We start from the raw sequence: 144,179 nt of genomic DNA on the forward strand, positions 1-144,179 counted from the left end.
CCTCTCTGCAGCAACATAAAGTGAGTTAGGTGACGGTCAACTTTTTTTAAAATCAATCAATAATTTAAATGTGCACTGTGCACAAACAAACAATATAGGGTGGTGACCTCCCCTCCTTCTCAGGCCCGGTTTTAGCGACCCAAGTGTGATAACTCAGCCACGCATTGTATCCGCTGTCCCCATCACCTGCTCGGATCTTTGTCACGAGGTATCCGCCGTCCACAGAAGGAGGGATCGAGTGTGCGCCGAAATAATCTTTGTGCGGGTAAGGAGATAAGATGGAGGGGGCGTTGTCATTTTGATCTAGAATGAACACCTCCACGGGCACCCTGCTGCTGAGGGAGGGGACCCCAGAATCCTTGGCCTGCACGTGGAACTGAAGCCGCATTATTTCTTCGTAATCAAACGACTTCAGGGCGTAGATTTTGCCGTTTTCGGAGTTTATGGAGAGAAAGCTATCGATGGTTGTGTTTGCTGCCAGGGAATAGGTGAGGTATCCGTTTTCCTTCAGATCCGCGTCGATGGCAGATACCATAAATATGTGAGTTCCTGGGACATTGTTCTCTTTCACAAACACGGAGTAAGATCAGGCCCGGTTCTGGCGGGTGAGCCGGGTGGGCCAGGCCCACCCAAACATGAGCCTTGGCCCTCGCAGTGAGGGCTTGAAGGCAGGCGCGCAAAGCACACGTCAGCCCGACAGCCCGGGCAGAGACAGCTTTCCGGGCGCACACACACACACAACGTTTTAGAGATTATCGCAGCCGCACCCGAGTACTTCACAGGTCTTTAAAAGACCATTTACATGTTAACGGGGCTTTGTTTATTTTGTTCACCCCTTCATCTCCACATGGCAATCAGCTTCGTCATGTTGTGGTTTTTATAGTCGGCATAATCCCGCAGATGTTTGTTTTGGGATGCTAATACTGCTGGTTTTCCTTTTTTTATGTCCCCCCGCATTTGGGGCTTATCTTCAAACGTGCTCACTCGTTTTGAGCAACTCCTCTGTGTGCTGCGCGGGCTGTAAAGTCTCTCTGGACGTGGTCTGATGTTCTGCTACTGGCACGTGACTTCTCTATTTTATCCTCCAGCGCACCTTTTCCAATCAGACCATCCATGTGGGCTAAAACAATATTGTGTAGTTGACCTTTCTTTCTCACTCTCGTTCCAGTATGTTTCTTGCACACGTGTCTCACTCATCTCTCTCTCCCGACCGCTCAAAACCATAGGCTACGCAGATTTTCAGATAATCGTACATATATTTTTACATATGTTTACCCTAAAGGTGTATCCTAAAATCAAAGCCTGAAAGCAGTGACGTTAACGTCGCCACCTCTGCAGTGGCCGGGAAGCCTCTGGTACAGCCCCTCCCGTATGTCAATATCTGAAAAGCTTCAATGTAGGAACTCAAACTAAAGACTGGTATGTGACGAACTCGGGGGCGGGGGGCGGGGGGGTACATTTTGAGTCCGTAATGGCACTAGAGGGTTAGAATCTTTCTACAGACTGTCACGCATCATTCGCAAGGACCTGGCTGCACACCTACTTTCTAAAATAAGCCGGCCATTTGATTCCACAGAGCTTTCTGTATTCCTCAACTGTCTGAGCCCAATATTAATGTCACATCAATTAACTTGGCTGCATCCCCGGCAAAAACTGTGTTGCTGTTGGAGCACTCGCCATCTTCTGCAGTTGTGGAGGGAACAAACTCTTACTCCACAAACAATTCTGTTCCAGATACATAAGTACATCTGTCTAGCCCATTAGGTACGTGGCCCCTGCCGGGTGAGATAACGTGGCAAAGCACAGCACATAAAAGCAACGGAACGAGGGGGCGCCACCAACTCTAAAGCCGGCCCTGGCGCCGACTCTGATCACTCTCATCAGTTTCAGGGAACGCGCGGTGCGGGTGACCGGGAAGTGTTACTGTGGAGAAACCAGCGCTAGGCAAACGCTGCGGGGCCTCATCACTTGTGCATGTGGCTGGTCCAATACATACTTGGTTAATGAGCCAGAGACCTTTAACTTTCTTTGTGTGACACCGCCCATTGACGTGCAATGCACTACTATCCATTAGCTTTCCACATCAGGAGATAAGACCGTGAGGCCAAGATTTCTTTCTTGACAAACACCTCAGACCAGGGGGCGGCTCCTTCATTAGGGCGGTGGAGCGTCGCCCTACTACTTTCTCGCAGTGCGAGAAGCAGAAACATAAAGTGGTAAAACAACCATTTCATGTTTCTGCTTCTCGCACTGCGAGCAAGCAGAAGCGCCTGGTTGGGGCGGGCGGGTGGCTGGTCCAGCTCAAGGGCGGGGGGGGGGGTGAGTGGCTTGCCCACTGATGTGGACCCAGTCTGTGGACGACCAAAGCAGTCATGCGCACTCTCCCTTTTCTCTATGTAGGCTGCATGCAGCCATAGGCTCCATAGGCGCCCAGCTGGGCACCGTCCACACCAATCACCCCACTGCCATTGCAGCGTTGTGATTGGCTTAGGGGAGTGGAGGGAGGCTGCCTGCTTCCTGTTCCTGCAGGGGAGCAGCAGGAAAACGCAGGACCCGGCCAGGAGCAGAGGCGGTGCGTGACCAGGTAAGGTAAGAGATAAGCTGTATTTATTTATTTTTATCCCCCCGAACACCCTCCCCCCGCGAGTCATGCGCGACGCGACTGGTTAGGCCTTGCATTGGAGTATCGGTGAAGTGATGCAAATCGGGAACGCAGTGCATAGGCAGGGCTGTCTGTGGGTACGTGGCATGGTCCTGGTATTTAACAGTAGCTTGTGGTGTAAATCAGAATGGAGTTGCTAGCAGGCGCAACACCCATTGGGCTCACCGGGCTTCGGCCCCCCCCCGTCGTGCGTGTCAGCCCGGCTGAGACAGCCTCGCGGGCTGGCGTCCGTCTAATTGCAGCCGCACCCGAGTACTTCACAGGTCTTTAAAAGACCATTTACTCGTTAATGAGGCTTTTGTTGTGGTTTCACCCCTGCTTATAGCCACTCTGCCTATGGCTCGAAGACTTAGCCCCCCCCCGAAATATTTTTCAGCCCCCCCCGAAATTTGGCTCTAGTTGCCTGCCTGGCTAGGGCGGGGCTCGGTTTGTATCCTTGTGCTGCAATAGGGGTACTGTGGCTCAGAACTGAGGTACATTTCTGGGGTTATTTTTTTATTTCAGTTCTGGAAAAGCTGCGGGGAGGGTTCTGGTGAAGATCGAGGCACATTAGAAGACTTGTGCGAGAGGACCAGAACTGGGAGAGCAATGAACGCTGAACACCCGGATTGACGCGCTCTCCCAGAGCTGCGGATGCTGTACAGCACCGGGATATAGGATAGAGCTCCATGAGAAGATTGCTGGTGACTCTGATCCAATGTGGAACGCAATCTCCCTCATGTGGGGATCGTTAAAAAAAACTCCATAAACTGCCTTTTCAGTTCAGGTTTAACAATATCTTGTATGTTAACTTTTTACAGTTTGTCTTTGAAGATCTAAAGTCTGGGTAGGGCCTGTCACCAATTGCCTGACCCTGCTAAACCTATCTTTGAAAAAAGGCGAAAATCTATTTAAAAGCGTCTGTTATTCTTCAACAGTATGACTGAGTGATTGAATGCCATTTGTAGAGCAGAGATGGAAACACAATTTCTGCTTGGAGCAGCGAGCGTGTGGAGAGTTAAGAAGTAGGTTTTGAGGTTTGTTTTAAAGTTGAGCTGGTTGGACTCAGCACAGAGGGCCCAAGTTTGGGCATTTCAGAACAGGGGTATCTGGAGTGGAAGTCTACCTACCTTTGACTTTTAGTGTACTCTGGGTATCAGTGGATATCTGGTAAAGGGTGTCCTTGCATCAAAACGTGGACTGTCAATGGGTGTGGCGCTGTATGTTGCTGCAGAGTTATTCTGAGAACATCTCTTGGATGCATTTGTGGATAAGGCTAAGATCTTTGAAGTTGATTCGGGCGCTGATGGTGAACCAGTCACATGCTCTCAGCTTTTGTGCAGATGGAGTACTGATGGAATTCACTTGCCCCGACTTCTGCTGGACTCACTTGGTCTGGTTTCATTGCCTCCCTCACCTGCTGCAGCCTAGCATCTTGGTTATATTATCCCAAGGCCCCCACTCTGACAGGAGGGTGACCCGATAGCTGGTTGGTGGTGATATCTGGCACTGCTCCTCGGCCTCTCCCAGTCTCACTCGGTGACCATCTGCACTTGAGTGACAGTGAGTAAGTCACTCCAGTACTGGCTGCTGCTTGCTGCGCTGTCCCACTGGTGCCACTGTGTTTGTCCATCTGCCAGACTCAGTCCCTTTTCTGCTTTGGCCACCCACCACAACTGGCACATCCCAAAGCGGTCAGCAACTCCGCTGAGACCAGATTACAACACAGTCCCCCAATGCCCACACTGTGCAGTCCCAGTCACACCTACCAGACCCAGGGCACAAGACCCAAGTGCCACGCTCTACATAACGACAGCTAGTCATAGTGGAGGTTTGCCCATGCCACGCTAGACAACCAGACTGAGATGCTGACAACCACTGCCAGAGGCAACAAGAGGACACTATAACCCACCTTTGTACACCCTCGAAACTATTTGGTTTTCAAAAGGTGGTCCCATGAGGAATACATCTCCTGCCATAACCACTCCTTAAGTTCAAGCTCCCTCGCTACCTTATATCAGGAGTTCAACTCAGATTTCAGTTTTCGCCCTACCACTTTTAGAATCCACTAACCGCCACTGCCTCAGACACACTGTTCACAGAGGCGCTGTTGCATGCCTTGTTACCAGCAGAACGCGCTGCCGAGCAGTACCTCATTGTTGCCGGCTGTTCATCAGTGTGCAAGTGGGGTTGGCTTGTAAAGAGGACCTCGCTGTATGTTTAATTGGCGCTTCGAAGGTGCTCTGGCCTCAACCTTCAAGTTCTTTCACTGTTTACAGCTTGGGCTAGTGGGTGTTTTTTTGCTGCAAAAGGGGAGCGCTTCTTCCTTTTGGGTGGTGATGTGGAAGTGATAAACCCACAAGTAGCCTCGATACAGCTCGTTTGCTGACTCCTACTGGCAGGAGGGTGAATTACCATTGCTCACTTTCACCCAGCTGAGATAAATTACAAATTCAAACACAAGTTCAGTTCTTACACACCAGCCAAGCAGTTAGTCACTCACTTCAACCACAGTATCCGTAATAATCCATATCACTATAATATTGGGAATAAATGTGATAACCACTCCACCACCTTTTTTATGCAGCAGGCGATCCAGCTATAGAGTGGGAAGACTGGATCGATTGTTTTGAAAATAATCTAGGAGCTCTAGATGGTCCCAGATTTCCACCTCTGAGAAAAAAAAGCACTATTGTTGGAGGCATTAGGCAGGGAAGGACAACCCACCTTTAAGTATCTGCTGCCAACAGGGGGTGAAGTAGATGTGTCTAAGGATGCTGCTTTTGCAGTCACGTGCCGGGTTTGCTAAGCAGGAGAATGTGGTTATGTGCCGACACAAATCTTATATGCAATAACAACGCGCAACTGAAACGGTGGACGAATGTGTGTCCAGACTGCGAGAACTTTCTGCAAAATGCCAGTTTGGGTAGATGACAGACGAAATGATAAGGACACAGTTGATTGTTCAGAGCAATAGCAAAAGGCACAAGAAAGGTTGAGGGCCGCGAAAAATCCCACTTTGAAGGAGGCTACAGAAATTGCTAGTGTCCTAAAAGAATCCGAAATGTGCATGAAAGAAATGAAGATTATTGCATAAGAAAAAGGGTCGGAGGTAGCAGGGAGGCAGAGTGACAGGATGGGCAATGTGGTAAAAAACAAGTCCCAATATACCAGAGGTACAAGTAATAAAAGGAGTGCCAGATCTACTAGGACATACGGGAAGAGCACTTCTCGGGTTTGTCACAGCTGTGGCAGTACCTTTCATTTGGCAGATTTGAAAAATTGCTTTGCACAAAGTAAGGAGGGCTATAAGTGTGGAAAAAGGAGATTATGCACATGTGCAGAGCAATTAATACAAGAGTAGCCCTGGCAGAGGAAGAGGATTCTATGGAAAGGGTAGAGAAAAAGAAAAAACCTCCAAAGGCGGACTTTGAAGTCGACGGCAGAGTGGTGCCCTTGATGTAGACACAGGTTCCTTGTACACCATCATACCTACAGAGATGATGCAATATGGCATGGGGGAGAATGGATTTCTTCCGATGTTGTGTTGAAAGGGTACCAGGGGACTGATATTCGAGTGATGGGTTTTCTGGCAGCATCCATTACATTTGCAGGAAGATAAACATGATGATGATGAAGAAATACTTTTATTCAATTTCATTTAAAATCATAAGAGCGAGATTTACTCAATTCAATTCAGCTTTATTCTGTTAAAAAAATGCAACCATTAAAGCATTCTAAAAACAGTTCTCATGAGAAATCAAATAGCCAATACCAATAAATAACACATGTGCATAAAAAAAGAATATCTTAAAACAATTCCATAAATCAATTAACAGGATACATCAGTTATACAGTACATAGGATAAGTTACAATCCGATATCTCATGGGAATTCTGATCAATAAGGATTGCTAAGTGGGAGTGCAAATATTAATATATAAGCAGCTTTTAATTATTTGCCATGTGGCCTATAAATATTATGAAGTGCATCAGTCTATACTAGGTCCTATATTTTGTTTATACATTAGGGCCTCAAGATGTAGATTATCTTTTCTTCTTTTGATCGCCATTTGTATAAAAACAACTACTGCATTACATATTTTCCCTTTTCTCAAACCGCAAATAAAGTTAAAAACAGATTTATAAAAAAGCTATTTACTGTCAAGGAATAAAGGTCGTAAAATACAGTTCCTAATGTTTCTATAAAAATTACAAAAAGAATAAAATGCAATGTCCACTGAGGTGACTTTCCGTCACGAGGGCAATTTGGGAGATTTCGGTTCCATTCGCCCATAAGAGGAAATGCAATCAGGTGATGAAGAGCACCCATCGTCAGCCTTGCGAGATGAAACCTATGTTGTAAAGGTGTTACCCGCAGTAAGTATTCTTGCGTACCTATCACAAGAGGTCCTTCACAATATAACTTAAACATCTGTTTTGAGCTTGCTGCTATATCTCTAAGTGTTTCTCTTGCTCCTACAAGCCCTAATTTTAGATCACTTTTACTTTTAATTTAGTACCATCAATAAATGAAATCAATCAATCCTTTGTAGAGCGCACTACTCACCCGTTAGGGTCTCAAGATGCTATGGGGGGGAGAGGGGGGAGCTGCTTTTACTCGAACAATCATAGCATTTATAAAGCACACTACTCACCCGTGAGGGTCTCAAGGCGCTGGGGGGGGAGAGGGGGGAGCTGCTTTTACTCGAACAATCATAGCATTTATAAAGCACACTACTCACCCGTGAGGGTCTCAAGGCGCTGGGGGGGGAGAGGGGGGAGCTGCTTTTACTCGAACAATCATAGCATTTATAAAGCACACTACTCACCCGTGAGGGTCTCAAGGCGCTGGGGGGGGAGAGGGGGGAGCTGCTTTTACTCGAACAATCATAGCATTTATAAAGCACACTACTCACCCGTGAGGGTCTCAAGGCGCTGGGGGGGGAGAGGGGGGAGCTGCTTTTACTCGAACAATCATAGCATTTATAAAGCACACTACTCACCCGTTAGGGTCTCAAGGCGCTGGGGGGGTGGGGAGTGCTGCTACTGCTCGAACAATCATAGCATTTATAAAGCACACTACTCACCCGTTAGGGTCTCAAGATGCTATGGGGGGGGAGAGGGGGGAGCTGCTTTTACTCGAACAATCATAGCATTTATAAAGCACACTACTCACCCGTTAGGGTCTCAAGATGCTATGGGGGGGGAGAGGGGGGAGCTGCTTTTACTCGAACAATCATAGCATTTATAAAGCACACTACTCACCCGTGAGGGTCTCAAGATGCTATGGGGGGGGAGAGGGGGGAGCTGCTTTTACTCGAACAATCATAGCATTTATAAAGCACACTACTCACCCGTGAGGGTCTCAAGATGCTATGGGGGGGGAGAGGGGGGAGCTGCTTTTACTCGAACAATCATAGCATTTATAAAGCACACTACTCACCCGTTAGGGTCTCAAGATGCTATGGGGGGGGAGAGGGGGGAGCTGCTTTTACTCGAACAATCATAGCATTTATAAAGCACACTACTCACCCGTTAGGGTCTCAAGATGCTATGGGGGGGAGAGGGGGGAGCTGCTTTTACTCGAACAATCATAGCATTTATAAAGCACACTACTCACCCGTGAGGGTCTCAAGGCGCTGGGGGGGGAGAGGGGGGAGCTGCTTTTACTCGAACAATCATAGCATTTATAAAGCACACTACTCACCCGTTAGGGTCTCAAGGCGCTGGGGGGGTGGGGAGTGCTGCTACTGCTCGAACAATCATAGCATTTATAAAGCACACTACTCACCCGTTAGGGTCTCAAGATGCTATGGGGGGGGAGAGGGGGGAGCTGCTTTTACTCGAACAATCATAGCATTTATAAAGCACACTACTCACCCGTGAGGGTCTCAAGATGCTATGGGGGGGGAGAGGGGGGAGCTGCTTTTACTCGAACAATCATAGCATTTATAAAGCACACTACTCACCCGTGAGGGTCTCAAGATGCTATGGGGGGGGAGAGGGGGGAGCTGCTTTTACTCGAACAATCATAGCATTTATAAAGCACACTACTCACCCGTTAGGGTCTCAAGATGCTATGGGGGGGGAGAGGGGGGAGCTGCTTTTACTCGAACAATCATAGCATTTATAAAGCACACTACTCACCCGTTAGGGTCTCAAGATGCTATGGGGGGGAGAGGGGGGAGCTGCTTTTACTCGAACAATCATAGCATTTATAAAGCACACTACTCACCCGTGAGGGTCTCAAGGCGCTGGGGGGGTGGGGAGTGCTGCTACTGCTCGAACAGCCAGGTCTTGAGAAGTCTCCTGAAGGTCAGCAGGTCCTGGGTCTGTCGCAGGTGGATGGGGAGGGTGTTGCATGTCTTGGCGGCGAGGTGGGAGAAAGATCTGCTGCCGGTGGTCGTACGGTGGATGCGTGGAACGGTGGCGAGGGCGAGGTCAGCGGTGCAAAGCTGGCGGATGGGAGTGTAGAAGGTGATTCGTTTGTTGAGGTATGTAGGTCCGGTGTCGTGGAGTGCTTTGTGAGCGTGGGTGAGGAGCTTGAAGGTGATCCTCTTGTTGACTGGGAGCCAGTGCAGGTCTTTCAGGTGGGCAGTGATGTGGGTGTGGCAGGGTATGTCGAGGATGAGGCATGCAGAGGCGTTCTGTATGCATTGAAGTCTTTTCTAGAGTTTAGCCATGGTTCCTGCGTAGAGGGCGTTGCCGTAGACCAGCCTGCTGGTGACGAGGGCTTGGTTGACCGTCCTTCTGGTTCCGGTGGGGATCCATCTGTAGATCTTGCGAAGCATGCGGAGGGTGTTGAAGCAGGAGGAGACGGCGTTGAGTTGCTGGGTCATTGACAGGGATGAGTCCAGGTGGGTGTCTGCACTGCTCCCAGCGAGGCCGGCCACCAGGAGTTGTCCCAGGCATAGGGGGTGTAGCCGAGGATGAGGACCTCCGTCTTTTCTGAGTTCAGTTTCAGGCAACTGTTCTTCATCCATTCGGCGATGGCCTTCATTCCTTCGTGGAAGTTGGTTTTGGAGGTGGCGGGGTCCTTGGTGAGGGAGAGGATCAGCTGGGTGTCGTCGGCATAAGAGGTGATGTTGAGGTCGTGCGATCGGACGATGTTGGCGAGCGGTGACATGCAGACGTTGAAAAGGGTTGGGCTGAGGGATGATCCTTGGGGTACGCCGCAGGTGATCTTGTTGGCTTTGGATCGGAATGGAGGGAGGCGGACTCTCTGGGTTCTGTCGGTGAGGATCCCATGCCAGACAGTGAGAGCTTCTGTTCTAATATAATCACTAATTTAAGGGACTGACAATTCCTTATGAACAACATATGAAGGGTTTGAATTGAGAACTGCTAATAACCTCCTTAAAAATATATTTTCCTGAATCTGTAATGCAGTATGATTAGCCACCCACCATAGTGCTTCACCATAACAAGTTCCTGTAAGGCACTTACTTCTATAAAGGGTCATAATTTCCATAACTGGCTTGTTCCCCATTTTTTTTAGAAAATCCAAAGAAGGCTTTGATCGACTAAAAATGTTAATTTAGAAAGATCGATGTGTGCTTCCCAATGCCCTTCAGTGTAAAGAGTAGAACCAAGTACGAAAAAGAATGTGTTTTTGCGATTGGCACACCTCCAACATGGGTGACTCCTGCTTTTGGATTTCCCTTTTCCACATGTCATCATAAAAGTTTTTTTAAGATTAAGTTTTAAATCCTTTTCATTCATAAAGTTAGCAAAATGTTCAATTAGACATTGAAGCCTATTTTCCGTTCTAAATAGTAGAACTGCGTCATCCGCATACAAGAGAACCGGGGTGACGCGATTACCAACTCTAGGGGCATCAGAGTTCATCTTTTACAAGTGTTTATCAACGTCATTAATGTAAAGGGATAATAATAGCGGTGCAGCCTTGCCTTATGCCGCGCGTAACTCTAAAACGGGGGGTACATTCACCTTCGGGTCCATAGCGAACTCTTGTAGTTAATAGTTCATATATTTGTGATAGGAAAATAATAATTTCAATTGGGGCAGCAATCCCCGTCAAGATCTGCCATAATTGTGCATGATTGACTAGATCAAAAGCGCTTGTTAAATCTACAAAGCATAGATGTAGGTGGCCCTTTTTAGAGAGCGTATATTTTCCGATCAGTAATTCGAGGTTGACACACTGCTGTCATTATATCCCTTCTGAATCCATATTGGGTTTCAGTAAGGGCTTCGTAGTCAGAGACTCAAATTTGTAATCTCTCTAGGAGAATTCTTCCCATCAGTTTTGATGTTAAATAAAAGTAGGGATATAGAGCGCTAGTATTTTGCATCACCTCTATCGCCCTTCTTGAAAATTGGAACAATAACGCTCTCCACCCAAGTTGCAGGCAGTAAACCTCCCTAGAACACTGATAATCAACAATCTGGGTTTATGGTATGCAATCTTCTTGTTTTTATTTCTAAATCTCCTGAGATTGCAGAGGGAATGTTACAAAATGCCAAAATAATATGTAAATTTGTGGAAGCTCCCTCCATACAATTATCAATATCTTCTTGTCTATCATGTGCTATTTTATCTGTAAAGAGGGGTTAACACCTGACCATTTCATTAAGATTCCATTTTCTCCATGTGTTTTGATATCAATAGCTAGGCACACCTTCTCCTGGTACATCATACTTAGTCTGAGCGTCAGAAATATTGGATGATGATCACTAAATGGACTTTCACTTCAAGTTTTTCAACTGAACCTCTGCCGTTTCCCGATATTAGTACATGATCAATGGTTGAGGAGTGTCTAGTCCCTTCATAGGTTTGTATAGTCATTTGTCGTTCTTTCCCTGTCTGCTCTAGAAGTTGGAGATTATATTTATACATTACACTGTTGATTGTGTCACCATATAAATTATGAGGAAAGTGGGAATAAGCATCACCATGCTCATCCCCACAGCCACAATGTGCCCCTTCCAAATTTACATTTCTTACTATTAGACTCACCAGCCCAGATGAGTAGATAGTTGTTGGAAAGGCGAGAGCGATCTGCCAGTACCCGCAGGTCAGGTCGAAAGTGCTGAGGAACTGGGCGGCCCCCAGGCGGTCGATGAGCTCGTCGGCTCGGGGAATAGGGTGAGCGTCTGCGCGGGTGACCGCATTGAGCCCCCGATAGTCTACACAGAATCTTAGTTCGGGGGCGACCCCTGGGGAGGCAGCCTTCGGGACCAGAACCACCGGGCTGGCCCAGGGGCTGTCGGAGGGCTCGATGACCCCCAGGTTGAGCATTTTCTGTACCTCAGTCTTGATGCAGGTGCGGACCCGGTCAGGCACCCGGTAGGCTCTGTGTCTCACAGGCGGGCAGTCGCCGGTGTCTACGTCGTGGACACACCAGTCGGTCACCCTTGGAATGAGGGAGAAAAGGTCTGCGAATTGTCCGAGCAGCTGGCGGCAGTCGTCGGCCTGCTGGGGAGTGAGGGTGTCCGACAGTTTCACACCCTCCATGGAACCGTCCAGTTCTTTTGTGTACAGGAGATCGGGCAGGGGTTCAGTGTCCTCTTCTGCCCCCTCATCGGTGGCCAGTAGCAAACTCAGTTCTGTCCTTACGAAGTGGGGCTTGAGACGGTTTACGTGGAGGACCCGGAGGGGGTTCCGTGGGGATTGTACGTCGACCAGATACGTGACCTGGCTCTTCCGTTCGACCACCTTGAATGGACCAGTCCATTTGTCTTGTAGGGCGCAGGGTCTCACCGGAGCCATGACCCAAACCTGCTGGCCCGGCTGGAACTCGACCAAGGTTGCGTTCTGGTCATACCAGAGCTTCATTTCTTCTTGGCTGGCCTCGAGGTTAGCCTCTGCAAGTTCCCTAAACTCCCTCGTCTGGTTGCGGAGCGCCAGGATGTAGCGGAACACATCTGGGGGTGTTCCCCGAGGGCTTGTCTCCCAGCCCTCTTTGACCAGGCTTAGGGGCCCCCGAACGGGATGTCCGTACAGCAGTTCGAAGGGGCTGAACCCCAGAGACTTTTGGGGAACCTCCCGGTACGCGAACAGGAGGCAAGGGAGGAGGACGTCCCATTTCCGGCGCAGGGGCTCTTCGAGGCCCAGGATCATTCCCTTCAGAGTTCGGTTGAAGCGTTCCACCAGGCCGTTGCCCTGGGGGTGGTAGGGGGTCGTGAATTTATACGTGACTCCGCACTGCTGCCACAGGGACTTCATGTAGCGGGATATAAAGTTCGTGCCGCGATCACTCACAACCTCGCGGGGAAATCCGACCCGGGAGAAGATCCCCATGAGAGCCCGGCCCACCACGGGAGACGTCACGGTGCGGAGGGGGATGGCCTCGGGGTAGCGGGTGGCATGGTCCACCAGGACGAGGATGAATCTGTGGCCCTGGGCGGTCTTCGGATCCAGGGGTCCCACGATATCGATGCCGACCCGCTCGAACGGGGTACTTACAACGGGGAACGGTTGTAAGGGAGCTTTGCGTTTTCCGCCACTCTTCCCACTGCCCTGGCACGTGAGGCAGGACTTGCAGTGTGTTTCTACATTCGCTCGCATCTTGGGCCAATAGAAGTGGGTCACCAATCGCTGGTATGTCTTGTCTTGGCCTAAGTGTCCTGCCAAGGGTACATCGTGGGCCAGGCCCAGGAGGAGGCTCCGGAACCGCAGGGGTACCACCAGTACTCGTGCTGCGCCTAGCTCGGCGGACTTTTGCTCACTGTAGAGGAGGCCATTGTCCCAATAAACCCAATGGGTTCCGGTTTGATCACCGGCGACCTGGGCTTCGGCTTGTTTTCTAAGTCCCTCGAGGGAGGGGCAAGTGGTCTGTTCCTGGCAGAACTCTTCGCGGGAGGGCCCCCCTTCGCAGTGCCACTGGGCCAACTCGGGCAGTTCCTCGGGTTCCATCGGGGCCTCTGGGGCGGAAGGTTCCGGTCCTTCCCCTGGGTTAGTGTCTCCTACTTCCTCGGAAGGAGGGTTGTCTGCTTCTGGTAGGGGGTCCCTGTTCTCGGGGAAAGTGTTCGGTAAGAGGGCTTCACCGCCCTTGGAGGGGGCCACTCGTGCGGTCATGGAGCGCGTGGTGGCGCAGACCCACTCCGGTAGGCCCATCATCTCTAGGTGGGCTCTTCGTTCCACCTGCCACCACGGGGAATTTTCCAGGTCGTTGCCCAGGAGGCAGTCTACGGGCTGCGAGGTCCGGACCGCTACCTTCAGTTCTCCGGAGACCCCTCCCCACTCGAAGGGCACCAGGGCCATCTGGCAGAGGCTCTCAGAATTGTCGGAGGATACGACCGGGCAGAGGGCCCCGGCTAGGATCTGGTCTTCGGCAATTAGGCTGCGGTGGACCGCGGTGACACTCGCCCCGGTGTCGCGAAGGCCCTCGACCCGGTGGCCGTTGATAGTCACCTGCTGTCGGTATTTCTCTGTGTTGGCGGGCAAGGGTGTCCCGGGGACCATTTCTCGATCCCCAAGGGAGACCAGGGCCATGGCCGCCGGCTCCCATTCCTCGGAGTCTTCCATTTCTTCCCCCAGAGCCACGGAGGCCATCTGCCGGGTTGTGGGGTTGGTCGTTGTGGTTCGCTGATACTGGGGACACTGGGGGTCATTGGCGAAGTGTCCGGGCTGCTGGCAGCGGAAGCAGGTGATCCTAGCTCGTGGACCTGGTCGTCCTGGGGCTCCGGTGCTGGCTGGAGACTGGGCCGAACCCGCCGTTGGTGGGCTGCTGGGGGGGCTGGTGGAGGACCCCCCGGCAAAGTCTCTTGGTCGGCCGTGGTTCCCTCCGCCCCTCTGGCGGGGGGGACCCTGACTGTTGCGGCCGTAGTCCCCCACGGGGTCCCGGGTGGCCCGGGTGTTCACCCAACGATCAGCCTCAGCGGCCAGCTTCCGAGGGTCGGTGAGTTTACTGTCTAGGAGATGCTGGCGCAGTTCTATAAAGCAATTGGCCGCTAAATGTTCCCAGGCGATCAGATCGAACAGTTCTTCGAAGGTGGAGACCTTGCTGCCCTTGATCCACCCGTCCAGAGCTCGGCTGTAAAAGTTCACGTATTCGACCCACGTGGTGCCCGGTATCTTTTTGCAATCTCGGAACCGTTGTCGGTACATTTCGGGGGTGAGTCCGTACCGGCCCACGAGGGCTTCCTTCATGTGGCTGTAGGAGTTCATGACCGCGGAGGGCAGATCGAGCAGAGTGTCTCTTCCTTCGCTTAAGAACCGGCCCCATAGGCCAGCCCCCCAATCCTTCTGCGGGACTCAGTGAGAGGTCATGGCGACTTCGTAGGCTTTAAACCACTGCTGGATATCATCGTTCTTATAATACTCCTTGACCACATCCTTGGGGATGTGGACTTTGGTTTCCCCGGCGGGAGCGGGCTGGGGATTCCCGGGCGGCTGTGACTTTTCGTGTCTAGCCCGCCACTCATTTTCCTTCAGGCCGCGTTCATGTTCTAGCTGGAGTTTCTTTTCGTCGTGCTCCCTTTGGAGTCTCTTCTCTTCGAGTTCCCCTTGTAGCCGTAACTGCTCGACGGCTAACTTCTTCTCTGCCAGTTTTATCTCTCCCTCGATTTTTAGTTTTGCCAGTTCCAGTTCGTGGTTGCGGCTTCTCTCTCGGTCCGCTAGTTCCTCGGCGGACAGGTTCCCCTCTGGCCCGTTGTTTCTCGCCGGGGTGCTTGTTTGTTCATGGGTAGAGTCTCTTTCCGTTTGGGTCGGGGGCGCCCCCGTCTCGACCCAGGCTTTCAGTACTTTCTGGTAGTCTTCCTTTGTGCTCAGTCCGGTGGTAGCGATGCCAAGGTCTTTGCAAAACTGTTTCAGTTCTCTATGCGTGTAATAGTCCAATTGATCTTCTCGGAACGGTGAGCTTATTTCTGTACCTGTGGCACCCAGGGAGGTTTCTCCTTCCATTTCTGTTTGGTAGTGCGTCAGTCGTTTACTGCACGCTCTCCTTCGGTGTCGGCTCGGATCCCGTCGTCTGCCACCAAATGTTGGAAAGGCGTCCGCCGGAAGGGGGGTTCGAACACGTCTTGCCCACCCCTTTGACCCACCTCTCCCAAGTAAGCCGAACCAGGCGCGCACACCCTGAGCTGCACTGTGAACAGAGGGACACCACACGTATTCTTTGTAGGACGATAAGTTCTTTTATCGATGATTTCAGGGATCTTTATGACCCAAAAGGCAAATAGTACAGCAGTGGCACAACGTACCACAATTCAGTCGTGGGGAATGGGGGTAGCGGGACAGTCTTTCAAGATAGTGTCTCTGCGAAATACCCCGCGGCAGCTCACAATCCTCGAGCTGGAGGGTGTCGTGTCTCTGGCCGATCTCTTATCGAGTCGTCCTCAAGGGGAGCGCCGCGAGTCTCTCAGCAGGCACAGGTGGTCTGAGTTCAGGAGCCGCGATTCCGTCAGCAGGCTCAGATGGTTCAATGCTGGGGGCCGCGAGTCGCTCAGCAGGCCTAGATGGTTCAATGCTGGGGGCCGCGAGTCGCTCAGCAGGCCTAGGTGGTTCAGTGCTTCGGGAGCCGCGACCGCGTCCGCAGGGCTCAGATGGTTCAATAGCAAGAGGCCGCGAGTCACTCAGCAGGCCCAGGTGACTTCAGCGTTCAGGAGCCGCGACAGCGTCAGCAGGCTCAGATGGTTCCAGGTCTTCTCTGTCCTTGTTCCTCCGGCACCCCTTGTTATACTCCGCTGGTTCTTTGAAGTCCGGAGTGCTCGCAGAGGGGGGACTGGCATGACGGAGGGGGGTTCGGCGGGATTTCCTGCCGCTCACTTCTTGGTCTTTTCAGGTGGGTCTGGGAGGGACCCCAGACGCTCGGTAGGGGAGGCGCCTGCTCCCCAGGGGCCTGGTGGCCGATTGAATCCTCCCGGGGAAGGCGACCCGAGGTGTGACTGGGCTGGCGCCTCTGGGTCTGGCTCGAGGGTTCCCGCTCCCTCGGTTGGGCATGCGTGGTAGGGGGTTGAGTCTGTCAGGTCTCTGGCCGGCCCGTGGATCGGGGGTGGCTGGGGCGGCCGGAGTCGGGGATGTCGGGTCTTGAGGGTGGTTGCAGGTTGGCGGGATGATGGAGAGGGCCACGCCGTGAGGCCGGTCTCACAATAGTCTCCCCTTATATCCTTTAAGAATGTATCCAATTCCTCCTCTAAGGTCACAACTACCCTATGTCAAGAATTGTCAAATATATTATTATAAAAGTTTATCATTAGTATACACTGATTTCCTGTAGTTCGAAAAAACAAAAGCTGAAAAAACTGCGAATTGGTATAAGTTGTATATAAAATCAGCGGTGGTGTGACTGAAACCAGTGTAGCTAGTCCTCCTTTGGCTCTTCCATTCTGGGAGGGGACTACTTGAGTAGAGACCATTTTAGAACCATCAATATAGAAAGCTTCAGTATTCCAAGTTTCTTGTAGAAGAGTTACTGAACAATCTTTAATAGATTTAAGCCATTCTTCTTCTTTCAACTTGCTTCTTATCCCAGCCACATTCCATGAAATGACAGTCAAGGTTTCATATGAGAAATGCCGACTTGTATTACATTTGTAAGTAATAGGCTTACTGATATGTAGGGTACCTTGATTGGTAACAATCATTTGTTCTACATCCTCTTGTAGTCCATTAAGTTCACTACAACTTCTAAGAGGTAAGAATCTATTTGTTAAGGGTAAGGCAATATGCTGGCCTATAGAAGCACATCATTTGCTGGCATGAAGGAATTGTTCAATAACAGGTTTATAAAAATGCCCTTGTCGGACTGCTATAATAGTGCCTTTCTGATAGTTTGATGGCCTTACATACTTATAAGAAAATTCACTAATTAATGCTCTTACCATCTCAGGGCAATGTAAGGTTACAGCAATACAATCCCCTTGGCAACACTTTGTCATATTACCAACCCAGTTTACTTGTCTCATCATAATGATATTTTGAAAAAGAAAAGTAGTACTACAGTTAGTATTCTTAGCAAACCAATGTACAACCTTTTTCTTCAAATCCCCTGAGGACTTTACAGCCTTGTCCGCCAACCCTGGGACATTTTTTAAGACAATTATATAAGGGGTAGCCTGGGGTGGTAAATGTAAAGAGTCCTGAAAGTTCTTCGTTGGCAGGCAGGTTGTAACAGGTTCAGCCCCATAGCTCTTGCTGTTGGATGTCGTTCCAGCTACATCCATATTGGGGAAATCGGGAAGTCTGATTTGCATAGTTGGATTCGCTTTCATTTGACATGAAGTCGGCGATTGGATGTTGTTAGTCATCACATGTGAACAATGTCTTACAGCGATTCTACTATACGGGTCTTTACTATAGATTGCACTGGAAATTTTATCAGGAGATGATAAGTTTGTAATCATTTTTGCTATCCAAGCGACATCACTTTCATTAGTCATTAGTCTCCTTTCAATGGTATCAATTTTACCATGTACTTTTTTGTTTCCAAATGTGGTGTATAATTCATTGCTGATGCATCCCCTGCCCCAGATTAATTTTTTTGTGGCTTTTTTGCTTAATCTTTGATGACTGCACACTAGATACGGTTGCTGATATTGTAGCTTGATGTTTACGCTTTTTTGCAGGGGCGATATCAAATCAGTACAAGACAGATCTCTCCGATGGCGAAGTCGAAACGCAAGGGGCTTTTTTAGTAGTTTTCTGGGTCAATGGGCTATTCCCTCTACTATTGTCAATGTTTGATCCATTCAGACCGATCTCTATGGACACCCTGCCAGTCCTAGTTTCTTTTAGAGCTGCATTTAAAGCGGTCTTTGTAGCAGCAAAATGCTCTTCCGCATGGACAATTTCAATATTAATTAAACCCATTAAATTTTTCAAATAATTGGTTATTGGAGTATTGTTACTTATAGTCTTTTTTCTGACAGTGGAAGTCAACACTAGTTTCCGGTTTTCCACTGCTGTAATTGTATTAAAATAGTAATGTTACTGTTAGGTCATCAAATAAAAGCCACTCTTCTTACCGTCACTCTTTTTAAGTCTCGCTGAGACAGCGAAAGCTGTCTCTTTGAGACATTTTGTAAGTGGGCTTTCAAAAGTGCTACCCACATGGTTTTGCTGGCCTAGGGCTTGAGTGCACGATGGCGTGCATGTGCACAGCTGCTCCTTGCATTCCCCCCTCCCTTCTCCCCAGCCCTTTGATGCTCTGCTCGATTACTTTCACTTTAGCCGCTTTGATGTTTGATCGCAAACGCGATCACTTCCGCTTGGCATAGCCTGTACTTGTTCTCTTTGTCCTCACATATGCTCTTCCCTCTATGTTTTTCTCTCTGGTCTAACATGAGCCCTACCCTCTGTATTTTTCGCTTTGCTCTCACATGAGCTCTTCCCTCTCTATTTTTCTCTCCTCCCTCACATGGACTCTTCCCTCTGTATTTTTCTCTCGGCCCCCACGTGCTTTTCCCTCTGTATTTTTCTCTCTGCCCTCACATACTCTTCCTTGTATGTTTTCCTCTTTGCCCTCAAGTGCACTCTTCCCTCTGATCACAGGCATACACAACTATGCACACATACAAACACACACATGCATTTACACACACATATGAACATATACAAACACAGACATGCATAAACATATGCATATACATGCACACCAACACACCAACCCCACATACACATATAAACAAGCACGCACACCAACATACTCAAACACATATACATACACACAAACATGCATACACAGACATAGGTATACACACAAACATATGTGTACACATCCATGAAGACAAATGAACACAATGACACACCCATACTTGCACACCAACACACACATGCATACACAAACATATACACATACAAACACACACACATGCATACACACACAGATATATACATATAGACACACACTCTATGCACACACACGCATCTCCCGTACTGTCACAGGGGAAGAGTCGGTGTCAGCTGTCTCCTAGAGGGAGATCTCGCATGAGACAGTAAGACTCAGAGACATGTGGCGGTGGGGAGAAACAGACATGCCTCCCTTTAATTGTGTTGTTGCAAGATGGTGACTATCTTCTGCCACTGGTGCATTCAGATAAGCGGCAGGAAGTTCGTAGGACACATGCACTGGTTTCAATTTTGAGAAAGTTGGGTGAACATTTCACAGATCGGGAGTGTGTGTCAACACGTGTTTCTCCTTCACGGCAAGGCCAATCAGTACGTTTTGTTTAACCGCGTGGTCATGAATCCTTTAATTGCATAAGTTAGCGGGTATGGATGTAAACAAAAATGTAACACTAATACCACATTTTGTCACTCTTGTGAACAGGTTTGCTGTGAATGTATGAATGAGAATGGCGTTTTAGAATACGTTGCATGGAAAAGGGTCAACATGGTGTATACGTGTTTTTTGGTGTTTTTTTATAATTTATTTTTTATTGCATGGTTAACGTCATGATATACCGGATTCGGATGCTTCATTGCAGATCAGTTGTTTGGCCCGTGGTTATTTACGAGTTTGGAAAATACTTTTGTATTGTTTCGATTCTTTTTGTCTCTGCCCTATCTCTTGGCTGCGTCCTTACTCTCTCCCATCTTCTCTCTCCACCTCTTTGCTACATGTTCTCTCGTAATGTTTTCATTTTCCCCAACTCTCCTCCTTACTCTCTCTAATTCTTTTTTTGCTCCTTTTCTGTCTCTGTCCCTTCTCTCCTCTTTCTCTCCCCACCTGTCCCTTCTCTAACCCCACTCCTCTTCCTCTGCCCGCCCCCCCATCCCTCTCTCTCGCAGTACTGCAGCATAGGCAGCACCAGGTCTCTGATGCCTTCTCAGTGTTGGCCCTGGGGGTGGAGGAGGTAAGTCAGCCCCCAACAGATAGTGAACCTCTATTTACCAACAAGTACGGAGCGGTCTCGGGTGACGGCTGATGCGAACAGTGATCTGCTCTCGGCCCCGGCAGGGCCTGTGGGGTGGGGGCGTTACCTTGCACTAGGAGAGGAAGTAAAAGTGATATCCTCCCCTCCCCCCACTTCACCACTGTCTCTCTTCACCCTCCACCTCTCTCTCTCCTCCACTTCTGATTTCCTTCCAACTCGGTCTCTCCTTACCCTCCACCTCGGTCGCTCCTTACCCTCCACCTCCGTCTCTCCTCACCCTCCACCTCCGTCTCTCCTCACCCTCCACCTCCGTCTCTCCTCACCCTCCACCTCCGTCTCTCCTCACCCTCCACCTCCGTCTCTCCTCACCCTCCACCTCCGTCTCTCCTCACCATCCACCTCACCCTCCATGTCTCTCCTCACCTCCACGTGTCTCTCCTCACCCTCCACGTGTCTCTCCTCACCCTCCACACGTCTCTCCTCACCCTCCACACGTGTCCCTCCTCACCCTCCACACGTGTCTCTCCTCACCCTCCACACGTCTCTCCTCACCCTCCACACGTCTCTCCTCACCCTCCACACGTCTCTCCTCACCCTCCACATGTCTTTCCTCACCCTCCACACGTGTCTCTCCTCACCCTCCACACGTGACTCTCCTCACCCTCCACACGTGACTCTCCTCACCCTCCACACGTGTCTCTGCTCACCCTCCACATGTGTCTCTGCTCACCCTCCACACGTGTCTCTGCTCACCCTCCACGTGTCTCTCCTCACCCTGCACACGTCTCTCCTCACCCTCCACACGTCTCTCTCCTCACCCTCCACCTCACCCTCCACACGTCTCTCCTCACCCTCCGTGTCTCTCCTCACCCTCCACGTGTCTCTCCTCACCCTCCACGTGTCTCTCCTCACCCTCCACGTGTCTCTCCTCACCCTCCACTTGTCTCTCCTCACCCTCCACATGTTTCTCCTCACCCTCCACACGTCTCTCTTCACGCTCCACACGTGTCTCTCCTCACCCTCCACACGTGTCTCTCCTCACCCTCCACACGTGTCTCTCCTCACCCTCCACGTCTCTCCTCACCCTCCACACGTGTCTCTCCTCACCCTTCACACGTGTCTCTCCTCACCCTTCACACGTGTCTCTCCTCACCCTCCACACGTGTCTCCTCACCCTCCGCCTCACCCTCCACATGTGTCTCCTCCTCACCCTCCACATGTGTCTCCTCCTCACCCTCCACAGGTGTCTCCTCCTCACCCTCCACACGTGTCTCTCCTCACCCTCCACACGTGTCTCTCCTCACCCTCCACACGTGTCTCTCCTCACCCTACACGTGTCTCTCCTCACCCTCCACGTGTCTCTCCTCACCCTCCACGTGTCTCTGCTGCACGCCTCACACTGTTGCATGCCACACACTGCTGTACGCCTCACACTGCTGCACACCTCACACTACTGCACGCCTCACACTGCTGCACGCCTCACACTGCTGCACGCCTCACACTGCTGCACGCCACACACTGCTGCATGCTGCTGCACGCTACACACTGCTGCACGCCTCACACTGCTGCACGCCACACACTGCCACACACTGCTGCATGCCGCACACTGCTGCACGCCGCACACTGCTGCACGCCGCACACTGCTGCACGCCACACACTGCTACACGAAACATTGCTGCACGCCACACACTGCTGCACGGCACACACTGATGCAACCGGCACACTGCTGCACGCCACACACTGCTGCATTACTCACTGCTGCATGCTGCACGACACTGCTGCACGCAGCACACTGCTGCACGCCGCACACTGCTGCACGGCACTGCACGCCACAGTGCTGCATGCCTCACACTGCTACATGAAACACTGCTGCACGCCGCACACTGCTGCACGCAGCACACTGCTGCACGCCGCACACTGCTGCACGCCGCTGCACGTCACAGTGCTGCATGCCTCACACTGCTACACGAAACACTGCTGCACGCCGCACACTGCTGCACGCCGCACACTGCTGCATGCCGCACACTGCTGCACGCCTCACACTGCTGCACGCGGCACACTGCTGCACGCGGCACACTGCTGCACTCCACACACTGCTTTTATGCGAGTTTATGCTACTGACATTGTAAATGACAATGCCTTTTATTTGTTTTAAAACCAAAACATAAATAAAAGGCATTGTAATTTTACAATGCCAATAGCTCAAACTCTTATAAATGCGAGACCTATTGCATTGCAAATGCTTGTTTTATAAATCCAAGGGGTGTCCAGCCCATCCACGTCTGGAAACAGACGGGCCCGCTCTTTGCCCGGTTCATAAAAGTGCGATACTTAAAAAACATTGAACATTAGTACTAATTTGAATATAAAATTGCATTATAATCATTAAAATATGATCTAAAATTGATGTTAAAAACGATTTTCTTTGGTTGCGTGTGAACATGCGGCGTCCAGTCCTACAAGGAGAAATCGGGCTTCTGATATATTTGGGTTAGGTCAATCACAGGCTGTCCAAACCCATAGTTCATGAACATAGTTTATGAATAAAGTACTGCTGCAATAGTCAAGTGGACTGTGGGATTTTGATTTAAGTAAACTAGGTTAATTCTGAGAAGGCATGTTTAATTCATCTGTCACTCTTCTCAAGTTCTTTTGCAGCTAAGCTCAAAAACGTTATCGCCTTGCATGCCAGTTGGACTGTCGTGCCTCCTATGCATTTTATAACAGCATATCTACAAGTCCTTATTTGTTCTTGCTTCAGTGTTGGCCGTAGATGGGATTTCCAAAGGTTTAGTAGCACCGGACAAGTGCATAGTAGATGGAGTAGTGACTCGTTTCGGTACCCGCATAGGCGGCATTCCAAGGTGGGCCAGGACCGTTTCCATTTTGGTGTAAGGTCTTTAGATGGATAAACTCCGAGCCTCAATAATATCAGGTTGAACTTTTTTGATCTTAAAAAGTGTTCCAAGAGATGTGGTTGGGGTTTTAGAGTTATATATGTTGGCATCACCGCCCATGCGTGGATTTTATGAGTCAAAGATGCTCTATTAGCCGGGATTGCTGTTTGTTGGTTTTTTAAGATAAACAGTTGGGATGATATACATTGCTCCTGATGGTACACCCGTTTTAGGATGGGCACAACAATATGACTTGCATATTAGAGTGGATCCTAAAGCGGGTCATGGTTATGGATGAGAGTGATTTGAGGAATATTTTGGATTAAAATACAGGAGTGTTTGAGAAAAGGTTAGGGGATGGAAAAGGTTACATGCATGAAATCAAATTAAGGAAAAATGCTGTCCACGTTAAACATGTTGCTAGGAAGATCCCCATGGCAGCAAGAGATCAAGTGACAGAGATAATCCAACAATTTCAGGATGAAAAAGCCATAGAGGAAGTGGAGGCAACAGAAAGGCTGGCTCTGGTGGTCATCACAACGAAGTTGGATGGGTCATTTAATTTTTTTGTGGATTTACGCAGCTTAAATGAGAACGTGATAAGGGGAAATTTTCTTCTGCCCAATATAAAATAAATAATATTGATGTTGTCAGGGGGGGAAATATTTTTCTAAACTTGATTAACGAAGTCCCTATCATCAGGCAAAACTTCATCCACACTGTAAACAATTCACATCCTTCATTACATCAGAAGGGACATTCCAATTCAACAGACTGCCTTTTGGGTAATGCTCAGCTGCCAGTGTTTTACAGCGATTCATAACACAAGTTTTAACAGGTCTTACAAAAGTTGTATTGTTTCAAGATGATATTCTTGTTTTTGAGGAAAATGAAGATGAACACAATAAAACCGTGGGAGATGTGTTGTCAAAGTGTGTGTTTGGAATGCAAGAGGTCAAGTATTTAAGTTATCTCATCACCAGAGAAGGCATAAAACCAAAACAAATTTGACGGAGTGCAATTGTCAATGTGGACGTGCCAAAGGACAGATCAAATGAGATCGTTTATGGGCCTTGTGGAGTACTACTTCAAGTTCGTATAGGATTTCGCTGGCATTTATTATAAGGGGAATATAGCCCATGCAGGGGTTTTGGTACCGTTTCAATCGGGTTTAAGGACCATACTAACTGTAGATGCCAGTGGGTAGGTGATGGGGTGGTGTTAGCGCAAATGTATTGCAAGATGGAGAAGACTATGGCTTTTGCCTCACGTTCTTTGACAGACACTGAGAGGAAGTACTTGGTCATTGAGCATAAGACATTGGCAGCGGCCTGGCTGACTAGGTAATTTCGGGTATTTTTGTGGGGTATTGTTTTCATATTCAGAACAGATCACAAACCTCTTCTTTAGATCCTAGGACCAGATGGCACAAGAAACCGTTTGGGGAGATTGGCCCGTTTGGCAGTCAAATTACAAGAATACAGTTGTAGTGTACAATATGTACCTGGATGGCAGAACAAAGTGGCAGATTGCCTCTCAAGATTACCTGGAACATATTGACCTCTAGTTTAAGGATGTGGTGGCTAATTTGGATGATGTTACGGAAGGTTTAGGAAGCTCGGTATCCATAAGAGATTGGATCACAGGTATGTAGAGTGGTGAAACTCCCACAGGTATGGTGAAATTGGTTACAGCAGTAGTAAGGAGGGAGAGTACCATATCGGAGGGACTAAGCCTGTACTTCAAGGTCACAGATGAGATGTCTGTGCAAGGTGAATGGTTGATAATGGGGGGTAAAGCCCCACTAGTATTAATCAGTTATAAGCTAATAGGTCTGGCTCATGAAGGACATGTAGGCCGAATTCTTATTATCACAGAGTAAAAGAGAAGTTTTGGTGGCCAGTTAAGGACAAACAAGTCAAGGAATGGGTAGAAAAGTGTGAAAGTTGCAAAGAGTCCATAAAGAGGTTGGGTGCGGGGATTGGCAACGTGGTAGGACTTCAACATGTAGTGGAAACTGACTATGTGAAGAAGTTTGCTTGGATTTCATTAGTCCATTCACTTGTTTTCACGATAACGAAAGGTATGCTGCTGTGTTGGTGATGCAATGTCAAGGTGGGTGGAGGTGGTTTTTATGAAATCTATAATTACTGATGCAACCATTAATGTTTTGAGCGAAGGGTTCAGACGAGAGTGTATTCCAACAGTGATCCTCACTGATAATGGAACGCAACTGAAACCTCAGGAGATGGAAACTTCCTTCAAAACCTTGGTCTAAGGCACGCTTGTACTTCTCTTTACAATCCTCAGGGTACCAGCTTGTGCAAAAGGGTCAAAAAAATAGTGATTGGTACTATGCAATTAGTGTGTACTGCAAGTGTCCAATTCCAGAAGGCGAACAAAGAAATGTTATGACCTTATGGCACCACTGTACATACTGAAACAGCAAGGAGTCCGTTTCAATGATGCAGGGCAGACAACCAGGCACTAAGTTGGTTTCATCCTGAATGCGTGAAGATGTTGCCGGGAAAAACATGATTGTGGTAGCAGGAATGCAAAAGGAAGTTCCATTTAGGTGGGGGACTGGGTAAAACTCAAACTGGAAGGAGTTGGTAAGGGATTGGCCAAATTCAGAGTCCCATACAAGGTAACTTCCTTTGGTGGTAACTGGGTCAAATTGTATAATGGACAAACTTGAAATCTTAGAAGGGTGGTTTTGTATCAGAAAAAAGGAGACATGAAATGCATGGCCATGGATGGAGAAACTTCAAGTTTGCCAGGGTTATGAAGGAATGAAGATGATATTTTAAAGTTACAAGTCAACACCGAGGCTCAAGTAAGGGAGAGTGTGAGTGGCCCAGAAAACATAGTACGGGCAGAAAGAGAAGTAAGGACAAGGAGAAATTTGTGGGATTATGTATGTCGGTAGAGCACTTTGTACATAAGGTGTTTGGTTTTTTCCTTCTGTTTTGGGAAAGGAAATGAATAGAGTTGTATATTTTACATGTTTGATGTGTCTTTGTGGTTGTTCTTTGTTTCATTTCGTTGGGGTACCATAATGTCGTGTTTTTTTCCCTTGTTGGGCTTTGTTCATGTCTTTATGTAGTGGGTGGTTGAGAAAAGGACCTGCAGTTGTTATATCACAGCAGTAGATATCTATAGGAACGTTATGTTGTTATTTTTTGTAACGTTATGTAAGTGTAAAGAGAGGAGATGAGTCATATTTAGGGCTCCCGGTCTTATGGTATTTATTTTTTTAATTTCCATCTGTATTTATCCATATTTATTTTTTGAAAATTTTATCTGTATTTATCCACATTTTATTTTGCCGCAAGCGAAACAGAAGATGCAGCTGGTATTTTTCCACGTTTATTTCAATAGGCAATGCGCGCTTGGTTGTTATAGGTTTAGATAGATTTATGTAGATGGTAAATGGGTAACTGCTTTTAACAAAGATCCTTTTGTTACTTGCAGTTAATAAATTGCAGTCCTCCTTATGTAACCCTCACTGTCTTATGCAACACAACACATACATTGATTTACACACATATGATTTATTGTCAAGCGCTCTGACACTTTGCATTATGATGAGTACGGCTAAAGCGCTATAAAATAAATAAATCCAATAACAGAATTTAAATTGTTATTTGTGTAAATACTGGGATAAACCAACACATCTAACATTCCTACAGTGCGTTTATATCTCTTTGCTCCAGTGACTGAACTAAGTCAAATGCAGGCCTCTCTTATGGACCTGTGAAGTGACAAGCTATGCGCATTTGTTTTCCCTCAATTGCTTTAGGGATGCGTCTTCCTCCTCACCGCCCCCACCCTCCCATAGCTTCCAGCCAGGATACTTAACCGAAAAGAGGCCTGATAGCCCCTTCATGTCGACCTATGTTATGGGCTCAGCTGAAATTTGATAAGCCCTCTCTCCATGTCCTGCACTGGGACAGGCTTGTCTTCTCCTGGCACACAGCAGCAAAGGTTAACATATGTATTGGCATTTTTCCGTTTCTATTTATAAATACAGACGAAAGAAAAATATTTTTACGTCTGTATTTATATGCAAAAATCCGTTTAAACAGAAAACCGGGAGCCTTAGTCATATTGTACTTGAGCAGTCTCAGCTAGGCAGAGACTGTCGTGATATGCCAAAGTTCTAGAGATGACATATGAACATTGTACATGAAAAGCTCTCCTGGAACTGCACCGTGGTACGAGTCTTTCCTGAATGACTTTACAACAGTCTCATCACCTTCCCCCCTGTCGAAGGGAGCGATCTAAAGACTTACCTGCAAGAAGAAGCAACAAGGAACCTCCGGTCACAGCAGGAGTATGACCGCGAGTCAGGAGATCAGGGGTCAGCGCATGCAGCATGTCACGACTGAGTGAGGTGAACCCAGCAAGATCAGTCGCTGTCGATCCGACACCCCCAGAAGTGGCACGCTCAAGAACTCTGGACCATCCAAGCCTGCAGGTACGAGTAAGACTAAATTCGGACCCATCGGCTCCGGGGAAAACTGGCTGCTAGATAAGGCTGCAGCGCTGGAACACTTTTGGCTTTAGAGCAGTCAGAGTAGGCTCTTGAGAGTCAGAGTACTAGCGGGGCCTACCCTGGATACTGCCAATAGTGAATGGGGAATAACTACTATCCCTAGAGGAAGTGGACAGGGGACGGCCACAGAAACACCAGAGCCCTGACCTCAGGGAGGCTGCGTGGTTGATTGTGAATGTTGTATTTTTCCTTTGTGTTAATAGCAGTAGAAATAAAACACTTCTCTCTTCTCATAAAAGTGAGTATTTGGCTGGACAATGATTTATCGCTGCTGCACACGCATGTTGAGTTGGGAGCTCATGTTCACTAACATATCTCTACCACGACCCCCACTCTTGAGGGAGCACTGGACTGCTCCGACCATGCTAATTGACACATACTCTCTACTGTCACTCGCTCTATTGCCCAGCACCCTGGAGACACACAGCGAGACAAGACTACCCACTTCAACAAGCGAACTGCGTCTTGTCTTGTGGGTCCAGTCCTGGAACCTCACAAGACTGCAGTGAGATGTCCAAAAGCTGCAAGATTAGGTAGCATCTTGGGTGCAGTCGCATTTGAACCGTACCCAAGGCATGGCCAGGCCCTTGGATTTCCCCCTCTAATGCGAGTGGGAGTCCCACGCCTGCTCCAGGTCTGCCTTCCACACAAGCTCACCTGCTTCGGACCTCCAGTCCTCTGGTCTTGTTCTTCAAGGGTTTGTTTTCCGATATCCAATCTTGAAACCCTTCATGAAATAAGGAGGAGAAAACAGGAAAAGAGGGGAGTACAAAATAGAACAGACACGTACAAAAGATAACAGGCATTGGAAAAGCAAGTAGGGCTCGCCTTGAGGTCTTTGGCTTGATTTTCAGGCATGCTGCACAGCAACCGCTATGCTGTGCCGCATGGCGACACACAATCAACTAAAGAAAAAGTCATTATAATGCGGCAGTCCGTCATTTTTTGTAGACCTGCTCTACAAATGCGTGGGCTTACAAAGTCACCCACACTGCAGTGAGTGAAAAGCAAGTGACGGGTCAGGAAAGATGGCATGGTGTGGAGATGGGGTTGGGAGCAAATGGCAAGAAGGCTGTACCAGGTGCCAGGAAGAAACAAGGAGGGCGGGGGGATGAAGGAGGGCGGGGGATGAAGCAACACAGGGGAGCAGAAGCAACACGGATTGGACAGGTTGGGAGGAGAAACAAAGGAAAGACACACCAATGTTGAACGCAGGGGCAGAAAACATGGAGTGGGCAGGAGAGAAGCACATGAGTGAGAAAGCAACACGGGGTGGAGAGAAGCATGCAACGGTGAGTGCTTCACGGTAGAGGCAGGGTTAAGCATACAGCGAGAGCACAACGCAGTGCATGGAGGGGGGTTGAAGAGAAGTACACGAGGAAGACAGCTGAAAAACACATGCACTATTCTGTTATGCTTCTACAAAAGAAAACAAGCATTTAAAATGCAATAGGTCTCGCAATTACATTGTTTTGAGCTATAGGCATTGCAAATGACAATGTGTTTTATTTATGTTTTGGCATTGTCATTTGCTCTGCTAATAGCTTAAACTTTCGCAAATGTGCACCTTTACTGCACATTTTGCGGGATTGAATGGACCCAAGGCAGCACTGCGCAGTGTATGTTGTGCGAAGGATCTTGGCGCATTTATTGCAGGAGGCGAAAAGAGCAAGACGAGCATCATTATGTCCCGTTCACTGTGCACTCACATACACCAGTGCAGATTCCGCCTTTCTTGTCCTTTCGTCATTAAATAGTAGGTCTATGCGGTGGTAACTATGCTCACGATCCTTATGCAAAGGGCAGCCAGAGGTGCGTCATGAAAGGAATCGGTAATTCAAGGATGGCCCACGTCACCTTTATAAGGTGGGGCCAAAGGTCAAGTGGCCTTTTTGACTTCTGGCCCACAGCCACCTGCTGAACAACACTCAAAGGTGACTCTTATGTTAGGTGTGGCCAGCAGGTCCCAAAGCGATCCAGAATGCGTGCTCTTAGGACTAGCGAGCATGCACCCAGCAACAGCTGGAACATGACATGTACTCCAGGGGCATCCAAGCCACTGATGAGCAAACACATATAATGATGCACACAGTCACAGCAAGACCTCGAACCTGCACATTTTCAAACTCAGTTAGGATAATGGACACAGTTAGGTAATGTCACATATGGAATAGCTTGGGCCCTCACACAGATCCCGCTGTTGCCGCGTTCAGCGGTAGGCTGTGGTCTCAGTAAGTTTACGATAGTGGCATTTGAACCCGTGCCTTGCACATGTATTGAGCGATCTTATTGGAACCCAGGGCAAGCCCAAAGACTGACGATTGCTTCCTGCTCTCGTGTCCTTCGGCTGCAAACTCTCAGTTGCCATATGTTAACCATCACTCTCCTATAATATGCATTGAACGGCTCTGCAAGCCACCCACAGCAGAGGCGCAAAGCAAGGTCCTGCCATGAATATGTCGACACACGTGACTTTCAATGGAATGAAACTCGGACCAAACGATGCGCCGCTTTCTGAACCTCTGGAGCCGTGAAGCGCACACACCATTGAGTGATGTGAGGGCGCAGAGATTGAAAGGTTAGTGTAGTGAGATCAAATGCTGTACAAACACAGTCTACAGAATCAACATGGGAGGAGGGTTACAGGGAGGTAACACTTGAAAAAGAAAAATGCAGCTTTCTTTCATACTTACAGTACAAGGTGAAAGCTTGGGAGACATTTCTGTGTGGGCAGGAAGGAGCTGCACACTCGAGGCTGGGGCTCCGATGCTGAAAACAGGGCTTTAAATGGGCAGACACTGTCCGGTGCGGAGTACCTGCACTTCAAGGTGAAAGAGAGAGTACCTGCACTCGAGAGTACCGGCACTTTATATTTTCATTTAAAGCACTCCCCGGCTGCGCACGTGGGGCCCACAGCAAGAGACCTCTGGGGCCATAAGAATACTTCTAAAGTGACGCACCAGACCCTGTCCCATATATCCTGACTCACCGTACACCTATGGGGTGTTGTGAATTGGATATATTTGGTGTGTAGCGGAATTGTGTTGTGGAGTGGCATTAACATGCCCGTGCGTGTTTAAAAGGCTAGTTCGGTGATTTTTTTTACGTGTACCTGAACCAAAGTATTGTGGGCCGTGATCACTTGCCAGGTACTGTGGGAACGGGGGGCAAGGACAGGCCCCTTTAGATGTGCGTGAGATGCAAGAGTCTGCTGGTTTGGAGGGGGCGAAGAGTGAAGTGATATTGTAATGACTGGGCGCCATCCCCCACAACCCCTCTGCTGATTACCGAGTGAAAGGGGAAGTGCCAAGGCCGACGTAAAGGAAGCGGTCCGGGACCCCAACAGGCAACAACTGCCCCCGCTCCGCGCTCATCAGCACATCCCGTGCTTGTGGAAGTGGCGACGACAAAGAAGAGACGGCCTCTTTGACGAAATACGCTTTGTGTGATCGGAGACACAGCACAAAAGGCTTGCCCACCAACCCCCGGGACACGTTTGATCTTCACCCAGGCAGGAGGCGCTGCAGGATGCAGTGTACGCCGCCTTCAACTATTCCCTTCATGACGACGGATTTTAGTCTATTTTATGCAATAATGCTTTGCCATGTTAAGGGATTTTTTTAATGAATACTTTTTAAAAAACTTTTTGGACTATTATGCTCGAGTAGGCGGACCGATTCGTGGCGTGTAGAAATTGAGACTGAAACAAGCAGTACAACAGGCTAGGAACTTTCAGTCGACTTACCTAGCACTTCACCCCTCGCGCTTTTGAAATAAAAAAAAAGTGCACAAAACTCCCTGCTGAGAGGTGAGGCGATCAATCAAGTTTTGCGCAGCTGTTGTTTACGTACCAAACAGTGACATACGCCGGTTATATGGTTTTGCTCCTGGCGGGGTTCCCATCGCTGCCACGGTGAACTACAACTGCCAGAGGCTCATCATGTGACGAGCATGCCGGGTCCATGTGACTGGCACAACAGAGCTGTTCCTTGCCCATAAGGAAACACTGGGTTCCTTCCGATATAACCACACCCACACCCCCACTTGCATTAACAGATAGATGTGTGCGGCTGGTCCTCCAGGCCAGCTGCACCCCCGGCAGTAGAAGCAGTGGTTTGGTTGGGGAACTCAACGGTCAACGCCCCACAACCCCCTATAGCCGCTGACAGGCAGGGCAAAGAGCGCGAGCATTGTAGTTGAATTTGGCATTGAATCACCAGTTGCCCTCAGCGCCGTGAAACAGCACAGCCTGGTGGCAAGCACTATATTAACAAGTGGGGTTATGTCCAGTTTATCTGCTCAGTTTATGGTCTGTGGTCTATGCGCATACACATATAAAGCGTGACATACGTCGCAGCATCTTGGGCACTAAGATATCACAGCAGACACTAGATTAGGCAATGATCTACATACTAAAAGATTAGCCTTTAATAGTTCCCGAAACTGTAATATATCTGGTTGGGCTCAAAGATATTAAAAAGGGGCATTCGACAGCTCGTGCGCCGCCATGTGACCGCTCTGCTATCCACGCTTACTGTTCTGGATCTGGTAATGGGCACCAGAAACCGTGAGTTGGAGCAGAATAAACTGGAAGGCGATACCAAGAACATTTTCATGGCAGAAACTCTAGACCTGGGACGTGAATAGCTCTATGCACAAGGACCAAAGCCTTAAAGGCAATCCCTTGTTTGATTGGCAGCCCATGTAATTTACTCAGTGGGCATGCATGCGCTTTCCATGGTGTCGTAGTGAGCGAACGCGCTGCAGTTTTCTGCACTCTCAAGCCTTGATCGATGAAGTACGTGCACCACGTGAAAGTGGAGTCTGAGACTTCATTCAGTGATACAAGAACCACAGTCAATAGCAACGAGAATATATAAAAACAACGGGGACTGGTTATATATTCTCTGTGGTGCGCACGCACTACAGAAGAGCGGGGGAGGGAGGGCGGCAGCCAGGCAAACGCGCGCTGCTGCGCGTGCTGGCCACCATTGGGAATGGGCATTTCAAAGGCGGGACATTGTACCGCCTTTGCCCAATCGCGTGCTGTTTTTTTTAAAGAAAAAAAGCACGCGCAAGCCAATGCCAGGCAGGGAAAGCAAACCCACACGCACGAGTATGTGGATAGCTTTCTAAACCCCGTACAAGAGGTCTCACGCTGCGCGAGGAGTGCTACGCACTGCAACGCAGGCACGAGACCTAAAAAAGGGTCCTTAAAATTGAACAGTGGAAGGATACAAGTAAAGTGACAATACTCCAGGGAAGGGGTAGACACAAGATGGACAAGGCAAGCTATTGAATAAAAGAGAAGCTAATGAGGGCAAGAGGAAAGCCAACCTCTTGTAAACAATGGGTGTGCTAAAAGCCCCTGTATGTTCTTTGTAAGCCCACAATATGTCTCGGAACAGACACCGAATGCGCGGTCTAGTAGGCTCAACCTAAAAACAACATGGCATAAACCATACATGCCGACCTGCTGAGTGTTATATGCTGGGAGGGTTCGCGGGGGCATCATGGCCTATTTACCTCTCTGCCTCTCATCCACGCCCACAGTGAACAGAGGTAACAAACAGCATATTTGTGCATCTCCATATAGATTATGTATTTTTACATTATTTATGAGCCAATGTTTAGCTGCAGTTTAAACTATAATTCCAAGGAGCTTTTTTATATTGTTTATTGTAATCTATGCACTGCTTTTTTGGTTTTGATTTCTTTTCTTCTCTGTGAAGTGCACAGACACCCCTCGTTTCTAGTGTGAGCGATGGAAACGGCGAACAAATGAAAACATAACTATGCGCATGAAGATGATTTTGTGCCTCGGGCCCGACCAGCGGGCAGGAAATTGAACAAGCGCTGACCGGACACGGCTTCTCCCCAATAGTGTGTCCACTTGGGCCCTGTCAAGACAATCCCCCCAGCCCCCATCACCCAGATATACACGGAGTTCTGCAGGCCGGCCACATGACAGAGTCCGTCTCAGAAAGTTCAGGCAGCCAGATCGGCGAAGACTCAGCTGCTGCTAATGCAGTCAGCTAAGCCCACCACAACAAGAGCACGAGCGAGGACAACACTTAAGTCTTAGTTACTGCACTGCAGTCAGTTTTGTTTTAGGCAGCGGCAATGGGTTGGGACGCCGCGCTGCTATGGAATGCAACAACCAGCGTGATCGCGATCCCCAACTGCTTGGTTCACCCAGGCTTAGCTCCACCAGGTGGTAAAAGCACTAAAAATGTGTGTTAATGCATTTTAATGAAGTGATGCGGAACCACCACAATAAAATGGGTTAGTCTAAGACTTAATGCGTGGGGCTTGGCAGGGCTGGGCCTTATGGCCAAAGCTGCGTATCTTAGAAGTGGGGAGCCACGTTCGAGCCTCAGCACCACCTTAACATCCTGTTATTCTGTGCAAATCACTATCTTCACATGCCTAAAAAATAAAATGAATGAGTCCTTCTGTAGTTTAACTAGTGCTCATGTAAAGCGCTCAGGTCGAGTTTGTTCTAAAATTAAAACGCCACCTTTCCAAAAAAAAAAACATCTTTTGTTCCCTGGCTTTTATTGTCTCCAAGCCCTCCAAAACAAGGACGCTGCGCTTACAGCTTACACCGAAAGACGAATGTGAAATCAACAAAACATTCACATTCCCCTGCTAGTCCCGGTAGTGTGAAGATCTGGAAGTATTCCGGGTTTTAAATGCAGGTTCCGGCTGTGTTGTGTAAAGAAAAAACTGAAATCCGCTTGGCAGTGAAAGTTGACAAGTAGAGAGTATATGGTAAGTACAGGGGTAGGGTTCCTCCTGCCCTAGGAACATCTGAAGTATAAACAAGCAAGCCTTAGTAACGGATGGCTGGTCACATGATGACCCAAGTACTTCTGGTCACGGTGTCTGACGCTTATTATGTATTATGTATTTTGTTTTCATTAGACACCCTGTATTATTGTTGGTGTGTCTACAATATATCTTTGTGTGTTTTTTTAGCCCTGAAGAAGTCGTGGGTCTTACACCCGGACGAAACACGTGTTGGCTGGGCAACGGAATCATATTAAACAAAGAAAAAGAATCGTGTTGGATTACTGTAATTTGGTCTACACTACTGTTCTTACCATTACTTTCTGTATTGACACAGTACTTACTCATAACGTGTGCATGGACATTCTTTGTTGTTTCCTGTTCTAGACTTCGGTCTACTGGAGGGGTTTAGGGTTTGTTTTCCCCTCGTCCTTTTTGCACCGTCTTTTTTACTTTTCAGTTTCAAACATTTACGTAATTATTGTGGGCGCCATCGCATTCCGTAAAACCTAAAACCCTGCATTAGTACTTCTGAGGTTGGTTAAAGATGAGAGAAAGGCAGACACTAAAGCAGAGAAAACACAAGAAGATGATGGACGGAGCGCTGAAACTTTTCAGACACTCTCCCCCAGTCAGAGATATGGGTTGAATCCATCATCGTTCTTTAGCTCACTTCGCCACCCCAGTTCAGACGCCGCTAAATGCAAATCAGTCTTGACCCTGTGCCTCATGGGAACAGTCCAGCCCGAACTGCCAAGCCATGTCTTCCCTGGACCGGAAACAGGCATCCTGGGACTGGTTTCGGTCTAACAGCCCTCATCAGCCAGGCTAGCTTGAATCCAGTGGTAACGTGAGCAAGGGACCCACGTCTGGGCAAACCCTGCCAACTTAGGGCAAACAAAGCAAACACAAGGAGATGATGGACGGAGCGCTGAAACTTTTCAGACACTCTTCCCAGTCAGAGATCTGGGTTGAATCCATCATTCTTCAGACGTGAGTCCCGTGCTCTCCATGCCACTGGAATCAAGCTATCCTGGCTGAAGAGGGGTGAAACCCCGAAACCGGTCCTAGGATGCTTGGTTCCAGTCCGGGAAGGACCTGGCTTGGCAGTTCGGGCTGGACTGTTACCATGAGGCACAGGGTCAAGACTGATGTGCATATTGCTGGGTTCAAACTGTAAACAAAAGAGACACGAGACCTGGGAAGAGGAGCTGGACACTGTGGCATGGTGAGGTATAGACAGAGATCGTTTACACTCAAAAGAGACATGAGACCTGGGAAGAGGTGCTGGACACTGCGGCAAGGTGAGTTAAAGACAGAGATCCCTTACACTCAAAAGACACATAAGATCTGGGAAGAGGAGCTGGACACTGTGGCACACTGAGTTATAGACAGAGATCCTTTACACTCAAAAGAGACATGAGACCTGGGAAGAGGAGCTGGACACTGCGGCACGGTGAGTTATAGACAGAGATCCTTTTCACTCAAAAGAGACATGAGACCTGGGAAGAGGAGCTGGACACTGTGGCACACTGAGTTATAGACAGAGATCCTTTACACTCAAAAGAGACATGAGGCCTGGGAAGAGGAGCTGGACACTGCGGCACGGTGAGTTATAGACAGAGATCCTTGCTTCATGAGCAGACACTGCACTGGACTAATAATAGGTTCAATACAAGTGTGACTGTGCCCTGCATTTCACAACATACACCTCTCGCTCGCTGATCATAAACAAGCCAAAGTATAAGATGATGATTAACCAAATTGTTAAATGTCAAAGCTTTACCATGCATGTTGACTTACCTATAATGATAATCACTTCTCATGTAAGAATAGGACTGCTTGAGCACTACGTCACTCATGAGTGACACACGTCCTGCCTTAACTGGATGACCTTCCTGAGAACTGCCCCACTGACTAAAACTAACACAGAACAACATGCTTCCTTATATTATATATTAGGGAAGTAAAGGCATGTGGGTAATTTAGAGATGGGCAGAAGAGAAGAATTGACCAATAATTAGCAGATTTCTGGTCCGCTCACCTTGAGGCTCTCCTGCCTTGTTCAGAGACCATAGGACCCTCTTGGTTGCTGATGTTAAACCGTTAGCCATCTTTAGTAATTAATTTGAGCCGGTGGTTGCAGGTGTGGGCCACCACCCCTCATTTTTGGGGACCTCCACCCCCCTCCTCTCTTCCCCCCTTCCCAAGTATGTTTTTTCAACAGAATTTGATCCAGAGCAAGAAAAAAACACAAAAGCAGGAAAGGAAGAGGAAGAAAAACATAACCTGCAGGTGTGAGATAAAGAGGCAGGAGGACCTGGTCGTAAATTGATGCAAGAGGTGGGATCAGAGCTATGCAGGCTCGGTACTCTCCGACCTTTACTAGAGCGGGCTTCAGAGCAAAACTTTGGGCCCTGGCACTTTAAAAAAATTATATTTGATATATTTGTAATCACAAATTGGCTATCTGGCCCCATCATTGGTACATTTCGATGCTAACCCATCTGCCACAGGGCCAGGGGCCACACTGCAGTGCAAGGGTCATGTGTATCGAGCGCCGGCCTTTCAAGGGTGTTTGTTGTTATTTATAGACACCACGAAATTCATAAAACCGGAAAAGACAAAAGGACACAAAGATGCCCAGCAGACGAGAAACACTGCATTCTGCAAAACTAAAATGTGCAACTGTTCCCCCAGGAGGGGCTGGCACCGCCTGTGTCACATCCTCAGCAGAGGCCCCCATCCTGAGGGGTCACATCCTCACCAGAGGGCACCATCCTGAGGGGTCACATCCTCAGCTGAGGGCCCCATCCTGAGGGGTCACATCCTCAGCAGAGGGCCCCATCCTGAGGGGTCACATCCTCACCAGAGGGCACCATCCTGAGGGGTCACATCCTCAGCTGAGGGCCCCATCCTGGGGGTCACATCCTCACCAGAGGGCCCCATCCTGAGAGGTCACATGCTCACCAGAGGGGCCAACCTGGGTGGGTCAGCAATCCAGGGGAGCCCCCTCTAGGGGCGGCGAGAGACATTAAATAACACAAGTGAGGCAATATTCAGGCGCCTGGACACGGAATAAACCAGGTCCCTCCGTGTTTAGGGTTTTTAAGATATTTTGGGATGATGTGTCCGCACTCACGTCAGCTGGGGCTCGGCACAGTTCATGGAAACGAATAGCTCCGCCGCTCTCGTCCACATTCTCAAGGAAAAGAGAAGCGAGGACTTTTGACAGGTAACAGATGGAGCAGAAGACAGGCAACAGGTGGACCGGAAGACAGGCAGCACGTGGAGCAGAAGACAAGCAACTGGTGGACCGGAAGACAGGCAGCACGTGGAGCAGAAGACAAGCAACAGGTGGACCGGAAGACAGGCAGCACGTGGAGCAGAAGACAAGCAACAGGTGGACCGGAAGACAGGCAGCACGTGGGATCAAAGAGGCACCGCCAGAGACCGGAAGACAAACACAGGGTATAACCAGAAAATTAGGCACCAGAGTAGGCTCTGAGAGGCATCACGAGAGAGCGGAAGTCAGGCACGGGGTGAAACCGGAAGCCAGGCAATGGAGCTCCTATATCCGGTTCCTACAGAGAAAGCTCCCCGTCGATGGCCGTGCTTGTCTTTGGCTGCTTTGCATTTTCACGTTTTATGCAGCGGTTCCGACCCCTGACGAGGCTCGTGCAGTGTTTCCTACTGTTCATAAACTTAAACTGTGTGATTGTAAATTCCCCGGAGTTACATTAGATGCGGAATGGTTTCTGTTGTATGCACAGTTTTCAGATAGTTTATGCATAGAGGCCAACATTTTACAGCAGGCAAGCGGGAGATTTAAAAGAAACTAGCCGGGAGAATGGTCTTTCCACTTTGACTTTTATTAAAGCAGAGGCAATCTGCCTGAAGCGGGTCATTTTGGTGTGTATGGTGACAGACAAACAGTATTTAATTGTTGGCAGTCCAGTGACAAAGCGCAAACAAAAACAGAGGGGTAGATTTACAAGCCCCTTGCGCCACTTTTGCGTCACTTTTAACATGGGGAATGTGACGCAAAAGTGGCGCAAGGGGCTTGTAAATCTGCCCCAGAGTTCTTAGTTTGTTTGCGCTATGTTAAATTACCATAAATAAAATGAAATATCAAGGCCTGTCACATGCTCTCATTTGCTCCTACAAGAATTAAGGACAAAGCGTTAACCCTTGATGTGAGAGGTAGTTCTTGGAGGGGAAAAATGGAGCGGCGTGACAGACATCAGCACTTTATTTTGGACAGTTTTACAAAGCTCCAAATCGCGTTTCTGCATGCAGGAATTGTTAAGTGGGAGACTAGCCTTGAAATCGGAAACCTCCCGCCTGAATTGGGAGGGTTGGCATGTATGTTTATGTTTGAAATTTCCATGGTTTCAGTGCACTAACTGACATTCACGGGCACAATGTGTGACACTTAGAGACACTTTCTCACGAGTAAAACCAAGCAATGAAATGCATTGAAAGAGATAAAGATAAGAAATTACAACCTTGTAAGCAATGACAAGCTCCAAAAAATAGCTTGAAACTAAAGCTTGGAAATAATGCAAACCTCCTGAAGTAAAAGGTCACTAACCTACAGCCTTTCTCTAAGAAATACAGTAAAATAATTGAAGCAACATCATTGGTCGTATATAAAACACATCCTGAGGAAATTGGCAGGTGGACTGTGGAGCCCTATGTTTAGTCCGACAAGACATCAATCGTGGATCGATGCTATATAATAGGCTCCGATGTAGTATACTGGTCTTTAGTGTAATGCACCTTTCCTGCTTCTCTGCCTTGCTGCTCAGTCAGTGTGGATGTACTGTGGAATGTTGGTATGTGTGGTGAGGTAATAGAATGCTGGAATGCCTGAGTGTGGGGTGTCAGTTGAGAGGATGGGCTGAGCAGCAATGAGGCTGCTCCTGGTGGGGCACTACTTTACTCTGTACTGAAGACTTATTCTATATCTGGTTCTGTACGGCTTTATGATTGATACCTGCAACTAAGATCTGTATCAATAAAGCATTCTTCTTTATATTACACCTCGACTACATGGACTTATTACATTTAGTGACAATCTGGAAGAACCTACCTGTGCTACTTTACTCACAAAGCTTAAACTACTTCAAGGTAAAGCACCTGCTTTAAAATCGAAATTTGCGTTTTAAAGAAACCTGGCACCTCTGAGCCCCACCAGTGACCCTGCTATCGGTCTCCCACAACTGAAGTGTGCCAGTTGTTCCTGCCTGCTGATCTACTTTCTGCCATTTCCTGCGACACCGGATGCCCACAATCGAAGTGTGACAGTTCCTGCCTGCGTGTCCTGCTACTTCCATATTCTGCGAGCTGCCTGCCTTGATGTCTGTGTTTTCTGCTGACATTGGAGATCTGTTTTCCGTTCTTTTTCCTGCCTGAAACATTGCCACGACTACCAAATGTCCCTGTGTTTCTAGGGTGACCTCCGTACACACCTGTCTTTCAACCAGCTGTGCTTTGAATTCTGGAATTTTCTTGGTTGAAATAAGATGAAGAAATCAAAAGCACAGGCATCATTTGGATAATAAGAGAGAGACGTGTGAAGTTAATTGCCTGGGGCTTGCTGGCATCTACGGATTAACCTGCCTGTATTTTCGGGGTCCCCAGGCCCGCTCATTGCAGAAGACGTCAGCACCTGATCATCGTTACACTTAGTGTGCCAGTGATGGTTGAGCATTTCCGAGGGGATAGCACAACGGGTTTGATATAGGCTATAGCTCAAGCAGCGCTTTGCAAATTACGGAGCAGATAGGGTCAGCATATCACGTTGGATACATTGTGCAGATAATGTATGACCATCTACGTGCCAGCCACGTTAACATCACTTCGACGACGTTTGCTTCAAGAGTAAGTGTCTTTTTACTCAGTCCAATGCACGAGTGTCAAGGTTGCTGCTTAGAGATCTTGTGGTGAGTTTGCTATGAAATTGACTTGCTGCAACTTTACTTTCATTTGTCCTTGTTGGAAGATTGTCATTACGTTCATGCTGATAGGCTTAACATGGACTGTGTGGATTACATCAGATGTTGGAGGTACATTCTATCATTATACAACAAACGAAGTAAACAAAGGTTGAACACTCCATAAAACAGAAATACTGGAGGAGTACTTTATAACTAAGTCATACATCAAGTCTTTCATCTGTGCGGCGAAGTTAAGAAAGAGTTATATTTTTACAAAGAATCTAGAAAGTGCTTTCTCAAGCAATGTCGTGAGACTTTTCCTGTTTTAGTCAACTATGTTCTTTGCTTAGACCACCATGTACTGGGCATGTTATTAAATTACAAAGTTATTTATTTCTAACATTCATTTTTCCTCATAGGGAATTAATTTGTTTACAAGTTTGCCTTTGAAATGTATTTCATGTAATCCACATTGCTAACCTGTTTCTTATTTTCTTCTTGATGATGCACATAGTGTTTATCCTAATGTCTATTTTAAAATGTAACAGTTTACATTTGCACTGTTTATTTCAAGAGTTATTGGAGCGAGATTCTCTTTATTGTCTCCACCTGTGCATATTTACTGTGTGTGGATTAGTTCAAGAGCTATGTTGTAATAGCCTTCTGGCTATGTGGCTTTCCACTGGTAAGTGGATTTGTCACCTATATTGTTCTACAAGGTTTATGTTGTAATAGCCTTTTGGCTATGTGACCTTCCACCAGTACGTGGATTTGTCACCTATTTTGTTTTTACATGATTTTTTACAGTGCTTTGTTCGCAAGTTTTAGTAAGGGGACGGTCATTGTTTAAAGTATACGTTATGACAGCCTACTGGCTGTGTGATATTCCACTTGTGTGTTTATATATCACTTCGAAGTATACGTTATGACATCCTACTGGCTATGTGATATTCCACTTATGTGTGTATATATCACTTCGAAGTATACGTTTTGATAGTCTACTGGCTATGTGATATTCACTGTGCGTGGAAATATCACCTGTAGTGTTTCTACTTGTTACTTTACGGTGCTGGATTTACTAATTCACTGTGCATAGGATCTACTGCTATGATTTTCTGACAGTATGTGTTTTTCACTTTTTCACATGGTACCTGTGCGTGATTTCACACTTTTTACTGTCATGTTGGTTTTATTTTCAAAGTTCAACAGGGTGTAGTTTCACCCCTCTTTTACTTCTCTCTAGTTTCCCTCCTCCTGGGATTATGTGTTGGATCATATCCAACCTTTTCCTTGTGTGTGTGAGTAAGAGAGTCCTTCTTAGTGTCTCTTGTTTGGGAGTGCTTTTTCTTGTCCTTCTCATTGTCGCTAATTCTTTTCATTGGTTGACATTCACTGTTTATCATCTTCATGCTAGTCTGGCCAACTGGTGTGTCTTGCTAGTAACCCGGATGTAAAGTTCTTGTTTTTGTTCTTGGTTTGTTTTAGTCTTGCTGCACGTATAGTGGTAAATACCCTATTCCTCACATTCTTTTCTTTATTTTTGTGAATTCCTTGATCTATTCTGTTTCTTCTTCAGACCTTTGTTGTAAGATCTATCTTTTATTGAAATTATTGTTTAGCGTTTTGCATTTACCAATTACTATTCTTCATTTGCTCCGTAAAAAGGGGAAGAGGCGTGTTATGTAATTTTTGTTAATTAATGCAATGTTGTCTCTCTTACGGATTATTGCATGTCTTTTCTTTAAATGCTTTGGCAGCATTTTTACACCTATGTTTATTTATGATATTACTATATTTACTTCTTACATAATGCTTTTGTTGCTGTTCACTAAAGGGGGAAGGTGTGTAGTATACTGGTCTTTAGTGTAATGCACCTTTCCTGCTCCTCTGCCTTGCTGCTCAGCCAGTGTGGATGTACTGTGGAATGTTGGTATGTGTGGTGAGGTAATAGAATGCTGGAATACCTGAGTGTGGGGTGTCAGTTGAGAGGATGGGCTGAGCAGCAAGGAGGCTGCTCCTGGTGGTGCTCTACTTTACTCTGTACTGAAGTCTTATTCTATATCTGGTTCTGTACTGCTTTATGATAGATACTTAACTACAACTAAGAACTGTATCAATAAAGCATTCTTCTTTATATTACACCTCGACTACATGGACTTATTACAAGCGAGTAAGTTTTAGATACCAGCTCATCTGGAAATATAATGAAAATAAGAAAAACTTGCCGCTGGTTGTCGGTACAATATAGCTAAAACTGAAACGGCAGCCTATTAGGTTAATGCACGCGATGCTGAGAGCAGATATCTTCAGTGCAGAGAATGCATGACTCCCCTGACTAGACTGTTTCATCAGAAGTGCCTAGAAGTGTGTCTGTCAGGTTGAACGCTTGCCTTGAGCGGCTTCGGCTGGGCTCAGCAGTTGGGCCACCGGGCTGCAACAACAGGCAGTGATAATTCACGTAGGTTGAGGAACTGATAATGGTCCAGTCCTGAGCTGTCTGAGAGCTGTTCTGTGTCTGCCAGCCAGAATGGAGCGGAAACATCCCCCTCCCTGCTTGGGCTGGACTGCGACAGAAAAGAAGCCTGGTCACCGGAGAAGAAGATTTCATTTACATAATGTATACATTATATTTGATGTGCAACAGCTGAAATGATTAAAACTATGAAGAAGAAAAAGTAAATTCTTTTTAGAATGAAAAATGTAAACTGCAGTTACACTTACACTCCTGTAGGCCTGAATTGTTTGTAAACGATATTAAATGCTGCCTGCCTGGAAATGCTAATGTTGCACATTTTGCTATCAATGAGCTCCTGAAGCCGTTGTAGCTAGACATGGTCTTTTGACCTGCACCGTTCTGTACACTTGACTCGTATGACGTGCACCTGCCATTGAGAAAATATTTTATGTGAACAACCTGCCATTGTTTAGAAGCTTTGTTTCTTGGACACTGTACAGTTTGGCATGGGGAGTCAGCAGTTTGCATGAACACATTGACCTCTTGATCTAAACCCCAGGTCCTTTCCTAGGTGATGTCAGTGTTAAATGTTTATAGTTATCAATGTTGCCGTTGCCAGCATAATTTAGTAGTTCCTGTTAAAAGTATACATGGGGCAGCTCCACGAAGAAGCTAAACCACATAGAGAAGAAAGAAAGTTGAACTTTTAGTCAAGAATGCATTCGAATCGGGGTTTGACAAACACTTTTTGTCCTGGATTGGAGTTCTATATGAGAGACCCCTGTGACCAGGTGGTGGTCAATGGGAAGAAACTGAGAATGTTCCCTCTGCAGATGGGCACGGGGCAGGGTTGCCCTCTATCCCGGTTATAATTTGCGCTGATGCTTGAACCAGTAGCAACCTGGATACGGGGGGACCCCTTAATACAAGGTCTCCGATGGACGGAGGATTAAGAGGATAGAGTATCGCTGTACGCAAACAATATTCCATTGTATGTGGCATCTCCCCGCTCGATCACCAGAATACTGAACATCTTTAGCTCCTTTAGCAAATATTCTGGATATACAATCATCTGGACAAAATCTATGGTGTTAGTTATCAGCGGCCAAAGACCCTCTCTCCCACCGGAGTGTGAGGCCCAAGTGGTGTCAGAGGGATTTCGATATCTTGGGATATTTGTTACGACGGACCCAGCCCTGTTTTATGCCTGGAAACTGCTGAGCCCCTTGTCTAGACTTCAAAATGATGACCAACACTGGCGGGCCCTCACCCTGTCCCTCTTGGGCAGGGCAGCCCTATTTAAAATGATGGCTCTGCCAAGATTTCTCTATATGCTACACAATACTCCCCTCCCAGTCCCTGAGTCATATTTTAATGCAATAGATAGTGCAGTCCAAACGCTTCTGTGGGACTGAGGCACTCCCAGAATTGCCCTTATTAAATTGACTTGTAGTTGGTATGATGGGGGAATTGCACTGCCACATATACAGTCCTACTACAGGGCAGCCCAACTAGTAACAATAAATCAGTGGGTCCATTAGCCGCTCTCAGAACCAGCCTATAGAATGGACCGATTAGCTCTCCAACCGAGAGGGTATTTGCAGGCACTGTATACAGACCTGAGGCGTCTCCCAGTAGAAGGCCCCACAGCATTGACAGTCAAAGTCTGGCACTCAACCTTAGCTAAACTGGGGTGGAAAAAAAATATCACAAAAGCAACCCCTCTATGGGATTCTCAAAAATTGGGCACAATGGGGTTGAAAGTGGGATTCGATAAGTGGGACCTAATTGGGATCTTGAGGGTGGGGGATCTACACACAGGAGTAGACATGAAATCGTTCGAACAACTGCAACAATCGAATGAACTGGCCCCCACTGTGTTCTTCCGATACCTGCAAATTCTGAATCTTCGCCGTTGGAGTGTCAGCTCCTCAAAGAACATCTAACTCGGAGGGCGATATCCCTGACGTACCAGAAGCTTATTAATAACATGCCCGACACCAGGACAACATTGAGAGACAGCTGGAGACAAGACATTAGGGACCTACAGGAAGAAGACTGGCTAGAAATCCTGGCATCCCCTAAAGAAGTGGTTATTCAGGTCCGTTTTAGACTGGTCCAACTCAAAGTCCTCCATAGGGCATACATTTCCTGCAACACACTACATAAAATGGGTAGAAATACAGACACCCTTTGCTATAGAGGATGTGGGGAGGAAGGGTCTTTCTTTCATATTCTGTGGGAATGCCAAAGAATCCTAAACTACTGATAAGCCACGGTTTCCTGTATGACAGGGATAACATGAATGGAACTAACACCGGCCCAAAAGTGGTGTCTACTGAATGTTTGGAAGGACTCCGACTTGGGGCAGTCGGACAGGACCTGGGTTACCCTGGGCCTGATGGTAGTGAGGAGTAACATTGTCTGCAGATGGGGGTCGAGTAAACGGCCAACCCTAAGAGAATGGAAGCGAGATATGGACTGGTGTATGGTGGCAGAGAAAGCAGTCTATATTAGTTGGGGATGTCCAAAGAAATGGGGGAAAATATGGGGCAAATGGAATAAATATAGAGAGTATCCCTGCACGCCTCCCTTGGGGGAGAAAGCCTTGCCCAGCCTTGGTTCAGTCGCCTCGGAATAAAAAACGGAAACACTAATGGGAATGTAGCCCTACTATTTCATGAATAAACAAACGAGGGAATCCTACCGGACTTTGTGAGAAGAGGTATGATCATGTAGGTATATAACTGCGTTACTATGATATGTTATCTATTTGCTTGAATTTTATAAAAAGATATAAAAAAAGAATGTATTTGAATCGTTTTGTGGGTAGAGATATTGGCAGAGGTGGATTTCACCCTCTGCTGGATCTGAGCGCTGATTGCAGGAGAAGACGATGGCGTAGACCCATCTTGCACCAATTTAACACATTATATATATATATATATATATATATATATATATATATTATCTACTGGCGGTCGCCAGTAGATAGTTATAGTTAGGACCGTGTTTCCATAGGAAATCCGCAACATTGTATTTTGAATAACTTTGGCGCCGATTGACGAATCCTCGCGAAATTCTCAAAATAGGTGGGGCGCTCCGCTCCGCTCCTTCCCTGAAAGTCTCGGGGGGATTCGTCAAGCGGGGGCTGAGAAAAAGGGGGGGTCCCAAAACACGTTTTCCCCATGCATTTTTCCATAGGACCTTTAGTCCGAGCTACAGCCCGAACGGCTGAACAGAATTACTTGAAATTTGGCAGAGAGGTAGCCCTCAGGTCAGGGATGTGCCTTTTGAAGGTCTCGTGTAAATCTGTTCAGTATTTCCTGAGAAAATAGCATTTAAATAAATATATATATCTATAGGCGCGCTACGAGCGCGTACCGTAAGCTTACTGTACGCGCACGCCGCCGTGCGCGATTCTGATTGGTTGTTAGATCTTAGTAAACATTCGAATCAGTCGAAACCAGGAAGTGTCGGCCGCCATTTTGTCTCTCGCAGTCTCAGGGGCTGAAAAACAAAGGTGGATAACGTGTAAAGGGGGCAGGCTGGACAGTTCCTGACCCCCTAGCCTTGGTCAGGGGGTCCCAGAAGGACCCCCAAGGGCAAAAATTTATTTTAAATTTTTTATGAAAAATCGCGGAGAGCGCGTAGCGTACGCCCACCGTAGAAATGGAAAAATTCCGCGCACTACGGAACGTGGGCGTTCGGTGCGCGAAGCGCACCGAACGCCCACAGCGCGTGCATGGTGCGCGTAGCGCACCGTGCGCGCACGGTACGCGCACGGTGAAAAACCTTAAAAATAAATAAATAAATACATAACTTAGCATTTAAAAAACCGTACAAATTCACTGAAAAAACCATAGGTTTCACACACGTTATAGTTAGGAATTAGCATTTAAAAAACCTTGCAAATTCACTTAAAAAACCATAGGTTTCACACATGTTATAGTTAGCTGGGCATTTCACTCGTGAAAAACCAATGAAATTCCCCCGTTATAGTTAGTGCCGGCAACTATAACTCACGCGACCGCAATCCTCTGCTGATGACGTCAGATATTACATCACTGATGACATATGTGTTTTTCTGAAAAAAAATATTTGTAATATATGTATAGCTAAAAATTAATGGAAGAAGACATGGGTAAATAAGTGTCTAAATACAGTGATGTAATATCTGACGTCATCAGCAGAGTATTGCGGTCGCGTGAGTTATAGTTGCCGGCACTAACTATAACGGGGGAATTTCATTGGTTTTTCACGAGTGAAATGCCCAGCTAACTATAACATGTGTGAAACCTATGGTTTTTTAAGTGAATTTGCAAGGTTTTTTAAATGCCAATTCCTAACTATAACGTGTGTGAAACCTATGTTTTTTTCAGTGAATATATATATATATATATATATGTGTGTGTGCATGTTCCTAAGCTAGTTTAGAGACGCACAATTCCAGACACCCTGATGCTCAACGAGACACTGCAGGCCTTGCTGTTGATCTGATGCGGACACTGTCCCTTCCTGTCCCTATCTGACTCTGGCTGGTTCAACTTGCTGGCTTCGGTCAGCTTCATGCTTGCTCTCACACTCTCTATTTTCAAGGCTCTTTAGGAGCACGACTACTCATTCCCTTTACCCACTTAGCTGGACTAGGGTATATTTATCCGTTATGGAACACGCTTTATTTTGATTAATTGCTTAATAATTTTCCTGCTGACTTATTGATGCATTAGATATTAACTGATAAAAAAAAACATATCCTTTTGCGAAGAGATAATAAACCCTTGAAATCTTTCTAAACTCTGATTATTGAATCCCAACAAAAATTGCTATTGAATAAATGCCAGAAACTAGAGAAGAAATGGCACAGTGAACAGACTCCGGACAGCCACACAGCACACAAGGACACCATCCGCAACCACCACCACCTCATCAGGGCTGCCAAGAGGACCTCCTTCAAAGACCACCTCGACAACAACGCACACGATAGCAAGGAGCTTTTCAACATCGTGAAGGAACTCTCTAACCCCAGCTCCAACACCAACGACATACCGCCGTCGCAAGCCCTGTGCAACTCCCTCACCACTTTCTTCCACCGCAAGATAGCAGACATCCACGACAGCTTCAACACCCAGACAGCCTCAACAGACAGCAACACAACAGAGTCTCCGCACATCATCGACCACGACCCCCTGCTAGCCGGGGCCAGCGTGAGCACAGAGGACACCATCAAGACTATGAGTACAATCCAGTCCGGCCATCCGTCAGGCCCATTCCTGCACCACGTCTTCAACAAAGCAAGCAGCTCCATCACACCCCACCTGCGCAACAACATCAACCTCTCCCTCGAGACCTTCCCAGAGAGCTGGAAACACACCGAAATCAGCGCCCTACTCAAAAAACCCAAGGCAGACCCAAGAGACCTCAAGAATTTTCGGGCCATCTCTCTGCTCCCGTTCCCAGCCAAGGTCATCGAGAAGATCGTCAACAGACAGCTAACCCGATACCTCGAAGAAAACAGGGTTCCGCAGCAAACACATCACTGAGACCGCCCCTATCGCTGCCACAGACGACATCAGGACCCTGCTGGACAACAGTGAGACCGCAGCACTCATCCTCCTAGACCTCTCCGCTGGCTTTGACACAGTCTGCCACCGCACATGCCTCCATGCTGCAGGGATCCGAGACAAAGCTCTGGAATGGACCACCTCCTTTCTCTCTGGCAGAACCCAGAGCGTCCGCCTTCCCCATTCCGATCCGCAGCCTCTGAGATTATCTGCAGTGTACCCCAGGGATCCTCCCTCAGCCCGACACTGTTCAACATTTACATGGCCCCGCTCGCAGACATCGCCCGACAGCAGGACCTCAACATAATCTCCTACGCCGACGACACTCAACTGATCCTCTCCCTCACCAAGGACCCCATCACAGCCAAAACCAACCTCCACGAAGAAATGAAGGCTGTCGCCGACTGGATGAAGATCAGCCACCTGAAGCTGAACCCGGACAAGACGGAGGTCCTCATCCTCGGCTCCAACCCTTCAGCCTGGGACGACACTTGGTGGCCAACGCCACTGGGGGCACCCCCCGACACCCACCGACCACGCACACAACCTGGGAATCACCCTCGACTCAACGCTCTCAAAGACCAAGCAAGTCAACGCCATCTCCTCCTCCTGCTTCAACACCCTCCCCATGCTCCGCAAGATCTACAGATGGATCCCGGCAGATACAAGAAAGAGTCACCCAGGCTCTCGTCAGCAGCAGACTAGACTAAGGAAACGCCCTCTACGCGGGAGCCCCGTTCAAGCTCATCAAACGACTACAACGCATCTAAAACGCCTTGGCACGACTGATCCTCGACATACCACATCACGGCCACATCACCCCCCACCTGAGAAACCTGCACTGGTTCCCCGTCAACAAGAGGATATCCTTCAAGCTCATCATCCACGCACACAAGGCACTCCACAAGACCGACCCAGCCTACCTCAACAGACAACTTTCCTTCTACATCCCCAACCGCCGACCTCTCACTCGCAACTGTCCCGCGCGTCCGAAGAGCAACCACCGGCGGGAGATCCTTCTGTGACCTCACGGCCAAGACATGGAACACCCTCCCACTGAGCCTACGTCAGACCCAAGACCTGGCTGCTCGATCAGCAACGCCCCCCCCCCCCCCCCCCCAGCGCCTTCAGAACCTCGCGGGTATGTAGTGCACTTAACAAATGACTGATTGATTGATTAATATTACACTTTTTTTTATCTTAAAGTAGGGTGTGTCTCTCCCCTCGCTACAATGGCCAAGGTCCGCCGGTCTTGAACAAGCGTTTTATTTTGCGTCTCTCGTAAACCAGTGCCATACGCAAAACTCTTGCACTTTATCAGCACCAAAATAAAAGTAGCTACAATTAGAAAATCAGAGAGTTAAATAAAATTGAGCCAGATTTGAAAATCGAGCAGGTCAAAGCACTGCCTAGGAGTAAGGCGGTGGGTATGGAGATGGTCCCTTCGGAGTGGTACCAGATGTTAGTCCTGGTACTTTTAATTGCTATGATTGACTTGTTTAATAATATATTGGGTAAAGGTGCCATCCCTCCCTCTTTTCTTAAAGGGGTCCTTGTTTCTTAAAAATGACAAAAACCCAGAAGATATAAATTCATTCTGTCCTATAACGCTGCAGAATGGAGATAAGATTTTAATGAAAATCTTCGTAGTAAGGTAGCGGAGGTCATGCCCCATTTATTGGCAATGATCAGACTGGATTTATTCTGAGATACCAATTTTATTATAATGCTAATTACCTTGTGGAAGGGATTGGTTATTTTACCCAAAGAAAGACCCCCGGAGCAATCCTGTTTATAGACACAGAAAAAGCCTCTGAACTATCTATTTCAAGTGATGGAAGTTATGGGATTTCCAGAGAAGTCACAATATCGACAGCCTCAATCTGCGAGGGGTCATCTGCTGCAATAACGCTGAATGGACAGATCTTGGATCTCATCAAGATCACTAGAGGCTCATGGCAGGTCTGTCCTCTCTCACCATCCCTTTTTGCCCTGTTTATTGAGCCTCAGGCTTGTTTTATGAGGGACAATTGTGGAGTGAAAGCTGCGTCTCCAAAATCATGAGGATGACTAGGTGTTATTTTTGTCACCTGAGAGGATGATATTTAATGATCCGTTTGAAATTTTCAATAAGTTCTCAGTCTTTTTGGTGTACCCAGTAAATATATCTAAAACTAAGGGTCTGATTATGAGTTTGGCGGACAGGGTTCCTCCGTCACAAACATGACAGATATCCCATCCACCAAATTACGATTCCATTATATCCTATCGAACTGGCAATAGGGCGGACGGAATATCCGTCGTGTTTGTGATAGGGTATCCCATCTGCCAATCTGGTAATCAGGCCCTAGGATCCTTCTTGTAATATAGGCGCCAACGCCTGACCCCAATTCTTGCACCTGGCATGCCAGCAGAAGCCAGTTAGAGATTTGGGAATTGGAGTATCCTAGGAATCCAAAGACATATATGGCTTACATTATCCCCCCTTAATCACTAAGATCCAACGTTATTAGAACTAATAATGTACGTAAGACTTTTAACAATTTTCTATTTTAACAGCTATGTGCGATGGAATTTTTCCCCGCCCAGGCACTATCCTTTACAAAGTCAAGAATCCCGATGTGATACCGCATTCTTGTATCATTTAAACTCAAGCAGAAAGAAGCTATTTCATTGGCTGTGGATTCCTAATATTTAAGCAGAACCCCCGCTTCCCCCCCCCCCTCTCCCCCAATGAAATCTTGCCCAGATAAATTGGTAAAAGAAGTGCCCTGATGGGAGAAGTGTTACTGATTGGCTGATAAATGAAGCTTTGAGCCCCTGGGAAGCAGTGCAGTCCAGGCTCCCCATAACTAGGGCCTAAAATAGATTGAGTTCTTTATACATCTTCTAAGGGATTTAACTTATGTTTTACTTTATTCTGCTAGGGAGCAAAGAAAAGAGAATCGATGAGTACACTGGTTGCAGTCTGTAGGGAGAAACATCAAGGAGCAGGCAGGGTATACTTCTCTACCACCTTACCTCATTGTATGGACTGTGGTATGAGGTTCACTGAGAGAAGAGGAGAGGCAAGCCAGGGGAATGAAACCGAGCAAAAACAAACTTTGCCTTCTCAACTAATTTCATTTCAGTATACCTCATAAATGAAACACAATGAAATATTCTTGAGTCAAAACATTCATAGTAACTACTTATAATAAACATAACTTTTTTCTTTTTGTACATAAAGAGGCTATACGGATTCTCAGGACACAGCTATAAAGAGGCTATAAGGATAAGGAGTCTCAGGGCACAGCTATAAAGAGGCTATAAGGAGTCTCAGGACACAGCTATAAAGAGGCTATAAGGAGTCTCAGGGCACAGCTATAAAGAGGCTATAAGGAGCCTCAGGACACAGCTATAAAGAGGCGATAAGGAGTCTCAGGGCACAGCTATAAAGAGGCTATAAGGAGTCTCAGGACACAGCTATAAAGAGGCTATAAGGATAAGGAGTCTCAGGGCACAGCTATAAAGAGGCTATAAGGAGCCTCAGGACACAGCTATAAAGAGGCTATAAGGATAAGGAGTCTCAGGGCACAGCTATAAAGAGGCTTTGAGGAGTCTCAGGACACAGCTATAAAGAGGCTTTGAGGAGTCTCAGGGCACAGCTATAAAGAGGCTATAAGGAGTCTAAGGCCACAGCTATAAAGAGGCTTTGAGGAGTCTCAGGGAACAGCTATAAAGAGGCTTTGAGGAGTCTCAGGGCACATCTATAAAGAGGCTATGATGAGTCTCAGGACACAGCTACAAAGAGGCTTTGAGGAGTCGCAGGGCACAGCTATAAAGAGGCTTTGAGGAGTCTCAGGGCACAGCTATAAAGAGGCTATAAGGAGTCTCAGGGCACAGCTATAAAGAGGCTATAAGGAGTCTCAAGGCACAGTTATATAGAGGCTAAAGGAGTCTCAGGTCACAGCTATAAAGAGGCTATATGGATAAGGAGTCTCAGGGCACAGCTATAAAGAGGCTATAAGGAGTCTAAGGACACAGCTATAAAGAGGCTTTGAGGAGTCTCAGGGCACAGCTATAAAGAGGCTATGTGGAGTCTCAGGGCACAGCTATAAAGAGGCTATGCGGAGTCTCAGGGCACAGCTATAAAGAGGCTATGCGGAGTCTCAGGCCACAGCTATAAAGAGGCTATAAGGATAAGGAGTCTCAGGGCACAGCTATAAAGAGGCTTTGAGGAGTCTCAGGGCACAGCTATAAAGAGGCTATAAGGAGCCTCAGGGCACAGTTATAAAGAGGATTTAAGGAGTCTCAGGGCACAGCTATAAAGAGGCTATACGGAGTCTCAGGGCACAGTTATAAAGAGGCTAAAGGAGTCTCAGGGCACAGCTATAAAGAGGCTATAAGGAGTCTCAGGGCACAGCTATAAAGAGGCTTTGAGGAGCCTCAGGGCACAGCTATAAAGAGGCTTTGAGGAGCCTCAGGGCACAGCTATAAAGAGGCTTTGAGGATAAGGAGTCTCAGGACACAGCTATAAAGAGGCTTTGAGGAGTCTCCGGGCACAGCTATAAAGAGGCTATAAGGAGTCTCAGGGCACAGCTATAACGTGGCTTTGAGGAGTCTCAGGGCACAGCTATGAAGAGGCTATAGGGAGTCTCAGGACACAGCTATAAAAAGGCTTTGAGGAGTCTCAGGGCACAACAATAAAGAGTCTATAAGGAGTCTCAGGGCACAGCTATAAAGAGGCAATAAGGAGTCTCAGGGCACAGCTATAAAGAGGCTTTGAGGAGTCTCAGGGCACAACTATAAAGAGGCTATAAGGAGTCTCAGGGTACAACAATAAAGAGGCTATAAGGAGTCTCAGGGCACAGCTATAAAGAGGGGATAAGGAGTCTCAGGGCACAGCTATAAAGAGACTAAGGGAGTCCCAGGGCACCGCTATAAAGAGGCTTTGAGGAGTCTCAGGGCACAACTATAAAAAGGCTATAAGGAGTCTCATGGCACAGCTATAAAGAGGGGATAAGGAGTCTCGGGCACAGCTATAAAGAGACTACAAGGAGTCTCAGGGCACAGCTATAAAGAGACTACAAGGAGTCTCAGGGCACAGTTATAAAGAGGCTTTGAGGAGTCTCAGGGCACAACTATAAAAAGGCTATAAGGAGTCTCATGGCACAGCTATAAAGAGGGTATAAGGAGTCTCGGGCACAGCCATAAAGAGGCTATAAAGAGTCTCAGGGCACAGCTATAAAGAAGCTATAAGGAGTCTAAGAGCACCGCTATAAAGAGGCTATAATGAGTCTCAGGGCACAGCTTTAAAGAGACTACAAGGAGTCTCAGGGCACAGTTATAAAGAGGCTTTGAGGAGTCTCGGGGCACAGCTATAAAGAGGCTAAAGGAGTCTCAGGGCACAGCCATAAAGAGGCTATAAAGAGTCTCAGGGCACAGCTATAAAGAAGCTATAAGGAGTCTAAGAGCACCGCTATAAAGAGGCTATAATGAGTCTCAGGGCACAGCTTTAAAGAAGCTATAAGGGGTCTAAGAGCACCGCTATAAAGAGGCTATAATGAGTCTCAGGGCACAGCTATAGAGAGGCTATAAGGGGTCTAAGGATACAGCTATAAAGAAGCTGTAAGGCGTCTCAGGGCACAACCATAAAGAGGCTCTAATGAGTCTAAGGGCACAACTATAAAGAGGCTATAAGGAGTCTAAGGACACAGCTATAAAGAAGCTATAAGGAGTCTCAGGGTTCAGCTATACAGAGGCTTTGAGGAGTCTCAGGGTACAGGTATAAAGAGGCTAAAAGGAGTCTCAGGGCACAACCATAAAGAGGCTATAAGGAGTCTCAGGGCACAGCCATAAAGAGGCTATAGGGAGTCTCAGGGCACAGCTATAAAGAGGCTTTGAGGAGTCTCAGGGCACAGCCATAAAGAGGCTAAAGGAGTCTCAGGGCACAGCTATAAAGAGGCTATAAGGAGTCTCAGTAGTACAAAAAACAATGTTCACAAGGAACTCATTTCTCTGAATAGTTAAAGAATCTGCAACTCAAGTAATTGCTCAGATTAAATCATACACAGAAATATTGTATACAGTCATGACCCTCTATCGAGTCCAAGTATTATTTACATTAATTTGGTCTTCATACCAATTAATCAAAACAACCCATACACTTTTTGTCATCAAGACTACCTGACTTCAGCCGAAGTAGGTAATATAATTATGCAATATCACAAATAATAACATATAATTCCACATTAAATATTTCAGTGTGCCCCAGTGAAGTGACCATAACCGTTGAAGTCGACCAGGACTACACGAGCGGCGTGATACCAAGTCACTGCCAGCATTTATTGGAGCCTATCCTTGGCTTAACATATATAAATTAGTCCTGTCAACCGACCTCGGATTTCCCTATCAAGGAATAGAGCATCGTTTAACTAAGTCTCGCTGTCGTCAAATGATACGATCGAGCCACAATGTGGGTTCCTGGTTTAACCACCACCTCAATACCACAGCGCTGATCCGTCGCAGATGGTATCAGATCGGATGTACTCTGGCCCATTAGGCCACACCATATACCCCAGTAACTTGGTCCTGATGAGACCCCGTATATAGAGAGGGTCGAAACGCCGTTGACTACAGAGAAAAGAGAGAGCCTAAAAGTTTAATAATCATAGTGTATCAAGCTCATCCTTTTGTACTGCACCAATAACCTGTTTTCCCTTGTTTGTTCACCTTGTCACTGAATACTCACCAAATAGGTTATTGTCACTTCACTGGGGCACACTGAAATATTTAATGTGGAATGATATGTTATTATTTGTGATATTGCATAATTAAATTATGTTACAGACATCCTCAGCTACAACAGGAAAGGATTTGCTTCTTCCATGTGGGCCCTAACAGTGAATCCAGTATTGACTTCAAAGGGGCATCGAAGGGACTGACTTTCTGGAAGTCACGATAAATGCCAGCATCACTACAGAAGAGGAAGCAAACCATAATAAATGTATATATGTATTTATTGATGTGGTATTTCTATAATGAAAACCTAGCCAGAAGGCAGCGGAGCGCTGTAGAGGTGTATGCCACCATCTCATCATCCTCATGTGCAACATGCTCGATGCCCTGAAGCCGATCCAAAGAGGTCTTCCGTCCTCTGAAAATATTGCTGTTGAGGTAAAGATGCTGGAGGTACACGCTCATCAGCCTGAGCTTCTGGGCATTGGACAGGCTTTTGCTGAAGATGGTGCCAAATCTGAACCCAATAGCGGATCTGGAACCGGCACCGCTGGAGCGGGGGTAAACGTTGATGGAGGACAGAGTGTTGGGACCTGAGGTAAAAAGAGTGGAGTCCTGGCCTGGCACGGAACATGGAGTGGGATGACACCATCCAGGGTCAGAGTTAGGGAAGGACCCACTGGTGGAATCTGGAATAGAGGCCCTGTCATATCAGAAGGGGGTGGAATGTGCACCAGAGGGACCAAGGATCACTTTGTAGATCTGCAGCATGACCTCATCCAAGGCCTCAGTTTGCTGCAACTGACAATGGCCGAGCAACTTGTGACTTATCAGTTCCAGGTTTGGCATGGGGTAGGACATTGAGGATGACGTCTGCGGACATGAGAACCTCCTCTGTGGGCTCTCCCTGGATTATGGGCATCTGTGCGTGAATGAACTTCCAGTTTGCTTTTTAAGCTTTTTCAACATGTCAACAGACCTGTCCTTTGACCTACCTGCCACCACCCCACAACCCACTGAGCACTTACATGAGTAAACTATGTGTTAGGTAACCCTCAATCGTTGAGACTGCACAGAGAATAGAAGCGAATCCCAAACCATCTGACACTCAAGATCAGAGGTCTTCCAACGTTTTTGCATAACCCCCAAGCAAAAGGTTTTGAAGTCAGGCCCCATTCAAAATGTTTTGACAATGATTGGAGGAGTGGGAGTAATGGGGCTGAGCACAAGGGTGGTGCTTATGAAATCATTACAGTGGTATTGTTTCTGCACCTAAATCGGAGACTTCTAAAACAGCAAATACAGCAAAACCAGTAATTAACCCAAAAATACTGCCCCACAAAATTGGAGTCCTCGCACTCTTGGTCTCCAATGGAAATGCACCTCCTGCACGAATGATAACGGAGTCCCTGAGTAGCAGGCTATCAGCTCTGCCTCTCTCACACCTTCCACACATTGCCTGACTGTCACTCCAAACTAACAACAGGCTCGCTATCCCTTCACTAATGACAGCTACTGCGTTGCAAAGCAGGCGGTCTCCTCTGCCATTTGTTAAAAACAGGGCTGCCAACTTGCCCCCCACCATCTCTCTGAGGTTAAATTAAGGTGTATCCTGTTTTGATTTTCCTCTCCCTTGAGCCATTGCTCTAGGCTAAATACCACACTGGTACAGCAGTGTGCTCTGGGCCCTAATACAAGCAAAGGAGGATAGCAAAACCATGATGACTTGGGTTTAGTTGGGTCCTCCTACCACGGTGCCCCGGTGCCACTGAACCTGCAGCACAAATGATAATTTCTGCCCCTTAGAGTTAAGGAAAAAAACACAAAGGGTGATCAGGGCTCTAATGCTAGCAAAAAAAAAAAACACTCTACTTTTGGGGAATAAGACCGATATAATTGGGGTACAGTGGTCACTTACACACTTGGCTCCAGTACCTGTTGCACTGATAGTGATGGCCCTTTAAAAACTCCTCAGTTATCATTGGTGCAGCAAGAGCACTTGCACTGGGGCCCAGTAGCGTGAAGGGTCACAACACCCTCATTATGGGGAGACAAATTTGTGGGTCAGTTACTGGTTTAGTTTGCTGTACTTGCTGTTTTATAAGTCCCACATTTAGTGTGGACTATGAAGTACAGAACAATTACTGCTGAAATGATCTTATTATCTCCACACCCTGGGATGCCTTTGCCTGAAAGCGAAGGGTATGGTTGCAAATGATGGAGTGCATTAAAGCTTGATGCTTACAAAGATTTATTCTTTCAAGGGGTATATAAGGGTGTCATCAGCAAAGTTCCAAAGTAAATGAGACACTTACTACGTTCAGTACGATTAATTTTTGCTAAAATTTATATTTTGAAAGCACTTGTTTTTATCTCAAACGCTACTTCAGGATGTAGCGATACGGCTAGAGCTGCCGACTTTGTGACTGGAGAACCAGATTGGAGTTCTGGCTTTTGCTCAACATCCTGTGATTCTGGGCAAATCATAATCTTCCTGTGCCTAAAAAAATCAAACGACTGACATTATGTAATATAAGTGGTGCTCATGTAAACGCTCAAATACCTTTGTGTTGTGTCAACGCTATATAAAACTGCAAAGAAAAAAATTATGGCATTCTATCTTATACTGTGTGTAATACTATTTCAAATAATGACTTACATATTTACAGTGCTTTCTGTTACAGGCTGGGGCCTCATAGCACAATAAATAAATATGTCAATATTCCACTCTACACAAACTAGGATCCAATTCTGTGCCTTGCTGATCTCACACACACAGACATCTGCAGTGAATGCAATAACCATCTAAGATTGCTCAATTCCCACAGATTATTAATTGATGGTTTTTGTAGTTTTATTTGGTGCAAACGTAACCTGAAAGTAATGGAGCAATTTACATGAGCACCACACAGGGTCAAATTCATTTTTTTGCATGGAGAGATGTAGTTAATTGCAAAGAATTTTTGGATGTTTAACTTGCATATATTTTTTATTTCACTGTGTGGGTTACCTTATATTCAGATATGTGCAGACAAAAAAAACTTTAAAAAAACACAAAATAGTTACAGAATAGTTTGTTCTTTTTATCCACCTCTTTGACCTCTGCCTTCATGGACCTCCGGATCATAGTACACAAACGTTTTTATGCACTTCCAGGTCTGTAAATGAAAACAGCCTGGAAACCTACCAAATAAAGAAGGCTGCACTTCAAGGCCATCTTTATTACACTTCTTTGCAGAGGTATTTGTGCCTCCCGAGAATACAGCCATGGACCCCCCAGGGAGCACGTCCCACATTTTGAAGGCCTCGGCTCGAAATGAACACACTCAGGAATTCACACGAAGATATATATTATATACTTTTATTGAAAGCTAAAAACCTATCCTAGTACACATAATATGAATAGTGGTACCTATAAAAACAATCAGGAAAGCAGCCAATATGTTTACAAGCAAACAGAAAAGGAGGAAGTATTGCAACATGATTATTCAAATCCAGCACATATTTTAGAAAGTTAGTTTCCCAAACCCCCCTTCATCTGCCAAGGCTAAACTAAGTACTAGAAGGAATCCTATGGAGTCATATTAGCTAATCTGCCTGAAAGCCACACCCATATACCTTAGCAGAACAAAAAGAGTTCTGTTCTAGGCGGCAGAAAGAGTTATAGTCCATGTCCTTCAATAAGCTGCACTCAGATGAAATGTGCAGAAGCAGTATCCTTTGAAAGGGAAGTTGTTGATATCACGGTGTCAGCTGTGCCCCAGCAGCACCTCCTCCTGTCTCGTCCAAAACCCTCTCAGGGCATAATACATGTTCAGAGATTTCATAACCTCATGTGCAGAAATTTTTGTAAGATCATGTTAAAAAAACAATTAGCGCTTCTGTCTCCTCTCCGACTCTTACGTACTTCTGTTAGACTTTATGCGCAGATTGTTGAAAGTAAATAACAGAGAAACCAATGTACCAATGTTCAAAACTCATCTAGAATCACTTACTCGTGTAATCACTATTATCACAATATCTCAGAGCAAGCATTTCACTGGGGTATGATTAAAGCATTTTCATTTAAAGCCATACAGTGTGAATAAATGAAGATAAAACCATGTAACTAGAACAACCATTATATATGAAATATATAAAATTCTAAAATTGATAACAGCATGGCTTGAATTCTGTCATATTAGAGGATGACATCCCTGCACAGTTAATTCTTAAAAACCGTAAATGAAAAATTTCAACCAGCAGGAGCGGAGCTTCAGATCCTCATCTTTAGGCAGCAAAAAGATAAACTTACATCAATGCACAGGAACGGGTCCCTTATGCAACTCGACCTGATCTGTGGTGTGATGGAGTTGTGCTGGAATCCAAGGGTACCATCTACTGCCGGGTAGGAGCTACTGTGGGAGGTCAGGTGTTTGGAGAGATTTGCAAAGTGAGGACTCACTAGGTGAGGAATGTGCGGTTAGAAGTATGCGTCAGCGGTACAATTACTTCCAAACTTCAGTTTACCAATGCAAGGTTTCCAAATGTTTGTACTTCATCTTTGCTCTGAAATTGGTTTCCTTTTCACATCCCATCTCTCGTGGGGTAAATAAGTCATCTTTCCAGATTTGTTAAACGTCTTTGTATGGCGAATGTTCTTGCACATAAGTTATTGTCTCCGGACCTATGTTACAGTTTAGTGTATGTAACAATGCAAACTTGGTTCTGGAAGATGCTGTTCTGTATTATAAGGAGTACAAGACTAATTCAACCTTCAGTTTTACATCCTACATTTTGTAGCTTATTAGACGTCAAGTCTTTGTTTTATTTTCTAAATGTTGTCTCTGATGGGAAGTAAGACATCTTTTCTGTGTAAACCCTTTCCCACATTCTATACACTTGTAACGCTTATTTACAGAATGTATTCCCTCATGTTTTCTAAGATCTGATCGATTATTAAATCTTTTTTCACATACAGCACATCTATAAGGTTTTTCGCCAGTGTGCGTCCTCTGATGCACAGTAAGTATGAATTTATGGCTAAAGCTTTTGTCACATTCAGTGCACTGATAAGGTTTCTCCCCTGTATGTGTTCTTTTGTGATTAGTAAGATGGTGCGTACGCCGGAAACATTTGCCACATTCAGTGCATTGATAAGGCTTTTCTCCATTATGACAGCGCTTGTGGACATTAAGATGTCCTACCCATCTAAATCTTTTCCCACATTCACTGCACTGATAAGGTTTCTCACCAGTATGCGTTCGCTCATGTTGGATTAGAGAAACGTTAACACAGAATCTTTTACCACATTCACTGCACTGATATGGTTTCTCACCTGTATGTGTTCTTTCATGTCGTATAAGTGGGCCTTTGTCAAAGTAGCCTTTCCCACATTTTGTACAGTGATGTCGTTTTTCTCTTCCTGTGTGTACTCTTCTTTTGTGCGAAAGTAGATTCCCAAGTTGACTGTAACTTTTCCCACATTCACTGCACCTATATGGTTTTTCACCTGTATGGATTCTCTCATGAATTTTCAGTGTATCACTAGAACTAAAACGTTTGCTACATTCTGAGCACTGATAAGGTTTCTCCCCTGTGTGCATTCTCTCATGGACTGTGAGCCCTCCTTTCTGAGCAAAGCTTTTCTTACATTCAGAGCACTGATAAGGTTTCTCACCCGTGTGCACTCTTAAATGGACGGTAAGACCCCTCTTAAGCCTAAATCCTTTCCCACATTCAGTACAAACATGTTTCTTCTCACCCATGTGTGTTTTTCTATGCACAGTGTTGTTTGTCCTATATTTATTGTCTTGAATTTTTTTTTCACCTGTGTGATTTCTTAAATGTGTTTTCAGGTCACTTCTATGACAAAAGCTTTTATCACATTCAGTGCAATGAAAGGGTTTCTCGCCTGTATGGATTCTTTCATGCCTAGAGAGATAATCCTTTGCGTGGAACCTTTTTCCACATTCACTGCACTGATATGGCTTCTCTCCTGTGTGTATTCTTATGTGAATATTAAGACCTCCTTTCAGTCTGAACCTTTTTCCACACTCAATGCATTGATGAGGTTTTTCCCCTGTATGTGTTTTTTCATGTTCTGTCAGATAGGTTTTATTACGGAAACGAATCTTGCATTCAGAGCACTGGTAGGGTTTCTCACCTGTGTGTGTTTTCTCATGTTGAGTCAGACCGCCTTTAGCAGTGAAACTAATTTTACATTCAGAGCACTGGTAGGGTTTCTCACCAGTGTGTGTTCTCTCATGGATAGAAAGCTGTCCTTTCCGGCAGAAGGTTTTCCCACATTCAGAGCACTGGTATGGCTTATAACCTGTATGCGTTCTCTCATGGTAGAATAGGTCTGCTTTATAATTGAACCTTTTCCCACATTCAGAGCAATGGAAGGGCTTGTTGCCAATATGAATTCTCTCATGGACGATGAGTTGGTGCTTTATACTGAACTTTTTTCCACATTCAGTGCACTGGAAGGGCTGGTCACCTGTATGTATTCTCTCATGGATGATAAGTTGGGACTTGAACCTGAACCTTTTGTCACATTCAGAACACTGGAAGGGCTTGTCACCTGTATGTATCCTCTCATGGATGATACGCTGGGACTTTAACCTGAACTTTTTCCCACATTCAGAGCACTGGAAGGGCTTGTCACCTGTATGTATTCTCTCATGGATGATAAGTTGGTACTTGAACCTGAACCTTTTGTCACATTCAGAGCACTGATATACTTCCTCACTCAGAAGCATTTTCTTGTGCATAGTAGTCTTTAAACTGTGGGCAGTAAGCTCTGTGAGCACAAAAAAGGAAAGTAAGTTCTCCTCTGAAAATGACTATCTTTGTTATCTGTGGATACTAGACTCTGACAGCTGAGGCAAGCAAACTCTGCCAGTTATGGATAATAACCCTAGAAAAGTAAATTCTAGCAACTGTATATAGGAAGCTCACATGGCTGCCCGCTGTGGCTAGCAATCTCTAGGCTGTCACTAGTGAGGTCCCCTAAATTACACGCACAGACATCATTACTCAAATGCTTCTCTCATATTTAGATCAATCTTATGGATCAGATATTTTACACATTAGCACCAACAATGTAGTTCTTCAGTAGCATTCTGTCAGGTAATAGGAGGAAACATCTATAGCTCCAAAGAGTCCGGGATTCAGTAAATTGGTTTAATTTCTGAGATGGTTCTCATGATGTGACCACACATTTGATGGATGACTCACACCATTTTCACATTCTGTAATTTCACCACTCTCAGTTCCCGACTAGTTTTCGACCGTGTGTCACTTCCAACGTGGTTTCTAATGCTCCATCACATGCTTTTCATTACATTTTTAGCAGTGTCATTCTTCAGGTGATTTATCACAGGTGTTCCTGTATCAGTTTCTGCTCAAGCTTTAATACCTGTTGGGTTAAAATAGTTTCTCTGTTAGTTTCTGCATTTACAATAAAACACAAATAGCATTAATGATCTCATCTTGTGCACTATAAAGACACGGTGTGCTCATGCTGAGAATTGGAGTACGAGTCGCTTCCCTCATTGGATCACAGGGGCAGCAGAGGTCTGAAGGTCGGTGAAGGTAAAGAACGTGAAGCAATTAACAGTTAATGGTGGCACTGCTGCTCTGCCTGGTCCACTCAAGATCACTGGCAGCTTAAAATCAAACTGCAGAACTACTGATCTCGTGATAACTAAACCAATCGTTTGAACAACAAGACCAGCAATATACAAGGCTTAGTTAATGAAATAGGTATTTATGGTCTGGGATTGGACAAACCAGCACAGTTGAAAAGTAAGAAGGGGCTGCCGTATCATAAAGAATTCTAACTTCACGCTATTAGAAAAGGCAATAAAAAGACCAGGACATGATGGCGTGAGACACGTAGAGAAGAGTGGTGTGTGGAGGTGGCGGTCCTGTGGGACGGTAACGCTCCCACAGAGTGAAACAGAATTGTTTCTGTCACAGCAGTGTGTGTAGGGGGCTACCGAACTACAGGTGGAGGAGAGGCTGCACTCTTTTGATCTACTACCTCCCAGCATATACGTGTAGTTACTTTGCTTAAGCCTCATTATCAAGAAGTCTGTTTCAGCAGAAGCGGGACAGGGCACTGCCGAATGGACTTAGAAGCAGCTTAAAATGGGAAAGGCCGGAGGGCGTGGCTTGGAGAGCCATCATAGCAGACGCAGCCTAACTGGACTCTGTGCTTCCACGCCATAATCCTGCATGTATCCTGCCCAGAGGTGCCACATTGATACCACTGGTGCCCCCGACTGCACAGGGTGCTGTATTTCCTTGCTGCCCGAGGTGGCCGAGCTGCGGTGGGAGTTCTCCTGATGGGCGCACGCCGGCGAGGCACCTGCCGGGTCTCCCTTTTGGTGCCCCAGCCACATTATATGATATCACTACGAAGCTTGAGGCCGGGCCCCGACTCAGAGGTGAAGGCTGCAGAGGGGAGGAGAGGAGCCGGACACCCGGCGCCCCTACGTGCAGATTGCCGAGGCGAGCCTGGACTTGGCGGCAGACGCGGCCTGGCCCTCCCCCCCACCCAAGGCTCCGTGATCTTTTGCTGACGCTTGCCAGACGGTGTGGCTGGTGCACCCCTATGCAGTGGAATTGTTGGGGTGCCCGGAGTTTCTGCCTGCTGTGGGGCCGCTGCGGCCACCAGGCCCTGCTGGCTACTGGGCCCTGGATCCTGAGACTGGCCGTGTGCGGCTGTGCGGGCTTACTGAGCTCCGCCGGGACTGGCCTTCGGAGGGTGATGCATCGGGAGGGACTGCCACAGCCCCCAGAGGTGAGCGCTTGGCGGCAGTGATACCCTGCACAGTCATCAGCCACCCTCCCACCCATACTGGCCTGCGGTGCTTTCTCCCCGCCCCCCCACCTACCTGGTAGAGGCATTGCGTAGCCGGATAGGCCTGGACCGGAGCCTCCCACAGATTCCAGCACCCGGATTTCCTGGCACGGCCGTCTGAGTCTCACGTGGACCCCGGGGGTAGGGGGGGGGGAAAGCCTAGACTGCAGTGTATGCGACCTTGCTGCCATCTGAGTGGGCGAAGGGACCTCAGCCTGCCCAGGATCCCCTGGGTACTGCGCCCAGCGGGTGGTGGCCTGGAGGGTACTCTACTGGACTGGCATTTTCTACAGCGTGGTGCCCTCCATGAGATGCCCTCAAGCCGTGGCATATGACCCGCATGGCTCGTGGTCTTTGCATCTACTGAGATCGCCAGGTGCACCCTGTGAGAAGTTGGCCTGATGTATGATGTCACTAGTTCTAGTGTACACCTTATATCAGTCCAAACAACCCTTATGCTGATTGGTTGTAAAGTCAACCTTATAGACCAGCTATCCTAGTGGTAGCATGGACAAGAGCAGTCTTAGGCTAAACTCTGTATGGCATGTGAAGCCAGCTGTTATACCATTTGTAATCCCTTGAATACCAAATGAAAGGACACCACAACAGATATATATATATATAAAATAAAGTGTATTTATTCTAGTCAAACCCTCAGCACTCTTTATGAGATTCGAGGTAAGTACAACAGTCTTATTTAAGCATACATAAGTCACACAGGCAAGTAATACAGTTAGGCCCTAGGGGCCACGCAAACCATATACTAAGTAAGTGGTATAAGAACCACTGTCACGGAAATGGGATAGGCCTAGGCCTAGGGAATCGCTGGGGCTACGCTACACTACACTACCAAAGGTTAGGAAGTGGGAGGCCCACGGGATTCAGGTGCTGAGTGGAAACACTCATGCGTAATGTGTATAATCGAGGAAAAAAGTACAGTTTAGAATTTAGGAGATTAAGGACACTTCTGAAGTAGCTAGGAAGTTGAGACTTGAAAACTAGACACTAGGATAGTATATACCCTGATGAGCACCGGAGTACCCAAGTTACCTAGCCCACGGGCTGCGGGTGCATAGGTGTGAAGTTGCGTCGGGTTTAGTCGTCGACTCCTATGGATGCCTGAAGAAAGATGCTGACAGGCAGTAAGTGAAGAGTGTCCGGTGGATCCCAAGGCTGGAACCAGGAAGGAACCAGGCGATGTCGTGCAGATGCAGGTGAAGAGGTGAAGCTTGTCGCAGCAGCCACGGGTACCAGGAGACGTCGAGGACGACCAGGACCAGGAGGCGAGCTGTCCCACGAAGGCTCTTGCGGTCGGCGGCGGCGAAGTCGAACTAGGACTCACCAAGCCTTGGCAAGCGGAACCCACGCAGGATGAAGGACTTGCTTCTGGTGCAGACCAAGAAGGTCTGGGGTGCTTCTCTTTCACAGAGGAGCGGGAGCCAGTCTGGAGGAGCCAAACCAGCAGTGGAAAATTGAAGGTGTGTCGTCACAAAGATTACTAGCCAACGGGCAAGTAACCGGACAGACGTGGCAAGCAGGAAAATGCAGAAGGGCCCCACGCAGGACTCGTGGAGTGTGGGGGGCTGATGTTCGGTGCAGATGGTGCTTGGGGTTTCTCAATCCCCGGTGCACAACTTCGAGGGTGCCTCAGAAGCTGCGCTGTAAGATACTCGCCACTTTTCCCAGGTAGCCGGTCCCACGTCTCTCGTCGCCTCCACGGATCTCAGCTCAGCTGTGGATGTGGATCAGGGTCGGAGAAGTCTGGAAGTCAAGGCTCTGGTCAGGCTCTGCAGTCGGTCCCTCGTAGAACTACAGCAAAGCAAGGGTAAGTCTCTTGATGGTGCCTGTTTGCACAGGGTAGCCACTCCTTGGCCACAAGGGAGATTCTTCAGTCTTCTTCTTTCGTCGAATGTCGAAGGTCCAGAGTTTCTGTTCAAGTTGCAGGTTCAGGATAATCTAAGGTCCTGGGGCCCAACTCCCACTCTTATACTAATCTGGGGGGCTGGGTTACCTGCTAGGTCACGCCTTATGGGTGGGACCTGGGAGGGGGGTGGTTACACCCCCTTCCCTTTGTCCAGTTTCGCGCCAGAGCTGGGGCTGGAGTGCCCCAGCGCCGGTTTGAACTGGACTATGCAAGGAACACCTTGTGTGCCCCAGGCATGTCTCATTCCTTTCAGCCCACCCTGCCCCAATACACTAAAGGCTGTCTGGGGAGGTGCTAGCACCTCCCCAAGCAGGAAACCTATTGTCCAGGCCTCCCTTGCCGGGATCACTCCCAGCAGCAGGAGGTCAGACTTGTGTCGTGGCAGCAGCATCCATTTTGTGATGCTGAGGCTTTGGTCAGAGGCTAACAGCAAAGTATGATTTTAACATGTCTCTCCCTCTAGAAGGGAGGAATAATATCCTCATGGCCAGAAATGGTATGGGGGTATTATTCCACAGTGTTAGACACCTTACACGACATGTTTCGATAAAGCCAAACCATAGTTACCATAACCGTCTAAGATTATAAGGCACTTTAAGAGTATATGGTAGGCTATATCATAGAACAGCTATAAGGACATGGTTCCGAAAGCTGCAGACAGGCTCAACTCACGCTAGAGCACCATCTCACATGTTACCAAGCACTCTGCCTCCAGGATTGTTAAGGCCTGCCATAGGAGTGGCTGATAGGTACACATGTGTCTATATACAAGGTAGGTATAGGAATACTACACCTAAGCAAGGGGTGATTACACGACCTTGCCCCAGCTGAGTGATCAGCCAGTTGTGTCATAATGGAAGGCCAGGCCAGGGGTGGCATAATACATGCTGCAGCCACTGGTAGGCCTAGGGTACACCTATGCCCTGGGTACCTAAGGTACACTGTACAGGGTCCAATAAGGTGATCCCGACCAATTGGGTTATGCACCTAAAGTACATAGTATTAATTTAGAGAGAGAACAGCTGGGCTGTGGGTCTGATTGGCAGGCCCACAGCCACATCTAAGTCGAAAACCAGTAAAGCAAAAAGTGGGGGTGAACATAGAAAGCAGACCCTACTCTCCTACACACCCATCGCGGCCCTCACTGAGGAGGTGGTGTGATTCTTCTTGGGCCGGCAACTATTGCTAGAGGAGTGAGTGTGCAGTGATAGTTTTGGCAGCTCGTACCTTGCCGGGCCAATGGCCCTACTCTTCTGCAGCATCAGTCCTGCGGCCTGGTTCTAGGCATATCCCGATCTAACAGATTTTCTCCTACACTGAGGCAACACTTCCTGGGGTACGCATACGGCCCTGCGTTACCGGTCCATATCCGTTGAGGGACCAAAACAAATTTGGATTCCATCCACAATGGGCAACGATAAGCCCAATACAGCTGGCACCAAGCAGGACACCCTGGACCACTACACTATACCCACTGGGGGCCCCACGGGCGGCGAGGGGACAAGTTCGGCACCTCACAATGCAGCCCTCCTAGCAGCAATAAACAGTGCTAGGGATATGCTGGATGCCAAGATCGGAGCAGTAGGGTCAGAGATCTCATTCCTACGTCAAGATCTCCGTACGGCTGTCGATCGCATCACAGAGACGGAAACGAGGGTCTCAACAGTGGAAGATGCGTTTTCCACCCTCCAGAAAAAGGTAAACAAACTCACTGTGGTGTCGCAAGAGCTGGCCTCCAGGGTGGAGGATGCGGAGGGCCGAGCGAAACACAACTTATGCTTTTTGGGCCTGCCAGAGGGCTGTAAGGGTGCTTCCATGATCGGCTTAATCACCCGGTGGCTCACGGACCTCATGCCAAAAGATCTCCTTTCTTCGTCCTTCGTCCTTCATGGTGGAACGTGCCCACAGGGCCTTGACTCATAAACCTCCTCCTGGAGCAAATCCCAGGCCGGTGATCGCCAAAATCCTGAACTAAGCTGACCGAGATGCAATCTTGCGCTATGCCAGGACACATAAAGACAGTATCCAACACGAGTCTCAGCCCATCATGGTGTTTCCGGATTATACATGCCTGGTCCAGCAGCAACACCAGTCTTTCACCACCGTTAAGCGCAGGCTCCGTGACTTGAACATCCAATACATGCTGCTATATCCAGCCAGGATGCGAGTGATCTACAACTCCAAGTCGTTCTTCTTCGACACTCCAGAGAACCAAATCCAAGAAACAACGGGGTTCCGGATCGGACAGGATGTCTGCGAGCCCTGAGCGGCTCCCCTGAACTTTTTGGAGCATCGCAGGCAGCCAACAGCAAGTTGACATTGATTGTTGTTTATTAAGACTCTCTGTATGAATCTCTCTCTGGGGGGCGCGGATGCTAGGCCATGGGACTGCCGAGCCACAGACTTTGTGCTCCTCTTGCTCTCATGTTTCTTGGGTGGGTAGGGTCCTTTTGGTGTGAGGGCGTGGGGTTCCCCTGTTGGGAGCCTGGTGTGCCTCACACCGCAACAGATACTCCTATTTTCTGGCAGTGTCAGGTAGGTGGGGGGGGGGTGGGTGTTTGGGGCGGGGGAGGTGTGGTTTTAAGAGAACGTAGATTGAGGATGTTGGTGCTTTTATGTTATATGCAGACAGACCATTCAGGTTTTGATCTCTTCGCTGCTATTGTCTTCGAGTCAAGAGAAAATGGTGCTAGGTGATGTATACCCTCTCGGGGATCTTACTGTGGTCTCATGGAACGTCAGGGGCCTCCTAAACAAAGTGAAACGAGGTGCTGTTTGGCGTCAGGCTAAGAGGTATGGGGCAGATATTCTACTTTTGCAGGAAAACCACCTCCTGGGTACCAAAGCCCCATATCTAGCCCGCTTTAGCTTTTATCATGTGTATCATGCGGGGTTCACCAGGGGTTCCAGGGGGGGTGGCCATCTTAATACATCGCAGGGTCCAGTTTCAGCACGTAGTACACAAGACAGATCCCGTGGGTCGATTCCTCTTTGTCACAGGCACGCTGTACCAGGAAAGGGTTACCATAGGCAGCATTTGCGCCCCTCCCCCGCTAGGGACAGCCTTCATTGATAAGATTTCGGGAGTCTGGGGGGATATGCCCGAGGGTTTGACCCTTTTGTGGGGCGACTGAACGATACAATGGGACCACTGGACCGGCAACGCAGTACTGACAGCCCACCACTACTGGGCCCTACTAAATTGAACACATTGGTTTCCACCCTGGGTTGGGCTGCCGTCTAGCGAGAATATCTTCCCGCAGAACATAGATACACATACTTGTCTGCAGTCCATGGGTCACAGTCCCGTTTGGACTATTTCTTTGCCCATCGCATATTCCTTCACAGATTCTCACAAGTAACACATCTGCCCCGCGGGCTCTCTGATCACTCCCCGGTCACCCTAGAATTCCACACATGCTCACACAAACCCCCCCTTCCGTTGGCGCATGTCTCCCTGGCATCTCCAGTGCCCAGATTATCAGGATATGCTTCGCACGGCAATCACCACATACCTAGATGAGAATGGCCCCTCCGCCCTATCCCGATGTACCCTATGGGAAGCCCTCAAGCCTACTGTTCGGGGTACCGAAATCAGCTATCGCACCATAGAAAAACATGCAAGGCGGGAGCAACTAGTGGCATTAGAGTTGCGCCAGATGGCCCTGGCTTCACATCTTAACCTAGACCCTAGCCCTATTATACGGCGCAACCTGATACAGGTGCAACAAGAACTGCAGCAATATCTCAAGGGTGAGGCCAAGGAGATTTGGGAGGCACCACAACATTGGGTTTATCAATGGGGCGACAAGTCAAGCAGAATGCTTCCCCGGCTCTGCCAGGCAGATGACTACCCGGCGATTGTACCCACTATTCGCGGCGTAGATGTATATATATATATATATATATATATATATATATATATACAACGAAGAATTTCGCCGAGTGTGCTCCTGCGCACCAACAGTCTCGAGGAGAACAGGAACAGACGAAAAGTTGACCCAGGATGCAAGTGAGAAAATTGCTTTATTCTAGTTTTTACAGCGATGCCTGCATGATGCGTTTCAGCCTACGAAAGGCCTTGATCACATATATATATATATATATATGTTTTTTTTTTTTTGCAGAGTTTTATATAGCGCAAACTTGACCCGAATCCAATCAGGTATCAGAGCGCTTTACATAGCACCAGTTACGTTACATGAGGACACACATTCATTTTTTATTAGGCACGGGGAGACCAAGTGATTTGCCCAGAATCACAGGATGTTTAGCGTCATTACCGAGACTCGAACCCAGTTCCCCCAGGTCCGAAGTCGAGCGCCCTAACCGTTAGGCCAACTCCTCTCCTATATATGTCACTGGAGGGCGTTGCCAGGGAATTTTGCGCAACGTTTTACAACTCTTTATGCACGACATGAACAGATCTCAGCCAAACTAATAGCGGAATTCTTCACGGACATTCCGCCGCGGAAGCTCCCCAATTACAGTGGACAAACTGACGGATGCCCTCAACGCGATACACCCCGGGCATGCCCCGGTCCTAATGGATTGCCTATGGAATTCCTACGGCCGAACGTACTCCTCTTAGGCCCCCCCCCCCATCTGTTGGCGGCAATCCAGGAGGCCACAGAGCTAACCATTTTGCCCCAGGATTGGCGACACACGGAAATAGTGTTATTTCTCAAGCCCAGTGTAACAAGGTGTCCAACCCTGACCGGGTCAACAACCACCCCGGGAGGAACGACTGCATGAACAACCCCCTTTCCCCTCTTTACCTCCAGCAGCACGACGCCTGGAAGAGAGAGGCGGACTTAAGAAGCACGGGAGGAAACGACGACCCCCGTTTCTTTAACTGGGACGAGCTCGGCGCAGACCCCGCCCCCATGGATGACGACGCGGAAGGAAAGCGGTCATATAGCGGAAGGACAGGAGAAGAGAGGAGAGCGAGACAAGAGAGAGTTGAGAGGAGAAACCGGAGAGAGAAGGAGAGAACGAGAGACTTATCCCGAGACCGAGGGCCCAGACAGCAGAGCCAGGAGGCCAACGACCCGGCGATTCGCCCTGCCACGTTTCTGGAGAAGCGTGGCACCAGCAGGTACGGGCTCGCATCGCGGATTGGGCGGGACGTCAGAAGTTCACTAAGCCTTAAGAGACGTAATCCCCACACCCGTTCCCTCACTCACCAGACACTTAGGATAAAAGAGAGAGCACAGTGTGACTTCCCCACTACCCATCCCCTCACGTTAAAACACAAGTGAGCACTGGACTGATACCGGTCTCCTTTCTCTTTTCCCCGCACCCACTGGGACCGGAGAGCCTTCCCCTACCCCGGAGAACACGGCAACCTGGACCGGAGAAAGAGAGGAAAGAAGACTCCAACGCGACGGGCGGCCACAGATCCAGTGGAGGACTCCCCTCTTCCCTTCTACCGGACTATAAAACATAGGAAAAGAGTGTGCCGCACAATAAAAACCCCTTCAGACCGAGCGCTAGGTGGCGCTAGCCAAGATGGCCGCGCCGAGGTAGAGCTCCGTGCTGCCTGACCCCTCACATCCGTTCTTCCTCCGTTGCTGCCGTCCTGGCTGCAATCCGCTTCCTGCCACTTGCTGCGGAGTTGTAGCCCTACCCTCGCTGCGACTTTGGGCTGCCTCTGAGCCTTGGGGACTGAGCTTTGCCGCCTGCAAGAGTCACCGCGGCGGGGGCGCGCACTCGGCCGGTTCCTCGGCCGGCGGCGCCTGCTACGAGCGCCCGCGGCGCTACACGAGGGGCTGTCCGGAGGCGGGAGAAGCCCGCGGAGAGGCACATCGGCCTGTGACACACCGCGGGTGAGTCGGGGGGGGGGGGGGGGCGACAGATCCCAAGCGCCTCCCCGGACCTTCCCCGGCCGCGGGGCCCTGATCGGCGGGCGGATCGGCCAGAGTAGTAGTGGGAGCTCGTGGGGCTGGGCCCGGATCAGTGATTGCCGCCACCCGCCATATTGTCGCGCCCTGGCCTGTGAACCGGTGCATCCTCCGGAGGACTGCCTTCCTCTGCCCCCCCAGCCCCCCTGCTCTGAGCGTATGGTGGTGATTGCTGCTGGCGAGGTCCCCCGTGGAGGCTCGGCCCCCCCCCGGATCTTGTGGAAGGCCCCCGCACATCGCGCTCTGGTGCCCGCGGCGGCGACCTGACGGGGGGGCGACGCTGAACTGGTTCCGCCTGCTGGGGGGCTGCTGCCGAGGGGGCCCCTCTGCCCATTGCCCCTCGTCCCCCCTGCCTGGCGAGGTGGCCCACGGGGCTGCGGTGGGCTGGAAGGGGGCGCCCTGTGACCTCTGCATCCCGGGAGCGGGGGCAGTAGCGGTGCTCCGAGCTGCTGGACTGGCCCTGCGGATTGAGGCCGTGGACGGGGTTGGTGCGGCCCGAGTGTCGCGGCTTGCCCGGGGGCCTCCTTCTGGGACTACCCGCGGCGCGGGACGCGGAGCGGTGCTGGCCCGGCCCCGGAGGGCGCGACGCGTTGATCCACCATGGGCAAGGACAAAGGCCCTAAGCAGCTGGCAACATCCCACCACACGAAGATTGACCGCTTCGCGACACCGGACCCCCCGGGTGCCGGCGGAGGGGAGGCGCCCGCCCCCAACAAAGACTTGGCCACCATCCTACACGCGATCGATGCCTCTCGCACCTCGTTGGAAGGGATGGTCGGGGAGGTGAAGATAGATGTTGCGCTTCTGAGGCAGGATTTCCGCAACGCCACGGCCCGCATCACGGAGGCCGAATCGCGGATCTCCGCGACGGAGGACGACATCCATCAATTACAAGACCAGGTCCGGGAGCTCACGACCCACTCCGAGGAACTACACAGGCGGGCGGAGGATGCCGAAAATCGCGCCCGCCGCGAAATAACCTTCGCTTGGTGGGCTTCCCGGAGGGGGTCGAGTCGGGCCGGGCCGACGACTTCCTGGAGGCCTGGTTTAAATCCTGGATGCCGGCGGGCAGCTTGTCAACTTGGTTCGTGGTGGAGAGGGCGCATCGGTCGCTGGCGTCCAAGCCTCCGGTAGGGGCCCCCCCGCGCCCCTTCATTCTTCGGATCCTTAACTTCAGGGACAGAGATGCCATTCTGCGGGAGGCTCGGGTGAGCGGCAAACTGGCCTATGACAATCACACCATTATGATTTTCCCAGACTACACCCGGGAGGTCCAGGAGCAGCGCCGTTCATACACGGAGGTGAAGCAGCAGCTGCGCTCCCTGGGCCTTCAGTACCAGCTCCAGTTCCCGGCCCGCCTCCGACTTGTCTTTCAGGGTAAGACGCTGTTCTTTGATACCCCCAGGGCGGCCTGGACATGGATTACCGAGGAGCGGCCTCTGCGGCAGCCGGGCGGAGGGCCGCCCGTTGCAAAGCCCGGGTGCCCCGTTGTGGCTGGGTCCCAGCGGCCGCGGCGCGGGAAGCGCACACGCTCCCGGCAGCGGCGAGGTGCCGCAGTCCTCAAGGCCCGGTCTGTGAGCGCTTCTGGCAGACCGATGAGAGACTCCTCCGCCTCTTCTGAAGCCTCCTCCCGGGCGGCCGGGGGATCCCGGCGCCGAGCATCACCTGGGCCGACCGGATCTCCGACCCCCCTCAACACGCACATTGACTCATCAGACCTTTCTCGCAGTCCCGCTATATGACTTTTTTCTTTGTCTCTTGCAGTTGCGGGGAAGGTAACAGCCTTGCCCGAGGGCGGGGGTGGGGGGCTCCACATTCTTGCGCTCCCCAGTGCCAGCCCAGGTCCGCACATTGTAATCCGTACTTCAGGAGGGGTCCACTACGCTCTTTATACCAGAGCACCTGAGCTTGGGGTCTTGTGACTGTTGGTTCCGTTCGGGCGACAGATGCTTCTGGTTTTGAAGTGTAGGGTGGGGGGTTGGGGTTGGGGGTTTGTTTGGGGTTTCTCTTCACGAGACTGTTTTGTTTGGGTTTGCACTGTTACTTACTGAGCCTTTCACACAGCGCTGCGCGGCGCGAGGCGTCGTGTCCCTTCACTCAGCTCCATTTGCGCGCTCTACTGCCGCTCACCCTCCGCCACCGTCCGCTCGCTTCCCCCGGTGGGGGCTCCATGGTCCTTCAGGGGCCTGCACGCTCCGTGCCCCCTCTGCTGACACCCGGGTTCAAGGGTGTCCCCCCGGTGCCCCCCGCCTGCCCTCTCCCCGGCGCGCTCCATTCCCACTGCTGCCATGGCTGATTTAGCCCCCAAAGCCCAGGTGCGCATCCTGTCCTGGAATGTGAACGGCCTGCTGGACCGGCTTAAGCGCACTGCTGTCCTCAAATACGCCCGGCGCGCGGGTACGGACGTGCTCCTGCTTCAGGAAACCCACCTCCTCGGTGAGAACTGTCCCTTTCTGGCGCGCTTCGGATTCGACCGGGTGTGGCACTCCGGGTTCTCGCGGGGGGGGGGGTTCCTTCCCTTTTGTGTTGGCCCGAGTGGTCCATGACTCCCAGGGGAGGGGGGGTTGCGATTAGCGGCACGCTCGAGGGCCGGCCACTCAGCCTCCTGTCACTTTACGTGCCGTCCACGGGGCTGTCCTCGGCCTTATCTCTGACCGCGTCCTGGCTAGCGGCTTTTCCACCTGGTACTGTTGTTCTCGGAGGAGACTTTAACGCCGTCTCGGCCCCGCACCTCGACTCTTCGGGTCCGGTCTCGGACTTCCGCGCGGCGCGGGCGAAGCAGCTGGCCGGGTGGGCAGAGGCACAGGGCCTGTGTGGCGGCTCTGGCACCCACGCACGCGACAGTATACCCACACCTCGGCCGCCCACCACACTCAGGCACGCATCGACGCGATCTTTGTCCCCTCGGCCGACTGTCTGGGTATCCAAGACGTCCGCATCCTTCCCCGGGGGATATCCGACCATTCTCCGCTTTTGCTGGGTTTGGGCCCCCCCGCCTCACGTGCTCGCCAAATGTGGCGTTTTAATGCGTGGTTCCTGCAGGACAAGACGCTCCGTAAGGAAGTGGGGACCGCGCTGGCACTCTATTTTGGCGACAACGACGGATCGGTCTCCTCGGCGGGCACCCTCTGGGAGGCTTGTAAGGCCACGGTTAGGGGGGTTGCTAAGGCACAGGTGATGAAACACCGCCTGGCGCAGCTGCAGCAGCTCACGGCCTGCGAGGCTCAGGCGCTGCGCCTGGAGCAATCCGTCTCTGACTCTGGCGACCCGGCAGCTACGGCTCCTAAGCGAGGAGATTCGTCAGCAGTCGCTTGACGCAGCTAAACTTCTTTGGCAATCATCGGTGGCGCGGGTATACGGCTGGGGCGACAAAAACGGGGCGCTTCTGCACCGGCTGGCCACTTACCCCAGGGCATCACGCATCATCCCGGCGGTGACCGACTCGGGTGGCGCGCTTCAGTCTTCGTCCGTGGCTATAGCGGACGCTTTCGCTCAGTACTACTCACAACTCTACCGGGCACGGGCATCGGATCTGTCTTTGGCTTCCTTGCTCGCCGCTGGTGCCCTAAGCCTTCCCCGGCTGGGGCCGAGTGATTGGGAGAGCCTGGAGGCTCCCATCTCCCCTGAGGAGATCGGAGACGCGATAGGGCGCACGTCCGCCGGGAAGACCCCCGGCCCGGACGGGTTCCCGCAGGAGTTTTATGCCACCTACAAGGAGCACTTGGTTCCACGGCTGGGTGCCCTGTACGCGGAGGCGGTTGAGAGAGGCTCCTTCCCCCCGGAGGCCGACATTGCCACAATTGTGGTCCTGCCTAAATCCATTCCGCCGCCCAGTGACAGGTCGGCCTACCGGCCGATCTCTCTGATCAATACCGATATCAAACTATATGCCGCGGTCCTAGCCCAGTGGCTAAATCCATTCCGCCGCCCAGTGACAGGTCGGCCTACCGGCCGATCTCTCTGATCAATACCGATATCAAACTATATGCCGCGGTCCTAGCCCAGCGGCTCCGGCCCTTCCTGTCGCGTTTGGTGCACCCGGACCATTGCGGCTTCATGCCGGATCGAGGCACTCGCCATTGCCTCCGCCGCCTCCATGTGGCTCTGGCGCACCGCCACCGCCTATCTCCATACCTCACTCTCCTGCTGGCCGACTTCGAGAAAGCCTTCGATTCGGTGGGGTGGCCCTACCTGTTCGACGTCTTGGCTCATATGGGTTTTGGTCCCAAGTTTGTTGGGATGGTGCGGGTTCTGTACGCGCGCCCTCGCGCCAGAGTGTTGGTTAATGGGGCGCTGTCAGGAGCGTTCCGGATCGGCCGGGGCACGCGGCAGGGGTGCCCGCTCTCACCCCTCCTTTTCGCGCTCGCAATGGAGCCCCTTGCCGCCCTAATCAGAGCGGATCCTCTCATTCGGGGATGGGAGTGGCCGGGCCTCGAGGAGGACAGGATCGCCCTCTATGCGGACGATGTCCTGCTGTACCTTGGTGACCCAGCGCGCTCGGGTCCTCGGGCTCTCCACATCTTGGGCCGCTTTGCCCGCGCCTCTGGCCTCTGCCTCAACTCGCACAAGTCGGTCCTCGTGCCTCTTCACACCTCCCGCGAATGCTTCGATTGGCAGACCACGATTCCCCTCCGCCGACTGTCTTTCAAATACCTGGGCATCTGGGTCTCCCTCCTCCCGGAATTGAGCTGGGCACTCAACGTGGCCCCTTTAGTCAAAAAAGCCAAAGCGGACCTCACTCGGTGGCACTCGCTCCCGCTGAACCCGCTGGGGCGTGTGGCGCTCTACAAAATGATGATCCTCCCTCGGTTTCTGTATGTATTGCAGAACACCCCGGTGTCCTTTCCGAGGTCGTGGTTTCGCGAGTTGGACGGATGGCCACCAGGTTCCTCTGGGGTGGTGGAAGGTCAAGGCTGGCCTTGCCGATCTGCCGCCTCCCCACCTTTGATGGGGGGCTTGGTATGACCAACCTCTACCTTTATTACCTGGCCACCCGGCTTATGGTCATCCACGACTGGTTTGGTCCGATCCGGCCTACAGGGTGGAACTGGAAGCCCTGGGTCTCTCCAGCGTTCAGGACCGCATGTACGGCGCCCCGGTTCCCACCTCCTGCCCCGACATCACTAGGGCGGTTTTCCTGGCTTGGCGGGCTGCGCTCAGCCACACCGGATGGACCGGGACGTTGACGCGCGCCACCCCTCTCTGGCATGGGACATGGTTGCGGGAGGTTGTGGGGCTGGAGGGCTTCGGACCGTGGGATTTGCTCGGTATCTCCCAGCTGGGGGACGTGTGGCGAGGGGGGCGCATGTGCTCATACTCAGAACTGCAGGCGCGCTTTTCTCTCCACTCATCCCAATTCTATAGATACCTCCAATTGCGACACGCCATACGGGTACACACCCCGCTGGACATCCGGCTGCCGGACCATAGCCCCCCAGAGGCTCAGGTTCTGATGGGTAACCTAGGAAAGGGAGGCATATCCAGAATATATCGTTCCCTTGTTAACAATACCCCTGTGCCCCAGGAGGGTCTGAAGGAGCGATGGGAGGAATGGGTGGGTCCCTTGGACGAGATCGACTGGCGGGACGCCCTTATGGCCCCCAGGCTGGTGACGGCCTCCGCCAAGCTGAGGCTCATTCAAATCTATTATCTGCATACGGCATACCTTACACCAGCGCGCATGCGCCGTGCGGGTCTTTCCACCGACGCAGCCTGCCCTCGCTGTAACTTTGACCAGGCCGACTTCATCCATATGGTATGGTCATGCCCGGAACTGGAGGGGTACTGGCGTAGCATTGAAACTGACTTGACGGATGTCCTGGGGTGGGAGGTGCCGCACGACCCCAAACACATCCTATTGGGTATCACTGATGGCCTGGACGGCACCCGCGCTGAAAAATTGTTCCTTATGACAGCGCTAATGGTGGCAAAGCGGGACATTGCGGCAGCCTGGAAACAGCCGCAGCCGCCCAGTCTGACCAGGTGGAGCGCGGGAGTGGACTGGTGTGCGGCGCAGGAGCGGACTCTTTACCAAGCTCGGGGCTGCCACAAAAAATATCGTAGGGTGTGGGGGAAATGGTTAGGAAATGTAGTGTGATCTGGTGGGGCGGGGTGGGGGCGGAGGGGGGGGGGTCCGGGGGGGGGGCTGAGAGGGGGAATGATTCCCAGATGGGACTACTGTATATTGTTGGTCTGAAAGGGTCACTGTTTTTGTTGCAAAAAAAAAACAATAAAAACTTGTTTATCAAAAAAAAAAACCTTCAGACCCTTATACTGCCTCTGGAGTTCATTCCATCCCGCGACACCCGTCCACCCCCTTAAAAAGAAAATGAAGAATGAGCTGTAACAATCCAAGATCTCTTCAGACCTTTTCACTTTTTTCAAACAATTGCTGAATGTAAATTTATTCCATTGTGAACATGGTCTAATAATGACTGGTATATGTATATAACATACAGGAGTGTGCGGGGTATCTTGTCTTTACTATGCCATAGTGATAACGTAAAAGAAGAAAATTCCCCTTTTTTTCCTTTCTCATTTCTCTATTTGGGACCTAGGGGGTTGTGTCCCAAGCCTTTCACACCTTTCTTTATTTGGTGCAATTGTCAGGGACGTTAGGATTGGTGCAGGTGTCTATGCTTTGATTCCCATTTTTTGGGCCACCCTCCAGACGATCCCTCCTCTTACCGCCCCATCTCCCTTATTAACTTTGAACCCAAACTGTTGGGGGAAAAGTCCTTGCCGATCGCCTACGGGCATGTGTCACAGACAGATCTGATACATCCCGACCAGTCGGGTTTCATGCCTCAAAGAGCTACCCGCCACAATATCCTGAGGGTACATAACGCTATGGCAGCAGCCCCAGCGCTCGGTCGGCCAGCCGCCATGCTCTTGGCCGATATTGACAAAGCTTTCGACTCGCTGAGCTGGGTGTACCTCTTCCAATTGCTCGAAGCGATCAATCCTGGGCCACGCTTCATTGCGTATGTGTGCCTGCTCTACACCGACCTAACAGCGTCAGTGCGCATCGCATGGCACCGCTCCCACGCCTTCCCTATCCAAAGAGGCCCTCGACAGGGCTGCCCCCTGTCCCCGTTATTGTTTGCCCTTGCGGTTGAGCCCTCGGCGACGTGGGTTAGAAGCGATCTGGTGCTCCGTGGGGATCTCGACCCTCGGCGATGTGATACAGGGCACCACACTGAAATCCTTCCAGCAATTACAGGTGGAATTTGACCTACATAAAACACGATTTCACAAATTCCTTCAACTTGGACATGCACTCACTCTCGAGGCCCTTCCAGAGTTCCACCCCCTGGGGGGCCGCCTATTAATGGGCAACCTTGGCCTCCACAATATCAGGCAAAAATATCAGACTCTGACGACCCACACACTGACGACACTTTACAAGACACGACTTGCATGGCAGGCCGACATTTTGGACTTGACAGAGGATGACTGGGCTGAAGCCATCGCTAGCCCGCTGGGTTCGGCGGTCTCCATGCGATACCGCCTGATACAGTTCAAATACCTGCACCGGGCTTACAATACTCAGACTATACTCTGGTGGATGGGCATTATCCAGTCCCCTACATGTTTGCAGTGTGACCGGGAGGAGGGTACATTCTTAAACACAGTATGGAGTTGCAACCCTTTTGGCGCAGAATTCGGTCCTGCCTAAATGAGGTGTTATCGTGGGTGCTCCCGCTTGACCCGCGACTCTTCCTCTTACATAGCACCGACGACATTGGTGGGTGGGGTGGAATAGGTATAGGCAACGTTTACGGTTTCTGGCTCTCACTATTGCCAAGAGGGACATTGCACAACTATGGAAAGCAACATCTCCCCCGACCCTAGGCAAATGGAAGACCGAACTAGATAGATGTGTGGGGCCGAAATAGCTGTATTTCTAGCTCGGGATGCCCTGCAAAATATTGGAGAATATCGAGACTCGATGGGCGTCATATCGAGGAATCGAGCTTCCCCCCCTGCCATCAGCAGACCTCTGAGTGGTGCCCCATTCTCAACTCTACCTTGACCGGACTTTCCTGCACCGTGTGTATATGAATACCTATGCCAATGTGCCGTGTTTTCTTGTCTTGAGATCGAGAACATTCTGCATTTCGTTTCTGTTATATCACCTGCATGTTCGGCAGGTGTTGGTCAATGGTAGAAATACGGTTATTTTAATGAGGTTAATCCTTTTTCTCCTGCAGTTCTTTGTAGGGCTATCGCCCATCCTCTCGACTAATAACCCAATAAAATAGGTTGTTAAAAAAAATGGCAAACGCCGTGTGAAAGAGGCAGGGAGCTCAGGGATCGCCCAAACATTGGACAGGGAGCCATAATCCCCATATCAGCATGAGGCCGGAAGGAAAGGGACAAAACAAGGTCTCCTAGGTAAATCACACATGTAGCGCAGCTGAAACTGGGATGGGAAGCACAACAATTCTAGGATGGATAAATACCTGGGCAGAATTGAATCCAGTATTTGTGACAAGGGACCTCCCAAGGAGGAATCTAACCCAAGAAAGTTTTGCAGAGTAGCTGCTATGCCAAAGCAAAAGCAAAGGGTGCCAGAAACTAGATCATCAAGCGCCCCCAGCCTTTCCCTTCAGACCACATTGTACAACTAATTATCAGGGTTACGAAGGATGGAATAAAGGTAAAGAGAAACAAAATGATCAAACAAATCCATCTTTATCAGGAAGGAACCAGTAGATGTCAAACTGATCCAAAAATCTACAAAGGCAGACAAACTAGACAACATTCTGGAAACAATATAGTCTACAAATCAGGCATTAGAATTCAAACAGAGGAATTGTCTGACAGAGTCAAAGAGACCGAAATGACCATATCACAACTGCAACCATGTACGAAATGGAGGACACAATCCAAGACCTCACAGACGGGTCTAGAGAAGCACGCATGCCATGCTTTCATTCCTCAAACAATGGCTGGAAACTGAAGTTGCGCAGCAGGGGCCTACAAAGTTCTCCCCCAGAGCCTTACCCTATGGCAAGAGTCATTTTGTTTGTGCCAGGTCCGCATAAGTAAAATGTTTCGAAGTCTAGCCCCCTCCAAACATTTATGGCAAGGATTGGGGGGAGTGGAAGGGGTAACTTATGAGACCATTTCAGGGAAACTTTTTCTGGAGCTCACGATCCACGCTAAAATTAAGACCTATAAAAGAGCTGATGTGTCAAACAGAAATTGACAAAAAACACTACTTCTGATAATTGGGGATTTGTGGGTACCACATATTCCTGCTGCTGCTGCACATATGATAGCTAACGGCCAGAGTAGCAGGCTTTCTTCCCTGCCTCTCACTCCTTGCCCGCTATCCCACATCATCACTTCAGTCTTCAAACCGGCTCTTTGTATATCCTATAATTTAAAAAAAAATTGCTCCTACATGTTGCCCCCTATTTTACAGCAATGGTGCTCAGAGTCCTAATGCCATCAAGTAAAATGATCCTCCATCTTCCTGTCTAAAGTACGACAGTCATAACTGTGATGCAGGCCCCCCCAACCCTTGGACCCCTGTGCTGCTGCACCTGCTTTAATAATGATGGCTGCTGGCTTGCAAAGCAGGCAGTCATCTCGGTCTTTTATTAAGAACATGGCCCCCACCTTGTCCCACGCCTCTCCCTAACTGAGGCACAAACTACGGCATCTCCTCAGATTACACTTTTTGTCTCCCGTGGGCCACAGCTCCAAGGTTACGTCCCTGTAACCTTTGTTTTTTAGTGAATTTTTTAAATTCTATTTCCTATCTATAATGTCCCTGCAACTTTTGTTTTTTCAGTGAATATATAAAAATACATAACCTACTGGCGGTTGCCAGTAGGTAGTTATAGTGAGGACCAAGTTTCCATAGGAAAAGTGTTTTTTAACTTGGCTATATCTTTAGCGCGTTTCCTAAAAAAGTGGAAAGTTGGGTTTGTTGTGCATGGAAAGTTTCAGGGTATTAAAACAAGCAGGGGCGAGAAAAAGCAGGGGGGGGGCAAAGAAAGTGCATTTTTCATGTAAATTCCCAAAGAGACTTTCAACACAACTATAGCTCAAACCGTTGAATGGCTTTACACCAAATGTGGCAGAAAGGTAGCTTTTGGTTCGCAGATCATACTTTCAGTTATTTGGTGTAAATCCATTCAGCAGCTTTGGAGATATGAAAGGATCGAAATTTGTAATCTAGGGTCGTGAAACCTCCGCATATAAATGATAACCTCATGCAGACCACTGATTGGACGCCAACACATCAACCATTCAGTGTTGGCAGCCATCTTGGGACTCTGCTTTAGCCAAGTCCCAAAACAAAAAAATAAAAATGCAAAAAAAGAGAAAAGGGAGCAGGGTACGAATACCCTCACCCCCTAGCCTTGGTCCTGGGGTCCCTTATGGACCCTGCCAGGGCAAAAAGGCATTTTTTATAAACATTTTGCCACAAAATCACAATTTGAGGGGAAAAAGTGCGGCTTCCACATTTGTTTGAATATTTGCTCCCGGGTGAGCCAGGTCCCGGGGCTTATTTTTATTTTATAAAGTGAGGGGAACCTATGGGCGGGCCCCTTCCTAGGGCTCCTCCTCCACCTTGTGTTGGAAATTCTGACCCCAGGATGGCAGGATGCTTGAACCATGCTGCCTCAGGTTCCTCTACCTCCAGACTCTGTTGGAAGTTCTGACCGAACAAGGTAGGAGGCTTGAACCCTGCTGTCTCTAGTTCTTCTCCTTTTAGACTCTGCTGGAAGTTCTCCGAGGTAGGATGTTTGAGCAGTGCCTCCTCTGGTTCCTTCACTTGCAGCCTCTGTCAGAATTGCCCAGCCCCGGAGGTAGTATCCTTAAGCTGTGTTCGTCTACCTCTAGCCTCCTCCGTTGGATGTTCTGACTCATGTAGGAAGCAGGATAGATTGACACAAAGGAAGCGCTGCAGTGCCTCTCCAGTAGGAGCTTGTTGCTGCTGTTGGCCGGATCTGATTGGCTGCCAACACTTCAAACCAGGAAGTGTTGGCAGCCACCTTGTGACTTAATTGAACCGAGTCAGAAGAAAAAAGGTGGCGAGAGACTGAGGGGGGTCACATGCATTCCGGTGCTGCTGACCATGGTGGGAGACTGAGGGGGCCACATGCAGCCCGGAGCGGCTAATCGGACCATGACAAGAGACTGAGGGGGCCACATGCAGCCCAGAGTTGTTGACCTTACCATGGCCAGAGACTGAGGGGGCCACATGCAGCCCGGAGTTGTTGACCTTACCATGGCCAGAGAAGGAGGGGGCCACATGCGGCCCGGAGCTGCCGACCTGACCATGGTGAAAGACGGAGGGGACCACATGCAGCCCGGAGCTAACCTGACCATGGTGAGAGACGGAGGGGGCCACATGCAGCCCGGAGCTGCTAACTTGACCTCAGTGAGAGACTTAGGTGACCACATGCAGCCCAGAGCTGCTGAACTGACCATGGCGGGAGACGGAGGGGGACCACATGCAGCCCGGCTTACTTGACCTTTGTGAAAGACTGAGGGGGCCACCTGCAGCCCGGAGCTGTTGACCTGGCCATGGCGCGAGACTGAGGGGGCCTCATGCAGCCCAGAGCTGCTGACCTGGACATGGCAAGGGACAGAGGGGGCCACATGCAGCCCGGAGCTAACCTGACCATGGCGAGAGACAGAGGGGGCCCATGCAGCCCTGAGCTGCTGACCTGACCATGGTGAGAGACTGCGATGACCACATGCAGCCCGGAGCTAACCTGACCATGGTGAGAGACTTAGGGGGCCACATGCAGCCCAGAGCTGCTGACCAGACCATGGCGAGAGACGGAGGGGGCCATATGCAGCCCGAAGCTGCTGACCTGACCATGGCGGGAGACGGAGGGGGACCACATGCAGCCCAGAGCTAACTTGACCTTGGTGAGAGACTGAGGGGGCCACCTGCAGCCCGGAGCTCTTGACCGGACCATGGCGCGAGACTGAGGCGGCCACATGCAGACCGGAGCTGCTGACCTGACCATGGCCAGAGACGGAAAGGGCCATATGCAGCCCAGAGCTGCTGACCTGACCATGGCAAGAGACGTTGGGGGCCACATGCAGCCCGGTGCTAACCCGACCATAGCGGGAGACTGAGGGGGCGACATGCAGCCCAGAGATGCAAACTTGACCTTGGTAAAAGACTGAAGGGGCCACTTGAAGCCCGGAGCTAATCTGAACATGGCGAGAGATGGAGTGGGCCACATGCAGCCCAGAGCTGCCTACCTGACCATGGTGAGAGACTGAGGGGGCCCCATGCAGTCCAAAGCTGCTTTCCTGCCCATGGCGAGAGACTGAGGGGGCCCCATGCAGTCCAAAGCTGCTTACCTGCCCATGGCGAGAGACTGAGGGGGCCACATGCAGCCCGGAGCTGCTGACCTGACCAAGGCGAGAGAGACTGAGGGAGCCACATGCAGCCCAGAGCTGCTGGCCTGACCATGGCAAGAGACAGAGGGGGCCACACGCAGCCCGGAGCTACTAACCTGACCATGGCGAGAGACGGGGGGCCACATGCAGCCAGAGCTGTTGACCTGGTGAGAGACGGAGGGGGCCACATCCAGCCCAGAGCTGCTGACCTGACCACAGAGAGAGAGCGCGAGTGGGCCATATGCAGCCCGGCGCTGCTAACTTGACCTTAGTGAGAGACTAAGGGGGCCACCTGCAGCCCGGAGCTCTTGACCTGACCATGGCGCGAGACTGAGGCGGCCACATGCAGCCCGGAGCTGCTGACCTGACCATGGCCAGAGACGGAGGGGGCCACATGCAGCCCTGAGCTGCCGACCTGACCATGGGGAGAGATGGAGGGGGCCACATGCAGCCCGCAGCTGCTAACTTGACCTTGGTGAGAGACTTAGGGGGCCACATGCAGCCTGGAGGTGCTGACCTGACCATGGCCAGAGAGAGGGGGCCACATGCAGCCCGGAGCTGCTGACCATGGCAAGAGACGTTGGGGGTCACATGCAGCCCGGAGCTAACCTGACCATAGAGGGAGACGGAGGGGGCCACATGCAGCCCAGAGATGCAAACATGACCTTGGTAAAATACTGAGGGGACCACATGCAGCCCAGAGATGCAAACTTGACCTTGGTAAAAGACTGAGGGGGCCACCTCAAGCCCGGAGCTGCTGACCTGACCATGGCAAGAGACGGAGGGGGCCACATGCAGCCTAGAGCTAATCTAAATATGGCGAGAGACGGAGGGGGCCACTTGCAGCCCTGAGCTGCCGACCTGACCATGGGGAGAGACTGAGGGGGCCACATGGAGCCCTAGCTGCCGACCTGACCATGGTGAGAGACGGAGGGGGCCACATGCAGCCCGCAGCTGCTAACTTGACCTTGGTGAGAGACTTAGGGGGCCACATGCAGCATGAAGGTGTTGACCTGACCATGGCGAGAGAGAGGGGGCAACATGCAGCCTGGAGCTGTTGACCTGACCATGTTCAAGACTGAGGGGACCACATGCAGCCCGGAGCTAACCTGACCCAGGCGGGAGACTGAGGGGGCCACCTGCAGCCCAGAGCTGCTGACCTGACCATGAAAAGAGACAGAGGGGGCCACATGCAACCCGGAGCTGCTGACCGGACCATGGCCAGAGACGGAGGGCACCACATGCAGCCCGGAGCTGCTGACCTGACAATGGCCAGAGATGGAGGGGGCCACTTGCAGCCCCGAGCTGCCGACCTGACCATGGGGAGAGACGGAGGGGGCCACATGCACGACTGAGCTGCCTACCTGACGATGGTGAGAGACTGAGGGGGGCCCCATGCAGTCCAGAGCTGCTGACCTGACCATGGCGAGAGACTGAGGGGGCCCCATGCAGTCCAGAGCTGCTGACCTGACCATGGCGAGAGACTGATGGGGCTACATGCAGCCCGGAGCTAACCGGACCATGGTGGGAGACGAAGGGGGCCACATACAGCCCGGAGCTGCTGACCTGACCAAGGCGAGAGACTGGGGCCAAATGCAGCCCAGAGCTGCTGACCTGGACATGGTGAGAGACGGAGGGGGCCACATGCAGCCCAGAGCTGCTAACTTGACCTTGGCGAGAGACTGAGAGGGCCACATGCAGCCCAGAGCTGCTGACCTGACCACAGCGAGAGAAGGAGGGGCCACATGCAGCCCGGAGCTGCTGACCGGACCACAGCGAGAGACAGAGGGGGCCATATGCAGCCTGGAGCTGCTGACCATGGCGAGAGACTGAAGAGGCCACATGCAGCCCGCAGCTGCTAACCTGACCATAGTGCGAGACGGAGTAGCAAAGGACCGGGACACAGTGTAATAGTCTAGATTCAAGAGAGGGGCGAAGCAAAATCACCCCCCACTAGTTTATCTGATGATCCTCAGTCTACTCTTGGGGAGTTCACAGTACCAGAAGGGGGGACCCTCAAAAACCATGTGACGGTCTAATCAGCAGATGCCACCTAAGAGCACCAACTCCTGCACCCGAGAATGAGGTATTTATTCATTACTGAATGTGTGTGACCCGCTAGGTTTTTGTGTGTAATAAAAGTACTTGTCTTTGGGCTGGGCATTGATTTTATTGTGCTGCGTGGGGGAAGTGGGTGGATGGTATTGATTCTTGAGCCTGAAAAACTCCAGCGCTAACCTCCTTGAGAAATCTTCGTCTTCTTGCAGATGCTCCCAGTGGCAGTTAAGTGCGGAACAGTTGTAACTGGCCCAGTTTGCAGAGCCATAGTAGGGCCGGCCCGGGGCCAGCAGAGATAAAAGTTTCTACCCTCATGGTTTTGGCCCAGTAGCCCATGCCTGCCCCATGGCCTCCTGAACGGGGTCGGACAGCTACAAATGTTCTTTCTCCCACCCAAATGGGTTGTTGCAGCCCCTTCTCATACCACTGGTCCCATAGCACGCTATAACCATGGATTTCATCACAGACATTCCTCTCGTGGCACCATTTTACTTCTGGTTGGTAGGTTAACCAAAATGGCACATTTCATTGTGGTGCATATAGTTCCCAGTGCTAAGGAGCTGGTAGACATTTTTGTCCAGCACAGGACACATTCACGAGTTGCTCCCTGAGGAAGTTCCCTATATGGGAATGAAACGTGTTGGCTGGATTGTATATATTCAATTAATTTGAAAAGAATTTTTGGAATAAAGAAGTTATTTTTCTAACTACACTGGCCTGTTGGAGCTGCGCACCCCCGTTTGTTGCATTTTTCTTTGATCTGGAATACAGTGACGCCACTCAATGGCTGACGTAGGGGTAAATAGCACAGCGACCTTACATATAGGAACTGGCACGAGGTGCGGCACAGGAGGCCTGCAGTTGATGCTTTGGGATAACTGTCTTGTCGATCATTGGCTTGCTAGCCACAAGCTGAGCCAGTAAGTTTGTCTTTGCAGCCATATCGGAGCTTTCTGCTAAAGGGGTGTCCCTGTTCTACAGCTTCACTGGTTTGCATTTAGAGGCAATTCCACTACAGCTGAATGACAACTTAATTCCACCAGTAAAAGATCATCACTGAGATGCACGGACAATACTGTGTGAAGAAAACCAGAATTTACAGGAAATAAAAGATGCCAGAAAGAAACAAGCTGACAAACCGTCATCAGAGACACCCATATAAGGCTTGATTTGACAGTCAAGTGATCCATGTCCTTTTTAACTGCAGCCTCATTTTGTAAGCCCTCTTCTCTGATGTACACAGGGTCAGCCCAGGCGCTGCCCAATTCCCTCGCCTCATGGTTTGCCAGTCCAGCTGGTTTTTAATGTCTCCTTGTTCAAGCCTTATCTTAAGGATGGTTCACCCAAAGCTCCGCCACCACCTATCGAGTGGACGGTCTTTTAAAATATGAAGCGAGGGCCGTTCTCGGTTCTAAAAGGCTTGGCCCTCATTACATGTTGCCTCTTAGTTATGACTGGGCCGGTAACAGCAGAGCAGCAGCTAACCCCTCACCTCTCACCCCTCACCCCTCAACCGCATTGGAAACACAAGATTTGTGGATACAGCTGATCTCTTGGCTTTCACACAATCTTTAGCTGCTGAACTAAGCGTGAAAGTCTGGATCAAAAGGAGACACTTCCAGGGGAATTGGACCCGAAGGTACAGAATCTATTCTATTCTGTGAATCCTTTAAAGCACATAGCTACCCGAAGGCCTCTCAGCGTTAGAACAGTCATCATTATGGCCAGCTCACCAACGTGAGTGAGGAAAATTCGGCCCATAAACCGGGCCACTCCTGACAGTGGCATAACACAGCCCCCCACAGTCCCTGCAGTGTGGGAGCCCCCTCAGCACAGTACTCTGGCCTGAGAGCTCCGGATTATATCCGGAGCAGGGGTCCCTCTGTGTACCTTGCAGAGGGGCCCCTCACATTTCGTTATGCCACTGACTCCTGAGAAGGGCCTTTTATCAGGCCTTGAATTTTTTTTTTTTAATGTTACCAGACCTACAGCCCTAGTGACTTGAATAATCTACTCGACCTAAAAGTAATACACCAGACCCATGGACTGGCCTCAAATTGTGAGATCCTAGGCAGATATTGTGCAATTGTGCTTCACAGAGTCACCCTTCTCTTCATTATTACATATGAAAGCACCTTTAAAAAAGTAAGCTCAGCATATCTGCTATACAAAACAAGTTTTTACAATGCAATAGGTCTCGCAATGACATTATTGTGAGCTATTGGCATTAAAAATGTCATTTTTTTCCCCCTTCGTGAAGCATTAATCAAACGGTGTAATTGAAAATAGCAATAGCTCACTTAGTTGTAATTGCGAAATTAATGGGAAATCTATTGCATTGGTCCAATTGAGTGGGGGAAATAAAAAAAAATAAAAAAATAAAATGAGTAGGGCAAACAAAAATGTTTTCCACGTGTAATTTATTTGTTTGAGTTATTAAATGTAGTGTAAATGAAATGTTACTAAATTATATATAAACTAATTTGTACATTTTTGTTTTGAGTATAGTCATTTTTAGTCTTTAAGGGCATGCATTAGTGTTTATGGTGGGGGTACGATTTAATAACTTTGGAATTTAGGATGAAGGCATTGTGAGCTTCCTATTGTGCCTGCCAGTGGGACAGAAAGCTGCACATTTAATCCTTGGCCTCTCCGCAGCGTGCACAGAGCAATAGTTCCATATTTGCCATTTTAAATCAGAACTACACAGGAAAGTGTGCACATATTATGCTGACGTATAGCGTTTAGGCACCAGGAGTGCAGTGAGAGAGTCCAGTTCAGGACCAATAATAATCTTTTTCAGTTTTTATAATGGCACCAGCCACCTTTAATACCTTCTGTGGCTTCATTTTTGTAGAACGGAAGTTTGCAGAGGCTGAAAATTATAGTATGCCATAGTGCATGACAGCAACAATCGCCTGCTAAATATGAAATTTTAGTAAAACAAAACATACATGTGGGCGCACCACCACAAACCGAAGCATAAAGAAACACAAATAGATATGGGAAATATAAAGTAAGAAAACACATGGATCCTGCCACTTCGAGCAGCAGCAATTGGTCTGTTTCTAGTAGAAATAAGAAAATACACCAGTTACACAGCATTCCTGGCGGGGAGATATTGTTTTTTAAGAGTTCTCCTCCAGAGGAAGTCCTGGCACTGAATGTAGCAAGGAACTGGGGAGTAAGCAGGCGTATTGTATTGGGACGGAGTTTGGCGATGATTATGGATGCGTGGGTGGGAGGTAGCTTGAGCCCGTAGGCTCCCAGCCCCGGATCTCATCTGCCGTCCACTTCATTTCCTCTAAGCATGGTGGTAAAGTAAAATGCAATACCAGTTCGGGTTCCAGTATTGCATTTTAAAACATACAAGTTTGGCAAAAAAAAGACCGAAATGAAAATAAATATATTTTAAATGTTGGTGCCTGAGAGCTAGAGCTGGTGCTCAACTCAATGGGAGGAGGGTGTGGCTGGATGAGTGAGCGAATGAGTAAGATCTGGCACCATCCTCACTTAGGGGATATTCCATGTCAGCAGCTGTTGTTAAATCTGCTGTAATATCCTGCAGTGTTTTCACTGTCACTTACTGTAAGTCCATTTACTGCGATCCTCTTAGAATGACTAAAGACAATATGAGTGGCCAGAAGCACACAGAGAGTTAGCACGGAGCTGGGACCGCCTCCCTTGAAACTCTGGTTCTGGGTCCACCCACTATAACTAATCTCATTAAAATGATCTCATAAGAATGGTTGACTGCGGCAGAAACATCTGTTATATACAGGGTCACTGGAATTATGTGATTCTGCGGCTACTGAGATTTTCGCATAATTATAGAATTGCCGCATTTGCCACATAATCCATCATCTGCAGGTTTTAAAAAAAAATGTTCCTAGCTCAAATGGTGCAAAAGTTACAAAAAATACAGCGACGTTGACACGCTGTGGAAGGTCTGTTGAAAAGTTGAACTAGTCACCTTTCTATTGCTATATTTGAATTTAACTGGTCCTAATGATGTGCAATCAATGTCCAGACAGTGTTATCAAGTTTAAAAATGAAGAAATAATGAAGTAATACTATTACAAAATGTGCCACATTATGCCGCAAAATTTACCTTTTCTTGCCACATAATTTACTCAATCCTGCCGCGTAACTTGGCCCTTTCCTGCCGCAAAATTCCAGTGGCCCTGGTTACATAGTGCCATATATTTGTGGGAGAGAATAAGCCAGTGCCTTCAGGTTCTGAGTTTTTTTACACTAACAGTTCTAATTGTTCTTTCTTGTGGCCCCACCCCCACATTCGCAGATCTCACCCCACTGCACTCATCGTAGCTCCCATACTTTTTTGCACTTCAACCTCTAACGTTAAGATTCACAATGAGGAGCTGAAGTGAGATGTGTTAAAGGAACTGGTGGGCATAGACTTTGTATATGTCAATCAACTTGGTTTCTTTATACTTAGGAATGTTACAAATAAACACAGGTTTTTCTGCAATTTAATATATAGCGCAAACTCGACTCGAAGGTAATGGAGCCCTTTACATGAGCACCAGTTACTTTACATAAGGTCACGTCCTTGTGTTTTTAGGCACGGGGAGATTAAGTGATTTGCCCAGAATCTCAGGATGTTTAGCGGCGCCGAGAGTCGCACCTTGTTTCTCAGTTCCAAATTGGGCAGCCCTGACTGTTTCGCCACCCTCCCCCAGTGGGTGTAGTTTGACGTGTTTTTCTATAAGAAACAAAAATTATATTTTTTTCAGCGACATTGCAGTATGTTTTCTCTGAAGAGATGTATTTGTGCAGATTATCGGAAATTTGGACTGCCTTTAGTCATCTTACGATACAGTGGTGCGGGGGGGGGGGGGGGGGCGGCCGGTTGCGGTGAGAGAGGTGGAGGAACCAAAGGGAGAGATGAAGGTTGAGACACAGGGAGGTCTCTATTGAAGTAACATCACTGCCTTACAGAGTGTTTATTAACCGTGAGCGCTTTATACAAGATACGTCTGGTGCTAAGAAAATCAGCGTTCCTCCAGGAGGCCAGCAGGGTGATCTAAACACCTCTATCTGGGTACATGACTGACTCCGGGGTAACACTTCACAGTGCTCACACTCACCTTGGACGGCCCCAGTGTCTCGCAGGGTCAGCACAGACAGCGTGATCACCACACAGAGTGAGGGGTTCAGAGCCCCCCCGGTCTCCATTGCAGAACTGCAGGGTCGCCCTCCTCAGCACTCACTACCAGTCAGATCCCCCGCTGCAGCCCTCTGACAGCAGACACAGCCCGCACACCGTCCTGTTCCTCGCGAGCCCAAGAGGGAGGAGAGCGCACCGTGTGATCTTGCACCAATGAGAGCCGGTGCAGGTGGTCACTCAAAGGTTGCTGGGCAGAGCACCCACAAGTAGGACTCTGTAGGACATAGAGGGTGGGGAGCACGGGCTCTTCATCTCAACGAACAGGAAGACTCGTGAAAAGGAGGGCGGAGCTACAATGGATCGTTGGGTGATTGAATTAACCATAGGTCGATTGTACTGTAAAAAAAACTGTTCTCCGAAAGGGCGAGTATCCCCGACACGTTGAACCGTAAGCAGGACCGCGGAAGGATTTTATCACCAACGCATCACAATACAGTTACTTTGATGCAATTGTAGAACACAGTATATATGTGACAGAGAAGGGAGCCAAGGTAAGTCACGGCGTACTGCCAGGGCGGGGGTGTAAGCATCAGAGAGTGGCTGCGCGCGACACTGTCAGGGGTCTGCGCTCTGCATTGTGGCAGGGGGTGCGTGCCAAAGTCTGTGTGTCCTGGTGGTCTTGTGCAGAGAGTTACAGTATAGGCGTCACATTAGAAAGTAGTTGAAAGCGAACTTTGTGCTCAAGCTGCGTCTGTGATCACCAAGGTTAAAGACACTCTGTACTTGGAGTACCAGGTTGTAGGCACGAGGCTCAGCTTTCTGCCAAGGGATGGGATCAGCAGTGCCAGTGGGTCGTGTGGTCGTTATTGCGCTACATGGCTCGGAACTAGTAAGACTATGTAGATGTGGGCGAGAATCAAAAACTCGAGCCTGGTGCCTGGCTCAGTCTCAGCTCGAGGTCCCCCAGGCTCCTCGAGCCCGCAACAAGCCGATCTTTCACGAGAGTTGATGTGCCTTAGTGGCCACATCTGCTAATCCTAGGTCATATAGACCCGGGCACAAATCCGGGCAAAACTTCCTGTGCTGAAAAATGGACCGTGGTCTGTGTCTTTTGTGAAGCACTGTTATGTCTGTTGCCAAAATTCCCTCATGTAAAACTGCCCAAAATAAAGCACGGATTCTGCCCGTCACCCACACTCAAAACCTCATCCTCAAATAAATAATGAGAAAGTATTACCCTTTGATGTCAAAAAGAGACACCCACCTACTGGTTAAATTGCTGAGTGTGAAACATGAAAATATGTTATCTATCCCATCTGGCGCCCCGTCTCCTTTTGGGAGGACCATCAGGACTGGATCTCAGAGGCTTGTTTACATAACACGCCTCTGAGATAAGAAACTGCTTCACGACAGCTGTGAAGCAGGCAAGCCAGTCCGGAGGGGCCATCCCAAAAGGAGAAAGGGCGGTAACAGAGAAGCCTCACTTTCAATGGCAGGCCACCGTTAAGCATAAATGGTGACGTCTGCCAATGAAAATGAGGGGCGGGGCTTCAAGTCCCCTTCTCAAATATCCCCGATCACAAAAGCCCTCGCAGAGCGAGCAGCGCGCATGCGCTGCAACGCAGGTCAGCGAGACCTAAAAACTACTTTGTTTGGTTTATTAGACTACATTTTGTCCCACAAATGAGGTGCACATGGCCCCTGACTTGCCTCTTAGTTCACTAACTGCATTGTCATCAGGGCGGGGCAGGAATGTTTCATATTTAAAAACTCACTTTTAATAAATATATAAATAAAGCATGATTTGGTAGTGCACAGTCATTACAGAAAGACATTTTCTATTGAAAAGGCCACAAACTTTCCCACTCACATGCAGTTTTACAGATAAAACTATACAGGGTAGAAACAAAGTGTGGAAATCTGTTTTCAGTAAATACGTATCATTTGCACATAACCAAGTAAAATATTCGGATTTGCTTTGATCCTATTTAAATCTTTATTTCCAGGTCACTTCAAAATTGAAACAATGCACTTTCCTAACTGCTGAAATATTTTGAAATGTGTACTGTTCATTTACAAGCTATTTAAATGTTGTGTGCTCACCATGACTGTCAGACAGTTCACGTTACTAAATTCTTTAACATTGGGGTTTACTTTTCTTTCTTTGACTGCAATCTCCAGGATAAAATAATCAGCAATTTGTATGGAGACATAAGAAGATATTTGCCCTCTGTCTTTGAACGCAGAGTGTTGGGACGGAAAAGTCCTCTACATGATAATGGGCGTGCACCCCTGCCCTGAGTAACCAAATGTGCTGATGTCTGGATCCCTTATGATGATTTTGTTGTCATAAGCAAACAGATCTTGCGTTTGCGCCATGACATAGGCATGTCTCATGGATTGTAGTCTTGTTGGACCGGGAGGGGAGCCCAAAGCGCTTCCCTCAGAGTGGTGGAAGTGGTATTTGTGCTGGGTGTATGCTTGCCTGGGAAGTGTACAACACATGGATAATGCAGTACTATGCAGTGCATGTACCGAATGCATGTGCTGGGTGTATGGGTGCCTGTGAGTGATACCGTACATGAAGGATGAAGTGCTGTTCAGCGCGTGCATGCGGAATGCATGTGCTGGGTGTATGTCTGCCTATGAGGGGAACAATGCATAAAGCATACAGTGCTGGACAGTGCGTGCATGTTAAATGGATATGCTGGATGTATGTGTGTCTATGAAAGGTACATCACATACAAGAAACAGGACTGTTCAGTGTGTGTATGCTGTATACATGCACTGAGTGTATGTGTGCCTGGGAATGGTACAACGTAGGGAGGACCTTGGGCTCCATTTTTAGGAGGCCCAGTCCTGCTTGGTGAAAACATGCAGAGGTACAGAATTCCCCCAGATATATTTGTGTACTGCTGCATTCCTGTGAGCAGGGTGAGGCTGGAGAGAGGGAGAGCCTGGCTTTCCCTGTACACTTCAAAGGGTGCTCTTTGATTCAGCGAGGTGTCACGGGGAAGGGTCTGGGTCTGATAAAGAGAATCAAAGAGTAGGGATCGGGCCCAGGGCTAACCTTTCAATACACACATCACTGTCGCTGAGATCCGGAGTGAACTCTAGTCACTCGCATGACCTATATTGTGGGCTATCAACTCTGCAGTCACGCCTTCTGTGACCGACTGCTTTTCAAGAGGAAGAAAGAGCAGCTGAGAGGACACTTCAAAAGAAGCATATCTCCACTCCCCTCCCCCACAACATCAGCTTCAAAGACTCAGACCCTAAACCACATTTGGTGTCTGGAAATGGACTGCGAGATAGGGAATTTGAAACCTCAAAATATGACATCTGCCATGCAGCCAGGTGGCCTGTGTGAGGAGGTGAGCTAGGCAAGACTTGTTCCTGTGACCAGGAGCCAAGGCCTACTACTCTCCCTGCTGGGTGAGGAGACAACACCTGGGGAATTCAAAACCATCTTCCCTGAAGCACCAGTGCCTGCCTACTTGCAAAAACCCTGTGAGGAAGAGGAGAGCATTGGTGAGAGTGAAGTCCAGTGGGAAATCCTGTAAAATAGACTCTCGTTGCGAGGAAGGGGCTGTTGCACTGATCAGGGTGTTTCCCGTGTGCATGACAAAGTCGACAACCCCTGTATTTTAAGGGATGGCCGATGGGAAGTGAGCTGTAGTGAATGCTGTGCCAATCAGGCTGGAGCCCAAATACAGCTAAAAAAAAAAAAATTAAAAAAAATATTCGGCACCATGTATGCCAGGATGGTCTACCAGGTGGACTACCGCTGTGCTGAACGGGTCGGTGCCATGTACAGTAGGGACACTGTGACCCCATATGCCAGAGGGGCTCACAGGAACTAGCCAGAAGGGTGGACTGACCCCGGGTATCGTAAGAGTGAGGGCGCCATGGGAACCACCACACTCTCCTCCTGGACAAGGATTCAGCACCGGAAGCTTCTCATCACCTTCCCCCTGTCGAAGGGAGAGACTGAAAGACTTACTGTCAAGAAGGAGCCACGAGGAACCTCAGGTCACTGCAAGAGTATGACAGTGAGTGAGGAGATTAGGGATCAGCGCATGCAGCCTGTCTGGATCGAGAGAGGTGAACTCGCCAAGATCAGTCGCTGTCGGTCCGACAACCCCAGTAGTGGCACGCTCGGGATCCCTGGACCCTCCAAGTCTGCTGGTGCAGGTAAGACAAAATTCGGGCCAATTGGCTCCCGGGGAAAGAGGTTGCTATATAAGGTTGCATGGTTGGAACACTTTTGGCTTTAGAGCAGTCAGAGTAGACTCGAGACAGAGTACCAGTGGGGCATACACTGGATACTGCCAATAGTGAATGGGGAACAACCAATATCCCTAGAGCAAGGAGGAAGTGGACAGGGGACAGCCACAGATACACCAGAGTCCTGACCTCAGGGAGGCTGCGTGGTGGATTGTGAATGTTGTATTTTTTCTTTGTGGTTATGCAGTAGAAATAAAATACTTCTCTCTTTTCATAAAAGTGAGTATTTGGCTGGACAATGATTTATTGCTGCTGCACACGCATGTTGAGTTGGGAGCTCATGTTCACTAACATATCTCTACCACGACCCTCACGCTCGCCACCCCACTCTCGAGAGAGCACTGGACTGCTCCGACCATGCTAATTGACACATGCTCTCTCTACTGTCACTCGCTCTATTGCCCAGCACCCTGGAGACACACAGCGAGACAAGACTACCCACTTCTGCAACCACACTGCGTCTTGTCTTGTGGGGAGACCTGAAATCTCACAAGACTACAGTGAGATATCCAAAAGCTGCAAGATTAGCTAGCATCTTGGGTGCAGTCGCATTTGAACCGCACACAAGGCATGGCCAGGCCCTTGGATTTCCCCCTCCAAAGTGAGTGGGAATCCCGCGCCTGGTCTGCATTCCACACAAGCTCACCTTCTTCGGTCCTCCAGTCCTCTGGTCTTGTCCTTCAAAGGTTTCTTTTCCGATGTCCAATCTTGAAACAATGCACGAAATAAGGAGGAGAAAACAGGAAAACAGGTTAGTACAAAATAGAAGAGACACGTACAAAAGAAAACAAACATTGGAAAAGCAAGTAGGTCTTGCCTTGAGATTTTTGACTTGATTTTTAGGTATTCAGTACAGCATCCACTATGCTGTGCTGCATGGCTACACACAATCAACTAAAATCAAGCATTTGCAATACAACAGGTCTCGCATTTGTGAAAGCTAGAGCTCTTGGTGTTGAAAACGACAATGTTTTTTACTTTTCATTTTTGTTTGCTGTGGAGTGGTGATATTTGCATAGCACTATTGCCATTCGTATTACCTAGCGGCGCTGGAGAACCAGAAAATGGGGAACAAATTATGAAGGAGGGGAGACAAGAGTAATATGCTGGCTTGAAAAAAAAAAAAAGTAACAACAATGGAATTCTATGCTCCTGAAGCCAGAACATTTTAAACAGGACTCTGTATTTCACAAACATGATATATAATCCACACCCTACTGCATGATGCCAGATCACAACAACAAACATATCGTAGCTCAAACAAAACCAAAAAAAAGCATGACACGCGGTGCTGGGCACTGCCATGGTCTCTCCAAAGTTTAATCTGTCACCGTACAGTTGCGGATTGTTGAATTCAACTGGTAAAAATTAGGTTAATCTTTTCCCAGCCAGTACTTATTGTCACAGATTTACACCCTTATGCATCAAGCCAAAATCCAGTCGGTAAAATACCGATTCCTTATTAGCTCCCGGTATTAAGTAAAAAATACCCAATCCCAATGCATCAACCCAAAAGCAGAAATCGGTATTTAAGGAATCCTTAAATAGCGATTCTTTAAATAGGGATTCCTTAAATACCGATTCCTTAAATAGCTCTTGCATTTAAGGAATCCCAAAGTGAGATTCCTTAAATGCAATGCATCAAAGTTAAAAAATTAGCGATTTCGCTAATAAGGGGAGCAAATTACCATGAAGATGAACTGCATGGTAATTTGCAAAAACTGTGAAAAATGCACTTTTGTGCATTTTTCAAAGTGTCATGTTGCGCACACACATGCCCTTAGAGCATGTGTGTGTGCAACATATGTGCACATATCATTTTCAGGGGTGCAACAGGGTGTCCTTTTGACACCCTGGCACCCTTGAAAGTGCTCCAGCTATTAGCGATTCGGTAATACCGAATCGCTAATACAGAATGGCTTTACATTCATTCCTATGGGCCTCCAAGCCCATAGGAATGAATGGGTAGGTATTCCTTATTACCGATTCAGTATTACCGATTCGGTAATAAGGAATGTTAAGGAATCGCTATTTGAATAGCGATTCCTACATGCATAGCCTTTTGCTATTCCTTATTAGCGATTCCTTATTTTTCGCTAATAAGGAATCGCAAATGCTAATGTTGATGCATATGAGCTCTCATCCACCCCCTTGGCCTTTTATGTGCAATAAAAAGAAAAACCTTCAAAATTAACAGATGCACAGAGAGACACACAAACGTGCAAGCACAGATTCAAAGAAACATGCATACACAGGCACAAATGCACACATTTGGAAACACAGCCACCTGCAGCCCTATACACAGATAGATGCAACCACACAAGCATATATACACACACAGACACTCATGCACACATACGCATGCAGGCAGAGCACATACAAACACAGACGAGCACATAAGCAAGCATGCACATACATAAACAGCATTACCAAGAGGAGCTACATTTACACATGCATACACATATACAAGCACACACATACAAGCACACACACAGGCATTCCTACATACCTAAGCATGAGTGCACACCAAGACACACATGCTTGCACGCACACATAAAACCCACACCACACACATTCGTGTGTCTCTTGTCCCACCCCTGTGAGGTGGCTTACACTAAATATTTATTTTACACCTTTGTAAATTTCAAGCAGGAGGAGAAACAAGGAATAAGACAGCAACGTTGTCACTGGGGCAGAAAACGAGCAGAGAAGAAAACATGGAGAGGAGCACATCAGCGAGAAAGCAACATGGGGTGGAAAGAAACATACAACGTGAGTGCATTAAGGCCCCTTTACCTGTATTCTTCCACTGCTCACTTTTAAGGACCTTTTTTGTTTTGGGATATGCACACCAGAACAGTGCATCTGTGTTGAAGCTGTCTTCCTCATGTACTTCTTTTGAAACCCCCCCCCCTTCGTGCACTATGTTCTGCTCTCGCTGTGTGCTTATCCCTGCATCTGGCTGGTTAGTTTCGCAGCTCCTACCATCTGTCTTTCACTATTTTAAGTTGCCAAAACTGTTTTGAAGTTGCTAAACTGTTTTGAGACTGTTTTTTCCACTTATTTCATTCTGCTAATTCTTGCCAAACTGTCTAGTGCAGAGCGTATCGAGTGCATTTTTAACTTTCACTTGTACGCTGCGAATTTGAACAGCTCTGGGGCTTTCGGAGTAGTGGGCAAGCCCGCCCGGGTTGGATAAAGTCTTCCGGTTAGGGACGACTAGAGATGCCATTTTGAGTTTGTGATTGCTCTATTCATCGTGGGGGGAATGCAGATAAAGACACTCGCTTTGTGAATGTGTGTAGCGGACGCGCCTAAGCCAAGCGTGTCTTCGCCCATCAGCGTCCCGGAAGTGAAAGCCACGCAGACCGTTGTGCAGGAAAAGGTGGGATGCCCTTATTAAAGAATAGCAGAACAGAGTTTATTCAGCTCACAGCGATACGTTGTGGAGAGGGTAGCTGGGACTTGGAGAAGGTATATGTCACGAAATGCAAAGAATGTAACTTCAGGTTAGCCCCAAACTCTACGCTGACGATACAGCCAGGTGCACAGCCTCAAGCCAATCAGGATAAGCACATGATTAAGGCAGCATTGATTAATGTGCACTCCATTGGGGAAAATGCTCAGGACATCTTTAACTTGCTTGACGAGGAGGTTTTAGATCTGCTTTTCATCAATGAAACATGGCTACTCAGAGCTCCAGTCCGGTGATTGAGATGGCTATCCCTGAAGGCTTTAAAATCATCATGAGGGATCGGAAGGTGGAGCGCGATGGTGGTGTTGTAATTGTATTAAGGGAACAACCAGAATGTCAATGGAATGAGATGGCGGAACTAATGGAGGCTGAAGGTTTCTGCATCAGTATTGCCCCCCAGTATGCATTGGGTGGAGTTCTGATTTACAGGCCTCCTGGTCCATCCGGCACATTTCTAAATGCCCTGGAAAATGTAACTGGCCACCTAGCCGTACGCTATTCGCATTTTGTCATCCTTGGTGACCTTAATATTCACATAGATAATCCAGAAAGCGGGGACGCTCGAGTTTCTAGATATCTTGAACCAAGCACATCTTAAACAATGTGTTGTGAAACCCACTCATTGTGGTGGTCATAGCCTAGATCCAGTATGCTTGAATAAGGCATTACTAATGGATGACCCCCATCCGGTGATCTGGTTAGACCATTATCTGATCAAGTTTGCTTGCCAAATGCGGAGTAAACTAGGGTCAACTAGGGTCAATGGGCAGCGGGAGAAAGCCTTTAATAAGATCGACCCCCTGGGGTTTAAAAAGGAGCTAGACAGGTATACCCTTAAGTTGTCGGGGGACATTGAAGAGACATCATTCAGCTGTAGTAGGCGGCTCCGGAAAGTTGCTGAACATCTCACCCCCTCCGAGCCCCTTTGGGAGAGTAAGAAATACCCCTTCTAAACCCTGTTTTACTGGACCTCTAAAGCTCAAAAGGAAACCTTGTAAGAAGCTCGAACGCAAACGGAGGAAAAATTTAGCTTAGAGGATAAAGAGAGATTTAAAAGGTTACAAAAGAATTAGTATGCCTCCATTTTTAGAGCTAAAAGCCTCTATTATGAGGAGAGTATTGCCCGCTCTGGCAAGAACGCCAAATAATTTTTTGCAAATGTTAAGAGGTTAAAAGCTTTCTCTCTCCAACTCCCCAAGGTGGCTTTGCAGGAATGGTGCGATGAATTAGCAGAGTTTTTTGCCTATAAGGTTGGAACCATTCAGGCCGATTTTGGTGAGTTAGATAGCCTGGAGTTGAAGGTGGACTCCCCTCTCATAAGAAATTTAGCCTCAGGGCCCAAATTAGAGGCGTTTGAAGCTATTTATATGGAAGACTCTCTCCGCACCAAAATCACTTAAATCCTGTTCCCCCAACGATCCCTGCCCTCCTAAGTTTCTCACGGCAGGAGCGGAGGTTATTAACCCAGTGGTCAACATACTGTTCAACCTATCTCTAACCTCTGTTAAGGTACCCTGTGGGTGGGAAGAGGCCATGATCATCCCCTTTGCTTAAAAAACTCTCATTGGATGCTTCTCTGCCTTCCAACTATATGCCTATTTGGCTACTACAGAAGTGGCTACGGTTCTTGAGAAGCAGTTGAACAGGCAATTATCAAGGTTCGTTGAGCTGAATGAGCTCCTTCACCCAGCTCAATCAATCTCCAGGGCCCTACTCAGCACTGAATCGGCACGGACTGAATTATCTGAAGTCATAAGGGACACTCCAGACAATGGGGGCAGGTCGGCACAGATTCTACTGGATTTATCTGTAGCTTTCGATACAGTGCCACATGCCCTCCTCCTCACCCGGTTACAAGAAATTGGCATAGACGGTTTAGCCTTGAATTGGCTCAAATCCTATTTGGAAGACACAAACCAACAAATCTGTATCCCTCCTCATTCAGCCGCCCCCAAAAACTAGACACTGGGGTGCCCAAGGACCCTGTATTGAGTCCCCTCTTGTTTAATATCTATATGTCCCCACTAATTCAGTTAGCAGACAAACTCGGAGCCAAAGTCATCTCATACGCAGATGATACTCAGCTGCTCTTCTCCTGGAGCAAAGGGAGCAAAGCAAATTGCGCACGTCAAGGCTTGCCTCACTGCAGTATTTCGTTGGCTAGCGAAGGACAAATTGAAATGTAACAAGGACAAGACGGAGATTCTTCTCTTTGGGAATTTCCCTTCACAGTTTTAGCTCTCTTATGGCCAGATAAATACCTCCCGCCACTGACCCAGGGCGGATTGTTAAAAAAAAATTGGGGATATGGCTTGACTATTTAAAAAGAAACTGAATACCTTGCTCTTTAAATAAACTTTCTGGTCCTCCTAGCCTCCCAGTAGGGTGCGTGCCGGGACATTCTTTGAGTAGCTGTGCATGATATAAATGCAAATATAATAATAATATCTACAATACTCCGGGGGGGGGGGGGGGGGGGGGGTGTACACAAGATGGACAAGGCAAGATATTGAATAAAAGAGAAGCTAATGAGGGCAGCAGGAAAACCATCCAATGGTGTGCTAAAAGCCCCTGGATGTTCTTTGTAATCCTACAATATGTCTGCCAACAGACACCGCATGCGCGGTCTAGAAGGCTCAACCTAAAAACAACATGGCATAAAACATACATGCCGATCCGCTGAGTGTAATTTGCTGGGGGGTGCGGGGCGGGGGCAGCATGACCTGCCTGATTCTCTGCCTCTCATAGCCACGCCCACAGTGAACAGCGGTAACAAACAGCATATTACACTTTGTGCATCTCCATATAGATTATGTATTTGTACATTATTTATGAGCCATTGTTTAGCTTCAATTTGAACTATAGCTCCAAGGAGCTTTTTTTACTTATTGTTTGCCGTAATCTATGCACTGCTTTTTTGTTTTTTTTCTTCTTTTTATGAAGTGCACAGACACCCATCATTTCTAGTGTGAGCGATGGAAACCGCAAATAAATAAAAACAATTATGCGCATGCAGATGATTTTGTAAAACGTACTCCCACCGTTGCTGGTCTCAAAAGAGGGTAAAGAGTGTTTCCATGCACTAAACACAAGCAGCTGGAATCCATGATTTGACAGGAGCTCGAGTCCAGCACTGTGCTCGGCATGTAGGATTTTATAATAGTCCTTGCTTGTGAAAGGCCACGCCAGCTTCACTAAACAGTGACGTGGCCCTGCGCTATATCAAACACCAGCAATATAACACACAAGCTTCTTGTTTTTAGTACAATCCCTCAGAAGGCAAATCTCAAGAATAGGAAACCTTTTGATGGGGGAGCTATGGCAATCATCTCTGAATACCAAGAGCTGCCAATTTTAGGAGTGTTGAGCCAGGTTTGAGTCTCCGCACAGCCTCAACATCCTGTTATAGTATGCTCACTCGTGCAATGGAGATGGGGTCAACCACCCTTACAAACTGAGCAGTCCTCTCTTTCCCCACAAAGGTAACAGACTCAACTTCTTGGGTTAGGACGTATCAAATTTACTTGACATGAAACAAGGTGTTATGATAACCACTGTAAACAAATAACATTACACAATAGAAAATATTGCAAAATGTACAGCAAACCTGAACACAGCATTCCAATTATCCTATTTACATCCCCATTTGGGGGCAACATAGTACAGAAAGATCAGGTGAGAAACAGACACATCAAACATTTGTGTTAGCTCCAGAGTCTGCATTGCGCATTGGTCCTTGCCAGGGATTCCCATTACTCTTGATCAGGCCCCACATAATCTCTGTGGTACCTGAGGTAGGGCTCGAAGTGTAGGGCCACCAGCAGGTCAGCCCTCCTTCCAACAAGCCTCACCCTTGAAAGGCTTCTCCCGAAGGAGACGGCAAACTGGACAATTCAGTGCCCTCAAGCATTAGTGCCATTACATGGCTACTATGGGCTCCAATGTAGACATAATGGGGTGGGAGTGTGGCAAACATTCAGTTGGGGTCCTGTAGCACATCAGGGGACAAAGAGAGGGTCACTGGGATGTAGCCCACTTTTAAAGGGTTCTACTCTGCCCCCTCCCCTCTGTCGCATAACTCATGACCCACTTCCTTGGTCCCCTACCCCTCCAAGGTGACTTGACTAATGACGCCCACCTGCAAATCACTAAGTCTCCTGATGCCTAAAAATAAAATGAACGTGTCCTTGTATGATAAATATAGCTGGTGCTCAGGTCGAGTTTGCACAAAAATGAAATCGAAACGCAGCCTTTCCATCAAAATAAACAGCGTTTGTCATGACGAGCTGGACTCGTCATGGGCCGCGGTTGCGCTGTGCCCATGACGAGTCCAGCTCGTCATAAACCCCGCCCGCTAATGTAACGGCCGGCACAGGGCGGGGAAAGGGGCGGGCACTGAAGGGGTTAAAGTCTCCAAGCTCCACATCAAAATACATAAATAACAAAAAAAAGTACATTTGCAGGAAAATGTTTATCTACAAAACAATGACATTGGGCTTACAGCGTAAAAACCAAAAGATGAAAGGCCCTCTATTTCCTTTTCACTTTCAGTGCCAAAGTGTTAAATCTCTGTGCAGCGAGGGTCACACCAGCCTGCGTAGGCAACATGGCGCCACAAACACAGAAAACCTGTAAAGCATTAACAAGGCGCAGTTCAGCTGGCAGCCCAACATGTATGTTTCACCCCACACAACGATGCTGTGTCATTGTGCAACCATTGTTACATCCTCACACAATGAGGCTGTGCCACTGTGCAACCATTGTTACACCTCCACACAATAAGGCTGTGTCATTGTGCAACCATTGTTACATCCCCACACAACGTGGCTGTGTCATTGTGCAACCCGAGCGACCCCCACTCCAACACTGAACACCTCCACTTCCAGATCCAGACCAACCCCAGATCCACACTAAGCGGCACCCTTGCCTACAGACCACCTGGACCTCGCACCCAATCCTCAACCACCATTGCCGACCTCGTTGCACCACACACCATCACTTCAACGGACTACATCCTACTTGGAGACCTGAACTTCCACCTCGACAACTGCAGCGACCCCGACTCCATCACCCTCCTAGACAACCTCTCCAACCTCGGATTGAAGCAGCTCGTCACCATTCCCACGCACAGAGCAGGACACACCCTCGACCCAGTCTTCATAGGATGGACGAACATTCATTTCAGCCACACCTCGCAGCCCTTCTGGACGGACCACCACTGCGTACACTTCACCTTCAACTCACCCATCGGACCCAAGCCCCCCGCGCCTGCCTTGAAGGAACTGGAGTAAGATCACAGAGGAGCACCTTAACACCACCCTCCTCCGAGACCCACCCTGCGCTACGACCGACGCCAACTCCACTGCCAAGGAACTTCACCGCTGATCTCCAGCTGCGCCGGCAAGCTCGCACCCAGCCGCTACCCCAGCAAACTACACCCCCTGAAAGCCGCCTGGTTCACCACCGAACTGCAAGATGGCAGGCGTTCCTGCAGACGCCTTGAGAAACTCTGGTGAAACCGGAAAACCACGGAAGACCTAAACAGCTACCGGAGCACCCTAAAGGAATACCACCAGTGCATAAGAGACACCAAGCGGACTTCCATCAAGAACAAAATCAACACCAATGCAACTAACGGTAAAAAACTCTTCAACGTCTTACAGCAACTCACCAAACCCCCCAGCGAAGCCACGGACGTCACACCATCCCAGAAACTATACAACAAGCTCAGCTCCTATTTCCACTCGAAAATCAATGCACTCTACGACAACTTCAGCGAACAGATGCCAGACACCACCCCCTCGCCGCCACCACCACCGACAAAGAGCCGACCATCACAACTTGGAACCCTACCATAGTCGAACACACCACCATGAGGAACACACACTCAGGAGCCCCCACGGACCCATGCCCACCGCACATCTACCACAGGGCCGCCGCCGTCATCGCGCCGGAACTAGGACGGACCATCAACGCCTCCTTCGAATCAGGCATCTTCCCAGACGCATGGAAGCGGGCAAAGGTCAAACCCCTCCTTAAGAAACCCACGGCCGACCTGACGGACCTGAAAAATGCCGGCCCATCTCTCTCCTCACCTTCGCCGCCAAAGTCACCGAAAGACTCGTAAACACCCAGCTGACAGCCTTCATTGAAGAGAACTCCATCCCTGAGTTCTAACTCTCAGATGCTTCTTCATATCCCTCGCTTCTCTAAAGCCAGGATTGGCGGGCGAGCCTTTGTAATAAGAACAGCCGCTCGCTGGAATGCTATGCTTTACCACCTGCGCAAAGCAGAATCAGAACCTACTTTTAGGAAGGCATTGAAAACATGGCTGTTTAAATTGCCCTAGCGTGTCCCCTCCCTCCCTTTCTGACCACTTAGCGCCGGGACACAACCATTGGTGGTAGTCAAGCGCTCTATAAATTGCTTGGTATGGTAGATGAATCCCAGGCCGGCTTCCGCAGCAACCACAACACCGAGACCGTCCTCCTTGCTGCCACTGACGACGACATCCGCATGCTACTCGACCAGGTACACACCGTGGCCCTCATCCTACTAGACCTCTTCGCTGCTTTCGACACAGTCTCTCATCACAACCTCGCTGCCAGACTGCACGACGCTGGGATACAAGGAACCGCCCTCTCCTGGATCCATTCCTTTCTCTCCGGCAGAACCCAGAGGATCAGATTCCCCCCCCCGTTCCTCTCTGAACTCACAGAGATCAACTGCGGAGTACCCCAAGGATCATCACTCAGCCCCACGCTCTTCAACATCTACATGGCCCCCCTGGCCGCCATCGTCAGACAGCACGGACTCAGCTTAGTATCATACGCCGACGATACCCAGCTCATCCTCTCTCTCACCAAGAACCGTGAAGACACCAGACTGCTTCCAGCAGGGAATGAGGGACATCGCGGCCTGGATGAAAAGCGGTTGCCTGAAGCTCAACTCAGAGAAGACCGAGGTCCTCATGCTTGGTACAACACCTGGTGGCCCTCCGCCCTCTGGAGCCCGCCCACCCTGACAGACCACGCATGGAACCTTGGCATTATCCTCGAATCTTCATGACCCACCAGATCAACTGCCTCCGGATCCTCCGCAAGACCTTCAAATGCATCCCCCCCCGAATGCAAAAGAACCATCACCCACGCTCTCATAACCAGCAAACTTGACTACGGCAACGCCCTCTACGTCGGAATCAACAGAACTCTCCTTCACAAGCTCCAAACCATCCAGAACGCCGCAGTCAGACTCGTCCTTGGCACCCCACAGCACGAACACATGACTCAACACCTGCGAGACCTCCACTGGCTCCCCGTCGAGAAGAGTGTAACCTTCAAACTGCTCACAAATCCCTCCACAACATCGGACCCAAATACCTCAATGAGAGAGTCTCCTTCCACGTACCCAAGAGAAACCTCCGCTCCACCGACCTTGCCCTCGCCGAGACCCCCCACACTTGCCGAACCAGAGCAGGTGAAGAGCTTTCTCCTACGTAGCAGCCAAAGTCTGGAACAAGCTCCCCGTCAACATCAGACGCTCCCCCACACCTTCAGGAAGAACATCAAGACCTGGTTTTTCGACTGAACCAGAGCAGCATCCCCCCCCAGCTCCTTGAGTCCCTTGTGAGTGAGTAGCGCGCTTTATAAACCCCCCCCCCGATTGATCGATTACCTCTTTGCCAGACCCTTCTCATTACAGACCTTACATACATGATCGATAGCTCCTCCCCGCAGACATCCCATACTGAAACTCCCCTGCTCCCCTCTCTACCCACATTGTTTGGTACATAACCGCTGACCTCCAATGCGCTCCTCCAGGCCACGCCCACATCCTGTGGCACATAACCCCTGAGCTCCCCTCCCTACCCTCCAGGTCACGCTCCCATCCTGTGTCACATAACCCCGGACCTCCCCTGCTCCCCCTACCCTCCAGGCCACGCCCACATTCTGTGGCACATGACGCCTGAGCTCCCCTCCAGGTCATGCCCACATCCTGTATCACATAACCCCTGACCTCAACTGCTCCCTCTACCCTCCAGGCCACACCCACATCCTGTGGCACATAACCCGTGAACTCCCCCAGGCCACGCCCACATTGTGTGGCACATAACCCCTGACCTCGCCTGCTCCCCCTACCCTCCAGGCTACGCCCACATTCTGTGGCACATGACGCCTGAGCTCCCCTCCAGGTCGGGCCCACATCCTGTATCACGTAACCCCTGACCTCAACTGCTCCCTCTACCCTCCAGGCCACACCCACATCCTGTGGCACATAACCCATGACCTCCCCCAGGCCACGCTCACATCCTGTGTCACATAACCCCTGACCTCCCCTGCTCCCCCTACCCTCCAGGCCACGCCCACATTCTGTGGTACATGACGCCTGAGCTCCCCTACAGGTCATGCCCACATCCTGTATCACATAACCCCTGACCTCAACTGCTCCCTCTACCCTCCAGGCCACACCCACATCCTGTGGCACATAACCCGTGACCTCCCCCAGGCCACGCCCACATTGTGTGGCACATAACCCCTGACCTCCCCTGCTCCCCCTACCCTCCAAGCCACGCCCACATCCTGTAGCACTTAACCCCTGACCTCCCCTGCAGGCCACGCCCACATCCTGTGTCACATAACCCCTGACCTCCCCTTACCTTCCAGGCCACGCCCACATCCTGTGAGCTCTGACCTTACCTTGCAGCATCATGTTGTTGTTTTCTGCGGCTGGAGGTCGTGTGCTCTGCAGTAAGTGTGGGCGGTTTGCTTTAGAAGCCCCTGCTGCAGCAGACATGCTCAGGGCTCTGATCCGAAGCCCCTGCTGCAGCAGACATGCTCAGGGCTCTGAAGCCCCTGCTGCACCAGGGGGGCCTGCTCAGGGCTCTGGCCTGCTCGGGGTCGTGGCACTGAGCCCGGATGGCATGTCTGGTTCGCGGTGCTGGCAGTCCCGGCTGTCGATTCGGATGGTGGGCTGCAGACTGTATCTGAGTGGGGGGGGGGGGGGGGGCGCTGCCCTTGGATCGGAGGCCGGTCTGTGTCCGGCCGCCGAGGGCTCCCATCCTGCTGTTTCTTGACCTGCGGTGCTCCTGCCTCGCCACATGTCAAGGGCAGGGTCTGCAGAGCCCTGGAGGGGTGGGCGCCTGACACCGGCCGGTGCATCTTCACCCTGACAACCGGTTTACTACCTGTGCCTGGCTTCCGGTTCTAGAAGTTGCGTGTTTCCCTCACTTACCCTGTGCTGCTAGTCTTCCGGTCCTACGCGAGGCCTGGCTTCGGATCCTTCCTCGGCTCCACCACCTCATTGTTGCCGGTCTTCCGCATTTCCTTCCTTCCCGTCGCGTGCATTGCCTCTCTTCCGGTACACTTCTTGCCTCTCTTCCGGTACACTTGTCTCTCTTCTTGTACACTTGTTCTCTGACTTCCGGTACACCTGTTGCCTGACTTCCGGTACACCTGTTGCCTGACTTCCGGTACACCTGTTACCTGTCCAATGTCCTCGCTTCTTTTTTCTATGATAATCGGAACTGGGGGGCGTCGTAATAAGTTTTTTCCGCATGAATTGTGACCCCCCCCCCCCCCCCTCCTGACACAACTGCTGAGACCCTGCAGACGGTGAGTGCGGACACATTATACCGAAAATATCTTAAAAACCCTAAACACGGGGGACCTGGTTTATTCCTTCTCCAGCCGCCTAAATATTGCCTCATTTGTGTTATTTCATGTTTCCTGCCGTCCTGGAAGGGAGCTCCCTGAAGTACTGAACTCCCAGGATGGGGCCCTCTGCTGAGGATGTGACCCCCAGAATGGGGCCCTCAGCTGAGGATGTGACCCCTCAGGATGGGGCCCTCTGCTGAGGATGTGACCCCTCAGGATGGGGCCCTCTGCTGAGGATGTGACCCCTCAGGATGGGGCCCTCTGCTGAGGATGTGACCCCTCAGGATGGGGCCCTCTGCTGAGGATGTGACCCCTCAGGATGGGGCCCTCTGCTGAGGATGTGACCCCTCAGGATGGGGCCCTCTGGTGAGGATGTGACTCCTCAGGATGGGGCCCTCTGCTGAGGATGTGACACAGGCGGTGCCAGCCCCTCCTAGGGGACCAGTTGCAAGTTTTAGTTTTGCAGAAAGCAGTGTTTCTCGTCTGCTGGGCATCTTTGTCTCCTTTTCTCTGTTCAGGTTTTATGAATTTCATGGTGGCCATAAATAACAAACACCATGAAAGGCCTGCGCCAGATACACATGACCCTTGCACTGCAATGTGCCCTGTGGCAGATGGGTTGGCATTGAAATGTTCCAATGATGGGGCCAGATAGCTAGTGCCTAATTTATGATTAAAAAAATATATAAAATATAATTTAAAAGAAAGTGCCAGGGCCCAAAGTTTTGCTCAGAAGCCCGCTCTAATGAAGGTCGGAGAGTACCGAGCCTGCATAGCTCTGATTCCACCGCTTTCATCAATCCACCACCAGGCAACTCCTGCCTCTTTATCTCACTACTGCATGTTATTTTTCATTCCTGCTTAATGCCTTTCATATATATATATATGTATATGTGTTTCTGTTCCTTCTTTCCTGCTTTTGTGATTCTTTTCTTGCTCTGGATCAAAGTCTGTTGAAGAAACATACTTGGGGTGTCCCCAAAAATTAGGGGTGGTGGCCCACACCTGGAGCCACCGCCTCAAATTCAACATCACATGAATATTTATTAACTGTTCAATTAATTAAAATCATTACAGAAAACATTGTTTAAAATGATTCCCCCTTACCCCATTCCCTTCAATGTCTTTATCCTTGTGTCAGGGTATGTCAACCTTCTTCAGCCAGGCTAGCTTGAATCCAGTGGCACAGTGAGCAAGGGACCCACATCTGGGCATACCCATCCCACTTAGAGCGAAAAGTGTTACAGCAAACAAATGATGGACGGAATGCTGACAATGCAAACATTCTCCCACAGTCAAAAGATCTGGGTTAAATCCATTGTTGTTTTGCCCACTACGCCACCCCAGTTTGGACCCAGCCATATGCAAATCGGTCTTGACCCTGTGCTCCATGGGAACAGTCCAGACCGAACTGCCAGGCCAGGTCCTCCCTGGACTGGAAACCAGCATCCTGGGACCGGGTTCGGGGTACGTCACCCATCTTCAGCCAGGCTAGCTTGAATCCAGTGGCACAGTGAGCAAGAGACCGATGTCTGGGCATACCCATCCCACTTAGGGTGAAAAGAGTTACAGCAAACAAATGATGGACGGCTGGGTCCAAACTGGAGTGGCATGGTGAGCAAAAAAACGATGGATTTAGGCCCAGATCTCTGTACTGGGGTGAATGTATGACATTGTTCTGCATTCTGTCGATCAATTGTTGTTTTTGCATTTGTCACCCCGAGTGGGACGGTATTCCCAGACGTGGGTCCCGTGCTCTCCATGCCACTGGATTTCAAGCTATCCTGGCTGATGAAGGCTGAAAGCCTGAAACCGGTCCTAAGATGCTTATTTCCAGTCCAGGGAGGACCTGGACTGTTCCCATTGGGCACAGGGTCAAGACTGATTTGCATATGGCTGGGTCCAAACTGGAATGGCATGGTGAGCAAAAAAAACGATGGATTTAGGCCCAGATCTCTGTACTGGGGTGAATGTATTACATTGTTCTGCATTCTGTCCATCAATTGTTTTTGCATGGGAGGGTATATTGGTCATAAAATTGATTTGCTGGGATATTTTGGGGAAAGTTGGCATTCAATGGACGTCCCACCTGTGGTAAGGTGTATGTGTCGAGAAGTGGTCAATCGCTGTCAGGCTTGATCCCAGGGCAAACCCCCCTGTTTATTTTATTAACAATTCAGAAAACGTCAGTAAAATGCCAGAAGACCATTTGGGTGATTTTGAAGAAGGACTCCAAATAAAATTCTCCAAAATCTTTAGTGGAAAATTAGGAGAATTTCTTAGATTTGAGCATTGTACCAAGGTTAGTGACAACCCTGTACCCACCAGGCACAGGGGGAAAGTAAGGGAGATGTTGAAGGACATATGCAATTATGGTATTATTGAGCCAGTTCAATCTTCTCCCTGGGTTTCCCCAGTGGTGATTTCAGTCAAACCTTCTGCTTATCTGAGGTTATGTTTGGACTGGCGCAGCCGCAATAGTGCAATTTGGGTTCATTGGGATGCCTAATTTGCATGAAATGGTCACAACATTGGCTGGAGCGCATGTTTTTTCAACCTTCGATTTGGCAAGTGCTTACCACCAGGTTATACTTTAGAAGGAGTAAAAACATTTGATGGTGTTTATAACTCCTGAAAGCCTTTTCAGATATTGCCACATGCCTTTTGGCCTTGCGAGTGTCGCATCGGTATTCCAAAGATTAATTAAAGAATCATTGGAAGGTAAATCTGGGGCGATTGCTTTTCAAGATGATTATCTGGTCTTTGGACAGAATGCAGAGGAACATGATAATAATTCAAATATGGTTCTATCTGCTCTGATGGCCAAGATTCTTACGTTCAGACTTGACAAATGCACATTCAGGAAATCAGAGGTGGAATATCTAGGGCATCTCAGAAGTGGGACAGGAATTAAACCCAAACGTGGGTGTGTTGAGAGCATTCTAAAGGCCCCAGTTCCTATGAGCAAGGTGCAATTAATGTCTTTCCTTGGTCTAACTGAGTTTTAAATGCTAAATGTATACCAAATTATGCCTCTGAGGTGAATTCTTTATGGTGTCTACTTAAAAAGAAATGCTAAGTTTGAATGGTGCAACAAAATTACATTAGCTTTTACCAATTGAAACATATGATTGTCAACACGCCGTACCTCAAACCATTTGCGGTTGGGAAGGAATGTGTGGTTGTGGACGCAAGTGGACACGGATTGGGAGGAGTACTCATGCAAAGGGATTATGTTAAGGAATTGTTAGACCTGGCACCATTGGCGTGAGTCTCCCTTCCATTTTTCGCTGTGTCTCCTCTGTTTTTGCTGGTTATAGATGCTCTGGACGCTGTGCCACTGCCATTCGGTGACACAGCGCAAATGCTTCCTGTGTAAAGATGACATGTGAATTGGTACATCCATGATTGGCTTATTTGGTTTACCTGTTAGTCCTTAGTAGCGTGGCCCATGTTTGCCCAAGGCTGGTAAACCAAATGCTGCTGGTGGGCCTGCAGCACTGGTTTGTGCCACCCACAGAAGCAGCTTGTAAAGCGTGTCTCAGACCTGCCACTGCAGTGTCTGCATGCAGTCCAGAACTGCCATCTTGGCTGTGAAGTGCACCCACTTCCCAGCCCCTGAACCTTCCCTTGGCATCATGTACGCTACCCCTTTGGTAGGGTGCATTGTATGTGTAAGGTAGGACATGCTCTGATGTGTGTAGCATGTCCTAGTAGTGAATTACACCCAATTTCGTTTTTCACTACTGTAAGGCTACCTGTTCTCCATAGGCCAGAATGGGAGGTTTTGGCTATTACATTCTATAGTCCAAACTGACCCACAGAACATGGTAGAAAAACGAAATTAGTATGCCTGAGCTCAGAATATTAAAATACATCTTTTAGTGAAGGTTATTTTTATATTCTGTTTTTGAAACTACCACTTTTAGAGTATAGGTACTTTCTTGCCTAAGCCTTCCAGTGTGCTCTGCTATTATGTGTATTGGCTGTCTGGTTTTGGAGGGACAGGGCAGGCTGAGTCAGACCTGGGTTGAATAGAGAGATCTGCATTGGATTATGGGGAGGGGTAGCTCCTGGACCTGAATAGGGCTGTGTCTGGCAAAGGAATGCTGGCTCCACCTCCCACTGTGCGTCTGAAGGCAGACCCCCTCTTTCTTAAAGGAAGGATGCAGCCTGGTAAACAAAGTGCTCCAGGGCTGGGCAGAACTGGTTCTGGCTGGGTTCAGAGACTTGTGGCTCCTAAGAACAAAGACTTTGGGGGTATAAATATTTGTGCCCCAACCCCTACAATTTGCATTGCTCCTGGACAACAAGAAGAACCTCTGTCCGTGTAACTACAGGAATCTGCAGGAGTAGGACTGTCCTTGTGCTTGTGTGCTGTTTCTGGGACTGGCCTGCAGTGGTTACCACTGGACTTGGAAGAAGAGGAAAAGAACTTTGAAGGAACTTTTATTTTGTGGCTACAACAATCACCCAAGGGCTAGAAGAGAGCTAGCCTCCTGCAGGAGTCTCAGGCACACCAGTCTCCACCACCAGCCTCCTGTGTCCTCCCAGCGAGGATCTCTATCTGCAGGTGAGGCTCATGTGAGTTCCAGGGCCTCTAGTACTACTGCTGAGAAAAGAGTGCTGAAAATCGTCGCTAACCCCCGTTAGCAAGCCGCTGCAGCTGGTGAGCGTGAGAAAAATCATCGCTCTGCTGCCACCGAGCGCTCGCTAACCCCGAAGATTAATGCATCACCTGTCAGCGGGCCTGAAAACGCCCGATATCCTGAAGATCGTCGCATCACCTGTCTGCGGACCTGAAAACGCCCGCTACCCCGAAGATCGTCGCATCACCTATCAGCGGGTCTGAAAACGCTCGCTAACCCAAGTTATTGAATCGCCTGACGGCGGGCCTGAAAATGCTCGCTAAAGATCCGAAGATTGTCGCCTTGCTTGTTAGCGTGCCCAAAAGCGCTCGCTAACCCCAACTCATCGCACCAAGCTCATCGCAGCGCGAACGCCGAGCGTTCGCCATTTTCCCCACATCGCATCAGGATTGTCGCTCCCTCGTGGAGCGCCATTTTCTTCTATCGCAGCAAAATCGCACACGCAACAGGATCGGTGCATCATCCTCCCTTAGCGGCAAGGATTTTATCGCATCACCGACTTAGCGTGAAGAAGTTTGTCGCTTTCTCCTGCCCGCAACCCAGCGCATCATCCTCCCTTGTGGTAAGGATTCAACGCATCGCTGGTTAGAGTGAGGAAATTTATCGCTACAACTCCTTAGCGACATTTTTGTTGCTTTGCTACAGAATCCAGATACCTTGTGAGTAAAAGGGTCGCAGAGACCACTGCATTGAACTGAACATCATTTTGTGCACCTTGAACTATTTTTGAAGCATTTTTAAAGTAACCCTATTTTTCTAGTATTGTGGATTTTTACTGTTATTGGTCTTGTGATTAAGTCTATATAAATATACCTATTTTTTATAACTACTTGAGTGGTGTCCATTTGTAGTGTTCCTCACTGTGTTACTGTGTATGGTCATAAATGCTTTACACACTGCCTCGGAGATAAGCCTAGCTGCTCGTGCTACGTTACCACAGGGTTGAGCAGGGGTTATCAAAGGGTGTAGACTGCTTACTCTGACTTAGGAAGAAGGGTCCCTACTTGGACAGTGGCCAGCCACTGCCAACTAGAGACCCCCATTTCTAACAGGAATGGATTGTATCTAATGCCTCAAAAGCTTTGAGGGAGGTGGAGAAGCATTATTCAGTTATAGAACAAGAGTTATTGCCATGCGTTTGGAGAACTGAACACTTTTGGACATTTTTATGGGGTACTAGGCTTGTGACAAAGACGGACCATAAACCATTGGTACACATGATGTCACCAGGAGGTGGGCGTACTATAGCAGCAAGATTGGCTGGATTAGCTTCCAGATTACAGGCTTTTCAAAACAAAATCGAGTATAGGAAGAATAATGTACACCCTGATTGTATGTTCAGACTTCCTGATCAAGGAGAGGATCTGGTTATTTGTGACACATATTAATGTGAGGTAGCATTCACTTTGAATAACATCAATTTCATTGCAAGGGAACTTCCCGTGATCAAAAAAAGACATGTGGTTTGCATGCTAATGAGGAATTGAATCAGGTAATAGAGTTCATTAATAAAGGTTGGCCCGATGAGCGAAGAATTTCTAATGAATTAGTTGGATATTTTAAAGTGCGAGAAGAGTTGCCCATTGAAAATAGTGTCATAGATAGTGGAGACCAATGTATTCCTCATTTTGTCCTTAGGAATCGTATCATTAGCAACGCTCATGAGGGGCATCTGGGTATTTCCTGTACCATGAGGCGAGTTAGGGAAGATTACTGGTGGACAGGTGGACACCATCGTGGAGCATCAAATAAGGGCATGTCCCATATATTCGTCTCGTGGCAAATCTGCTAGAGTGCTTGTTACAGGCTTCCATCCTGGTGAATTTTGCGGATGGTGCTTGGAAAAAAATGGGTGCGGACATTGTTGGGTCATTTGCAGTATTACCAAGACAAGAAGCTTATGGAATTGTTCTTGTGGATTATTTTTCCAAGTGACCTGAAATTAAGATGGTATGGGAGGTTACATGTGAAAGTGTTGTTGAGTTCATAGATGAAGTGTTTTGTAGCGAAGGTATTCTCCAAGAAATTGTGACAGACAATGGGCCCCAGTTCCTCAGTTCACGAGTAATTACACCCAGATGTATCTAGAAAGGTGTGGGGTTGTGCATGAAAAATCTCTTGTTTTCCATCCCGAATCAAATTGTCAAGTGGAAATGTTTAACCATGTGATTAAGGACGCTATTCAATTGTCTGTTAAAGGACAGTTGGGTTGGAGGAAAGTGTTGCAGGCTATGTTACTAGCGTATAGGACGACTCCTAATTCTGTAACTTTTGTAAGTCCATTTGAATTGTTAAGGGGACGCAAGCCAAGCACTAGTTTAATTCCGTTGTGGCTGAGAGGTAAGAAAGCAATTGATGATGCTGATGCAGATTATAAGGAGATCAGGAGGAAGAAGGAAGTATACAAACAGAAAATGAAAGGTACCTTGGGAAATAGAAGAGGCATGCCAAGCATGTTGGAGATTTCATTTGTTTAAAAAAAAAACAGGAAAGAATGTGATCAAGGGTCTACCATGTTGGTTAGATCCTACCCAAGTAATTTCAGTCTTTAGGAATGCTGTACATATGGAAGGGGGAAGTGTGTGGACTTTCAACAGACTTTCAGTGTGCAAGGGGCCGGGACCAAGGCAGGCTAACAAGGATGAGGGAGGCAATGTTTTTTTAGATGCCATGAATGGGGAGTCCAGTGGAGTAGGTGACATTGCGAGATCTGTTCCTATGACTGATATACCTGATGACATGATGGTGATGTCGAGGCAGGTAAGGTGTGGTAGGGTACATACTATGCCTAGGAAATACCAAGATTATGTTCTGATGTTTTAATAGTGATAAGTAATAATACAATGTTTATTTAATGTTTATTATAAAAGAGGGGAGATGTGTTGGGTGTTGTGGTGCACGAGTGCGGCGACATCCTCTATGCTGCTGCGCTTGTGCTCACACATCATGTCCCTGGTGTTTATTCTAGAAGGTACTAGTGAGTATTCATTGCGCGATCATGCGACCTGTTGTGGCGGGCTCGCGCAGTGGATCATAAGTAGCAGGAGTTAACTGTTCACAGGCTTTTAGTGGACATTGTATCTACTCAATGTGTGGCGTGCACGTGGGTCTTAGTATGTATTATATAAGACCCGGATGTGGGGGTTAACAATTCATAACTTGGATGCTGACTTGTAACGCTGCCTACCCGCGAGCATGGAATAAAGAAGAAATATTTTGTACCTTATCGTGTGGTGTCTCTCTACGGTGGATTACTGTGTGCTCCTGGAACCTACTTGTCTAAACGGTGCAGAGAAATAATATAAAGTAAAAAATATCGAATTGCACAAATATCGTGGTAAAAATATCATGGGTCAAGAATATCGACAGACAAAATATCGTGCTCAAGAATATCGATTTTGGGTAATATCGATGTAAAAAATATCAAAGTGTTTAAATATCATTTGCAAAAATATAGATGTTAAAAATATAGTTTTTTTATTAATGTTATGTCTTTTAGTACACATTTTATATTAGTTTGGTGCATGTATTTTTTGTATAAGAATTATTTGTATTTTTATTATATGTGTTAAAATTTTAGTGGCTGTTACATTTTTCTAGTTTGAATTTTGCGTAGCAGGTGATGGGTTTATAGGGGAATAGAGTGGGAAGTAATTTAATTATATAAAATGTATTGATTATTTTAAGTAGTTATTTTTTTTTTATTTGAATTTTGTGTTTTTAGTACCATAGCAGGTAGTGGGTTTATGGGGGAATAGGGTGGGAAGTAATTTAACTATAGTAAATGTATTGAATAATTTTTATTTATTAATATTTCTTGAATTGAGATGTTATAGTGTTAACTTGGTAAATTAATTTTTGATTAATTATTTAATAATTAGTTGTTAATTTATTTTAATGAATTGGCAATTAATGTTGTTAATTGGTTGATTAGTTTTAGGTGTGTGTTGTGGTGTTTATAGGTGGGAAGGGTGGGAAGTAATTTATTTTTAATTGAATGAATATTTAGTTGTTAATTACAGTTAATTAATTAGTAATTAATTATGGTAATTGTGTAATCTATTTTAGGTGTGTGTTGTGCATATTGTAGTGTTAAAGAATGCGTATTCAATAAATGTTTTTTATGAATAATACATTTTTAGATCATTATTAATTATGGAAATACATTTTAATAAAAATATTAACTTTTTTATTGTTGTGGTGTTATAGGGTAGGAAATAAAAGAAATACATTTATGTTTTAAATATTTTATTTGTTTGTTAGTATTTGCTTCTTTTAAATAAATATTGTTTATAAATGTATTTATGAATTTATTTTCGATAGTAGTTGTACCTTTTTGTTATATATTTAATGTTAATATTTAATATATCTAATTAGATATTATTAAAGTATTGTTTATTTATTTTTAGGATTATTTTTTTAACATCAATTGTTTAAATGTTATTATTAATTTTTGTTTCTATGCTATCCAACGCTTTCCCTACTGTTGCACTCTCTGGAGTGAGAATAGTCATTTTTACCCCTCCGCTATCCAGCACTTTCCCTACTGTTGCACTCAATGGAGTGGGAATAGCACTTTTTGCCTCTCCGCTATCCATTATTTTCCCTACCGTTGCACTCACTGGAGTGGGAATAGTAATTTTTAATCCTCCGCTATCCAGCACATTCCATACTCTCTGGACCGGGCTGGCTGTAGTGGGGACGGGGCATTTCTCTGGTGGGCCCCCAAGGTGAGGGCTGGTTTTGGGCCCCTGGTGGCCATTTTTGTTACTGGGCTGTTTTTGCAGCATAGCTGCAATATCGGACCATGTAACAAAATCGTCTGAAACAGACCGTGGCAAACAGCTCGGCCGCACCCCTAACCCCCGGGGGGGTCGGCCGAGCACTTTGCCTGGGTCGATTATGGTTCCCAGTCCGGCCCTGCATACTGTTGCACTAACTGGAGTGGGAATAGTAATTTTTACCCCTCTGCTATCCAACACTTTCCCTACTGTTGCACTCACGGGAGTGGGAATAGTGATTTTTACTCCTTCGCTATCCATCACTTTCCCTACTGTTGCACTCACTGGAGTTGGAATATTAAATTAAATTTTCCCTTCTGTTGTATTTATTGTTTTTTTTTTTAAACTTTGTTTATTGAATTTTGTACCAAAACATTACAGTCATACAATAACCATAAGCGACGTTCAGTGGCATTTTAAGTCATAAATCATCACAGCAGCGCATCCATTGCGTTTCCAGGGGGCATCTGAACAGCAACACATAAAAATGGCATGAGTCTTAGCGCAGGGACAGGGGGCAGGAACAGCAGGCAGTAGGGCAATACACAAGTTAAGCGTACAATGTAAACGTGGGGGCCCGAAGGTGGAAGTCCCCCATGCATTATACCTCACCCAAGGCGTGACCGCTACCCATATACCACTTGTAACAGGCATGCAAACCAATCAACATGGCGTGGGGATCGTGGAAGAGGGATCAGAGTGGCTGCCCAGGGAGAAGGGGAAGCCAGGGGACGTGGGAACACAACCCCCACCCCCATAGTTCTGCAACAGTTCATCCGTCACCCTGCACAGGACGTGCGTCAAGAGCACCAGAAGTAGAGTCGTCATTGGCCAGAGGGGGAGCATCCTCCGTCAGAGCCCCCGGGTATTGCAGTAGGTAACATTGTAATGGTCCCCAAACATCAGCAGGACGGGATCGAACAGGGAGCAGGTCGGAGTATGTCAGTATCTGCTCCTGGCAGTAGACAAGGTCTTTAAGCCATTCCTTAAATTTCGGGGCCCTCCCCCGACCCCACCGGCAAGCTATACGCTGTTTCGCCAACAGCAACGCCGTTGTGACAAATTTGCGACTCGCTCGCGGAATATGTTTGGTATATCCCAATAGCGCCTGCACCGGCTCGGGCACAAGGGGCAGGTCTACCATCCGCGAAACGGCGGAGTACACTTGGGTCCAATAGGTCTGAATAGCAGGGCAGTCCCAGGATAAGTGTAGAAAGTCTGCATGAGGGGCATGACACCTCTCGCAGGTATCCGAATTCTGCAGCTGAAATTTGTACTTGGTGACCGGTGTGCAGTACAGGCGGTTCAGGAACTTAAAGTGAATGACACGGTGTCTACTACTCGCAGAAATCTGCTCTGTCTGTATGCAACAATACGACCACCTGTCATCCCCCAGCTCCAGCCCCAACTCCCGCTCCCACTCCCCACGGGCCCGTGAAGTGTCGAGTGCAGCGTCAGAGCGAACTGTATGATACAGTATGGAGACCAAATGGGAGGGCGAGGATGCCTGTAGGACTCTATGCAATGGACCAGTGATTTCGGGCTCAGCCGGAAATGTCTGCAAAATGGACCGCATTCCATGCCTCAGTCTAATGTAGATGAAAAGCTCCAGAGGGGTAGGCGTGCGTCCGTCGAAAAAATGTTCCCGGTCGCGGAAGCGCCCAGCAGAGAATAGATCTCCCCATCTCTGAATCCCCAATTTGCGAATCAAATCTTGGAACAATCTCTCTTGTAGAAGGGGCAGCTGCGGGTGGTAGGCAAGGGGGAGAAGGGGCGAGTACAGGAACGAGCTCGCCACTCGCTTAGATATCTCCAGCCACGCCCTCACTGTACCCTGCAAGGCGTTATAATTTGTGGTATTATGAGGAAGTGTACTATGCAGTAGGCCACGCAGGGGCAGAGGAGCCGCCAGCCAGTCCTCCGCAGCGAGTTGGGGCATAAATGCAACGGGGTGGAACCAGTAAAACGCATAGTGCTCTTGAGCGCAATAATAATATAACTCCAGGTCCGGTATATCCAAACCACCCCGCGAGTATGGAGAAGTCATCACGGCCCACTTCAGCCGAGGTCTCTTCCCACCCCACACCAGCCGAGTCAATTCCGAACGCAAACGAGTGAAAAAATGCCGGCCCGGGGGGAAGGGAATGTTCATAAACAAATATAAAAGTCGGGGGAGCACTACCATCTTAATCAAGGCAGCACGTCCTGCCATCGAGAGGGGGAGCGTAATCCAACGGTCCACACAGGAGGAGACGTGCGTCAACGCCGTACCGTAATTTGATCGCATTAGTTCCTCCCTGTCACGAGAAATCTTAATGCCGAGATATTTTACGTCAGACTCACACCATTCTATGGGATAGTCAAGCGAGAACGTCCGACATCCATCCGTCAGATGGAGGATCTGAGACTTTGACCAATTGATTCGTACGCCCGACATCTCTCCGAACGTTATGAATTCCCGGAGTAGCGGGTTCAGGTTATTTTGGGGGGTCACGCACATACAAAGTAATGTCATCTGCATAAAGCGACAGCAGTAGCTGTCGCTGCTCGCAGAACAGTGCCCTGTGTTGATGACGCTGTCGCAACCGCGAGGCGAGGGGCTCCAGCGCCAATGCAAATAAGAGAGGGGATAAAGGGCACCCCTGCCTGGTCCCACGGGCGATTCCGAAGGGCTCCAATGTCCTACCATTGATTAAGACCCTGGCACAAGGGCCGCCGTAGAGGATAGCTATCCAGCCCAGGAAAACCAGGGGAAAGCCCATACTAGTCAGCACCGCTACCAGGTAATCCCACTCTAGGGAGTCGAACGCTTTCGTCGCGTCCAAAAAGACTGCCACCATCTGGAGGCTGGGGGCCACATTCTGTAAAGTTGCAAATAGCGTGCGCAGGTTGTGCGACGTTGCCCTACCTGGTATAAAGCCCGACTGATCCGGGAGTACCAGTCCCTCCATGAGGAGCGTCAACCGGTTAGCCAGAGTTTTAGAAAGGATCTTTGCGTCACAGTTAAGGAGGGACAGAGGCCGATAGGAGTCAGGGGAGGTCGCCGGTTTGCCCGGCTTCAAGAGGGAGGTAATTAAGGCCTCTCTCATGGTAGGGGGAAGTTTTCCCAGCGTGTGGGCTTCCTCAAACACCACCTTCAAAATCGGGGCAAGGATATCTATGTATGATTTATAAAACTCGATCGGGAGCCCATCGAGCCCCGGGGCCTTCCCCGAGGCCATTTGCATGATGGCCTCACGAATTTCGTCAATCCCAAGCGGTGCCATGAGGAACTTCCTTTGTGCGTCAGAGAGCCATCCCAATGTGATCTCCCCCAAATAGTGACCCAGCTCCGGTGGTTCAGTGTGAACGGAGGAGTATAGTTCAGTATAATGAGCAACGAATGCTTGCATGATAGACCGGGTGTCCCTGTGGAGCTCCCCCGAGCTACCCTGGATCTCGAGGACTTGGTTGTTAAAACGAGGCGGCCGGATTGCCCAAGCCAGGAATTTACCCGGCCGCTCTCCCTCCCCGTACCTGCGAGCCTGAAAGTATTTCCCCCTGAACCGAACCTCTCTGTCCGCAGTTTCTTTATAGTCGGACAATAGTTCGCGGAACCGGGCCTGCGCCCCAGCATCAGTGTGAAACGTGGGGGCGGTCTCCAAGTCCTTAAGGTCAGTCTCAAGTTTACGAAGATCGCTACGCAGAACCCTGAGGACTCCCACCCCTTTCGAGATGCACAGTCCTCTAATTGTGACTTTAAAAGCCTCCCACACCACAGCAACACTATCCACCGTGCCACCGTTGCGCTGGAAGAAGCTCTCAATTTCCTGTGCAATTTCGGACCGGAAGACGTCGTCTAGCAGGGCAGTTGGCTGCAGTCTCCACGACATCGGAGAGCCAACGAGGTCAGTCAATTCGACGCTCAGCAGGACCGGGGCATGATCGGAGTATGTGCGAGCAAGGTGTTTTACCCAGCCTATCGTGGGAGCAAGTCCCGGGGAAACTAGGATATAGTCCAGTCTCGCCCACGTGGAGTGCGCGGCAGTCCAGTGCGTGCCCTCCCGTGTCGCCGGGTTCCTAGAGCGCCACGTATCCAGCAAATGACGCTCAGTAAGGAGGTCATGCACATATGCCTGCGAGCGGGAGTAGTGGTGTGGGCCAGGATTCGCCCTATCCCTCTCGGGGTCAACAGCAATGTTAAAGTCACCTCCCCACACTAGGTAAGTGGAACCGATGCGTAAAATCTCCCCCCATAGCGTCTGGAGGCAAGACGGATCATCTGTGTTGGGACCATAATAGCACGCCAAAGTGAGCGTGTCCACGCCCATGCGTCCCCAGACAACACAATACCTGCCCTCTCGATCTATCCGTTCGCCCATGTGCACAAAAGGGGTATGTTTCCTAATGAGGATGGCCACCCCACGCGAATAGGTGGAGTAAGAGGAGAAGGTACGGTGCACAGCCCAACGTGACGCAAACAACACTGGCCGGGAGGGGTCCAGGTGCGTCTCCTGGTGCGTCTCCTGAAGGAAGGCTACCCCTATGTGATGCCTATCCAGGTATGCCAGGACGTGTCTACGCTTTCTATGGTCTTCCAGGTCAAAAAGTTAAGCTGCCCAGTAAAGTCCCTACGTGTCTGTGGATCACTCATGGAAAAAAAGAAGACTCAAATACAGCAACACAATGCAACCACCGCCCCCGAACAATGTGAAGAAGACAATGCCAACATCGCCACATACCATTCAAAACTAGCATACTTAACAAATCCCCAACTCCCAATCCCACAGCAGCACCCCAAACATGCTATCTGGACAGTCCCCCTCCCCCCCACCCCGAAACAAACCCCCTCTATAGCAAGTGCCATATGGGAGCAACATGTAAACTTAAAGTCAAGTGGGTAATACCCTTGGGAGGACAGTCTAGGTGAAGACACAGTAACCCCTCGACCCAGAAGAGTGCGCCCAGCCAGGGGCCGAGCCCTCTCCATGGACAAAGGGCGCCCAGCGAAACGAAAGAGTCCTGAGAGTCTGGTGCAAGCTAAAGAAGTGCTGAACTCCGATAACATCCCCTCACAGTTAACACAGCTAGGTCCATGGGTCCCCATATCAAGTGCCACAATGGCAGACACGTGCAACACCTTACCAGGTGACAAGCAACAGTCTCAGAGTCGACAGGACAACGATCCAGCACCATCATCCTGATGCCGGCGAAGAGGGGCAGTCCAGGTCACGTTTCTTGATTCGCTTCAAGAAATCCTCCGCCTGTTGGGGTTTAGTGCAAAAGATTTGTTTCCCTTGATGAGTGATGCGCAGGCGGGCCGGGTAAAGAAGCGCATAGTCAATTTGTGCAGCTCGCAGTTTGTGCTTGACCTGGACGAATTTCTTCCGCTCCTCCTGAACCACCGGGGTGAAGTCTGGGAATATAGTGAAAGCTGTGCCGCCGTAGGATAGGGTCTTCTTCTCCCTCGCCGTCCGAAACGCGACATCTCGGTCACGGAAGTTCAGCAAGCGTGCGATAATAGGGCGGGGGGGAGCCCCCGGCGGCGGCCGCAGGGCCAGAGATCTGTGCGCCCTTTCGACGATGAACTGAGGAGATAGGGAGTCCGTGCCCCCCACCTCTCGCAGGAGACCCTCCACATAGTCCTCCATCTTGCCCGTGTGGGTCGATTCTGGAATGCCAATTAAACGAATATTGTTCCTCCGACTACGCGCTTCCAATTCCTCATTTTTGGCTGCTATTACGTGTAGGACTTTGTCCATGCGCGCCACAGTGGCAGACAGTTCCGATGTGCGATCTTCGGTGTCTGAGATACGCCTCTCCGTCTCTGTGAGGCGTTCGCCATGGCTGTCAACCTTATGCACAATCGAGACCATGCGGGACTGCATGGAGTCCATTTTGTCCACTATGGTCGCTAGACTTTGCCGCATATCCAGCAGTATGGACTTGACATCCTCCCCCGGTGGGGCCTCCACCGACGTCGACCCCCCCGCAGCGGCCTCCGGCTGCGACCTGGTCGGCTTCTTGGGCTTGAAAGTGAGGCGAGGCTGACGACTGTCCGGCTTCCCCATGGCGGCGCTGCCAAGCTGCCCACAGCAGGATCGAGGGCGCGTCCGGGCGAGCCGGGCCGCAGGTCAGGCCACGAGGGCAAGAAGCAAAGGGGGGAGTGCGGCATTGCAGGGGAGGGGGGAAACCTCCAGACCGTGCAGCGGGTCACAGGATCATCCACAATCCCACAATTCGACCCCCTCCACCTGCTATGAGGGACCCCGCTGAGTACCAACCTCCGCTCCGGAGACCGATCGCGATCACCCAAGCATACCCCTCACCTCTGCAGCAGGCAGCTCCTCACTTGTGCGTCCGGGGCGACCCCTGCGCGGATCGCCAGTAAATAAGAGCCAGGCAGGCGGGGGGAGGAAGGACCCAAGGCGAGCCCCACAGGTAGGCACCGCAACCGCGACTCGCCAGTCAGGGGGAGAGGGCATGCACCTCTGTCCAGCGCCTCCAGGCCAATGGCTCCCTTCGCAGACCCGTCACTCCCCAGCGCGGGCTCCACAATGCAGGCACCGGCGCAGGAGGGCCAGCGATCAGTACACCAGGCAGGCAGTCCCTCCGGGCCCCGTTCCTCCGCCGATCCGTCGGTCCGTCAATCGCACCCAGTGGGCAGGCAGCCAGGCATCAGCGGGGGAGGCGAGAGATCCTCACAAGTCGAGGCGAGCAAGGCAGCACCGCGCCGCAGCAAGGATCAGTTGAGGGCAGGGAAGGCGGCCGCCGCGGCCGCGACATCAGCCGGTCGCACCCTTCACCAGCGCCAGCGCCCGCCGGGCACCCCGCTACCACCTAGACCGTCCTCTCGTCCCCGGTCAGGGGTATCCAGTATGGCACACAACGATCCCCGCAGTCGCGCCGCAGGGCCGCCGCCCGGGGCTCCGGATCCGGAGGCGAGGCCTAACGTCCACGTGGGAAGCACCGGCCTCTCGCTGCGGCAGCCCCCCGGCCTCTGCTCCAGCGGGACGTCCGCCACAGCCGGCGCGGTCCGCAGCGGCTCCCCAGTCCGATATCACCGGGCCACAAAGGATGAAATAGCGCTCAGGCTGCAGTAGGGATGTCGGGCCGTCCACGCAGGTCCGTGCAGGCAGCAAAAGACGACTTTCAGGCAGGATTATGGAGGATTTCGTCGCCGGGCTGCGGGAGCTTCACCCAAAGGCAGCCATTCCGCTGTGCGCCACCTAGCGCCCCCCTTCTGTTGTATTTATTGTTTTGCGAAATGTACGTGACTTTTTTTTTTTAATAGTTAAATGTTTGAATTCATTATAAAATGGTTATTTTTAAATTTTTAATTATTGGTAAATGTATATATTTTATTTTCATATAATTTAAATTATATATTTTTTACTTCAATATTTTTGTACTTACCTGTTTAAGTATAGGGAGTCGATATGTTGGCATTCTATATTTTTCCATCGATCTTTTTGTCATTGATATTTTTTACATTGATATTTTGTCAGGGATCCATCTAAACAGGGAATGGGAAATACGTACATGCATAAGAGATATATGGGACAGGCTACACAAGTACATCCTTAGCCAATTTCGACAGTGTCTACACAGAGAGGGGGATAAGTCAGGGCGCTTACTGGCCCGGATCCTCTGCAGGTAAGAAACCCCTGCCCCAACATTGGTGCTACGTATGTGTCGTAGTGTGACCCCCTAGGGAGAAAGAGCCACTATACACAAGGTTCTCGGTAGTTTCGAGTTTTTATTAGGTTAGAGGTATAACCATGTGAAACCATCTACTGTAACGCCTTCCCGGTCTTCCTCCTCTCCCACAGCGTCTCTTTATGACTTCCGGCTCCCCCTCCAACTCTCTCAGGGCCGTTTACGTGTGAAGGGAACAAAACAACAAAAAGACATACGGGTGAGATGAGGAGCTTTGAATTAGAAGGGAGAAGGACTAAGGGAGTGTGGGAACACCGGGGCTGTCACCGCGTTATATTCACCTCAAAAAAAGACAATGAATACTCATAGAGGAGTGTGAGGGGAGAAAGGAGAAACAAGAACTTCCTCAAAAAGTACACTCACACCCCCGTGACCTCCCCGACTCCCACTAGTTAGTCCCTCCCCTAGTCCCTCCCCGTGTAAAGGCAAACCCCAGGACTCGGTCCCGTACCTTTCCCAGCCACGCTCCTCCAGGAACGTGGCGGGGCGACTCGCGTTGACGTTGGCCTCCTGGCTCTCGGATCCTCCCTCCGACTCTGCCCTCCTCCATCCGGTCACCGTCCCTCGCTCTCCTCTCTTTGGCGTTCTCTGCCGCTCCACCGATCCTCGCTCTCCTCTCTTCAGCGTTCTCCGCCTCTCCACCGATCCTCGCTCTCCTCTCTTCACCTCCGTCAACCACCTTGTCCTCACGCTCTCGCTCTTCTCCTCCGCTCCTTCCTCCGGCTTTCGCACCCCTGTCCTCTTCCGGGTGAGCTTTACAGTCGAGACAGTCTTCTGATTGGTCCACGGCCAACGACGCTGGACCCGCCCATCCCGCCTCCTTAAAGCTCCAGTCCTGGTTAAAGGAGCCGTTAGCGTCCTGTGGTCGGGGTGGAAACGAAGAATCGTTAATGTCTCCACCCCGACCTTCCTCGGTAGCGACCCTGTGACAATTCCCCCCCCCCCCTGGAATACCCCGATCGGGGGAATAAGGATAACGGGAGAGGTAGTCAGCATTCCCTTGTAATGTCCCCTTCCGATGACGGACTTCAATTTGGTAGGGCTGTAGAGCCAGAAACCAATGCAGGATACGTTCATTATGACCCCGGTTGCGTTGTAACCAGGTGAGGGGGGCATGGTCGGTGTAAAGGATGAAAGGTCTGCCTTCCAGATAATACCTAAGCTTCTCCACCCCCCACTTCACTGCCAGACATTCTTTTTCAACCGTTGAGTATGCCTGTTCCCTCTGGAAGAGTTTACGGCTCAGATAAAGAAGTGGTCGCTCCTCTCCCTCTTCATCTGTCTGTGAGAGCACCGCTCCGATCCCCACCCCCGAGGCATCTGTTTGGAGCATGAACGGTTCGGAAAAGTCCGGGGTCATTAGGACCGGGGAGGTGGTAAGGGCGGTCTGGAGGGCCCGAAAAGCCCTTTCTTCCTGCTCTGTGGGGGCCCGCAACCGGGGCGAGGGATGTGTTTTCTTCAGGAGATCGGTAAGGGGACCAGCTAAATCAGCAAACTGGGCGATGAACCTATGGTAGTACCCTACCAACCCCAAAAAGGCTCGTAGATCCCGTTTAGTCTGGGGATACGGGACGGCTAATATAGCGGCCACTTTCTCTGATTGTGGGGCGATATGACCGTCTCCCAAGAGATACCCAAGGTACCTGACCTTCTGGAAAGCTATTCTCGATTTTTTTGCGTTAACAAGAAGAGAGGCATGTCTAAGACTGTTACAGATGTCTCCCAGGTGTATTAAATGGTCTTCCCAGGTTTTGCTAAAGACTACGATATCGTCCAAATAAGCTGCGACGTATCGTAGATGGGGAGCCAAGAGAGTATCCATGGCTCTCTGAAAAGTGGCGGGGGCTCCATGTAAGCCAAAAGGGAGTACCGTGAAATGGTAGTGACCCGAAGGGGTGGAAAAGGCGGTTTTCTCTTGATCTTTGGGGGACAGGGGGATCTGCCAGTACCCCTTAGTGAGGTCTATGGTCGTTATGTAACGGGCCTCACCAAGGCGTTCAACGAGTTCGTCCACTCGAGGGAGGGGGTAGGCGTCCTGTTTGGACACCCGGTTTACGGCTCTGAAGTCTATACAAAATCGGATGCTGCCATCCGGTTTTGGCACTAGGACCACGGGAGAGCACCAGTTGCTATGGGAAGGGACGATTACCCGAGCTTTTAACATGCGGGATACTTCCTCTTGAAAAGCCACCCTTCAGGCTTCGGGTATCCGATAGGGCTTTTGTTTTACTACAACTCCTGGAGGAGTTGAGATCGTGTGTTCTGCAAGATGGGTTCTCCCAGGCTGATCAGAGAAGATATCCAAGTAATTTAACAAGAGAGCGTGGACCTGTTCCCTTTGTGAGGTCGTTAGATCAGGATTTATGGGAGTCTCATTGACGGTGTGGGGTATGTAAGAGGCCACCGACACCGTATGGGTTGTTTCCGGAGGGGTCCTAACCACTTTTTCAAGATATTAATATGATACATTTGGGTTTTCTTTCTTGAGAGCTGTAGGATGTAGGTGGTTTTTCCTACCTTCCGGAGAACCTGAAATGGACCTTGCCATTCGTTTTTTAGCTTGTGGGAAGAGGTAGGTAATAACACCAGTGCCCCATCCCCTACGTCTAATTCTCTCCACTTAGTTCCCTTGTCGAAGAAGGTTTTCAGCCTGACTTGACTCACGGCTAACTGATTCTGAGCCAAAGAGCGTAGCTTATGTAATCTAGTTTGCAGTTGCTGGGTATAGTCGAGGAGGGCTTCGGCTTCTTGTAGTCCCTCCCTTTCCCAACTGTCCTTAGTGATTTCAAGCAGGGTTCTGGGTTTACGGCCAAAGAGTAATTCAAAGGGAGATGCCCCTAAGCTGGCTTGGTTTTGGCTATGTAAGACAAACAGGGCTAGTGGAAGTAGTTGGTCCCAATGTTTACCATCCCCAGACAGGAGTTTCTTTAGCGTAAGCTTAAGGCTGCCGTTGTAACGTTCTACCAACCCGTCTGTCTGAGGATGATAAACCGATGTTTTTATATGTTTTATATTCAATTGGTCGCACACTTGTTTCATTAATCTAGAGACGAAAGGGGTTCCCTGATCGGTGATAATTTCTCGAGGGAACCCCATTCGGGAAAACACCTCTACCAAGTTTTGGGTGATAGCACTGGAGGTAGCAGCCCTGAGGGGGAAGGCTTCCGGATAACGTGTAGCATAATCTAGGACCACTAAGGCATATTGGTGTCCACGCCCTGATTTGGGTAAGGGCCCTATTATGTCCATACCTAGTCTATCGAAGGGAGTCCCAATAATGGGTAGGGGTTGTAAGGGGACGGGAGGAGGGATGTAAGGATTGCGACGTTGACACACCTGACATTCTTGGCAGTATTTGTGGATTTGGGCATAAACCCCTGGCCAAAAAAAATGCTGTAAAATAGACTGCCCTGTTTTCTCCGCTCCTGAATGACCAGCCAGCAGATGTGCGTGTGCAAAGAAAAGGATTTGGTCCTGGAACCCTGTAGGGACCAACAGTTGGGGTACCGCTTCCCGTTTAGCTAATCGATAAAGTAGTCCATTGTGTTCGATAAACGTGGGATAGACCCTGTCTTGAGGGTCCCGGGGCTCTCGAGCTTTCTGCCAGGCATGAGTGAGACTGGCATCGTTCAGTTGGGCGGTACGAAAATGATTGTCTCTTGCCCAGGGTTCAGGGGTAAGGAAAACATCATGGTTGGGAGATCTCAGAGCGTCTTGCAGCATTGGAGCGAAACAGGGATTGTCTATCTCTATGATTAGTTGTTCGGGAAGAAATTCTAAAACCCCCACTACCACTTCTGACTGCACTCCGAAGTCGGTCCCCAGGGTCAGTTTGGCTATTGGGTACTCCTTCACATCCCCGTGGATACATCTAATATGGACTGTTCTACCGGGTATAAGGCAAGAAGGACTTATCAATTCTTGTCTTACGACGGAGTGCTTGCAGCCTGAGTCCAGGAGAGCCCTTATTATTCTCCCGTTAAGGTGTACACTTACGTAGAAGACAGGCCCGGTTTCTTGGGTGAAGAGGATAGACCGGGGTACATAGCTCACATCCATCGGTTCTTCTTCTCTTTCCCGTTTCTTCCGACAATATCGGGCTGTCTACCCCCACTCCCCACAATCGTAACATTGGGTCCCGGAGTAAGCCGGGCTGTCCACACGAGCCGCACGGGGAGGGGGTGGTAAGGGTTTCAATAACTTCCGTTCGGGTTTTCCAGAGACACCACTCCGGTTGTTCTTTTCTGGTTCCCTGACGGGGGGGTCGTCCTTGAGCCCGGGCAAAGGAGGTTGCCATCTCGATGGCTTGATCTAGGGTTAACCCGGCATGTTGTCGGAGCCAGCGCTGGGTTGCATATGGGAGGGCTTCCAAAAACTGCTCCAGGTAAATCTTGTTCATCACATCCTCTAAATTGCCTTCTTGGGGTTTAAGCCATAACTCTGCTGCCCCTTTTAGTTTGTAAAACAAGGTCTTTGGCAATTCTCCCGGTACTCCCCTCTCCTCACGGAAGCGCAGGCGATGCGTTTCATCGTCTACTCCCAGCCGGTCTAGGATGTACTGCTTCACTAAGGTATAGGTGGAAGTCCCGTCTTTGTTTACCATTTGATAGGCCGCTTGGGCTTCACCGGTCAAGAGAGGTGCTAGGTAGAAGGGCCATCGTTCTCCTGGCCAAACACTCGCCCTCGCGGCTCTTTCAAAATTCAGAAAAAACGCCAATGGGTCGTCTCCGGGTACAAGTTTTTGTAAAGGGACTACGGTCCCAGGTGGGTTGCTGGCCCTACCCTGTCCCAACGTGGCTAGCAGTTGTGCATGTCCTTCAGCCAGCTTTATCATGGTTTCTGCTTGGTTTTGTAAGGCGGATGTGTAAACTGCGCGATTGGCCTCCGCCTGGCTAGAGGTTTTTTCTACGGCCCATTCTAGTTTCGCCTGGCCTTCCTTCATTTGGTGGATCAGGGCCTCCATCCTGTATCGGACGGGGTTCTTTTAGGCTCCTATCTGGCTCGCCACTTGTCGTAGTGTGACCCCCTAGGGAGAAAGAGCCACTATACACAAGGTTCTCGGTAGTTTTGAGTTTTTATTAGGTTAGAGGTATAACCATGTGAAACCATCTACTGTAACGCCTTCCCGGTCTTCCTCCTCTCCCACAGCGTCTCTTTACGACTTCCGGCTCCCCCTCCAACTCTCTCAGGGCCGTTTACGTGTGAAGGGAACAAAACAACAAAAAGACATACGGGTGAGATGAGGAGCTTTGAATTAGAAGGGAGAAGGACTAAGGGAGTGTGGGAACACCGGGGCTGTCACCGCGCTATATTCACCTCAAAAAAAGACCATGAATACTCGTAGAGGAGTGTGAGGGGAGAAAGGAGAAACAAGAACTTCCTCAAAAAGTACACTCACACCCCCGTGACCTCCCCGACTCCCACTAGCTAGTCCCTCCCCTAGTCCCTCCCCGTGTAAAGGCAAACCCCAGGACTCGGTCCCGTACCTTTCCCAGCCACGCTCCTCCAGGAACGTGGCGGGGCGACTCGCGTTGACGTTGGCCTCCTGGCTCTCGGATCCTCCCTCCGACTCTGCCCTCCTCCGTCCGGTCACCGTCCCTCGCTCTCCTCTCTTTGGCGTTCTCCGCCGCTCCACCGATCCTCGCTCTCCTCTCTTCAGCGTTCTCCGCCTCTCCACCGATCCTCGCTCTCCTCTCTTCACCTCCGTCAACCACCTCGTCCTCACGCTCTCGCTCTTCTCCTCCGCTCCTTCCTCCGGCTTTCGCACCCCTGTCCTCTTCCGGGTGAGCTTTACAGTCGAGACAGTCTTCTGATTGGTCCACGGCCAATGACGCTGGACCCGCCCATCCCGCCTCCTTAAAGCTCCAGTCCTGGTTAAAGGAGCCGTTAGCGTCCTGTGGTCGGGGTGGAAACGAAGAATCGTTAATGTCTCCACCCCGACCTTCCTCGGTAGCGATCCTGTGACAATTCCCCCCCCCCCCCCCTGGAATACCCCGATCGGGGGAATAAGGATAACGGGAGAGGTAGTCAGCATTCCCTTGTAATGTCCCCTTCCGATGACGGACTTCAATTTGGTAGGGCTGTAGAGCCAGAAACCAATGCAGGATACGTTCATTATGACCCCGGTTGCGTTGTAACCAGGTGAGGGGGGCATGGTCGGTGTAAAGGATGAAAGGTCTGCCTTCCAGATAATACCTAAGCTTCTCCACCCCCCACTTCACTGCCAGACATTCTTTTTCAACCGTTGAGTATGCCTGTTCCCTCTGGAAGAGTTTACGGCTCAGATAAAGAAGTGGTCGCTCCTCTCCCTCTTCATCTGTCTGTGAGAGCACCGCTCCGATCCCCACCCCCGAGGCATCTGTTTGGAGCATGAACGGTTTGGAAAAGTCCGGGGTCATTAGGACCGGGGAGGTGGTAAGGGCGGTCTGGAGATGATGGGTTACAGGCAGACCTTATGGAATGGCGAGAGCTGTGTAACTCTGCTCTCACATCAGGGGAGGGAGGGAATGAGCTGAGCGACACCACGACCAGCGGGAGTGGAACATGCTACGTTGAAAATCAGGGGGGGGGGCAAAGAATGCCGACCTCAATGCTAGCTGTCCATTATGATGTACTGCATGAAATATCCCTCACTGTTAACTATATGATTGTTCCAGGACCTTGAAGCTGAGACCAGCCTGGATAAAGGATGTGGTTAATGTGCCCACGAACCTTCGTATGCTGTAATGTTGGTTATTCCATTCAGATAAAATGAAAAAGAAAGTTAAAAAAAAAGAAGAAAACAAATGTGCCAGCTATACTAATACAGCAATAAACTTCAAAAAGTGTTTGTTACCTGCTTCAAGTTTATGCTTTTCAATCTTGGTCATTACCAAGTCTAGTTCTATGCGAGGACAAACATCTTGCATTGGAGTTTCTCAAATCTATTTGGCCTTTTATGGAACGAACAGAAGAGCCCACATCAAGCACCCTGGATAGAGAAGAAGAGGTAAGTCAAAAAACGTATATGCCTCAGAGTTATGGGGGTGCTCAAACATCTTCTCTCTAACTAATTCTGAGAACAAATGTTTGAGAAGTCTGGTGTGCCTTCCCCCAGGACTCACACGAGCCGCACGGGGAGGGGGTGGTAAGGGTTTCAATAACTTCCGTTCGGGTTTTCCAGAGACACCACTCCGGTTGTTCTTTTCTGGTTCCCTGACGGGGGGGTCGTCCTTGAGCCCGGGCAAAGGAGGTTGCCATCTCGATGGCTTGATCTAGGGTTAACCCGGCATGTTGTCGGAGCCAGCGCTGGGTTGCATATGGGAGGGCTTCCAAAAACTGCTCCAGGTAAATCTTGTTCATCACATCCTCTAAATTGCCTTCTTGGGGTTTAAGCCATAACTCTGCTGCCCCTTTTAGTTTGTAAAACAAGGTCTTTGGCAATTCTCCCGGTACTCCCCTCTCCTCACGGAAGCGCAGGCGATGCGTTTCATCGTCTACTCCCAGCCGGTCTAGGATGTACTGCTTCACTAAGGTATAGGTGGAAGTCCCGTCTTTGTTTACCATTTGATAGGCCGCTTGGGCTTCACCGGTCAAGAGAGGTGCTAGGTAGAAGGGCCATCGTTCTCCTGGCCAAACACTCGCCCTCGCGGCTCTTTCAAAATTCAGAAAAAACGCCAATGGGTCGTCTCCGGGTACAAGTTTTTGTAAAGGGACTACGGTCCCAGGTGGGTTGCTGGCCCTACCCTGTCCCAACGTGGCTAGCAGTTGTGCATGTCCTTCAGCCAGCTTTATCATGGTTTCTGCTTGGTTTTGTAAGGCGGATGTGTAAACTGCGCGATTGGCCTCCGCCTGGCTAGAGGTTTTTTCTACGGCCCATTCTAGTTTCGCCTGGCCTTCCTTCATTTGGTGGATCAGGGCCTCCATCCTGTATCGGACGGGGTTCTTTTAGGCTCCTATCTGGCTCGCCACTTGTCGTAGTGTGACCCCCTAGGGAGAAAGAGCCACTATACACAAGGTTCTCGGTAGTTTTGAGTTTTTATTAGGTTAGAGGTATAACCATGTGAAACCATCTACTGTAACGCCTTCCCGGTCTTCCTCCTCTCCCACAGCGTCTCTTTACGACTTCCGGCTCCCCCTCCAACTCTCTCAGGGCCGTTTACGTGTGAAGGGAACAAAACAACAAAAAGACATACGGGTGAGATGAGGAGCTTTGAATTAGAAGGGAGAAGGACTAAGGGAGTGTGGGAACACCGGGGCTGTCACCGCGCTATATTCACCTCAAAAAAAGACCATGAATACTCGTAGAGGAGTGTGAGGGGAGAAAGGAGAAACAAGAACTTCCTCAAAAAGTACACTCACACCCCCGTGACCTCCCCGACTCCCACTAGCTAGTCCCTCCCCTAGTCCCTCCCCGTGTAAAGGCAAACCCCAGGACTCGGTCCCGTACCTTTCCCAGCCACGCTCCTCCAGGAACGTGGCGGGGCGACTCGCGTTGACGTTGGCCTCCTGGCTCTCGGATCCTCCCTCCGACTCTGCCCTCCTCCGTCCGGTCACCGTCCCTCGCTCTCCTCTCTTTGGCGTTCTCCGCCGCTCCACCGATCCTCGCTCTCCTCTCTTCAGCGTTCTCCGCCTCTCCACCGATCCTCGCTCTCCTCTCTTCACCTCCGTCAACCACCTCGTCCTCACGCTCTCGCTCTTCTCCTCCGCTCCTTCCTCCGGCTTTCGCACCCCTGTCCTCTTCCGGGTGAGCTTTACAGTCGAGACAGTCTTCTGATTGGTCCACGGCCAATGACGCTGGACCCGCCCATCCCGCCTCCTTAAAGCTCCAGTCCTGGTTAAAGGAGCCGTTAGCGTCCTGTGGTCGGGGTGGAAACGAAGAATCGTTAATGTCTCCACCCCGACCTTCCTCGGTAGCGATCCTGTGACAATTCCCCCCCCCCCCTGGAATACCCCGATCGGGGGAATAAGGATAACGGGAGAGGTAGTCAGCATTCCCTTGTAATGTCCCCTTCCGATGACGGACTTCAATTTGGTAGGGCTGTAGAGCCAGAAACCAATGCAGGATACGTTCATTATGACCCCGGTTGCGTTGTAACCAGGTGAGGGGGGCATGGTCGGTGTAAAGGATGAAAGGTCTGCCTTCCAGATAATACCTAAGCTTCTCCACCCCCCACTTCACTGCCAGACATTCTTTTTCAACCGTTGAGTATGCCTGTTCCCTCTGGAAGAGTTTACGGCTCAGATAAAGAAGTGGTCGCTCCTCTCCCTCTTCATCTGTCTGTGAGAGCACCGCTCCGATCCCCACCCCCGAGGCATCTGTTTGGAGCATGAACGGTTTGGAAAAGTCCGGGGTCATTAGGACCGGGGAGGTGGTAAGGGCGGTCTGGAGATGATGGGTTACAGGCAGACCTTATGGAATGGCGAGAGCTGTGTAACTCTGCTCTCACATCAGGGGAGGGAGGGAATGAGCTGAGCGACACCACGACCAGCGGGAGTGGAACATGCTACGTTGAAAATCAGGGGGGGGGGCAAAGAATGCCGACCTCAATGCTAGCTGTCCATTATGATGTACTGCATGAAATATCCCTCACTGTTAACTATATGATTGTTCCAGGACCTTGAAGCTGAGACCAGCCTGGATAAAGGATGTGGTTAATGTGCCCACGAACCTTCGTATGCTGTAATGTTGGTTATTCCATTCAGATAAAATGAAAAAGAAAGTTAAAAAAAAAGAAGAAAACAAATGTGCCAGCTATACTAATACAGCAATAAACTTCAAAAAGTGTTTGTTACCTGCTTCAAGTTTATGCTTTTCAATCTTGGTCATTACCAAGTCTAGTTCTATGCGAGGACAAACATCTTGCATTGGAGTTTCTCAAATCTATTTGGCCTTTTATGGAACGAACAGAAGAGCCCACATCAAGCACCCTGGATAGAGAAGAAGAGGTAAGTCAAAAAACGTATATGCCTCAGAGTTATGGGGGTGCTCAAACATCTTCTCTCTAACTAATTCTGAGAACAAATGTTTGAGAAGTCTGGTGTGCCTTCCCCCAGGACTCTGTTTAAATGCCTGCTGTATGACATGGGTAGAAAGACATTATTTAGTAAAATAAGGCTGCACCCATTACTATTTTGGCAAAGGCTATGGGCAACACTTGAACTGGCTCACCACGCAGACACCCTAAAGGATGTGATGGATGCAGACTAGTATAACAAAATAAAATGGCTCCAGCAAATTAAACAAGCATTTGCAATGCAATAGGTCTCGCATTTACATTATTTTGAGCTATTGACATTGTAAATGACAATGCTTTTCTTTTTGTTTTTCTTTTTTAAAACATAAATAAAAGTCAATGTCATTTACAATGCCAATAGCTTAAACTCTTGTAAATGCCAGACCTATTGCATTGCATTTAGACAAGTTTGAGCTATTGGCATTGTAAATGATAATGCCTTTTGCCTTGATGCAAATAAGTTGGTATAAAGAAGGTCCGATTGATACGCAGTTTGCAAAATTTACTTTTTCAAACATAAGTATATGTGAGGGCGGAGGGGAATCTATAAAGCTCCTTTTTGCCCCAGTGTAATTGACCCTTCTTTCTGTGTCAGCATTGGGTGTGCCTGTACAGTCCTCAGTGGCTGCCATGCACAAGGAGACGTTTGCACTTAAGAAGTCTGCTGAGAGCCAACAGAAATACTGTTTGGATCGTGCGCGCCCTCTAGCGGACACTGAGCAGGACAGAATATTACTGGGCGCTCAGTTCATCTTCAGTCTAGGGTGCCAATTCCCAGGAAAAGCAGTGCTTTAAATGGGCAAGGTACTGACTACCTGCACTTCTTTAATTTAAAATGGAGAGTACCTGCACATCTCTGCACTACTGCAGTACATTTAATGGGAGAATACCGGCACTGTTCAGAAACAAGTAGGAACTCTAAATAGTGAGTACCTGAACTTATACATTTCCATTTCGAGCTGTGCTGAACAGGGAATGTCATACTAGGAAATCCATGCGTGGCTATACAAGAGAAGCTACAGGGAGGCAGAAGTGAGCACAGATGCATATACAAAAAATGACCAACGTGAAACCTGTGTGGCGTTAGGACCAGACACATGCAATCTGGCCTGCAGAGAAATTAGCAGATTTCCTGCGAAGGCACCCTACGCTTCACTGCATTTTCTCCAGCCCTACTGGCTTATTGGGGTGACTTCAGAAGGCTCCCCTAGCTGGTAGATCCCTTGGAGGTATTTCTAAGTGCAGTGTCTGATATGCGGGGCAGAGGGTGAGCAGCCCTGGGGCTGGCTGGTAGTGTTTAACTCCGGACACGTGGATCCTTGCTGCAGGAGTGGGGGCTGTGCTCTGCACCCGACGATGCGGGGTATCGGGGGAAGAGGGTGCGTGGCCCGAAAGTACATGTCGACAAACGACTACAAACAGGGCGAAAAGGCTGTATGCAGTGCAGGCCAAGGGGACATTTTGGGTGCAAAACAAGGGAGATATTAGTGCAGGGGAAGAATAGTGCCCTGCACACCACAACACGCAGCACTGCCACCGGTGTGTATCGAAGAATGAGGTGTCTGATGTGGCGCACAAAGGAATGAGGTAGCGCAGAGAAACAGTGCAATGACAAGTGCTGTTCAGTGCAAAAAAATTAAAGTAGGCAGGTGATGTAAGTGCGTCAGGGTTTTGGGCAGAGCTATATTTGTATACCACCCTTACTATGCCCAAAGCGTTTCCTGCGTGCTTAAATAGCGACCATACTTTCATTATTTATACAGCGCTTCCTACCACTGGGCAAGGTCGCGAGGCGCTTTGACATACATATGAGTTCCCGAGCGCCCTAAAAAACTCAAATCGTGTAACAGGGGAACGTTGCTCGTTCTGACAACTGAAAACCACGCAATTGCACAGCGTTCACCGATCATAAGAAGTTACAGCGTCCAGTTGTGAGAGAGAGGCTGAGCAGAGTCAATACAACACAAGCGCTCGCCATTGCGGAAAGGCAGCAGCGTGTTTATATTTGCATCGCGCTTTCACTTTAAGTGAAAGTGCGATGCAAAAATAAACACGCAGCTGCCTTTAACAAATATGTGTGAAACAGATGTGTTCACACTTACACGCCCCCTTGAGATAAGAAATTCCTTCACGACAGCCGTGAAGCTAACGACCCAGTCCGGATGGGCCGTCCAAAAGGGAGACAGGGCGGTAACCAAGATGCATCTTTTTCAATGGGAAGCCAGTGTTTAGCATAAACGCTAACGCGACCCAATGAAAATGATGGGCGGGGCTTCAAGTCCCCTTCTGAAATCTCGATCACAATAGCCCTCGCAGAGCGAGAAGCGCATGTGCGCTGCAACGCTAGGCAAGACCGAAAAAAGATATATTGGCCACAGGAATGAAGGAACTATGGGAAAACCTGTCTTGCCTCCCAACTCCCTCAGCAGAGTTGTTGAAAAGAACCACTAGTCCTGGATCACCCATTATGAGCTTTGGGACGGAGAAGGCTCCTCATTGGCCTGGGCGTTCTTTGAATTTAAGAGCTGCAGTCTCCTTGAACCCTGGTGGGATATTATTACCCTGCCAATTGATAGGAAACTATTTTCAATTCAGGGTAGGCACACTCCTACTAAAATTATTCACCAATAAATGGGCCTCAAATAGTGACCTGTCATGCCCGGCATGCCAATCCTCAATAGAAACAATAGCACATGTACCGTTTGTTTGACAGTGCTATGCTAGTCTACGCCAGAGATGGATCAAACCACTTTGCAAGCTACAGGGGACAGCTCTACCGCACTGAGAATCTTAAGGTGGGCTACCCGTCCCTTGGACGCTTGCTCCATTGCCAGGTTTCTTGGCCGATTCTGGCTATTACGAATTAGGCTTCTCACCCTATAATACATTGAAGTTTCACTGATTTGGTTGCAATTTCAATTCTTATGCTTATCTTTTATGTCTCTTTTTTTAGATTTTTTTAGGTTGTCTCACTGTTATGGCTCTGTTTGTACAACATATGAATTGCTTCTTTTTCTTTCTTTTAACTACAGAGCCACAATGACCTATTTCGAGTTTGAGCATAAATTAAAGTTTGCATTTCTATGTATGCTGCGATGCCGTGTCTTTCATGCAAGAATACAGTAATATCTTTATTTATAGTCAAAACATTTTACAGCATATCTTATTTTAGCTTTTTAGATTGTCTCTTTTGTGGTCTCTGTTTGTACGCAATAAGATTTGAATATAGGATTGCATTTTATAGACCACAGGCCAGCAGTGATGTATTTAGACTTTGGCTCATCATCAAGCATTGCTAGCTGTGAATATGCTCTTTCATACAAGAATCTATGTATAGCTTTTACAGTCAACATTTGTATTCTCTGTTATACAATGTATGTACTTTTGCTATTTCTACTGCTTTTATGGCCTAGTGCCGATATAAAGCTATTTTGATAAAGGATGTAGGCATGATTGCACATTTGGAAATGCTATGTCTGATGGCAGGGGTGGATGTATATTTACGCTGCCTAAAAGCCCATAGACAAGCATTTAGTTTGATGAATTTTGCAGATTACTGTATTAAGCAAGGTTTCTTCCTGTTGCTTACTCCCTCTGAAAAACCATGGGATAGATGTTTTGCCTGTTGATAATCCTAGTTAAATCATTTAAGGAGAGGCGTATGTTGCTTTGCCAACTGTTATTTTGTACATGTCTGTGACTTTATGTTTGACAGTTGCCCTTTGGGAAACGTATTGTTGGCCCTGGCCCTCTCTGTAGGGTCATTGCTAGACTTTGCCCTCCTCCTCCTACTTTTTACTGAATTTGTTTCTGCTGGCCTTAGAACTCTGTGCACTTTACCACTACTAACCAGTGCTAAAGTGCTCTCTCCTCTAAACATGGTAACATTGGCCCAATACCCAATTGACAAATTTAATTTACTTATCAGCCCCTAGTAATGTGGCACTACATGTGCACAGGGCCTGTAAATAGAATGCTACCAGTGGGCCTGCAGCACTGATTGTGCCACCCACTTAAGTGGACCTTTAAACATGTCTCAGACCGGCCATTGCAACCTGTGTGTGCAGTTTTAAACTGCCATTTCGACCTGGCAAAGTAAACCTTTTGCCCGGCCCAAATCTTCCTTTTTAATTCATATAAGTCACTCTTAGGTTAGGTCCTGGACAGCCCATAGGGCAGTGTGCAATGTATTTAAAAAGTAGAACATGCACTGTTAAGTTTTACATGTCCTGGTAGTGAAACACTCTCAAATTCGTTTTTCACTATTGCAAGGACTATCTCTTCCATAGGATAACATTGGAATTGTCTTACTACATTTTATAAGTGTAATTTCTAAATGGGAAGAGATAACCAGCTCATGTTTGGAATTTCTAGAAACATAATTTAAAATCCTAACTCATGGTGAAGTCAGAAATTCTGAAAATTCCACTTTTAGAAAGTTGGGATTTTCTTGCCTTAGCCATTTAGTGCCTGTAGCCTCTCTCTGGTCACATGACTGGGTGTAGCTGACAGTTGGGCTTTGTGTAGTCCTCCTAGACAGTCACACGATAGAGGGATAAGGTGTTCCTCAATGGGCTATCTGCTGGCAGGATAGAGGAGGGGGCAGAGAGAAACACAGCCCCTCTTACACCTGAATAGCCTGTGCTCTGTCTTCACACATAGGGCCTAACAACCCTGTATTGCCACTGCAGCTAGTCTGGAGCCAGGGAAGGCAGGAGATTCCATGCACTTCAAAGATGCTGTCTTATCCCACTGGCGTCTCCTGCCTCCCAGAACCAGGGCACCAGGGTGCAAATACTGGACCTGAGATACCAATTCTTCACTTCTGGACCAGTGGATACTCTACCAGGAAGAAATGAGCTAGGGCAGGGAATTATTATGCAGTGGCTCATTTATTTCAGTTATTTTTGGTGCCATATTTTGCAGGTTCCAGTGTTCAAATTGAAGATCACTTGAGCCCACGTTTGAGGCTCTGAAAAAGACTGTGTACACTGCAAGGCCAAAAGAAGTCTGGTCTGAGCAACATTTCATCAGGGTGCCCCAGCTAAGTCCAGATGACAAATCTATTTACCTACAGTGTATTTTGATGGACGTCATTAACAAGGTCATGGTCATCCAGAAAATATGACATGCTCGCACTCCCCTGGACCGAGGTTGGCATCGGAATGGTTTTATGGCCAGAACTATTTGCAGTGTCTCAGTTCATCAGACAAAAACTATAATAAAAATGTTTCATATATTTAATACCTGTTTTATATGACTCGCGCACGCTAAGTCAAGGATCAAACATAATCAGAGCGTCAAAAACCTATGCCCCTTTATAATTAACAATCAATGAGGTTTCATTACACACAAAATCTGTATGTAAAGACCATGCAGTCAGTGCATTTCCTGACTCCTTTGGACATTACTTCCCGTGTTTGGTCTCCAGTTTAACCCTAGTGTTTCTCAGCCCAGTATGGGAAAAGTAGATCGGACTGGGTTATATAGGGATCTACATAGCTGGGTGCCATGGGAGATGCTTGGCATTGTTGGTTTTTAGCAAACAGCTACTCATTTCATTCTGGGACCTGTAGTTTTATTGTTGTAACGTTGCAAAGTGCTGTTAGTTAAAAAGAGCGACTTAAGGAAGCACACACGACATTGGGCTACTCGGCAGCTATGGAGTTGTAATGACAAGCCTCTGATGTTGAACAGCGGTCATCTCTTAGAGCCAACCCAATTGGTCAATATTTCACTTTAAACTGAATAAGGTGGGTTCCTCCCTTTATTTAAGGTACGTACCCGGTTCCTTAGTAGATGTTTGAAAGCTTCAGACCACTGCTTACAAAAAGTCACTAACAACTTTAATTAAAACATACGCCCCTGTTCACTTTTCCGAACAAGTAAAAAAAAAAGATTCCTAAATGAGATTAAATGTCCAATTGTCAAAATACTGGCAATTTCTACGTCGAAAGTATGAGGTGAAAGATTCTGGAGAGAGGCTGTGAGCAATGGCCTTCTTCTGGGAGAAGGGCTGAGCCCCATCTAAGGAGATATTGCAGGTGTTCGGGTGCGCTCCGACACTTTATTTATTTTTTTGTGCAGTTTTATATATAGAGCAAACTTGACCCGAATGTACTGGAGCGCTTTACATGAGCACCAGTTACGTTACACAAGGACGCATTCATTTTTGGAACACATGGGGAGAATTAGTGATTTGCCCAGAATCACAGGATAATGAGCAGATGCCGAGACTCAAACCTGGTTCCCCAGCTCCAAAGTCGGCAGCTCTGGCCATTGCCCCACTTCCTATGGGAGCCTGTGATATAAATAGGGCTGCTAAACAAAGAAATTCAAGGAGTCACTGAAGATTTGGCCAATACCTATGCACGGAGATCTGCCGGCCACTTTGCCACACCAGTACAGAGGACTCTGGTGGCTACAGTGGCCTGCATTACTTCAGACCAGTGTCTGGTGTGTTTGGGTAGAGCATGGTCATATGATCGGCTGCCTTTAACACAAGCACGTGATGCAGGACGCCTGGGAAATGTGGTCCCCAGAAGTCCTGCAGACGCGCTCCTATTCGTCAGTTGTTTTTTTTACAAGCAGCCTGGACGACATCAGTTTGAGCTTCATAAGAATTATAGTGATCAAAAAAAGGAGAGGCGATTGTAGGTCATTAAAAAGAGCGTTTCTATAAAGTGTTATTGCACGTCATATATTTACAATACCAATGGAACAATGAAAAAAAAAGGAGCTCGGAGAGGGGGCGCTGGAGGCTGCAGGTACCCGGCACAGGAGGAGGAAGCGGTGACTGCAGCCCTAGGGGGCATGGGCACAGGATAAGAAAAAACAACTAGTGCCAAAAATGGCTATTTGCGAGCACACACCCACAGACTTCTGCAACGCAAGGTTTCAATTGATCCATTACCACTTCCTACACCGCACCTACCTCACACCAGTGAAGTTGCACATAATATTGTTGGCAGGTGCCTCCAGTGCACCACAGAGGAAGCAAATATTCTACACCTGGAGTGGGCGTGCCCTGAACTGCAACAGTTTTGGACACTGGTGGTCAAAAATGTGCGCACAAGCACAGGTCTCCATATGAGAGCAGTGCCACTTCAAGGCCTGCTTGCCCATGTACGCAAACCCAAAATACGGAAAATACCATATAAACGTCTCCATCCGATGCTGGTCCTGGCTAGACGCAGAGTGGACATATCTTGGATGGGGCAGAGAAGCCCAGCTATAGCAGCACGGCTTAGAGACGTTAGGGAATGGGCTCTAGCCAAAGAAAGACACATGAAATTAACACGCAATGATGATGGGTAGGGGTGGGCAGAAAATTCCGCTCTGCCAGCGTAGCAGATAAAGCCAGCCACCCCTGCTCACCGGCCCGGTCCCTGCTTCTGAAAGCAGCCAGGCCGGGGAGAGCAACCCCGGGCCCCGGTGGACCCCTGTCTCCAGCGCCCGGACCTTCGGCTGGCTTGCAGGACGGGGGACTCCCGCACCCCGGGGCTTGCCGGACGGAGCACGAGCCCCGGGCCCGGTCCCAGCTTCAGAACCCTAGCCAGGCCGGGGAGAGACTCCCTGGGCCCCGGTGGACACCCTTCCCCAGTGCCCGGACCCTCGGCTGGCTTGCAGGACGGGGGGGCTCCCGCACCCTGGGACACTGGGACGGAGCACAAGCCCCGGGTCCGGGCCCAGCTTACGAACCCTAGCCAGGCTGGGGAGAGCCTCCCCGGGCCCCGGTGGACACCCTTCCCCAGCGCCCGGACACTCGGCTGGCTTGCAGGACGGGGGGCTCCCACACCCTGGGACACTGGGACGGAGCACAAGCCCCGGGTCCGGGCCCTGCTTACGAACCCTAGCCAGGCTGGGGAGAGCCACCCCAGGCCCCGGTGGACACCCTTCCCCAGCGCCCGGACCCTCGGCTGGCTTGCAGGACGGGGTGCTCCCGCACCCTGGGACACTGGGACGGAGCACAAGCCCCGGGTCCGGGCCCAGCTTCCGAACCCTAGCCAGGCTGGGGAGAGCCTCCCCGGGCCCCGGT

At 49.0% G+C, this 144,179-nt stretch overlaps 1 protein-coding gene across 1 annotated transcript; it reads right to left on the reverse strand.

Moving 5' to 3' along the window:
* Window positions 1-58,697: 58,697 nt before the first annotated feature.
* Window positions 58,698-108,749, reverse strand: LOC146813495 (uncharacterized). Its single transcript, XM_085620249.1, has 3 exons — window positions 108,597-108,749; window positions 96,537-96,597; window positions 58,698-62,754 (listed from the first exon to the last, which is right to left on the reverse strand). The coding sequence occupies exon 3, from the start codon at window positions 62,105-62,107 to the stop codon at window positions 60,146-60,148; it is 1,962 nt and encodes a 653-aa protein (XP_085476375.1). The 5' UTR covers window positions 62,108-62,754; window positions 96,537-96,597; window positions 108,597-108,749; the 3' UTR covers window positions 58,698-60,145.
* Between the last annotated feature and the right edge of the window lie 35,430 nt (window positions 108,750-144,179).

The sequence above is a fragment of the Triturus cristatus genome, chromosome 7 (assembly GCF_964204655.1).
Source record: "Triturus cristatus chromosome 7, aTriCri1.1, whole genome shotgun sequence".
Lineage (NCBI taxonomy): Eukaryota > Metazoa > Chordata > Amphibia > Caudata > Salamandridae > Triturus > Triturus cristatus.

Excerpts from the sequence above, each read along its gene's own strand:
- LOC146813495 (XM_085620249.1), bottom strand. The coding sequence starts at position 62,107 with ATGCACAAGAAAATGCTTCTGAGTGAGGAAGTATATCAGTGCTCTGAA.